The following is a 120,162-nucleotide window of genomic DNA, read 5'->3' as shown; positions in this document are numbered from 1 at the left end:
ATGCCACACCCACGCCTAACTAGCTGATCAATTCAAAAGATATGTTCAGAAATTCCAAAAAACAACTAATCGACAAGATGTGCCCATATTTATGAGTCATCCTAAAATTGACAAGTTGAAAATTTTTTACCAAAAAACTCCGTATGTTTTAGGTGTGCCTGCATCTAAAATGACTAAAGAATTTGGTGACTACTTTCATTCTATTGGGTTCACCCTCACTTTTGCTCCACATCCTTAGCAGTGCGATACCATCTACCTTGTTAAGGAAAGTTTTGTTGTCCTCCTTTCCTTTTCTTTTGTGTTTTATTTCTTACACTGGAGATAATATAAGATTTAGGTGTAGGGGAGTAGTATATTGAAAAAATGCAAGTGTAGACATTTTTGTTAAAATTTTTTGTTCGTTTTTTTTTTCAAATTTTATCTAATTGTTGTCGCTTCTCGTGCATTTTTGTGGTTATCTCTGATATATGATGGTTAGATTTTCAAATTTGATTATTGTTAAGGTTTTATACTCTAGAATGTGTTAAGTATAACATGGTAAGGTTTAAGGGTGTCTTTCTAGTGAATATTTGAGATTTTGTGACTTTAGTAATTTTTGATTAACTCTTTTAGGTATTGTAAATTTTTTTCTAAAATTTTTTATGTAAATTGGTTCATCTATTAATATTAATTCTTCATATTTGAAAAATGAAACGGGCTTGTGATCTTTAATTTTATTTTGTTGCTTATTTGTTAATAGTATTTGGTTATACTCCGTTAGTATCATTGTCTAGTAATCGGGGGATTTTCACCATAAGTGTCGATTTTCAGATAAAAAAGTACCAATAGTTATGAGTATATGGCCCTTAAACTATGAGAGTTGAGTAACCGACTCTTTCATTTAGTGTACGTCAGAGTTCATGTCAAAAGATTTGAATGGTTAAGAACTAAACATTTCCCCTAAAAAGAAAAAAAATCAAGTATGGGGAACATCTTTAATATATATATATATATAGTGTGTATATGAATATGAGAGAATATGACTAGTTGTATCAGCCTGATGATCTATGAGTTTAATATTGAGATTTTACTTAATAGTTGAATCATTTACTGATGAATATTGGTTCACTACTTTATATTCTTATATTAGTTAGTCAAAAATTGAAAAAGTCCTTAACCGGAGAGAAATCTTTTGGAGATCGGTCATTAATGCTTGACATTTGCTTTAATTATATCTTGACAATAGATTATTTGAGTAATAACCATTGTTTGAACTCAATTATTTAGTAGTACTTGATTAATTATTCTCATGTTTGGCGACAAACATGACTTAGGTGTAGAGAAAATTGATAAGATACATTTTTGTTATTAAATTTATGATTGTTTTCCCCATGATTTTAACCAAAGATTGTATTAATTGGTAAATTCTATTTATATTTGGTAATTGGTGTTGGTTGTAATGATCCGAGCAAAAAAGAATTAAAATGTGATTTTTAACTACATTTTTGTGCAATTCGGCGTGGGCACATTAAAATCTAATACTGCATGTCTGAAGATTCGGGATTTGGTTCATGAATTCCAATCTTAAATTGAAATCAGACTCTTCACCGGATGACTAGTCTCTTATTTCTGTTAGGACACTAATCTGGTTTATCTATCTTAAGTTTGTGGAAAGAACCCATTATCTAGTGGGAATTTGATTCCGTTTAGAAAAGGAACTTTTAGACATAGGAAAGGAAGTCCGCTGTGACCACCCCACCTCTCTCCTAGGGCGTACCCAAGGGTTTGGCGGACCACCTGCCCATCTCTCGCCAGGATTCACTCACTAATGTTCTTGAAATAGCCGTTCAAGCCTCGAAATTAACATAAAAGTTTCATTTCCAACTAAAAATTCAAATTTAATTCACAATCCAAAAGTAAAACATAGGATTACATTTCTAAAGATTCAAAATACATCTCATCTACAAAAGTACAAGTACAAGAGATTATAAATACTAGTTCACGGCTACTTGCTCCAGTCTCCACCCCTATAAGGAAAACAAACTAATGGGATGAGCTAAAAGTTCAGTGAGGTTTCCAAACAAACAAACAAGCATGTAAACACTGGAACATTTATACTTAGCACTTTGCACACTTGGCACAGTAATAAGTAGTCATTCAAGAATCAATCATTCATTCATTGAAAGGATGCATGCTCATTTGGAGCCATTCATTCATTCGCCAACCATTTTTCCTTATCCCTCCGATGTTAGAAAACATTTGCACGTGAAAACTCCTTCAATGTTCATGTCATTCATTCATCGATTTATTGCATTGAATTCACTGGCCAATTTTCCACCAGATTTCGTGGTAATACTCGAGTATACCAAACTTTGTTCCAGGGTCACCAGCCGCCCGATCGAATTCGCTTCTGGCTCGAGTTGACTGGCAATGAAGGACAAAGGCTCAGTTCAGCCAAAAGGCTTACATCATGCACAAGTAGCATTCAATCATTGAAAATTCATTTTTGCTTGGGTCGAGTGCGATAAAGAACACACTCGCCCATCGAAAATCCATTTAACAATCATTGGAAAGCATTTAACATTCAGACAACATTCCACATAGTCATTTAAAGCACACACATGCAAGGAACACTCACCTTTTAAAGTAGATTAAAACTAAACATTCGACTCTGGGTCGTACTCGTTCCCACCGTTAAACCCTAAAAGTAACCAAGACAAGATGTCATGGTCCGATCATTCAAAACTTAGGTTAATAAGGTGCTCATTTGAGCCTTAATCATGAGCCATAAGCCTATCTAAAATCGGCCCCTCAAAACACAAAATTCAAAGACAAACTTGAAAGTCAATCGAAGAGTGTCCAAGTGTATTCTAGGACTATGAAGTACACTTGTTTAAGTCCACAAACCATCCAAAATCACACCAATTAAAGTTTAAGACTTAGAAAAGTTTTCTCAAAGTTTTCCAAGTTCCATGCAATTCATTTGACAAAATTTTCCAGCTTTGGCAACATTCTTTGAAAAAGTATAACTTGAGTTCTGTAGGTCAAAAAATCACAAAACTTATACCATTAGAAAATAGACTCAAAGTATTAATAGACTTTAGAAGACATTTTCATGAAATTCAACTCATAGGTTAGTCAAATTTTCAGTTCAAAATCACTGCTGTCTCATGTGCAAAACAGAACAGTCATGGTTTTTCAAGAAATTTTGTAAATTTGCTGGTATTTATAGGAGTCAAACAAAACCCTGATTTTTACACGGTTAAAAGATTTATGAGTCTAGTTTCAAATGCAATAAATGGAACTCAATTTGGATTTTTCTACACCAAGATATAACAGATTTTCCAAGACTGCTCAAAGTCTCCTACGGAAAAAATTTTCAGTAGCACTTCCCCTTATTTTCCCTAATTTCCAACCATTTTCAAGGCTACACTCTCACCACAAGACAGCACCAAATCAAGTTCACAAGGTATAAGATACATATAGTACTTATTTTAGCTATAAAACTAGATATAATCAACATATACCTAGGCTGGACAATTCACTACTAAAGCTGAAATTTTAGAATTAAAGCTGGAAATTCCTATTTGAAAACTTAAAAGTCACAATAAAGCTACCAATCACCTCACAAGTCCATAGCCAAACTCAATACCAACATATTAGGGATAAATAACATAAATCAAGGCTGAAAAATCATAACCGTAGGCTGAAATTTCATCAATCTTCACCAAATCTAGATTATCATCCATAAAATTTCAAGTTATCTCACCATGATTTGCAAGAATAAGAAAAAGAAAGGAAGTTGTTCATCTTATACCTTCAACCCCTTGAAGAAAATGAAGAAACCAAGGCTTCCTCTCCAAAAACTCTCCGCTACAAGCTTCCTTGCTTCCTTAGTGCTAGTTTGTTCGGTTTAGTTTTGTGATTTTAACTTAAGCAAGGCAAGAATCAAGATGAACTTAGTGATTTTTCTTCTCTCTTTTCCTTTCCAAACTCACGGCCAAGAAGATGAAGAAATGAAGGAAATTTTGTGCTAGCAAAGATAAGAATGAAAGAAAGCTTCTTGGTCAAAGGTTGCATGGATGGCCAACACTTGGCAAGCCACCAATTTTCCTCTTGTTTTTTGGTCAAAAATTTCAGCTGGCCCTAAATTTAAATTAGGGAGAATTAAATAAAATAAAAACAAGGAGATTGGGGTAAGAAAATATTAGTCAGGTGGTGTACTCAATTGGTAACAAATGGCGCACGTCGGTTCAAGCCTATTTCCTTAACTCTCTTGTACTTTTGTTTTAACTTATGATTCACTAACTTACTTTTAGCACTTTTAATCACATACTTTCTCTTATTTAATACCCGCTCTTATCCATCAAATTTAGCACACACACCTCATCGATTGATCACACTACCAAAATGCACCAAAACCCTAACTTACTCTAACTTTAAAAGTAAAAGTAAAACTCTTGACTCTATTATTTATTACAACTATTAAGGGAAGTAATTAGTATTAAAGAAAGTATAAATTAACTGATTCAAAATAAAAAAGACTTATAAAAAAATATAAGCAAATTTTCAAATCCTCGCACTCGCAACATTAACATCATGACATTTTTTCTCCTTTCTCGCAAGAAACAAAGGCACGTATTCCTTTGTTTTTCTTCTTTTTCCTCTTGACACTTCATCTCATATTTGGAGAGTGATTTCTTCAACAGAGATAAACTAAACGTGTCATTCTAGTAAAAAAAAAACGGAGGATTTGGTTCAATTAAAATTGTAAGATCGAATTGATTATATTTATTTCTTTTATTTACCGGTATTCATCTGTTCCATTATTTAATTTCTTATGATTATTATATTATTTGAATATCTAGATTCCGGTATTTAAATTAATCTAATAATCTAGAACCAATTAGAGCAGATAATTCGTAATTGTTTAATTATTTTAAAATAGTCGTACTTGATATGATTGGATTTGTATCAGGGGAACATATGGGCTAATTTTATTCAAACATGGTTTCTCTAATTTTTAAAACAATTGGGAAATTGAATTCTAAAACCATACCTAGGATTATTTCTTAATTTGGACAGTGATTAACAGTCGTACTTTAATTACCAATACGATAAGGAGAAGTTGATTGTCAATGCTTGTTTGATAATTATAACTTATTTATTAGTGAATAAATGAAATTATTATTACATCAGTGATCAATTGAGTGAACCATTTCCGAAATTATTTCTTAGTTAGAATTTGTTTATTATTGATTCAATGTCAATTAATTATAATTTAGTCCTTTATTTTAGTTATTTAACTATTTTCAATTTTATAAAAATCCCCCATACTCTGAGCTTTATAAGAAATGAATTTTCCCAATCCTTATGGATTCGACCCTGTTTATCACTATATACAAAAGTTTATATTTTATTTGAATAGATATTTATTATTGCACAGATTCGACACATGTCACTAAGTTACTATTTTAGCGCACTCTTTGAAGAAATTTTCCCATGATTGTCTTGTCTAATTTGTCTTGTCAATTTCTTTAGCACTGTCCAGATTATTCTTTGTGGATTGTTACTTTTATCCTTAACTTATTATGAATTCGACATCATTGCTGATGTAACAAAATCACGTCTTACCTAATAAACTATCTTAGTCAAACCCGATCTTGGGGTAGACTGTTTAATTGTAGGCATTCATATTTTGTTAAATTTAATCGTTCCTTACCAATACATGCAAACACAAACCCCATACACTTTGATGACAAATATATTTTTGAAATTTCAGAGCAAACATGGTTAAAAAAGGGTAAAGGGTTTTAGGTTGGATTAATTTGATCTAATTAGGGTTCTGGATTTGGAAGTTATTTGAAGATTTACACTTGAAAGACTTCTCCAAAACGATCAAAATTTTGCAAAAATAAAGTATGCCATTCTTTCTTTCATTTATTGTTTTTCACATATTTTTTTGAAATTAGTTTACATTAGATTAAATGTTGGAATTTGATCACGTGATTTAGATTTTCTTTTCAATAGTATTCTCAACACAGCAGCTTACTCTGGGCGGGATTATTGCATCAGAGAAGCCTCTACATTAATCCACAAGCGCATGTCTTAAGACTTTTAGTGCTATTTATGTGATGCAAACTTAGAATCTTATTCATAGAACATAACTTTGTACAAATAATTTTTCTTATGCAAAAAAAAAAAATTCATTTGAATAACTTATGTTGTAGTGAAATTAAAAAAGTTTCTACAATCATTGCTTTTAGAAGTTGAACAAGAATGGAAACAAATTTTCTTTTGTTGCTTTTAGAAGTAGAACTAGAATGCAAATAAAATTTCTTACTAAGGATTTTAGAAATAAAAAAACACTTAGTAGGAAAAAATTTTATGATAATAAATGACTACTCATTACTTGTAAAATTTTCTTGAAGGCATTTACGTGACATCGCATTTGAGGTTTATTTTACAATTAATTTAAAAGTAGTTTTTTTCTTAATCAAATGAAGTTGATTTAGACTAAAGTGATGACATTTGGCCATAAGAAAATGCAGAGCAAATTTACTGATATCAACTTTTAAAAATGAAAAAAAAAATGTAGGAAAAGAAATGGACATTCAAGGTCCAATTCTTACACTATAGCCCAATATTAAGTTGAGAACGAAAGGATGTTTTCAAGAGGGTTCAATTTGTTTTTAAAACCCAAGATTAAATAGAGACAAAGTTTTCATAACTTAGGACTTACCTCAAGGGCTACTCCCGAACCGTGTTCAGCCCAAAGTGATGGATCCGTTGACGCTTTTCTAAAAGGGAAACTTTTCAAATCGGGATATCTTCCATCATAAGAAGTTTTCATAGAAAGCCCAAACATGTTTGTTCGACCCAGATCCAACCCAAGACTCGTCGAACTCAGTTCCAAAACTCTAAGGTCAAGATCCATCAGATATATGGGTCAGGTCCAGGTCTACTATATAAAAAAATGGGTCTGGTTCCGAAATTTTCAATTTTGATCCGAATCGGATCCGTTGGTGTTCTTATGGGTGACAAGTCTTTCACTTTTTTGGAGTCGATAAAGTTATCATGACTTTAAAGTGATAAAATTGACACAATTATCGATAAAACTATTACAACTTACGAGGTGATAGGCTCGTCACAACTTACGAGAAGATCATATCACAATCTTGAGGAAATTAGTTGATGTACTTTTTCCCTATAAGTTAATCCCCTTGGGGTTACCCCCTTTATCAAAAATATAGAAAATTGAATTAAATGAAAGAATAGTTCTTTTCTTACTTTTTCTTTTTGCTTGAACTCTTTAATTTTTCTTGCTTTCTTAACATATTATCCACCACAAAAAACAACTCAAATCTTACGTCACATTAGCATTAGTTTTATAATAGTCCATCTATATTAGGGCAAGGTTGTTTATTCATTTAGGGCAAGGTTGCAGCAAGAGCGAGCCGAGAGAGGCACCGACAGCAAAATGATCCGGTGATCCTTCCTTTTCTTTTTTGATTCAACCTCGAAATTTCTGCTAATCTGAACTATAGCCCACAAATTTGTTTTCTTTTACAAAATTGCCACTAGAAATTCGGTAAAACAAATAAACATAATTAACAATAAAACCCCTAATCCAGCCATAATCTTCTAGTTAATCCTGGAACGGAGACTAGTACTTTAATCCTAGAACTAATATAACATTAGAAGAACCAACAAGTAAATACATAATAAGATTTACTTAATTGCGGTTCAAAAAAAATCGTTTACTCATTTTTTCTAACTCTAAATAGGGATTCGTCCTTAGATCATACGTAAGTTATTTATTAGTTTAAAAGATAATGTAAACCACTTTCTTAGATAGTGCAGAAAAAGTAGCTATTTCACAACATGCAAAAATAGCTAATACTCCCTCCGTCCCAAAATAAGGGACGTTTTGGGATTCTAACTTATTATGCACAGTTTAATCAATTTGAATGTGAGACATTTTTTTCCAATTGTGCCCCTTTGACCGATATCAAATCTTAATTGCTGTCTATGGTGATGTGAAAAGAATCTGTGGGTCCATGTAAAATGTAAGCTCTTTTTTATGCTGTTGCCAAGCACGCGCCTATTTATGGCCATCAAAATTTTTGGTGTTGTCCACGCACCTTTTTTTGGATGTCTATTTATTGCTTTTGTGGGTTCCATCATACTTGTTTTTTATTTTATCAATGTCTCTTTTGAGGCTACAAATGGAATGTTAGAGAAAAAAATTGTAGTGTGACTCAAATTTTGGGACATGAAAAAAGGTGAACTATGACGATAACAATGGGACGGAGGGAGTAGTATTTAAATTAAGGTAAAAGTCCTGGGCATTGGGAAAGTAAAAAATTAATATCGGAATCATAGAAACAATAATGAGCATTGTACCAAACCTTATTTTTATGGGAACCTTCAAACTTTGCTTTGTTATCTTAAAATCGGGTGACCCTAAATATCTTATGGTTTAAAATTGCTATGTTATCATCCATAAAGTCATTTTACCTTGTTATCCACACCTCAAATACAAGTCTCTAGCAGCCTGCAGTTCCATCAAAACATCTGCTATGTGCATCCTTCTCTCTGGCAAATGAGCTGAGCATGTAACCCCAATATGGAAAATTGAAGCCAGGCACTTTTCAAACCTATGTCTGCCGCATGATCTGGTCTGAGTGTCAGTGGCCATCATGCCTGACTCAGTTTCGCATTCTGATGATAGTCTAGGATCAACAATCCTCATAGCTTGATCTGGGAGTGCCATCTTCACATAGTTACGAAGGGAAAAGTCATCTTCGAACATGCTGTTTGTGGGCCTTTTTCCAGTAAACATCTCCAGCAAAAGTACACCATAGCTATAGACATCAACAAGTGTTGATGCTGGTGCCCCCATGCCACATTCTGTTTTTGCCAAAAGGAGCGGGGAAACAAAGAAATCAGTGAGCTCAAACAGTTTGAAAAACATATATAACAATCCAAAAGTGACAAAAATGCAGCAATGCTTCAACTGAGGCTGTGGGTTTCAACAGATTTTGCATAATGTTGAGTCCAAAATAAATCAATGGGTCTAATCATAAGAAGAATTAGGCTCCAGCTGAAGTTTAGATCCAGTACCGAAAGAACCATGAGAGCCCATTTAGCTCCATGCCAATTCTCTATAAGAGGGAAGTTAGCTTTCCATCTTCATTCAAGCACTTTCTATACTATGAGAGCTCATCACTATAATAATCACTTACCTAAGTATATGAGGTTGCCCCAAGGATAAAGCTCCGCCCTCTTTTACTGATTTAACTGGTTAAACCAGATCAAGACACATGCTTTTTTTTTTGGCATAACTGGTAGAGCAAAATTTTGGCATCAATGCATAGGATTAGCAGGTATTTGGCCGAGTTAAGGTGTTTCTAGATTCTCACTAACCTCAAAAAGATACCAAGAAGAATTATACCAGATTTTCATTAGTAAAGATTGAAGTAAAACATGTATCATAATTACCTAAAGCAACATATCCAACAGTTCCTACAAGTTCAATTGTTCTTGCACGGATTCCGTCGTATCTTGATCTATCAATCGCAAGCAAAAGAGACCTCGCAGAGCCAAAGTCACCTAAATGTGCGCAGAGCTCATTGTCAAGAAGAATGTTACTTGGCTTTATATCACGATGAATGACTGGAATGGCACAGAAGTGGTGAAGATACACTAATGCCGAGGCGACATCTATGGCAATATTAAGCCTCTGAATCAGGTTCAAGTTCTTTGGCTGCATTAAGTTACTCGAACTTGGATGCAACCAGCTCTCCAAACTCCCACCAGCCATGAACTCATATACCAAGGCTTTGAATTCATTGCCTTCATAGTCCGTGCCTGAGCAAGCTGTAATGATCTTGACAAGATTCCTGTGCCGAACATTTCGCAGTGATTCACATTCAGCCGTAAAACTCCTTCTGGATCCTTGGTTTTGAAGGTTGATTACCTTCACAGCAACTGTTTTGTCACTGTAATTAAGACTGCCCGTGTAGACTGAACTATATCTTCCCCTAGCAATCAAATTACCTTCAAAAAAGCCATCTGTGGCTTGAAAAAGTTCTGTATAAGAAATCTTAGGAAATTGATCTCCCAGAGGAGAATCTGATGTTAGCTCTATGCTGGAAATTCTTGTATTTATTTTGTGCCACCAACGGATGCAAGGAACGTACAGAAAATAACCAAAAATTACCTTTTTCTGGCATTTTTGCTGAATGTAAGCTAGCAGCAAAACAATAGGGAAAATAACGGAAACAAGGATCAGAACTACAAACAATGAAGTCTTCCCTTCCGCTGATGGTAATAGCCTCTGACATTTAGGCAACTGTAAAGACTTTACACCTCCACAAAGCTTTCCATTTCCAGTTACTGAAAAAGCTGTAGAGTTAAAAAATAGGCCTCCACTGGGGACTTCGCCTTCCAAAGAATTGAATGAAAGGTTCAGATACTGTATATAGCGAAGAGTTTCCAGGCTCCGAGGAATGGAACCAGAAATGTTATTTCTAGAAAGGTCTAGGAGTTTAATGCTCCTCAAGCTGTACAATGATTCAGGAATCTGACCACTAAAACCGTTACCCTGAAGACTAAGAAACTCCAGAAATACACATTCGCCAATGGTAACTGGAAGTTCTCCAGACAATCTATTGTTTGAAACATCCAAGCTCCCAAGATTTATCAATTTACCCACCTCTGATGGTAAAGGTCCGCTGAGAAGGTTGTGTGCTAAGTTGAGATTGTAAGTGAGTGAAGAAAGCCCAAAAAGACCTTTAGGTATGGCGCCAGTAAGCCTGTTACTTGAAAGATCCAATCCTTGCAATCTTGTATAATTACCCAAAGAAAAAGGTATGCTTCCATCTAACTTGTTTCCTCGCATTTCAAGGATACTTAGCTGAGTAATATTTCCAACGGAACCAGGGATCTTACCGATGAATCTGTTTCCTGAAAGATAGAGGCCCTCTAGCTTGGTTAGTTTCCCAATAGATTTAGGGATGCGCCCTGTCAGCATGTTCTGACCCATTGCCAGATTCCCTAAGTTGACAAGGTTCTCTAAGTTAACAGGGATTTCCCCAGATATATAGTTTTTGTCAAGCCTTAGCGATGTGAGTTTGGTGGACAGATTTGCAACAGAAATGGGCAAAGCGCCTCCATGATTGTTGGCATACAAATGCAGAATTCTCAGAATAGTGCAATTAGTCAAGGAAGCCAGAAAGTTTAAGCCAGTACTATCGGAAGTTCCAAGAGGATTCTTTGAAAAATCTAACCTTTGCAAATGTTTAAGGTCTCCCATATTCATGGGTACCGGTCCAGATAAAGCATTTGTACCAATGTCCAAGATTACAAGTCCTGAATCATTGGTAATGGATACAGGCAGAGGTCCAAAAAACTGGTTTTCTGCAACGACGAAAGTATGAAGTTTTGAATGGTTCAGGCCGAAATCTGAGGGGAAAGAACCATTTAAATAGTTGGAGGCAAGATTAAGATACCGAATTGATGAGATTTTGAAAAGCTGCAAGGGTACTTCACCAGACAATTTGTTGGAAGACAATTTAAGAAACTCCAAATTGGATAACTTTCCAAGTTCTTCAGGAATCCTCCCTTCAAGAACGTTATCTGATGCACTAAGGATGCGTAAATTGGATAAATTCCCCAATGAATATGGTATTGTGCCATGAAAGAAATTATTATCAAGGATAAGTTCCTCAAGAAATGTCAGGTTACCTATGGAAATGGACAAAGCTCCCCTGATTTCCAGCGATGACAGGTTCAAGGCAGTCACTCTTTGATCCATGGTGTTGCACCTGACACCATGCCAACTGCAAAAATGAGAAGAATTGTTCCAAGAAGTTAAGAACTGGAAAGGATCGCTCTCAATTCGAAACTTGATGGCAAGCAAAGCTTGCCGGTCAGTCTCATCTGAGGAACTGAATAAACTGCTGGCTGTAGTTGGTTTGATTAGTGCTACGGAGTATAGGAAATATAGACAATAACAGAGGATAGCAGACCAAAATTGAAGCCGAAAACTCATTTTGCAGGTGGAAGCGCTGACTGCCGAGGAGCAAATGCAATATGTTCAGCAAGGCCTGATGGACTTGAGAAGGAATGCAGGGTGGAATTCCAATCCCAGTGAAAATAGTTGGTTGTTTGAGAACTACCTAGTTGACCATATTGACTACTAAGGTAAGGTAACAGAACCTGATCGTTCTTGTCAGGAAATTTGTTAGCGTAGAAGCACTGGTGCTCATTCAGTCAAAGTCAAGATGCCTGTAGGACCATTAGTTCTTGTCAATTGAAGGTATTTTTCTTGACGAAAACTCATCAAAAGAAAATCAAATTAAAGGAACTTTCTTGCCTTCCGGCAAAAAATTAAAGCAAACTTATCAACTGATTATTATCGTTTTGTTTGAGTTTGAATTATCAAAAAATTGAAAACATGTGACAGTTGTACAAAGAAGAGACAGAGGAAATAGAGTATGTGAAGCTCAATCTCGGTCATTTATTGAAAATGGGTATCAGGCCAATATTGGTTAGTTTGATTTTTTTTTTTTTTTTGCAAAAAAAGCTACACTATAATATTAGGGTTTGTCTATATTGACACCTGTTAAAATATATTTCAAATATCATATTTTTTAAAATGTAACATTAATTAGACAAAGTAAATAAATACAAGAAACAAATGGGTGGCTAGTCTACTTCCTTGAGATCCCAAGTTCAAATCTCCATTCTAGCATCTTCACAAATAAATACAAGAAATGGTAGATAAGATTAAATACAAAAAGTATATAAATGCAACGGAAGATAATAATTATTAGCGTGTGTATATAAATGATAAGTTAGATGAATATTACGTGGGGGGAGGGATGAGTTGGGTGGTACGGAAGGAGGGAGTGTAAGCGAAAGGTTCCGCGCTCAAGTCCTCTAGCTTACACTTAAAAAAAATAAAAAAATAAAAAAGATGAATATTACGTGTATTAATAAGCACATGTCAAAAACCCATAATATTATATATGAAAAACTTTCACTATAATTATTTGAAGGGGTGCTTTTAAAATTTAAAATTTTATTGAAGTATTTTCTGAAAATTAAAAAAAATCACCACACACCAGCCTCCCCTCCTCCCTCCTCTTTCCTCCTCCTCCATCTTCCTCTTCTCTTCCTCCCCTCCCCTCTCCTTCCTCCGCCTCCTTCGTAACCATTTGAACATGTCTCTGGGTAAAACATCTACAGGTTGTTTAATGGGCTTCTGAATACTATACGAGAATGTAATCTTTTGCTATAAAACCCTTGCTTCACTTCACTCTCTGTTTCTTGTTCTTTTTCTTTCTTCAAGTCAATGGTCTTTTCCATGGATTTCTTAATCGGTCAGTGTTAGAAATTCTTTTTCAAACAGTAGACCGGTCTTCTGTTAGCGAAAAGATTTTTTCACCCATTAAGCGAAAGTTTCTGTTGGCCAATACTACCATAAAGACATAAGCCAACAGAATGGAAAAAATTGGGTCGCCAGCATACAGTATTATTTGAAATAATTATAATAACATTTTTTATGATGTGATGTATATGAAATAAAAATATAGTTATAAATATAAAAAGGTAGGTTGAAAAATGCATTTATGATGCAAGCGAAATATTATTTGGAAAAATCTGATATCCAAACAAACCCTTTCTTATTCTAATTAATATCCACATATGCAAAATTCGCATGCTAAAACGTATTAGCTATTCTAGAACACGATAATAAAAGCTCATATGTTTAATTAAAATTCCAATTAAGAAAAACTTTGTATATAAAAGGTAATTATGTATTTTGGAGAAGAAAAGGACGTTATTTATAATGTGGAAGGACAAATCAAATTTTGTGAAATGTCTTATCAGTTGAACTAATGCTTAAAGTAAACATATATTACTCATGTTGTAACTATAGCTGTTATAATTATTAAATTTGGAGAAATTTAAAAATTGTATTTGACTTATATCTTAATTATTTGACTATTATTAGCTTAACATCCCATGTCGCGTTGCACCAAATTTGGAATTGCTGCATCCTCAACCGGTGACCAAAACCTTTTCATTTGATTAATAGACTCGAATCTAAATACTTCTATTCTATCCAATATTTTTATATGCCACCGCATGACAACTCACTTAGTATAAATGGATTTTTTTCCTCAAAAAGTCATGTGTTCGATTCTCATTACTAGGAGGCATAAACCGTGCTACGCACGGTGGGAAAAAGGATGGAGATGCCCAATTTAATAAAATAATTTGTACTAATTCAAAATGGATAATTAATGAAATTTGTTTTTCTTGATGGAATTAGTTACAAATAAACCAAAAGAAATATTAAACCAAAATTAGAGTAAACTTTCATTTAAGTATGTAATCATATAAAAAATAGTAAGTGTCATTCTCATTAAAGAATCAAAATATTATAAGACTCCGTCTAAGTTGTCATCTGCCCTTGCTATTTCATGGTTAGGTTGCATTATAATTTAATTACGAGTTCAATTAATTTCCTAATAATGTAGCTACTTAAAACTTATAAGCATCATTAGGGGTTATATTTTACTATCTTTCCATGCTCTCAGATCATTCCCAAAATTAGAAAAAAAAAAAAGGAAAAGTGAAGGAGGAGAGTTAATAGAGCGGTAAGCAGGAAAATGCAAAATAGTAAGGGCCAAAGTGAGTAAGAAAATAAATGAATTTGACTTTATATTATTGATAGAAACAAAATACTTCATCCCATTTGACCTTAAACAAAGGTATAACAACCGCATAATCAATGTTTCAATTCATATCAACCTACAATAAGTTTCCTCACTTATTAACTTACAAATTGCATACAACAAATCTTAAACCTGAATAACATCCACCATACTCATGGTTAACTAAGTACTATGGCTGATATCAAAGCCCGTACATAAATAAGATAATATCACATTTGTGAAACACTATGGCTGGGGCCTGCTTAAAAGAAGTAATAACAACCAGGAATTGCCGAGAATCCAGCCAAGCAAACTTATTGAAATGTTTGACAGCAATCTAAGAGCCGTCATCTTCAAGCTGCCCTTTGTAGACAAACATCGGGAGCTTTATCTCCTTGTTCTGATACAATGTATTCAACTGAGAATCCTGTAGTCGCCACCTTCAGCTCATGTAAACTGCATTCTTTAAATGATGGCAGTTTCATAGTCTCATTTTCTCCACATTGCTCTAAAACCCTAGAAGAAAAAAATCAGAAAAGGGAAACAAATATTACATTTTTATACATTTAACAGAGTTTTAAGAATTACCAAAATCAAAGGAACAAGCGATGTTGGATTTGAGGTTAGAAGGCCACCAGCAAAAGCCTAATTTAGAGCAGCGAGCTCCCATTGGAATGAAGACGAATAATACTGAAAAACGAATCTGGCAATCAGGTCAAGAAAACAGACATAAAGAAATATCACAAATGGATAGAACTAAATCATAGGGACATAAAATGTAACACAAAAATTTTCACCGAGCAAGTCAATTCAAGAGCCATTGCAGCAAAAAACTTGTAAAAAAAATGTGCAAAGAAGTCACATACGATCAAAACACAAGGACAAAGCACGAGAAGCAAAGGACAAGGGTAAATCCAAAAAAAAAAAAGGCAAAAAATATCATGCTTCTGCAGAAATCTTGCAGAGGCTATTTCAGAACTTCAAGGAACAAGCAAGGAAAGAGCAGAAAATCATTACCTGTTCCATTCCGCCAGATTGTGTGCTCATATGTCTTTCACATTCACAAGTTGAGCAAGTTCTTTCTGTTGAGTAAAAGTAAGGTAAATAAATTACACGGACAATCCGTTCCACAATCAAAATAGGCAAACTACAGCTAAATGGTCATTCATAGCCACATAACCTTTGAAATCCTTATTGAATTGTATGTGCATAAATTACAAGTAAATCATGACGAATTCATGCTTGAAATCATGAATCATCACCACAGAAAGTAAAAAAAAATAATGAAGAAAAAACCTGAGAATAAAAACGTATTTGAAGGAAAGCATGGGGAAAATATATTTCAGAGAAAATACTAATTCGGCAACTTCTAAGGTAGAGATGATGCCGGAAAGAGGCATGTCACATCAGGAAAGGCACATTTGACACGGCCACAGATGCAGCTTCTCCAACCCAGTAAGCCGTAACAATCGTAAACCTGATTCCAGTTACTCTAATAAAATCAGGAGCACGTATAACATAGCACAACAATTCCTTTCCATCAAGAGCATCAGCAACCCGGAGGTTTAGGCTAACACCCTGCAACACTGACAAAGTATAGTCCAAATGTGTAACAGAATTGAAAAGTTGATAATGCAACAGTAAGCATCCAAATTCGGTTTTAAAAAAAAATTTATGCTGGCAACAGATAAGGCAATTAGGTGCGGTGGCTTAACTACAAAAGGCAATTAATATATAATTTTTAGAGTCAAAACAAAAAAATAATACATAACCTCACACCGATCCGAAGAAGCAAAGCTCTAACTGAAGCAGTACGTATAAATAGCAACATAGCAACTCTAGGCTAAAAAGCACAGAGCAAAACAGCAACACAGCACAAAACAGCTTCAATATCTCGAGGCAGACGCCATAGGGTTTTTTTAAGAACCACAGAAGCAAAGTAAGCATAAAGAGATGCTTAACGCATAATAAGTTCAAAAAGTTACAACTTACTATGCAATAAAGGAAGGCAATATTTACCTCAGCTCTATATCTCAAGCCCTCCACAGCATTCTTAGTGAGCAATGGAAATGGAGCTATAAAATTGGAGTCCACGTTATCACTTTCACCGATGAAGGATTTAATATCTTCAAACATGTCATTCTCCTCAGGGGACACCTACTCAAGATCAAGTAAGAGGGAGATAAGAAACATATAAGAAAATGATCACAATAATTTTAAATGCATTACCATAATCACTTTAATCATATTAGTGGAGACATTATTCATGTGCTAACATATATTAGGAATTCTGATATAAAAAAGAACAGCAAAACATAGGGGCAAAACCTATAGCACAATCTAATATTTGATATAAAAAACAAAAGGCGTATTTCAATATGCAATAAACACAAAGAAAAAACTGAAAACCAAAACCATGATTGCGAAGGATGACAGAACTTCTACAACATGGATATATATGAGCCAATGATTTACAGAAGATTCTAGTCAATATTCAAGCAATCCTATTGTTCATCAGTTCTGCTTGCAAAAAAATGAAGATCAACCAAATTCAATCTGGAAGTCAGGGTATAAATTCAGTTACAAAAGTAATTGCAATTTAGTCTTTAGAAAATTACCAGAGAGACAGATGCACCAGTGTTATACGCTCTTCCAGTACGGCCAATTCGATGTACATATCCCGCAGCACTTTGAGGCATCTCAAAATTTATGACCTGCAAGAAAGAAAAGAATCAATACAAGTCGATTATCAAACTGACAACCTCATCAGCCATAGACACGTAGATGATATGCAAAGCAATTCCTGTATGGAAGAAAGCTCAAGGATAAGATAAACAACATACATGGAAAAGCTCAAAATTTTCACTCAATATAGTAACATACTAATTACTAATCGTGCAACCATCCACTTTGATTGTAATAAGAAGATTAAGTAGATATATGCTGTTTGAGTATCTCCAAATATATAATAACCTATGCATAATGATACCTGCGCTTATCGAAAAAATCACACAGCAAAGTAAAGATATTGTAACAAAGAATAAGATACTGCAAGATGACGGCTAGAATGTGGTGCAAAAAATTTTTAAAAAAAATCAAGTGTCAAGAAAAAATGTATTTTAGAAAAGCAGCCGACCGTGTGAACATTACAACACCAAACTCTGCATCAAAGGCTAAGCCCTAAAACAGCACAAATGCAGCCTAAGCGTTACAGACGCGCAAGAGTCCAGAGCATCAAACAGCAGATGCGAACAAGGGAGATAGAGACACAGAAAAGCCTTTAAAAGATAATAAGAGTCCCATTTTTTTGGACGCCGAAGCCATAGAGTTTTCCAATAACACAGGCGAAACAGCAGATTAATTGACAACGTTCTAGATTAGAATCAAGGTCAATTTTAATTTGATATGAAGTGGGAATACCTGCTCCTAGGATCTTCTACCTTTTTTATTTTGAACTATATTTCTCTTTTAAATAATGATAAAACTTGGGTAATCATTTGCAACCCAAAAAAAAAATGGCGTGATTTATTAGCTCAATGGATCTACCGACTCTACAAGCAGTCATATGAAAATCTTCTCTTCCATTAAGTTCGTAAATAACAAAATTACCTCGGTTTCGACCCACAAACTCCTAACCTCTTGTAATTAATCACATTGCTAACCATAGCCATTTTTCTTTCAAACAAAATTCATCAGAATTCTGAAGTCATTTTAACACCATTTTTTTGAAGTTAAGAATTATCTCAATAAGAATTAGCCATTTTTGAAGTTAAGAAAAAACTTTGGACCATTTTTTTATATTCTTTTTCATTAAGGTCACGTATTAGTAATAGAATTGTAATAATGTGAGCATAATAAAGGAACAAAATCAAAATTATAAGTCAAGAGCAGCTGAAAACAGTAAATTCAGTTCCAAAAATAATAATAGTATACATTCCATATGACCAAATTAAAATTAAAATGACAAACTTTAGCTGCAGAAAAGAACTATATAAACTAAAATCAAGTAAAAGTAATCAATCCCCACAAAATTTTTACCAAAAAAAATAAAGGAAATACAGGCTGGACTATAAAGACAACAGAATTTCATCACTTATCAGGAAGTTTCATCACCCCATCAAGAACGTCGCCTATGGTTGGCACAGAACCTGCTGCACTAACCCAGCATCAATTCATTCCAGTATCATGTTTCTGTGGCTTAGGCCAGCATTGGATTTTATTAGCCGAATCTCCACTGGGAAAATTAAAAATCCAATCTCCAATCGCCACATTTTAAACCATATTTGATCTTAAATTAATCAGGAAAATAGTAATATTGGTTGAACATGCAAACAACCTCGGCTACTCCATGGAACACTTGCTATTATCCCATCCCTAAACGTTTCTACCTTCAAAATCTCCATTTTTCGAGCAATGCTTATTCCCTCTATTCCCCAGAAACGTTATTCACCAGGCCCCCTCTGACACTTACAGCAACAAACAGTTGCAGCAAAGAACAGGAAAGGAGAAAAAGCCCAAAAAACACCCAGTACCCATGTCAGAAAAAAACCTCATTTTCACAAGGTTTTTACTCTCCCATTGAAACTCAGAGAACCCAGAAAAGAGAATATCTAGAAACAGCATATAGTGATTTAGAGATCCACTCGGGTATTTTTACAAACATGTGGTGGGTAGATTTGAAAGCTGCATTAGGGCAGAGAATTAACATGAAGGGTATTGCTTCTTCTGTTGGGATTGTGGCAAAAGATAAGCATTTGGAGAAGAAGAAGAAGAAAACTTAGAGCTATAAGTAGTAATTGTTGGAGAAGTAAAACGGTTCAAGTGGGTCGGGTTGGTTAAAAGAATCGGACCTTTTCTTGGGTAGCGAGGGTGAGTTTGTCGGAAGCGTCGGAAAGGGAGGCATCGAGGGACTGAAGGTCGGCAATGATGGCGTCCTTCTCGGTGAGCTTGTGACGGAGAACAGACGCCTTTGATTCGAGGAAAAATAGCAACTCTAGACTAAAAACTGCAGAGAGAGGCACAACGAAGCACGATCCAAACGGCGGAGGAGGAGGTGATCCAAACAGGTGGCAAGATCGAACCTTTCCCGAGAGCAAAATAGGAGCCAGTTGAAAAAGGAAATAAAGGGAAAAAAATACAGGGGAAGCTAACAGAGAAGACGGCACCTCAACGTAAAGGAAGAACAAGGAAACTTACAACGGAGGAGGAGGAGGAAAACCGAACGCCCCGCAGCTGATCTGGACGACTGAGACCCAGTGAACGCGAGGGACAGAGGTTCGATGGTCCTTGCGCGTCTGGAGAAGGGGAACAAAGAACAAAAACATCAGTTCCAGGCTAAAGATTCACGCAGGAAGCTAATGGGAAAAATTGCACCTCACCGGAAAGGAAAAAGGAAGAAAAGGAAGAAGAGGAAAACTCACAACGGAGGAAGAGGAGGAGAGCCAAATGCCTGGAACACCGCAACCCAGAGAATGCGAGAGACCGAGGCTCGCTGATACCTGCGTGGTTAGAAGATAACTGGTTAGCTCAACAGGCTCTCGTACCAAGGCTCAGAACAGCCGGATAAGCAGCAGAGCAACATTGCCCAAAAGAAAGAGAGAGAGAAGACAGTGGGGAGAAGAGGCATGTGATACTGCCAGATAGAGAAAGAAGTCTATCGACGCAGCAGACAACGCAGCAGGAGGCACATGGATACCGGCAGAGGAGAAGAAGCGCGTGATGCGCGAAGAAAACAACGCTCTCAATCACATGCGCGCGGCACGTGAGAGGACGACGAAAACCTCCAGGTCACCACAGCCCTTCACTCTTTATCTACTTATGTTGATTAAGGTAAAGATTGTGATGAGAGATAATATGTAAGTACTCACGTAAATGACTTGTAGCCTTGGGATTCGTAATAGTGAGCATAGTATAAACCATTTGAATTAATTATTTACCTAAAGAATTCAAGAATTATTTGTCATATAATATACTGGATTAAGATTTTGTTGTGAAATTTAAAGGCTCTTTGCCGGCTTTGAAGGACATAATTGAGTTGTAAGAAAAAGGAAAAAAAAACTAATATTTAGAGTCTGTTTGGTTGGAAGTAAAATATTTTTCTTGGGAAAATATTTTCCGTGGAAGTAATTTTCCATGAAAATCATTTCCCTTTCATCATTTTCAGGTGTTTGGTTAGTTTATTGAAAATATTTTCTTACTTCATTTTTCTGGTGTTTGTTTAACTTTTGAAATATTTTCACTTTTATCTCTATCTTTACTTTCTACACATTATAACTACATACTTCTTCCCATGCAAAATAAGAAAATTTATCTCGTTGTTTAACTTCAAAAAATCTTGAAGAAATGTATATATGAATAAAAAATATCTCCTTAAACAATAAACAAATTGCTAGTCATTTAGTGTCAAATATCAATCACATGCAATGCTTATTGTGATATATATCTTGCACTCTCACTACTGAAAGTTTCTCTAGAAAAGAATGTCCCTATTATACATAATTAATTACTAGCATAGGATGAGCAGGATGAAGTTTTTTTTTTATTTTGAATATACTAGGGGGAGGGTTGGGTTGGGTGGTGCGGGGGAGGGAGTGTAAGGAAGAGGTCTTGAATTCGAGTCCTCCTGTTTACACAAAAAAAAAAAAAAAAGAACATACTACAAGATGTTTTCAGTAAGTTTGGAACATACTACAGGCGGGATACATGTATTTCGAAAAACAACTTCAGTAAGTTTAGAAGGAAAGTTGTTTTCCATAAGATGAGTGAAAATATTTTACATAGGAAAATGTTTTCAGTAACTTTTGTGCAACCATACACGGGAAATTAGGAAAATATTTTCCTGGAAAACATTTTCACCCGAAACAAACGGACCCTTAAAGGTAGTTTCTTGAAAAAAAAAAATTCATAAGCATAATGAATGATTAAGTTGTAATTCATTTATATTCAAGTATATATTTTAAAATTGATCATATTGTGAATAATCATACATTCTAGATTTTATTTTCATGCAAAAATCATACATTAGCCCATCATGAATAAATTAAGAAGAGTGGTCCTATTAAAATAAATCTGGCAGTGACAACATCTTTAGTAAGTGCTACTTTTAACACTATCATTCGCTTGCTTCAAAAACTTTGATCCAATTAGTTATACCGTGCTAGTAACAAATGCCACGAACTACACTAATTGTTATGTAGACTAGACTTCATCCTCAAATTAAACTGCTTTCAATAGATTTGTAAACAGATTAATCAAGTTTAGGGTATCATATTTAATTTGATTTGTATTTTCCTCTTGAAAGTTACATATGTTGATCAGCATATAGGATAATGAACTAATGCATACTTCATCCCGATAAAATGACCTGTATACCACTAAAAGGAGCCTGATAAATTCAGGTCCTGAGAAGATGGATATCAAATTTTGGATACTCAAGTCATAAGAAATGATTTTTCCTTTTTTAAGAAAATATAGGCACTGCTAGGCGCTAACAGCATGTGAGTCGTCTCCTTGAACTGACTCAAAGAAATGAAAAAATAAAAATAAAAATAGAAGGAAAACTCCACAACTGTCATAAATCCAGTTTGTCTTTCTTTTACTTTGTACATCCGGTTTTTAACAGGGACACCGGCCTGAACAGTCATCAGAAAAGTCGTTCGGATCGATTTGCACAGAATGCACAAAATATAACTTTATACGCACACGATATAATTCACTTTCATTAACATGTGACTATAGAACAAAATTTTATGAACCTCACATATGATGTAAAAAACGATGTACAAGATACAATTTGAACTTTACTCTTTTTTTTTTTTCAGCAGCCGTTCCGGTCCCTCCTCCGTTTAATAGGTATTCCGTGGTAAAGCTGTGTGTGTCCCATCAATCAGCTATCCCCCCACATTCGATGACGGTAAGCAAAAGTTGTGCTGATGATAGAAGAATTTTCTTTCAAATAGTTTCGTAGAACATTTCTGAATATGGATCTACTACAGTAGATGTTTTTGTTATCCAAAACAGAGTACTATCTTTACAATTAGGACTAGGTCCTGGCTTACAAGTTACAACTACTGCAACCTTGCACTGAGGAGGAAAATGAATTCTCACATCACTACTAATACTTATCGCACGTCTGCTAAGATTTGTACATAAATCCATATTACTGATATTATCTAAACAAAAAGAGCACAATTGAAACAAACTAGTTAGAGACAAATATATCTTCAATCATTGCTGCCATAAAGATGCCCTTGGTTCATCTCATGACTCAAAACCTAAAGTCTGATACCAGAATTGGGAGCTGCTAAACAAACAGGAGAAAGTACAGGGCAATTCAAGCATCCCACTAACAACAACATAATCACTAAGAAGCCCAGAATTTTTATCCATAAAACCTCCCCTGCATTAAAGCAAAAATCTTTTTCTCCGGGCAAAAAATTAGTTGCAAGGTTTTGGCAAGAAGGATCACTTCTACGAGATAATAATAATAATAATAATAATAACTCCAACTGCTATTTATCTATTTCTATTTACTTAAATATGCACACAGATATTACTACGCTTTTATCATGTTATTCGTGGTATGGAAGCTCTATTTGTAGATTAGGGCAATCAGACATTAAATTTCAAACTATGGCAGACGTCAGAAGAGTAAAATCTCTTGTATGAAGTTCGTTTGGAATTAAGCGACTAGGAAACAGAACCTGATAAAAAGGGAAAATTTACCCGTTAATGGGTAAATAGATGCTTGTCTAGCAGGACCCAGTTCCAAATGATCCTCCGCAAAAGGCCATCGCTCTTCAACAGAGCGCAGGTAGAAATCTTCCACTAAATAGTAACAAACTTGCAGGAGGTGAAGCGGAGTTGGCTCACAGCCCCTCAGAATCTGCGGCCAAAATAGTCCAAGTCATATTTCTAATGACTTGATATCAGAAGTCTGAGCACTCCCCTGCAAGCCATTCTTACTTCTCCAACCTTCTAATTGTTGCAATACACCCTGAATGGGTCCAGAGTAACTGGGCAAAAAGCTTCAGGTGGATGCCAAGATCAGAAACCATAGGTAAAAGAAGCTGAGACTAGCCATGAAGTGTTGTTGTCCTATACATGCTTAAGCTTAAAATCAGGACATTCAATTGTAATCAACATTTCTTATCAAATAAAAGAACAAATATAGCTTCTCCCTGCAATTAACAGATCAATTCAAAGAAGCAAATGACTTTTAATAACAATGACTGCTTCTAACAAAGAATAGGCACATGCATTCCTTCAGCCTATAGACTTTTGCCCCTCCCCATGCCCTTGATCTTTGACTTGTACAATAATTTACAGGCTGTGCACTTCATTCATTTTAAGAAAGAGCAACATTTAGAAGCTTGAGAAGGCCTAAATAATCCAATTTGAAAGTGAAGACCAAACATTATGTTGCTGTACAACAAGAAGTGTATCCGGAAGTGACTATTTACATCAAAAGAAAATTTTTGGATATCTTTCTATTTAGTCATATCGCTTGCAGTCTGACAGTCTTTCATTTTATATTTAAAGCAAGGAAGCAATCATCCATTCACTTGCCTAACTATAGTTTTGTTCAAACATCTTTACCTACCCAACCAATAGTAAGCAAGTTAGGAGGAAGACATGCAGGATCAAGCTCCCAACAGTCTCTAGGAAGGCCAGGGGCCTCTTCTCCAGAAAGCTTCCTTCCGGGAATCTGATGTGAAAACAGTCTGAACTCATCTTTTACAAGCCATCTAATAGCATGAGCCCCAAATTCTTTCCTCTTAAAGATTGTCTTGTATCCATCAACCTTTTCAAGGTACGCCATACTCAAGCCGTGTATCTCACTGTAGCTAGTTAAAAACACAACAATATCATAGCACCCCTTATTCTTCATTTGGTTTCTCCCTGAATCCAAAGCACTTTCATCATAAAGCGCCCAAACAGAACCCTTCTTTGGATAGATCCTATATACTTCTTTTGCTGCTCTTTCACAATCAGGAAGATGTGAAAACATTTTTGGAGACTTCACTGAAGCCTTTTCAGAAACCTTGAATCTGCCACAAGAAATATGAAATCCAATTTTCTCCCAACCAATTAACTGCTCATCACCGTTGTTCTGAAATTCTAACCAACTCAATCTCACCTGGAAGGGATTCAGAGAAACAACTTCATCAATCAAAGCATAACGCCTTGGCATTCCATCCTCACTGTCATAAATAGCCCAAACTTGGCCTTTCTTAAAGCTCCTCTCCACTCTGTCCTCATCAAAATTGTAAAAATCTGAAGCTTCCACTGCCACAATCTCCCTATTGTTCTGTCTTGGTCTTTTTCGCTTCTCAATTACCAAGTCCCTACTACTTCTAGAAGCCCTTCTGCCCACAACTTCCATGCTTTTTTCATTTGATGAAACTCCCATTTTTCTATCCCTCTTCTCCCTTTCATTGACTCTTTCCAATCCCATGTTGCTCTCCTTTTCATTTAACTTCTGCTGCTTCTTTTGTGTATCCTTCTCTATCTCCTCCTCCTCCTTTTCATTCTCCATTTCAATCTCCTTCTCCTTTGATTTTTCATTTTGCGTCTCCATCTCATTCTCCTTCTCCTTTAACTCCTCATTTCCCATATTCTTATCCTTCTCCTTTTCCCTCTCCTCCACCTCCTTTTCCTTTGCTTTCAACTTCATCTTCTGCTGGCTGACCTTCTTCTTCGCTAACATTTGCATTTCAGCTAATGTCATCGTCTCCTCTTCATCAACCTTCACCCTCTTCGTCCTTGCCCGCGTCGTCGCTCTCTCCTCCATCTCAACCCCACCACTCCTCCCCTCCTTTTTCTCACTTCTCGACCTCAACTCCTCAATCACCACATCATCGCCTCCACCCTCCAACCCCCTTTTCCTCCCCACATTCTCCAAATCCTTCACCATCAGCTTCTCTCTCAATCCCTTATGCTTCCCTCCAGACACCTCCAAAACCCCCCCAACACTACTCATTTTCCCAAGCCTTCTCGCCTTAATTCTCTCACTTGTTCTCAAAACAACATTCTCCCCCTCCTCACCCCTCTGAACCGTGCTAGCATTTTCCTCCTCCTCCTCCACTTCGACCGCCTTAAAACTCTTCTTACAACTAGGGCAAACCAAATTATGCCCCAAATACTTCCTCTCAAACTTATGCAACAATCTACAAGTCGAACACGCCGTCCAAAACGTCTCCACCTCCTCAACCCCACCTCCAGCCGCCCCCGCCGCAGCCTCAGCCTCATTCTGCATAGCAATTCTCAAGCTCATATCATATTCCTTCCTCCTAATTCTATCCGATAAAACCCTAAAAGCTTCCCCTACACGCTTAAAAGCCTCTTCCGAGGCAATAAACGGGTTTTTATCGGGGTGTAGGGTTAATGCCAATTTCTTGTACTGTTTTTTAATCGTATTTATATGAGCAAACCTCTCAATCTGGAGAATTTTGTAGTAGTCCGGCGGAGCTGGGGGAATTGAAGCGGCCCCGTCACCGCCGCCTCGCTCTGGTGGAGTTGAGGTGAACGGCCTGGTGGCTGTCCGGAGGATCTTGAAGGAGGTGAGCATTTCCGGCAGAGCTTCAAGAGACGGTTGAAGACGGTGAGCTCGCTTGGCGTATTTTAACGCCGACTTGAGGTTTCCGGCGACGTACTTTTGCTCTGCTTGGTTTTTCAGGCGGCGGGCTTCGGATTCTGGTTCTGGTTCGGGTTCGGGTGGGCTATTTCGGCCCGGGTTTTCGCCTGCCATGATTCCTCGGGGTCAGGGTCTTAGGGACCAGTAGCTCGAGTTGAAGGAGAAGGGACGTAAAATGACGGCCGTTTGTAGGGACGCTTAAGCGACATCTAACCAGAAAGATAGAGCAAATTACTCAGACGGCCACTGAACTTTCGGAATAGTATAGTTTTAGCCACTTAACTTTTAAACATATGTATTTACCTACTAAATTATCAAAATTATAAATTTTGGGTCATTCCATCTATTTTTACCATTAAATCTGCTAGATTTTATTATGTCTTGTGATTGGTGTAGCCCTTAGATTTGACAGACATGACTTAACGATGGAAACGGACGAAATGGCTCAAACTTCACTCTTTTGATAGTTTAATGGGTAAATACATACTCTTAAAAATTAAATGGTCAAAACTCTAGTATTTTAAAAGTTTAGTGACTATCTAGACAATTTAGTCAAAAAGAGAAAAGGAAATTTTTTTAGAATATTTACCCAAAAAAAAAAAAAAATGGAAAGTAAGGGTTATAAATTTGAAAATGTTTAATTATAAAAAATATTAATCACAATTCACATGCTTTATAATGTCATTCTAACTATCTTCTTGATCATATGATCTAATAAACAAAAATCATATCATAACAAAGATAGTAAAAGTGCCGTTATAAATAGTAAAGTACAATTACCATTACCTAATTATATCCACTTAAATGAACTTATAAGTTCTTATATACATCAGAAATACAAATCAAAATTGTTTGCACATTTGGAACATGCTACAGTAGTGGACTTACGAATAATTAAATTTTGATTCTTTTTTTTTTATTAAGATATATTCACATGATGAAGAATACAACGTAACATGATATACTTGAATTCACTAACAAACTATCCTGTTCTCTCGAAAAGTCTACACTATCCTTTCCGATGCTACGTTCATATCGTGTGTTTTATAATCCCCTCATTTACAAATACACAAAGAGGTGAATGGGCGGAGGTTTGGGGAGGGACTAGAAGAAAGCTGCTCGTTTGTATGGTGAAAGAATATCAGAGACTCTAGCTTGGATTCCTATTTTTTGGAGCTTTTATTAAAAAAAAAATACTGTAATGATTGATATATATGAGATAAAAGATGATTTAGAAATATATTCACGAAAAATGTAAAAAAAATTTGAAAAAAAAAATTGCATTCCAAACAACGCCTAAAATTCTGCTTAAAGATTTAACCACTGGGAAATATCAAATTCATTTGGGGAGGATAAGAAATTATTCCTCTTCACTAAGCACCCTATTTTGTGCCTAACTTGTTATTGAGGTGTTACATATTGTTTTGTTAGTACTACATTGTCGGATTAGAATAAACAATCCTCATTGCTTATCAGTTAAGTCTATGACTAGTGATTTACTATTGATTAGTAGTTTATGACATACATATTATTACGTACAAATGCATGCTTAGATTAGATTTAATACACATCAACCACCAGATAAATTATTGTAGAACCCAAATTTAGAGTTCTAATAATAATTGCGTGCAGGATTATAGAACTGAAGGAATAAAATAATCGCTCAAAATATTTATATGGGATAGAAGTAATAAATAACTCACAATATTATTCATATCTAAAAATAGTGTAAGAAAATCACACCACAATAAAATCTCACAAACTCGATTTGGACTCTCTTCAGAAAATATTACAATTAATCCTCTATTTATAATCTACCAGACTTGTTGGATAAGAAACCACTTACATCAACAATTACCAAATAAAACACATACTCCTAAATAACACAACTACTAAAAACTTGACTCCAATAAAACTAGTTAGTAAATAAGTAAATAAATACTTCTAAACTTCTTTTTTTTTTTTTGCCATCAATTATTACTTTGCAAATAACTTAAAAAAAAAAAAAGGGAACAAACGAGGTTGGATGTTGACAGTTTCATGGGGTCCAACTTGGACTTTCCATACTATAGCATGGAAAGTCCAGTTTGCTCTTTCTTGCACACTTATAGTTCCAGTTTGCCACTTACCAGCCAACTACTTAAATTGTTCGCTTTGCCGAATCGAGCTTTGGTTATACTTGCCACCTTTTGACGTTAAACTAGTTGAGTCGGTTTAACAACTTTATATTATTTTTGGTCAGAAGATCTTTTGGAAACTTTGAAACACTTTTTGCTTACTTCTTATTTCATACTTCCTGCCAGTATAAATTGCCAAGCCCCAGCTTTCCATTTCTCCTCAGTTTCTTTGCTCAAATTCTGCTGCTCAAAAGATTGACAGAAAGATAAGGAGAGAGGGATTGAGAGATGGCAAGGCTAGTCCTAGCAATGTTGATCACCCTGGTGGCAGCAATGGCTTCAGGGGCTCAAGCCCAAGATGATGTTACATGGGCCAAGCGGGTTGATTCCGGGAAAGAAGTGGTTTCCACTCTTCAATTCTACTTTCACGACGTGCTCAGCGGAAGAAACCCTAGTGCAGTAAAGATAGCCCAAGCTTCCCAGGGCAACTCTACACCAAATGGGTTCGGATCGTTGATGATGGTGGATGATCCATTAACGGTAGGACCGGACCCCAACTCGAGACTTGTGGGGCGGGCAAGGGGAATGTACGGTTCAGCCGGTCAGACCGATTTCGGCCTCGTAATGGTGATGTGCTATGAGTTCCTAGATGGGACGTACAAGGACAGCTCATTTAGCATTCTCAGCATCAATCCGGCATTAAATCCGGTTCGAGAAATGACCGTAGTGGGTGGAACCGGTTTGTTCCGGTTGGCTCGGGGATATGCTATTGCCCAAACCTACTCTTTAGATCCCACAACCGGTGATGCAGTCGTGGGCTATAATGTGACTCTAGCCACATATATTTGAGTTATTGAGTAGTCGATTTTAATTTGCATTTGTTGAATAAGAGATGATCATTTCTAGGTTTGCCACGTTGAAATACATTCCCAATTGAACTTTCTGCCTGTGCTTGTTATTTATTCATTTTGTTGGAGTTTGGTGACCACATTTTTTACTTTGAATTAAATTCTTCCTTTAGGAATCTTTTATATCAGAGACTAGTGAGTTTAGTTCATTCGATGGCCTTGTCCTGTTGATCACATTGATGGTGGTAACTGGTAAAGAAAGATTTGAAGCCTTAAGCATTGTGGAAATGGTAATTCCATCCATTTGTCATAAAAAATGTAAGAAGTTGGAACTCATTATTCAACCCCTCCCTATCTGTTATCAAAGCAGAGATCTTTAAAATGATTGTAATTCTCCTATTCATGGTTGATGCGGGAGACAAAATACTTGTGGTATGTTGCATTTCTACTTTTCTTTTATGATTTTGTGAGTTCTCTTAATCTTTTAATGTGGAAGGCATTACGTTACGAAATAATTTATATTGGGCATGTTTTAGATAGGCGAATGGTTAGCAACAACCAAGGTTGAAATCTTTTGAGCTAAAAGAAGATGTTAGCATGTTAAATCAAGACTCAAAAATAGAAATTTTCATATTGTTATTTAATAATGTAGTTTTATTGGGGGTTAAATTATAATAGTTTTATTGTTTAGAAATTAGTATTTTATTAGAAAATTTTTTGTGGTGTAAGACTTATTTATTAAATCATGTAGTCTATATAAATATAGAGCCTTATTATTAAATCAGTTGGAAAGAGTGAAAATTTGATAGACTTATTTTGGTATGATTAATATATTATTATTGATATTATTCATCTTCTCTCACACATATTTTTACGTGTGAATTCCCTTTCCATATACATTATTCTATTTTTCTTTTCTGATTTTGTGAGTTCTCTTAATCTTTTAATGTGGAAGCAGAAGCAGAAGCATTATGTTACGAAATAACTTATATTGGGCAGGTTTTAGTTAGGCGAATGGTTAGCAACAACAAAGGTTGAAATCTTTTGAGCTAAAAGATGTTAGCATATTAAATCAAGACTCAAAAATAGAAATTTTCATATTGTTATTTAGTAGTGTTTTGGTTAAATCAAATTTTCGGTAGTTTTATTGGGGTTAAGGTATAGTAATTTTATTGTTTAGAAATTAGTATTTTATTAAAAAATTTCTTGTTTAGATGCCTAAGCCCATCTTTTTGTCAAGAATTTGTATGGATAAACCTAAATTAACCCCATAAGAAATATTAAAAGGCAATTGCTGACTTTTGGCACCCCCACGGAACTTAAATCTAACACACACACTAGCATCTCAGCTGTCATGCTTTGGTTTGACCCTGACAGGCATAGCAGACTAGCAGTTGCGTGGTTAACTGAGTTGTCGAAGGATGCAAACAATTAAAGTAGTTGAATTTGAGCAATAAACTATTTGACCTCAACTCGACTGAAATATGAGATCTTAAGCTCAAGCATTAAGATAAAATATAACAATTTGAGCTCGACTCAAATAAGCTCTATGTTAAGTGCTACTAGAGCTTAATTGAACTTAATCAATGTGAAGTAATATAAATAAATAATTTTGTAATGTAAGATGGATTTCAACTTATATCGATAAATGAAAAGAGCAAGATAAAAATCTTAATTCATTTGATATCGTGACTATAAAGATCTTTTCATATGAGTACTGATCGAGATTAATTGAACCAAATCAATGTGAAGTAATATAAATAAATAATTCCGTCATGTAAAATGGATTTTGCTTTATATCGATAAATGCAAACAGTAAAGTAAAAATTTTAATTCATTTGATATCATCAAGATAAATATCCTTTCCTATGAGCAAATTTAAATGCATTTCACGTATGTAAAATTTGAACATAACTTATACATCGTGCATTCCAATGTATTAGTGTAGTAAAATTTTACATTAATCGTATAGGACAACTAATACACATATAAAAGAATACAATAGGCGCACATATATGATATATTTGTGAGCTCGATTCATTAATCCATTCCAGCGAGAGCTCGAACTTCGAGCTAGCTTGATTAAAGTCAATTCGGTTAATACTGATTTATGTCAATTTCATCTGTAGCCATTGAAGCATTGATGAGTGGTTCTGTTCGGCCTAAATAACATGGCCTAATAATCCATCAACAAATGGTCCCGAGACAACTTTAATGATAGTAGGCAGAGGCTAACGATGTTGCAGTCTTGCTGACCAGAATGATATCGAACCAGTCACCTAAATGCAATGTTTTAAAAATCGGACCGTTAATTGAACCGGTGAAGTGAAAGGGTCGAGGTTCAACCGGTAGGACCGGTTCAATGAATTTTTTAAAAAATAATTTATATAAATATATATAGTACAAAATAAGACATGTAATGGACTAATTTAATACTTTATATGATGAAAAGTTTACTATTTTTTAATAACTTGGATTTCTAAAAATAAATTTTTTAAATTTTAAGTTAAAACAAATAAATTTCATCTCAATTTCAATTATATCTAAATCCAACCCAAAAATATCACAATATTTTGAAATTATACAAAATTCACGTCTATGAGAAAAATATCACAATATTTTGAAATAATATAAAATTCACGTATATGAGAATTTAGATATTATGAACTTAAATTTTAATTTACGTTTTGGGATTTAGAGATTGCAATTTAAAAAAAGAAGTTTGGAGTTCGAAGGAAGTCAAGAAAATCGAAAATAGAAATGTAAACTTGATAAGAAACAAAAAATGAGATAAAAGTGAGTAGTTGTGGCATTAAATAATTTGGGTTAAAAAAATAATTCTTTTTTAACTTTTTTCAATTTAATGGACAAAAACAAAATTAAAAGATGGAAGAAAACATCAATAAATTAAAAATAAAGAGGTTTGATTAAAAAGGGAGTGACAAAAGAAAAGAGGATAGAGAGAGAGAGAGAGAGAGAGTTGAAAATTAAAAAGAAAGAGCCATGAGAGGATGAGATTTTGTAAGAAAATGGAAAAAAGAAATATGAGTGTTTGTTTTATATAAATAAGTTATCAAAAAAAACTAATAAGATGTGATGGTGCAACGGTTAATACATTGGTCTTCTATTACAAAGGTCTTGAGTTCGAATCTTGATAGCTGCATTTTGCAAAAAAAGAAAAAAAAGAGGAAGGTTTGAAAACCGGTTCAATAGCGGTTTTTACGGTTCGACCGATTCTTGACCGGTTTTCTGAAAAAGTCAACTATAGCATTGAACCGGACCGGTGCCATGGCCAGTTCGCGGTTCAATCGGTCGAACTGGCCGGTCCGGTCCGATTTTCAAAACATTGCCTAAATGATTATGACTTGCTGCTTTACTGTGTCCAAAGCATAAAGCAAGCACTTTGAACCTCCTGGGAAGAAATACACGAGGGGAGGCAAGTGAATTTGACCTCAAACCATAGTACGAAAAGTTTCGTTTTATGCCCAACAAACAATTTAGGCCACTCAAAGCTAGGTGAAATCGCATAGTAAGTTACACGCAAAATCTGTAATTTTGCCATCAAATCTCTCTACAACCTTATGCTTCCAAAAGAACCACTGTAAGAAGTCTCTGTCTTTGAGAGTACTTTTTCTCTCTAGAGAGACTTTTCCCCCATAGTGGGTGTTTTTACTCCTTTCAAAAATTAGCGCCAAGTCTCCATAACTGCTTCCACATTTATAATCCAGATTCGTATTCAATTATTTCCCAATATAGATTGTTTCCATTTCCCTGATCTATGTAAGGAATTTCTAATTTAGGAGCCTAGGATTGAACTCTGAGCCAGATCTGGCATTCAACAGGAACTATAATGCATTCAAAGATACCCAAATTTGATTCTGGTTATTTCTCTTATTATGTAGATTTTAGCGTCTGTTTCTTTTAGCTTATCTCTATTTGTTTTGTGGTTTAGGTAATTAATGAGGAAGCATAGAAGTTACAGCTCCTTCTTGCTTAGCTAAGGAGAGGTTGCTGACCTCAGATCAGTGGAGGACTGTGGTTTCTGTGAAGGATGGACGACTTGGAGGGGGTGATGAAGAAATTTACTCTTTCAAGTACAGAGCAAGAAGGCGTGTGGTTGGAGGAGGAGGAGTTCACGAAGGGAGTTGAAGAATGTAGTCTGAGCTTGTTAGGGAAAATCTAGGGAAAGAAGATAGCGAATATGAATGGGATTAGAGTTTTGCGGAGAATATGTGGTTTCATCAGAAAAATTTGAAGGTAACGGAGATCCGTACTAATATGTTTCAATTTACGTTTGTTCAGAAATCAGATTTGGAACGAGCATTGAACGACGAGCCATGGATCTATGACGGCCAACCGCTAATACTTGTGAAATGGACGGAGGGAATTGAAGACGAACAAAATGCTTTTGACAAGTGTAGAATATGGGTATAGGTTTGGAACCTACCTCTACATTGGATCACCAAAGAGGTAGGGAGGAAGATGGGAGGAATATTCAATGAAGTCATTGAGGTAATCACCAGAGAGGTAGGGGGAAAGAAGGTAAACACATGAAATTGCTAGTTGAATTTGATCTTACTAAACCTCTTCCTAGAGGCACTACGGTCAAATGTAATGGCATGATGAGATGAGTAGAATTTAGATATGAAAAATGCCCGAATTTTTGCTTTTGTTATGAAGCCATTGGTCACAATGAGAAGAATTGTGGATTTAAAGGCTTTGATATGAAAGGTGAACAGCAATATGGTAACTAGCTGAGAGCTAGCTTTCTTAGAATGCCGAATAGGAAGACTAATAGTAGATATGGAGGAAGTGAGAAAAAGCAAAAACAAGATAATAGCAACCCTAAGAAGTATAATACACACCAAAATAATTCCTACAGAAGGACTCAGAACTTACTTTTGACATATACAAAGGAGTTCCATAAAAAAGGTGGGAAAGAGATAGAAAAAGAAATAGGATCTGTGGGGGATAAGGAGGTTAGAAAGGGCAAAGAGGATTTGCAGGTCAAGGAGGTCAGTATGGATAGGAAAGAACAGAATGAACGAAGTAGAACAAGAAAGGGGGTAGGAGAGCAAGATATAGAGGAAGAAGGGGTAGTTAATACTAAGGGGAAAGGTCAGAGAGCAAGAGGGAGAGGGGTAGAGAAGATAGGTGGGGAAAAATCAAACGAGGGGGTGGAGTATGATCAGGTATGGATGGACTGTGACACTAACAAGGGGACGGAACAACTTATATCTGTTGAGGTAAGAGAGGTCAGTCTAGATGTAAAAGACAAGTGGGAGGCAAAGAATGAGGAGCATAGTGCCAGTAGTAATCCTAGGGAGAAGGGTAAAGGAAGGAATTGCAGGAGCTGAAACAGGTTAGTGCAAGAAGTAGGGAGAAGGAAACCTCTTAGTGACATTTCGAACAGTATTAATTAGGGATGGCAACGAGGCAAGGTTGGGGCGGGGGACCTCTCCCCCATCCCCCGCCCCGCTGCCTACAAACTCCCCCCGCCCCCGCCCCATCCCCCGTCCCCGCCTCGCCCCGCTTCACCCACGAGGATAATAAAAATTTGTTATATAATTTTATTATGGTTAAATTTTAGCAAATAATCAAGTACTAAAATATCAACATATCATCAAATTATTATTCATTGTAATTTTATAATTGAAACTTATAAAAATAATCAAATAAAAATTATTTGAATACAATCCAATATGATGAAATAAATATAACTAAAGTAGTCAAGTTTTCACTTTTAGCACAAATACAATCACTAATTCATTATTGTGCTTGTGCTTTTTTTAAGAAAAAAATGTTATTGTATTAAGTGTAATTAGGGATTTAGTATAAATGTATTAGTAAATTTAGTATAACCAATTAATAATTTGTATTAGTACACATATATAATTATTAGTATAATTAATAATATCAATTATATTATATATACTAATAGACATTATATAATACATATAACTAATAATATCATTATCATAAGTTTGTAACTAATTAAATTATATATTATATATATAATTATACATATATATTTTATATTTTATATATTTATTTTTTTAAAGCTCCCCCGCCCCCCTCCCCGTTTCCCCCCCGCCCCTACCCCATAAGCCCCTCGCGGGGCGGGTGACCACGTTGCCATCCCTAGTATTAATAAGGCTGAACCAGGGAAAAGGAAAGGTTCTAGTATTGAAATGGGGATGGACAGTGTTACTAATACTAGTAAAGAAGACTAATCAGGAGGTGTGGTATATGGATGTGTCTGAGGTGGTAGAGCTCTCCCTTAATGGGGTTCCCAAACCCCAATGAGAGCCTTGGTGTGGAACTGTCGAGGTGTTGGGAGTCCCTTGACAGTTCCTCAACTGAAGGAGGTTGTGGTACTCCATTCCCCTTCTTTAGTTTTTCTTTCTGAAACAACAAATAAAAAGAGTGTTCTGAATAATGTTAAGCAAAAAATAAGGTTTGATAATCACTTTGTTGTGGATCCTGTGGGTCTGGCTGGTGGTTTGGCAGTGATATGTAAGAATGAGGTTAATGTTAAGCAAGTTCTGTTTACTAGTTTTACTATGGAATTGCTGATTGATGATAGGGATACAAATTTGGAATTGTGGTGTGTATGCATTTGTGCTAGTCCAAATGCTAATGTTAGGAAAGAACAATGGAAAGTGGTGTCTAGAAGGAAACAGGTCTGGGGTGAGCGGTGGGTCATTATGGGGGACATGAATGATATAGTATCAAATAGAGAGAAATGGAGTGATAGGGATAGAGCAGACAATAGTTTTAAGAACTTTAGAGATTTCATTATTGATAATGAACTAGTGGATATAAGCTATGAGGGAAAACCTTGGACATGGTGTAATAGGTGGGATCCTGAGGGAAAATTAGAGAAAGGTTAGATAGAGCGTTAGGATCTGGGAGCTAGTTCAGTAGCTACAAGAATGCCAAGTGCAGTCATTTAGAGAAAGAAGCCTCTGATCACTATATGGTACTTTTGGACACAAAACCTGGTGGAAAGAGATGGAAAAAGAGATTTGTGTTTGACAAGAACTAGCTCTAGCACAAGGAGGTGGGGAATGTAGTAAAATCTACATGGAGCACAAATTGCAAAAGATCCAGATTCTTCAGGATACAGAGCAAAATCAGACAGTGCAAAATGACCTTATTGAGATGGAGTAAGCAGAAGGGAAGTAGTTTTGGAAGAATTATAATATAGATCAAAAAAGAGATTAAGGATATAAGGGAAAGCAATATGAGTAGGAATAGGGTCAAATTGGCAGCTTTGAAGAAGAGACTGGCTGAAGCCTATAAAAACGAAGAGATATATTGGAGTCAAAAAGCAAGACAGAAATGGCTAGAGGAAGGAGATAAGAATACCAACTATTTTCATGCATGTGTGGCTGGCAGGAGAAAGAGGAATAGGATTGGTCTCATACAGAAAAGGGATGGGGACTGGTGTCAAGATGAGAAGGAAATTGGAGCTGAGATAATCCAATACTTCAAAGACATTTTTACCTCTGAAGAACCTCAGGGGTTAGATGACATCTTAAACGAGATCCCACAGTCTATAACCAGTGTGAAAAATAAGCAACTTACCTTACCAGTGACAGAGCAGGAAGTTTACAGAGCTATCTTTTCTATGCATCCAAGCCAGTCACCAGGACCCGATGGCATGACCCCTATTTTCTTTCAAAAATTTTGGTCTGTTAATAAAATGGATCTGATCAATGCTGTTCAAAGTTTCTTTCATTCTGGCAATTTATTAAAAGCTGTTAATGAAACTTTGATCTGCCTAATTCCCAAAGTTAATTCCCCTGTTAATGTTACTCAATTCAGGCCTATAAGTTTGTGTACTGTCCTGTACAAAGCCATATCAAAAATCCTGGTCAATAGGTTAAAAAGAGTTATTAATTGCTGTATCAATCCCAATTAGTCTGTTTTCGTTCCTGGCAGACAAATTCTGGATAATGTTCTGATTGCCCATGAATGCATTCATTTCCTTAACAATAAAAGATCTGGTAAACAGGGATATGTGGCTATCAAACTAGATATGTCCAAAGCATATGACAGGGTGGAATGGATTTTTGTAGAAAAGCTTATGTTAAGAATGGGGTTCTGTCAGCAGTGGGTGGAGTGGATTATGAAATGTATGTCTAGTGTTTCTTATTCAGTGAGTGTTAATGGGGAGAAGAAGAGGTTTATCAAACTAACAAGGGGACTAAGACAAGGAGACCCTTTGTCTTCCTTTTTATTTCTGATTTGTGCAGAAGGTTTCTCAACATTGCTCAATCAGGCAGTGAGAAAAGGAAAATTGACAGACCTTTAACTGTCTTGTGGTCGTCCCAGACTGTCCCATCTCTTTTTTACAGATGATTCACTAATCTTCTATAAGACAAAGGAAAAGGAGGCAGGGCAACTGATGGAGGTACTAAGGAAGTATGGTGATGCTTCAGGACAACTAATCAACACTAAGAAATCCTCAGTGTTTTTCAGTAAGAATGTTCAAGAAGGGGAGAGGTTGAAAGTGCTGAAGAAGTTGAGAGGGATGAAGGTAGTAAAACAAAGCAGGTACCTGGGTTTACCATTGGTGATTGGAAGATAAAAAACACAGGTATTTGATTTTGTTAAGGAAAAGGTGATTAATAAAATATCAGGATGGAAAGAAAAGATGCTAAGCATGGCAGGGACAGAAGTGTTATTGAAAATCTGTGGTTATGGCTCTCCCTGCATATGTGATGTCATGCTGCAAACTTCCAAAGGAGTTATGTAAGTGTATTGGAAGAGAAATGACAAAGTTCTGGTGGGAAAGTATAGGAGAGGAAAGGAAGATGCATTAGACAGGATGGGGGAAGCTGTCTGAAGTGAAACAAAATGGGGGCCTGGGCTTTAGAGATTTAGAAAACTTCAATCAGGCACTTTTGGCTAAGCAGCTATGGAGGATACTTACAAGGCCAATTTATTAGTGAGTAAAATCCTTAAAGCCAAATATTTCAAAGAAACTTCAATTGGGAAAATGAAAAGGAGAAGCACTGATTCTTGGTGATGGAAAAGCATTTTGAGTGCAAGGCCTTTATTGGAGGAAGGGATGAGGAAGAGGGTGGAAAATGGGAAAACAATAGATATTTGGAATGATGGATCCCAGAGGTGGCAGGAGGGAAGGTGAGCACACAAATTGACCCAGAATTGGGATTGTGTAAAATTAGTGAACTGATCAAAGATGGCCGCTGGAACGATGAGCTACTGAAAAAAATGTTTGCTGAGGAGGATAGGGAGATGATTATGAAGATCTGTTTAAGTCTTCAGGAAACAAAGGATAGGCTCATCTGGGTGCATTCTGCCTCTGGGGACTACACAGTTAAGTTCGGATATAGATCTGTAGGGGGAAGCAATGAGGAATCAGGAAGTAGAAGTGAGGTCAATGCTAAAGAATGGAAAGTACTATGGAACCTAAAGATGAAGTATAAACTAAAACATTTTATCTAGAAGTGTATGAAGGGCATTCTACCAGTCAATGAAGGAATCAAATCCATTACGCAAATGTTGTGGTATATACTCAAAATCGATAGAACATATGCTGTTCCTATGTAGTCATTCAGAGAAGATCTGGAAAGTAGCACCAATACAATGGGATGGGCTGGAAAACTTGAAAGGAAAATTTTGGCTTTGATGGTCTGAGTTGGTGGAAGCTACTACAAGGGAGAAGGGGAAAGAGCGTTTACATTCATAATCAACCTGTTATGGCAAATTTGGAAACCAAGGAATGAGATAATTTCAATGGGAAGGGGAGATCTTCACTAACAGTAGTGAATACAGCACTGACAGAGTGGATGGAATACCAAATAATATAGGAAAAAGAAAAAGAGGAAGAGGTGGAACCACAACAGATGGAGGGGAAACTAGGAAGATGGTATGCTCCCGACAAAGGATGGATTAAGCTAAATACAGACACAGCACTGAACCAACAGACAAAATGAACAAGTTGGGGAATTATTGCTAGAGATTGGAAGGAAAAGCAGGTGGCTACATGGGCATGTCCCTCCTTCATGTACATTGAACCAAAACTCGAGGAAGCTCTGGCAATCAAAACTGCGATGGTTAAAGTTGCACTGGAAGGATGAGAGAAAATTATCATAGAGTCTGACTGCAATGCTGTAATAGACAAGATAGAGAAGGACATGGAGGATGTAATTATTTCCACAGTTCTGCAGGATATAAAGCTGCTAAAATGTAATTTTGAGGAATGTTGTTTCTTCTTTGTGAGAAGGGAGACTAACTCTGTTAGGATCAAGTTAGCAAGATTTGCTCTAAACTTAAGAGCAATTGCTAATTTTTTTTTTTTTTTTGTCGACAACGATACATTTGTATAATCTACTCTATCCTAATCTAGGGGAAGGGGGAGACTAAGGAGGCTATTGTATGGGCTAGTGGGTATACAGACCCAACTAGACCAAGGGAGTGCTATGACACAACCCTTAGATTTTTTTCGCTGCTGGTGAGGTTTGAATCCTCACCAACAACCCAAGGAGGGACTTAAGTCCCTCCCTAGTGGCCGCTGAGCCATTGACCCAGTGGTTCTGTAATGGACATCTGCACCGTAAGATCTTTTCATGGGAACAGGAGAAATCCAAAAAAAGGAAGTCATCCTTACTAATTGAAAAGGTAATTGAAAAGGTAGTCATCCTTGCTAATTGAAAAGGTAGTTTTCCAATTTGGTTGCTTGAGAGTGTTCAAGCAGACGTGGAGGAGCAGTTGCTCCAAGCAATGTAATTTGACGATTGTCAATGAAATGTTACTGTTTTGACCCAAAAAAAAAAAAAAAAAACCTATGCTTCCATAAAATTAAAAACCATACTCTCTCATATAGAAGACCAAGTGAATCAACAGGTTTTAGACAAAAAAAGCTGCACAGAATCATTTCATGATTCATTGCAATGGAAAACTGTTTTCTGAATTCTTGGTTCCATGGACAATACACTATTTAGTTACAGCTTTGCATTTATCAAGTATCAATGAGCCACATCTGCCGCTTTTGGAAAAAATGAAAAAGTATCAATGAGCCACAGCTAGTCGACAGGTGCTTAAGAAATAACCATGAAGGTCATATATATAAGAAAACCAGAAATGATATTCGAATACACTTCAGAATCTGCACAAACCGGTACTTAAGCCAGTTATGTCCGTCTGAAGAAATCTCCAACATGACTGCAGAATGAAGAAACCGTCCATCAGTCGCTCAAGAAAGTTACACCAGTATGACTGGCCAAGGGACCACAACTACGTGTTGATGTTTCCACTTCATGCAATAAGCGCGCAAGTTAACACAGAGGAGAGGCATCACATTTTTCAGCCAACCCAATAAACAAATAAGCACCGCAATTACAAGTATTTAACCATCCCACGACCCTCCACGCTGAGTTTTGTAGCTTGCAGCTGCTTTTTCTTCGGAGCTTTCAACTGCTGCAACTTCTTATTCATCTGCAAGAAAAACTTGAATCATTATTATCTATCCATTTCCCCTTTCAAGGGGAGACTGACTACAAGCCTTAGGCAGGTGAAAGGGGAGGGAGGACTCGTCTAAAAAGTTAAACAGTGAAACAAGAATACCATATCAGAAGGTATAAAACTACATGGTACCCTGCCCATAAGAGAGAGTACAAAATGTAACCGCAAAAAATGAAACCTCAACAAACATTACGAAAAATGAATCTGCATATGACCAACTCACTTGATGATTTCAGCAACAAACTAAGATGAAAATCCACCTTATTCTCGGGCTAACTCCCTAGAGAATGCTAAAATCCACTTGATGATTTCCTTCTTGACCCTCTAAATAACTTGCTAGTAATAAATGTATCAAATAATCACACGCTACTAGAAATTGCTACAGAAGAGGAAAAAATTTCCCACCAGAGATTCCAAGAAAAGACACAAGCTACCTCTGCATGAAAACTTTTATCATCCAATCTTGTTGCATGATTCAATGTCCAAAAGTTCATTGATCTGTATGTAGCTTTCTAATGCAAACAGAGTCTAAAACATGGTAAAAATTGCTAGAAAAACATACCTGGTGTATCCATTATTGGGCTTCAGGCATTCAAGATAATGAAGTTTAAAGGAACACTTAAGAGATTTACTCCTCGACATATGTATATAGCATGGTTACTAGAATATAATTACATTAACCTGCACCATAAATCCTTTCCAAACAATTCACACTTTAGAGGAAGAAGAGCCACCTTCAGACGACGCTGATCTTGAACAATTTGTTTAGCCCGGGCCCTAACTTCTTCAGGATCAACCTTGGATTGGGGTCGTACCACAAAATCCATAGACATGGCTTCAGGTCTAGAGGCATGTTGTCTAGAAGATGACTGGCCAGATTTTGATCCCCTAGAAAAACCTCATACAAATCAAACCTGAAGATAGGGCATATTACTATGGGAAATCTCACATAAATTAGCAAAAGTCTTACTGTGAGTAGCCAGCTAAATCAAGATCATCATCTCTGGATTCCATTCCTGCACCTTTGCTCATTGGCCTGAAACAATTTCACAAGAAGTGGTAACCATTAATTCGACGGAACAAGATATTTTGAGATCTACAAAGGGAAGAATATAAAAAGAAAGAAAGACCCAAGATCAATATACTTTTTAACAGATGGCCTCCTAAATGCAGCCCTCTCATCTTCAAAGTTTCGCATGTCTTCAAACCTTGTGCTCTTATTGAATATGGGTCGACTCTGCATCAAAAATTTAGAGGTCCAGAATAATGCCCATTTTAAGGCCATATATGCCAAAATGAACGAGTAGTAGAAAATGGCACAAATGCAAAGATCTGCAAGCAAGTTTGCCAAGAAAAAGAAACAGAACTTGCAATGACTAAAGCAAATTGGCTGTAAATTCTTGTAGCTGTATTTCAAGGCAAATTACTACATCAATTGACATCTATTATATAAAAATGAGACTGAGGTTTCCTTGAAAGCCAATTTCTCATCCAAAATAGGTTTCTCTCCTAATGACTCATGTTAAATATCCATGGACCATGAAATGAGAACCAGTTGCTCCTAGCACACTACCTTCCCCTTTACCCTTCATACAACAAATGGCAAGAAAAAAGTGGTCAATGAAAAGTAGCACAAAATAGAAAGAAACAGAAATTTTGGAGGTGTAAAATTCACATTACCCATTTATCAATCAAGTCCTTTGCAAGTTTCCGGTTGGCAGTAGTCTCTTCATCCGATTTTGATAGAAACATAACAACCTGCACCACAAAATCAACAAATAAATTAATAAATAATAGATACTAGTAGAATCCCACTACAAAAGTATAGCAAACTAGGGCAAAGAATTCAATTTGCAAATTCTTGCTAACGAGGGAGAATCCTGACCTTTCCAAGACCACTTCCCTTTAATTGCTCTCTTCTATCGTGCTGCTCTAAATCAATTGGCAACTGCAGCATACATGGTATTTCCTTAGCTCCGATTTGACCAAAAAAGAAGACAATGTGAATTTCAAAGATAAGTAATACTAACAACGAGGAAACAATGTTCATACATCAGTAAGAATCTTCAGAATTGCTGCACGGATGTTAATATTGGGTAAGCTTCCATCAGGAAGGGGCTCAAGCCAGTTTTTCAATATATTCAAAACTCCATGATCTAAAAATTCTTGTTGCAACTGCTTCCTGAATCATGAGGAGTAAATGCCATCATTAATGAGAGTAAAAGTTAATTAAATGCAACGTGAACATGAACTGGGAGACAAATATGAAAAGGGCACTCACTTTGAAAGCACCTCTGTAAGAAGAGGCAGCTTCTTCAGTTTAATTATCGCAGGCTGATTCTGTCTATTTAGGTCTGCATCAGCTTCAGCAACAACTTCAAGTTCAGCCATGACACTCTCGACCAGATATGCAATCTCTGAAGCACTTTTTTCATTTTTCTTCTTTTTCTTGCCCTTTTTAAAGAGCTGCTTGATTTCCTCATCCTCCTCTCCTTCTTCTGCCTATCAATGACATGACAAGAGGCATTTATAAGCGATTATTTCAAGAGTCATGGAAAAGTAAGCTGCAAAAAACCCTACAAGTTGCATTCCTTTCAAGTTGAACTCTAACTCAGAGGACTCTCTAGAGGATGATCCCAAGACCAGTAATAAAATATCATGCTATGACACAAGCAATCCCTGCATCCTAACCTGGGGCGCATTGCTAGGAGAATGTTCACGGTCACTTCCATATCGGTCAGCGGGATCCACACCAGCGTCGTCTATGAAGTTATCATCATCCAGCGTCCTAACACCTTCTCGGTCATCCTAAATCATATTGAGATCAATTAAACACTGTTCCACTTAAGTAATACGAATGAGAAAGGAAAACCATCTGAAAATGCCACCATAATCACATGCCATTACTAGACGTTGAGTAATCCTGCAAGTGTACTAGGGGGTTAATAAATATGCTCTCATCAATATGCAGCCAATTATTGCATAAGTGAAGTGTCAACTGCAGAGAGAAATTGGCATCCAGTTTGGCAATGTAGGATTCCCAAGTCCACAGAACCAAAATTTGTCCACTCAAACTATGTCCTACATTCAATCTTTCCATTTAATTTTCATTCTTGCAAAAGAATTACACAAACCCCCACATACCATATACAATGGCACATCAAAGTTCCTGATTTAGCAATTCCACTACTACATCGCAATCTAGAGCCCAGCATCACAAACCACTGAACTTGGCAAATAACCAACTCTTACATTCCCCAAAATGTCTCTAGGAATCAAAAATTGCAAAATGCATGTTGTGTTATGTTCTACGAATGCCAAGAAGACCAATTCAAGAATCTCAAACAGGATAGCAGTGACGAAAAGACAAAATACTTTTAACACAATTAAATAACCCACAAACCTCAGAATTCTCTCCAGCAACCGTTTTCCACATCCCCTCCTCATCTTCATAATCCCTCGACCTCCCTCCTCCAGAATGCCCTGCTTTTCTCACCTTAAACTTCTTCTCCCCTTTCCCTTCCCTCCTCTTCTCCTTCTTCTTCCTCTCTCCACCACCACTCTCCTTCCCCAACCTCTTCCTCTTCCCACCACCTCCACCTCCAGAAGACGACGACGGCCCCCCTCCGTCCTCCGACTCATCCCTCACCAAACCCGCTACGCCATCCTCCTCTCCAACCCCAAAATCACCCGCATCATCGTCCCTCAGCCGAAAATCCGCCACTGGCTCACTCGCAGACGACTTCTTAATCAGCCGCTTTCGTGGCTTTGATTTGTACTCATCGTGGACCGGAGTAGGCGGCGACCGCTCCCTGCGGTTCCAACCGTCATCGTCTTCCTCATCATCGTCGAGGAGATGATGATGCTGCTGCTGGTCCTGTTCATGATCGGAGTTGACATCATCGTCGTAATCCATCAATGGCTCTCCATCTTCATCTCTATACCTAAAAACACAGCAAAAAGAAACCAAATCAAATTCGGGAAAAAAAAAACCAAAAAAAGAGTGATTGAATTTGAAACCCTAACCCTAAATTGAGAGAGAAAAGAAAGGAATGATAATTTACGGGTCGTTTTCGTAGCCCATAATTTGAGAGATTACAGATGAAACTGAGGGAATGAGAAAAAGAAATTTGGATTCAATAAATAGAGATCGATATGCAGAGATATACACTATACAAATATATATAGATGTCGTGTATGTATGGATGAGTAGGGCGGTGCTGTGATGAAGATCACGCAGACGAGGGACAAAGGATAAAAAATGGAGAAGAAAAAGTGCCCAAAAAAAAGAGTGTATTATTATTTTTTATTATTAGTTATACCTTTGTTTTGGTGTATTATTATTAATTTATTACTGTGGCGACTGTTTCCAACTTGGCTCAGTTGAGTTTGGTATATTCTCCTAAATTCAAATGGAAATTTTCAGAAATATTCATCGGACAATTTCACTGAGCTCTCTCAGAAATTTTAAAAATTATACCTACCTCCACTGTCAAATGTTAGACTAATGACATTTTTCCTAAAAAATTTGAATGTGACTATTCTTTTTTGTCAATCTTTTTTTTTCTTCTGTATTAAAAGCAAGAATAACTCAAAAAGAAATTCGCCACACTCTAATAGAATTATGATAATACTAACATCTCCAATATACACACACATATATATAGCACTATGAGAAATAGCCCGTTGGAATTCCTATTTTTTTAAAATTTTATTAAAAAATATATTATAACGATTTGATGCACGTAAAATAAAAACATAATCGGGAAATATATTCACAAAAAATGTAAAAATTTTTAAAGAAAAACAGCAATCCAAACTTGTCAATAGTGATAGAACTATTATTATTGCTTATCAGACAATAAATGATTATTAGAAATTGCTCTTTCTTAACATTTGGGCTAATTTGTTTTACAAATGTTTGGGATAAGTAATATAAACTTTATAACCTGAGGACATTTAGGATTTTCATGTAAATTTTTTACCAAGTCCAATGCTTGGTTACCAAAAGCCGCAACTCAATAGAAGTAGGTGTACTTTTTTAAACTTCAAGAGTGCTAAGTGAAATTATCAAAAACCGAATATATATATATATATATATATATATATATATATATGAAATTATCCCAAATCCAAATTGGACCAATTTACTAGTACTTCTATAAATTTTTGTAATCTATATTAACAAAGTCCAATTTAATGTGTCTTTTTAAAATGAAACTTGAATAATAAAGGATAAATGGAAATTTGGATTATTCCAATCATTTATCACTTATTGTTCATCTAATCCTAGCTTAACTTAGGCCAAAAGGACTTTTTAACTATAGTTTTATGAATTTGCTAATCACACGGACAATGCCCTTTAATGAAAAGGTTTGAATATTTTGGCCCTCAAACCATACAGTACCATAACCAATTTAATGTGTCTTTTTAAAATGAAACTTGAATAATAAAGGATAAATGGAAATTTGGATTATTCCAATCATTTATCACTTATTGTTTATCTAAATTGTTCATCTAATCCTAGCTTAACTTAGGCCAAAAGGACTTTTTAACTATAGTTTTATGAATTTGCTAATCACACGGACAATGCCCTTTAATGAAAAGGTTTGAACATTTTGGCCCTCAAACCATACAGTACCATAAGGTTTAATGTTTGTTAAAGCGCGACATTTTGCCCCCCACGGGTTGCTCGGGCGGATTTCGTGTTCTTAGTTAAGGCGCCGGTCCTGGGTTCGATTCCAAGCTTGGGCAGCTCGGGGTATTTTCCTGAGGATCGGTGGGGCCCGCTCTCCTCGGGGTTAGTGGGATTAGTCGGGTGATCCCAGATACCCCCAACTGAAAAAAAAAAGAAAAAAAGTGCACATCTCTCTTCTAATACTCGAAGTGGAACAAGCATCCAACTTAGATGGGAAAGACAATCAAAATTGGAGGTTTAGGGGGCAGATTAGTATGCGTGTTTCCTGGCAATGCGTTTCATTATGGATACTTTAATCTTTCACAAATATAAAGCTACTGTTTTTTTAATTGAATTAAAAACCCTTTTTGTTGAAAGAAGTATTCTTCATATAATGACTCGCTCTTTTGAGATTTTCCATTCCTATTCATATAAGCTACTACTCCATGAGATAATAAATTGCACCTAGTGTTTAACCAAAGTCCAGGTACATTTGGAATAGATGGTATATTCTGTAGGGAGATCCTACTATATGATTGCTGGAGCAGTAGTGTTAAATTTGAAGTTTCAATGTAGGAATCTCTTGAGGCTATTTGAAAGACCGCCTTACTATGTCAATCATCCAAAAGCTGTTTTGGTTTTTTTATTTTAAGAATTTCATAAAGTGTAACTTCAACCAACATATCTGACGCATTTGGCCTTTATGTTCACCTATTTTGATTGCTATTTTTTGGAGTTTTTTAAGAAAAATATACTGTAGCAATTGTAATAATTTGATGTATGTGAAATAAAAATATGATTGAAAAATATGTTAATAAGAATTTTTTTTTTTGTTGAGAAAATGACAATACAAACAAGGCATATTCGAATCCTGTTACCAGTTAAAAACCTAGTATAAACCTATCTAACCTTTGTACGCCTTGATCTTGAAATGGATTGAATCTTAAGTCTCTTTCTAAACATTTCCAATATATGTATTGATGTTAAGAAAAAAATAAGTGCCACTTAATATTTTACCAATTATCCCTATTTCACTAGGCACTCTACCACTTTCTTTTTCTTTTTCTTTTTCTTTTTTTTTTTTGCAAATCCTACCCAAAAAAGCTTCCTACTTTTCGGGCTTTTGCCGGTCTATGCATTACCATATTTTTTGTGACCGAAACGTTAGAAATGTTATTGATATCAAAAACAAGCTATACAACTTGAGCAAAGGCCCATATTGAGCTTTACAAGAGTGTCCCTAGACACAGAGGATTTAAATATTCCTCATCTTGTACTAACTTAGTAGCATAAGCACTAATCCTTCTACTTATCATATTACATTTGTGTTGAAATTATCAATTGTGTTGAAACTAAAAAAAGAAAAGAAAAAATAGTAAATTTTATATACACCGACAGTGTATACACTATCACCATTGGATCTATAGCATATATACAGAAGTTGAATTTTAATTTCAAAATTTGTATAGTTATTATTCATCGAGCGCTAATATTATATATACTGTCAGTGTAGTAAAGATTAATCTAAAAAAAAAACACATAAAGTCAATAAAATTATTTCACATAAAACTAATCTCCATTCATTTGTTACAATAAAAAAATCAAAAGATTGGCAATCACACACATATCAAGTGTCTCAAAAATACTATATAAAAGATGCAGTGATGAATAAACAGCATTCTGTTTGTGTGCTTATTTTGGAGCCGTGTATTGGAATTTATTTTGGTCTTTGGAAACCTTAGAGCATCTTCCCCTACATTTGCTTGATTCATATGGGAAAGTAGAAAATAAACTTAGAGCATCCACAATGCTATTACACTTTGTGGAGTGTAATCCACATGCCACGTCAGCATTCCACTTTCTCCTCTTTTATTACACTTTCACTCACAATGGATTACACTCCACAAGGTGTAATAGCATGGGTCCACAATTAATCAAATATTTATTTTAATAATGCATAACTCATATCCCATAAATAAATAAAGTAATTTTTAAAACTAATTTTGTTATTTTTAAAAAATATAGTACTAACTTTCGTTAAATTTTGTACATTTTGAATTTTTGTATTTTCTAAAAATGATATTATTAATTTTTAAGTTTGAATAATATATCTTTTTCTATGTTTCAAAAATAATATATTGTTATTTTTTTAAAAATAATTATGTAGGAAATTAAACAAATATTTGATACTTCAAATGCGAAGATATCATAATAATCCATACTTAATTAATAATTCGGAATGTAATTAGTTGAACTCCATAACATAATATTACATAAGTTAAATCAAATAAAATACAAATAATAACAAAATGAATACTAGATTACACGCATAGGAAGAAAATTCAATGGATTACACGCATCACCTGTGTGATGCGTGTAATATCCATGACACGGCTCCAATGGGGAGCCGTGTCATGGAGGGGTGTAATGGCTCCCCATTACACCCCCATTGGAGCTGCCCTTAGAGCAAAACTTTTTACTTATTTATTCATTTTTGGTAGATCAATAATCAATTAGGGCAAAAGTTGGAAACAACAAGATAACTATATAGCTAAGCTTAAAAATCTGCTGATTTCATTGCATGAAAATGTCTTATAGGCCTGTGGTTGTGAACATTGGCTTAAGATGAGTTTTAGCCTTTTAGGCCTTGAAACTAGAGATGAGTTTTCTCCAACTTCAGGAGAACACAGGCTTGAGCCTTTTAGAGTTTGCTTTTAGGAAGTTAATCAAATGCCAGTTTTGATAGGTGTACGTGTGTTCGTATTAGGCATGTGATTTTTTTTTTTTTTTTGTCAATCGTCACTTTGTCTATACTATCATATACTATCCTAATTTAAGAAGAAGATTCAACTAGATCTAGAAGGGCCGGTGGAGATTGAATCAACAGTGGACCAGACGGGTGCAGTACGCACCCGTCTGGACCCACCTGAATTTTTTAAGAAACTACTTAATGTGGCAACCAAGCCTTAAATGGTTTATTAGACATATGATTGGTTAGTAAATATTTTGGTATTTTCACGATACAAACTTCTTGAAATTTTTTGAAAAAGGTCCCTGTATATCTAGTTCATTCATAGATCATCTTACAAGCAATGTGAATCTCACACGTATACAATCACATGATTGTGAAATGATCCACAGATGAATGGTACATGCGAACTATGGACTCGTATGCTTATAAGATGGTATAAGAGCGAATTGATCCATATATGAATAAAAATCAGATATTCTAATATTAGAATCTAATTTGTTTCATCTAGTACATTGATCTGCGAATTAATCTTGATAATTACTTATTAGTCAGCTCTATGTTCTTGCATCAAAATTTAAGGACTTTGTTGGTTAAATTCTTAGATGTTTGTTAAAGGTTTATACTTGGATATAAGTTAAATGGTAGGGAAGGCAAATAGTTTTGTAACAAACATGGAAGATTGGACTAAATACTCAGCTCGTTCCGTGACTCCTTTCTTGCTGACCAATAGTCTGGTCAGCAGTAAAATCATTTAGTTTGTCAAAAAGAGGAAAAAAAAAAAAAGGTCCAAGCTTTTTTTGTTAATTTTGTCTCTTGTACTATTTTGGAAAAGGTCAAGGTTAACATTTTTGCGTATATTAAAGGCATCACCTTTTTATAGACTGTTAATGTATAAATTTTTTTTTTTACACTTGTAGGTTTAGATCATACCATATAACATGAATTCAAATTTGAAATTCAAATCATGCATGTGGTGTACAACGATAACTAGTAATGTTAAAAATGACTACACTGTCAGTGTATAAAATGTTATTTCATTTTAGAGTATTTAATTGGAAAGCCATTTTTCTCAAAAAATCTTTATATCTTTCGTGAACATATTTTTCAATCACTTTTTTACGTTACATATGTCACATTGATATAGTACATTTTTCTACAAAAACCTCCAAAAAATAGCAATCAAAGCGGGCTATTTTAAGGACAACACAAACATCAATATTACCTTCCAAAAATGTTCTCAATTATATGTCTTGTTTCAGTTAAATGTTTAAAGAATCCAAGTGCTGTATTCCTTTTTTCCATATTAAAAGGCCAGAAAAAAGAGACTTTCGTTTTCTTTTCCTTTTTTAACCCTTTCAACAAATTAATCAAATCCTCCTATTCACATAGGTATGAATATGCGTGGTTACTATTAGGGTTGTAAATGAATCAAATCGTTTAATGAACACTCGTAAGTTTGTTCAATCAAAGTACGACTCGAATTCAATCAATATTGAGTCATTAGGATTGTAAACGAATTAAGTTCTCACGAGCGCTCGTAAGCCGGTTTGGTCAAAGTTTGACTTGAACTCAGTCAAACTTGATCCAAATTCGATCAACGTCGAGTTCAAGTTGATTAAGTTATCGAACTCAACATATTAACTCATGAGCCCACTCAAATACATACATACATACATACAATATATATACGTGTGTGTGCGCTTGAGCATGCGTGTGTGTGTGTAATTTTTTATTTTAATAGTGAAAGTACATATATATTCCTATTATTTTATTATTTATTAAGGAAAAATGACTATTTTATTCATTTTAAAAATATAAAAGGATTATTTTTATTTTTTAAATTCGATTAGGCTCGAATTTGACCCCAATAGTTAAGCTCGAGTTTGAATTTGAGATCGATCTTAAGGTCAAATTTTATGTTGAAAGTTCGTTGAGTTTGAACATGATAAAATTGAGTCGAAACTTAGTTCGATTAGGCCAAAATTTGATTTGATTTAATTCGTTTGTAACGCTAACTTGTTTACACTCACAACTCTGGCCTGTTTGACAACAAGTTTTTTTTCCAAATTTTTCTACTACAAATTTTTTAACAACTTTACCTACGATAACATAAAAAAGTCCTTAAAATTTTTAAAATATAGATCTCAAAATAGACAAAAATATGCAAAAAGAATTTCTTTTTTTTTATTTCTTTTTCTTTCTCCTCTCACCTCAACCCACCACCACCTTCGCCGCCGGCCAACACTGGCTACATTTTTTTTGTTTTTTTGCTTTCTCTTCTACCTCTCCTGCTGTTGCTATTGTCCGGCAGTGGCAGTAGGAAAGGAGTAAGACCAGTGGCGGGGTGAGAAAGAAGAAAAAGGAGAAAAAAGAAAAAAGAAAAGAAGAAACAAAGAATTAAAAAGAAAACAAAAAGGAAAACAAAAAGAAAAAAAAAAGTTTTACAGAGTTTTAGACAAACATTGAAAAATTCATTCGTGAAACTGGGCCTCCCATTAGCTATTACACGACGCATAAGCCATAATTGAGAAAACACACAAGTGCAACTACCCTACATGTCACTCCCTGCACATGCAAATCTCAGCCGTTAAAATCATCAACTGACCAATCATCATCATCCTCCCAAACTGAAGAGCAACTACCCTACATGTCGCTCCCTGCACATGCAAATCTCAGCCGTTAAAATCAATCCACGACTCAATCAACTGACCAATCATCATCATCCTCCCAAATTGAAGAGCACCACCATCTCTATTCTCCTCTTCTCGTCTCTCCTTCTCTCTCTGCGCAAATCATCGCAAGAGCGGACCGCCGGAGCCGACGATCTGTCAAACTCCGACCAAAACCCTACCTTTCTGTCTCCTCTCCCGAAATCTTCTCAATTTCTGCGAACTTTTGGTTAAGGATTGGTCGGCTTTGTATTATTGAATTGTGTTTTTACTAGAGAAAGCAGTGAATTTTGGAGCTTTGAAGGCTCTAAGTTGACTCGTTGAGTCAAGCCTCCGAGTTCGCTCAGTCTGTTTCCTTCTGCGGTAATTGAAGTTTCAATTTTTAGCTTTTTAAATTGTTGTGTAGTCCTGTTGTTTAAATAATTGATGATGCTAAGAAGCTGTAGGGTTTGAGAATTTTTATTCTCCTTTTGGTTGAATTTGTGTACTTTTTTGGCGGAAAGGGTGTGGCGATGAATTACTTTGTTTTAATTTGGTGTATTTGATAGAATTTCATGGTAAGTTTAGTTGCTATTTGTTTAATGGATAATCATCTTTCTTTGGGTGTAGTTTCCAAATTTTAGATTTTTTTTATGACATGATAGACAAGTGTGTGCTGAGATACATTCAGCTTATGCATATATGTAAGCTGAATTTAATTCCAGTATTTGGGGTTGGCTGGACGAATAGTTGGGTGATTATTCAACAACTTTGATCTAGGGTTATTTGAAATAAAAAAGAATTAATTATAATTGCTACAGATTGGAAATGTTTTTGAGCTGCTTTCAATACAAAGTGTTGGAACAGTTAGATTATTGGTTTCTTCTCGATAATTACGGGGCCACTGGTACAAGTTGCAGAATGGTTTGAGGCGTTTGTAAGAAGGTGGTGCAGTTGAGCCATGGGCAGTAGTGAGATGGACAAGTCCTCTAAGGAGGCAAAGGAAGCAAAGGAGTCAAAGACTCCTCCTCAGGTGAAATTATGTTTTCAGTTTCTAATTTCACCCAAGCTCACTTTTTCTTTTGAATTATTTGTGCATTCTTCTGGTGATGGCTTTTTAATTTTTTTTACTATGCTTTTTGTTATTTTTTTGGGGTACTTTCAGGAGCAGCCATCTGCTCCAAGTACTGGAACTCCAGACTGGTCTGGCTTTCAGGTGCACGTTTGTGGAAATATTCATCAACAGTCTCCTTGCTTGCCTTCAATTTTTTCTTCTATTTGATAGTGTATGGGTTTTTCAATGCAGGCATATTCACCTATGCCTCCGCATGGTTTCTTGGCATCAAGTCCCCAAGCGCATCCCTATATGTGGGGAGTTCAGGTACAAAATTTTCTTTGTTGTCTGATTCTGTTAGATCCTAATTTCACTACATGTACAGAAAGGGGACTGCTTGTCTTGTTTGTCACTTTTTTTAACTACTTTTTGCACTTTGTTTGAAGTGAGAGAGTATATGTTAATGAAATCAAAGAAAGCACTAGATTAGGTTGGGGAATTGTCCCAATTCTTGTCATTGGTGACAGAAGTTAAATGGAACTTCTATTTTTACTAGAAGAATTTTTCTTTCTGTGTGATAGCTGCAACTGCTATTAACTATTGCCCCCAATATTTTGCAGCATCTTATGCCACCCTATGGTACTCCACCTCATCCATATGTAGCAATGTATCCCCCTGGTGGCATATATGCTCATCCATCCATTCCTCCGGTATCTTATGATTATTTTTGTTTAGTCAAATCTTTTTTTGATTCTTGTGATGCCTCTAAAAGTCATAAATCTTTCTTCTAAACTTAATTAGGGATCTTATCCATTCAGTCCATTTGCAATGGCTTCCCCGAATGGTGTGGCAGAAGCTTCTGTAAGTTGCCTTGACTAGTCATCTTTCTTCAAGGACTTATATTCTGGTCAAAAAACAATCTAATGATCACACTTGAAATTGTCTTCCTAAGGGTAACACTCCTGGAAACATGGAGGTGGATGGTAAGCCATCTGAAGGGAAAGAAAAGCTTCCTATTAAAAGATCTAAGGGAAGCCTTGGAAGTCTGAACATGATTACTGGGAGGAACAATGAACCTGGTAAAACTGCTGGAGCATCGGCCAATGGTGCTTACTCTAAAAGGTACGGATATTGCATGCCTGTTCTTTTATTTATGTTTATAGGAAACTACCTTGACTAGGGCGCTATGTAGGATTGCAATGTCATAAAATGGCTTCAACAATTGAAAATAGAGAAGGAAAGAAACACTGCATTACTAAGTAATAGGCATAACTACATCTGCTTATCTTGTGTTTAGGCCAAACTACCAGTATACCCTGCAGTTTCAAAGGAACAACTATTACCCCTCTCAACTTGATAGATGTGAGATGGTATTAAACTTTTTTTAATGGCAATAATATCCTAAATTACATAAGAAATAACAATGGAAATCTTGACCAGAAAATGGATAAAGTAACAAAATGAAGAATTGAAAATAGAGAAAAGAGAAGGAATTTTCTCCCTTACTCCAGTCAAACCTGGCCAAAGCTGCAAATGGCTACATTATTCGACGCATGTCAGGAAAGCTGTCAAAATAGTTGAAGCAAAGAAGCTGGGATTTGACAAGATTTTACCTCCTTGGCAGGAGTCCTCCTTTTTTGCTTCTAAGCCTATGGGTATTAGCAGCTGTTTTCCGCTGTTGTTCCCCTCCCAAGGGCAACTTCTTACATGTTACTGACCTGTCCACCCTTGAAACACTGCTTCCTGTATTCTGGAATTACTATATGACTTTTGATATATGTTGTCTTCTAATTTGTGTGCACAAAGTACATCCGCTTGTTTATAGCAGCCTTGGTTCCAAAAGTAGTTAGCTTGCTGTTGTTTAATAATGACACCATTGTAGCAACCAAGTTCAACTACCTTAGGTGGAAGTTTAAGGGCAAACCTGATTAAGGGTAAGGCATAAGTAGATGTTTCAGGGACAGCCATGAGTGGTAGTTCAAGGGACAGGCTTTGGTGGAAGTCCAATGATCAGCCACCATTGCAGCAGCTTTAGCGGACCACCTTTCCCACCAGTGTGTTAAATAAGGCTACCTGTGTTGCTTGAGTATTGCACTATAAATACATGTATAAGCTTCTTATAAATACCTGCCATCCATGAAGAAATTCTAGGAAAGAAATCCTCTTATGCTTAGGTGCACAACCTAAGTTCTCTTCTTCCCTTCCCCGTTCCTCTTGTTTATTGACTGGTCTTACACTTTCTTCTTTTACGCTACTTTTGTTGCTCTTTGATAGACGCAAGATATTTGCAAGGCTATGAAGCTTAAAATTAAAATGAAAAGATCCTATCTCTGTTCATCTTCCTTGTGTGTGGCTTGAATACGTGGTGTACTTTTTCTGGGAGGTTTAGTGGAAGGCAGATGGGCTTAGGAGTTTTTGAAGGTGGGCTTCAGAGAGGTTGAGAGGACAGTAGTTGTCTTTTGTTCTCAATTTAATTTTCATTTATCTTTTATTTCTTTGAATAAATTGGGAATTGAGAAGGAAATGATATGTTTTAATCAAGAATGGATCTATCATCTTGGTTTACAATACATAGAAGTGGCAAATGAGAATCCCATTGATGTTTACATTACTACTGATTCCACACCTATCGAGGTAACCCTTTAACCAAATTGGCCTGCATTGACTATTGACCCTGTTTTGACATGACTAAAATCTATTTGTAACCCAAGGTTGTTGCTCTTTAGTGGGGTTTATTGTGCAAATCTGGTAACTATGCATAAATTTTCTGTTATCGTCTTCCTATTTTTAACTGACAATCTTTTTGGATTTGCAGTGGCGAGAGTGCAAGTGATGGTTCAAGTGAAGGAAGTGATGCCAATTCTCAAAATGTAGGTGTCAATTACTTTAAAATTGTTTTGTATTATAGCTCTTAACAGATTTTTTTTTTGCTCATATGGTATTTCGACCTTCCCTTTCATACTTGAGATGAAATCTAGTGATCTTATGACCTTGGACCCTAATTTCTATATGCCCTGGGAGTATCATACTTGTCCTGCAGGTGATATGATTGATGGTTTCCTTTTCCTCCTTTATTGGGACACTTTTGATATATATTGAGTCAAAAGGTTTTTCATTTATACGGTATCATAAATATTTTAACCTCTTCCTCTTCTTTCCTAATTTTCCATGGAACTACATTTTGATGGTGTTGGTAGTTATGGTTGATGGAGTTCGTTTGTCAAGTGAATGAACTTCAAATTTAATACTTGTTGACTATGATCTCATCTGCTATCTGGAATCTTTACCTGCTAGGTTCTGATCAACCGTTTGAAACATATGTCAAGTAGGTACCCCAAAAATACTCAAGTTTATTGATGGTTGAGTGCATCCTGTAGCGGATGAACTTCATTCTCTTGTCAGTTCGTTAACAATTCAATTCATATGAATGAGTTAATTCTTAAATAAGTAGATTGCTTTGGTATATCAAAATATTAGTTGGTAGCTGTGCTTAATTAGTGGTGGATAGATGCCATAATATGAATGGAAGCTATCTTGCTTGTTGATAACCACAAGAACTTTCTTTTGAATATAGTATCTGCATTGAGATGCTGTTGAAATTTTTAGCAGTTGCTAGATTGTTTTTTGTAGTATGAACTCATTTTGGATTTGACTAGAGACACATTTGAAGGACAGTCAACCTAGAACTGATGGGAAAAAGCATTTATAATTGACCAAGTTAGAATATAACACAGAATTAGAGGTCAAGAAAACAAGAAAAAATGTTTCAGGTCTACTACTATTAGCTTGAATGCTTTTTATAATGTTTCAGTTCTATTGTTATTTTGGTAATGGGTAGTTGGAACTTGTGAAGTGATTGGTAACGGGTAGTTGAAACAATTATTTGTTTTATATAAGACATGTTCATTGAAGAATTGCCAACTGAGGTTGGTAGTTATTAATTAAAGTTAGTTCATTTGAAATGCAGTTTCTGTGAGTACCATGCTTTTCTTCAGATATGTTTTCTCTCTGAGATCTAATTAATTGTGGCTCTGGTTTATGGATTTGTGCTATTTGAATTGCAATTTTTTCAGTACTATGTTTTCTGTCAAATATGTTCTCTCTGAGGTCAAATTAATTGTGGCTCCAGTTTATTTATTTGTACCATATATGAGGTGTTGACATGTGCCAGGGCTTCAGTGCCCTAAGCCACTTCCTGTCTCAAGTTATGTTATTATTATGTTTGTGTCAAGCCTCAATCAAATTATGCTTCTGACTTCTGAGGTACTTTATCCAACCATTACATGGACAATGGTGTCTTGTTTATGTGCATAGAATCATCATGATACTTTTGGTGCAAAATAGCTGGTAGTGAAGATGTACCATCTGTAGAAAAAATAGAAAATTTAGCAGCACTCCCTGAGGCTCAAAAGAGTTATACCTTGTCGTTGTGGTACTTGACCTCTCTCTCTACAGACCTTACAAACATTCTTATTGTTTACAATCATGTTTGCTGTGTGTTGAATGACACTTTATAGGAAGATATTTTGTGCTCACACACTTGGATTGCTGCTATGATTATTTGCTTGTGAGGAAGTTGAGAAGAAATGCATTCTGATGATTTGCTCGTATTCTGTTCTCATTTTTATGTTTATTTTCTGTAGGAGTCACAAATGAAGTCAGGACAGAGGCAAGATTCAGGTATGATTCTTGGAATGTTTCTGGATGTGCAGACAGTATCTTGGAACCCATTTTGTTGATTGTAAAAGTTATTATGCCTTCAATACAGCCGAGACATCCCAGAATGGAAGTGCTGCTCATGGTTCACAGAATGGTGGACCCAACACACCTCATTCTATGGTGAACTCTGTGCCTATGGTGCCAATTTCGGCACCTGGGGCTCCTGGAGGTCTTTCTGGTCCCGCCACTAATTTGAATATTGGAATGGACTACTGGGGATCTGCTGCTTCACCTACTGTTCCTGCAATGCGTGGGAAGGTGCCCACTGCACCAGTTGCAGGGGGAATGGTCACTGGTGGGAGGGATGGCGTTCAATCACAGCTTTGGATACAGGTATCTTTTGTTCGTCTAAATGATTCTTAGTTTCTTAAATTGTTGTCCTTTCTCTGTTTTTTCTTTCTGTGCTATGGGCAGTGTATGTGTTTGGTTCTCAAGTACAGTGTTGACCTTGAATGTGGTAATTTGTTATGTTTTTCGAGATCTTCCCTTGGGTTTTAAAATGAAGTCTTACTCATTTCTATCTTTGGTCTGGCAGTGAAGTTTATGGTTTTACGGTGGCCATTTAACTGTACAAGTTCAAAGTGTTTTGGTTTTACAAGAGAAAAGACTAAATGCTATGAGATTGCTCTCAGTGCTAGTAGGTGAAGCAGAATGGAAGTTGTAAGTTGCATTCACAAACTGGGGCTTTAGATGGGTGTTTGAATGATTCTGGGGACAGAAGAAAAGACATAGAAGCTGAACCCATCAGTAGAATAAATGATAGGAAGAAAGAATATTGCTCAGTAGACTCTAATTATGTGCTTTGTTTTTAATACTTCTCCAAAGGTAATAGCTTGTTAAAATAGTATTCATTGTAAATGTGGTCAGGTTTTGCTCTTCTCTATGATAGGGAGGTTGTTACTGGTGGTGGTATGAGGACAAAGATGCCAAAATAAATGTTGAATTCTGTCTCCTGTAGCTGTTTGTGTCTGGATTCACTTTTGGAATTCTTGCAAGTTATTTGATTGTGCAATGTTTGCTATATTCTTGCTTATTGTGAGATTATTTATTTGCTAACTATAACTTTGTGTAAAAGCACAAAAGTTTCTTATGCCCGTGTTTCATCCGCTTCTTTTCCCTCCTTGGGTCAGGATGAAAGGGAGCTCAAAAGGCAGAGAAGAAAGCAGTCTAACAGAGAATCTGCTCGTCGTTCCAGGTTGCGCAAGCAGGTGAGAAGTACATTCTCTTCTTATTCAAAAATGTTTAGTTTGGTACTTGCTTAAACTTGTTATCCGTGGTTTTGTTCCTATGTACATTGATAGGCGGAATGTGATGAACTAGCCCAGCGAGCTGAAGCTTTGAAAGAAGAAAATGCCTCTCTTAGAGCAGAAGTGAATCGTATCAGGAGCGAGTATGATCAACTCCTGGCTCAAAATGCATCTCTGAAGGTATTTTCTTATACTTTGTGTAACAAATACATGGTTAGCGTGAAGTTGCCATTGGGACATGCATGCTGTGGTTCTCTCTCCCTTTTCAACCTAGCTTTGAATTTTTTAAGGAAATTTCCTTTTTCCTTCTCTTCTTGGTGGAGCTCGTGTAATTATTTTGGGTTGCGAGGAAGTGGGATTTTTGGATGGCTACGGCTTTTATGCGGATAATGATTGTGATCTTCTCTCTATGAAGATAATTTTTTCTTGAAAGTGTTAGAAATGTATCCATGTGGAGCATAGTTCTCTGGTCAAGGCATTTTTGGAAGCTCAGTGGTAAGAATGATAAGGAGCTTAAAACATTTCCGCAAGGAATTAGTACTTTCACCTTTAATGAACTTGTAATCAATATGATGAGTCAAGGGGGTGAGGGTTATGTTCAGATTTGTGTAACTGTCAACGCTGTAGCTTTATTTATTTCGAACTTTTGGAACTAATGGTTCGTCATTTGCTGTCTTTCTGGAGTTATTGTATTAAATAATAAAAGGTTTCTGAACTCTTGCAGGAGAGACTCGGTGAAGTCCCTGGGCCAGACGATCCAAGATCTAGTAGGAATGAGCAGCATGCGGGCAATGATGCCCAACATTCTGGGCAAGCAGAACCTCTGCAAAGAGGGCAATGAAGATTTTAGCTGCAAAATGATTTCTAGGGGCTCAACCTAACAACTTAGTAGGGCATAGTATGTAGTTTAAAATTCGTTGGAGCTGACCTTTGTAGTATTTTGTCTAATACCCTCCCCATCATATCTTGGGTCGACCAATCTTTTATGGTCTGAGATTCCCATTGATGGCATCATGTAGAGCGAGCGGGTGATCCGTGTTGCACCCTTGTTCTGTGACAAGAGGTAGTATCCCCATTTATCTAAGATCCGTATGTACTAATTATGGTTGATGGATCGACGAATAAGCATAATGTATGGGATATGAGATTGCCTTTATATTAAAATTCTGGGCTTTTGCTTTTGTACATGATCTCTTCTCTCGTTGTTTTTTTTTGTTTTTTGTTTTTATGGTCATTTGTTTTCCTATCCATTTCTTGGAGCTTTGTTAATCTGTACAACTCGTTTGCTGCAACCACAAAACCCAAGTTGGATGTTTAGTTGAACCGTGGACGTAACATATTAGTGTGTGATTGGATTCAGACCGACTAATCATCAATCAAAGTCGTCTTCAATGAATGGCCAACTATTCATTCCAGTTGTACTGGCATTTTTGTCTGTAATTCTCATCAGACTTACTGGATTAGCAGTGCCGGGGATATGATGATCCCTGCGCCCGGCCAATTTAATCAGCTAAATTGTTTGCCGGTGCTCTCTGTTTTGATGGTTAACCTGAGAAGCTAAAGAACGCAGCAGTCTCAGGATCGTTGAGCTCGTACGATTTTAACCCACCAAAAAAAAAAAGAGGAAGGACAAAAAACTTCAATAGTTGGTCGGATCAAGTTTTGGCTATCAAACAATTTTTCGTCAGAAGTTGGTCACTAAACTAACTAATGAGTAATCCGTAATCATTGCATAGATTAATGGTATTAATCTATGAAATAAGCAAAGTACGTGGCATAGTTTAAGAGCATTAGTTGACATAATGATCACGGGTGTACTGATTAGTTAGTATAGTGATCAACTTGTGATCAACTTGTGATAAAAAGTTGTTTCATGGTCAAAACTTGGCTTGATTAATAGTTTAGTGACTGCTGAAATTTTTTATCCAAAACAGAAAGAAAGAAAGAAAGAAAAGAAAATCACTACAGTGAAAAGAAGAAAGAAAGGAAGAAAAGAAAATCACTAACACTTCAGGCTTCTACAATATGTTTATATTTATTGTGTGTTAGTGTCTACATAATACCGTGTAATTAAAACTGACAGTTATAGAAGCCCATTGATCGGAGATGGTGACGGAGGAATCTCAATAGAAAGCGTGGGAAGAGGTGATGAAGTTCAGAAGTTGGTAAAGGAAGCGCGACGACTTCTGATGAGAGGTGAAAGAAAGGATGGTAAAATAGTAGTTCTCTTAGTTTTTGTGAGGGTAGTTTAGGCACTCTGAACAAAATTGCTGTGTCAGAAATAGATTTGCACTTCCTCTGCCAATGTCACCAACCACGTATATATAAATTAGTATATACAGAATTTTCTCTCTAGTTTTTCCACCGGCCCACAGATAAAGAAGAGACTAGAATGGTCAAATACTAATAAATCTTGAAATACGGGTTGTTTGGATTGATCATTTTTTTTAAAATAAATTTTTAAATATAATGTTATAATAATATATAAATATAATAATTTAAAAAACATCTCGTTCAATAATTTATTAAATATTTTAAAAAATATTTATAATAAATTTTTTTATATACATTGTTATAATAAAAATTTTAAAAAATATTTTACAAAATAACTAATTTAAATGGATTATAATTTTTTTTCCTTTTTTTAGGTACTAAAAAAGCTTGTTAAATTTAATAGTATTTATTAATTTTTTCTTTAAAAATCACTAGTTTGGGTGGGTGATAGAGAAGAGCTTTTAAAGTTTTTTTTCCAATAAATTAAAGAATAAAAGAATAAAAAGCCTTAAATATAAAAAGTTGGACAGCATAAACAAGAAAGGGCAAAAATCTCCTTTTTTTTTTCGCCCCCTCTTCTGCTATGTCTGTTAACAGAAAAAAAATCTTTCCAACACTTTTTCTTTCTACTCATAAAAACTCTTCTAGTCTCTCCTCCTCCTTAAAATCTGAACACCAAAATATTTACCCAAAAATTGCAAAGAGACGGCGAAAATAATTCCGGCGGGAAATTCCAGAGTAAATATGCAAATCTCCGGCGTATTTACCGACGTATCGGTGGTTCTTCCGACCAGCGGTGGCTACAATTCCAAGCATCTCCACCCGTTCTCCGACTCACATAAGTCTTCACTGTCCCTTAGTATACCCAAAGTAATTTTTTTTTTACACTTCTATTTTCCCGTATTCTCATACCATCATTGAATTGCCTAAATTGTTATTGAGTCCACCTGAGGAGCTTATTGCAGTTAGTTTAATTTGGGGAAAGTTCTGTTAAAGTTTCTGAATCTCTATTAAAGATGGGAATTCTTTGTAGTTTAGGTGTAATAAGTAGGTGCCTTAGGGTAATTGGTTTGAAGGAATAAGCTTATATAAATACGGATTATGTGCATTTATGACCCTCAATTAAAATTTTTATACTAACACTGTATTAAAAATTTACTCTTTTTTGTTTAATCAAGAAAGAAAAATTCATCTTTTTTTTTTTTAACAAAATAGGAGGAATTTGACTGCATCTTCATAATGGGATAAATAAAAAAATATTGACTTTCATAACAATTTTGCTTGTTTTATATCCAAACTGAGAATCAGGTACTTTATGTTGCTGTAATCTTTTAGATGACGATAAACTTCGAGTTTGATTTTGTGTGGATTTTATAACCAATTCTTTAAATTTTTATATCTCCCAAAGATTGATGTGAGATTTGTTTGATTATACTAGTGCATAGATATCATGCTCGTGGCGGATATGTTTTTGAGTTTCAGTAGTAGAGGATAACAGATTTCTCTATGCTGATGTTTTCTATATTGTTGTTGAACTTAAGACCATTGACAGTACAACTTGACTGCAGTTTGAATTGGCTAGCAATTGTCTCAAATGAGCATAATGTGGAAACGGCAAACTAAGTTTGCTCCAGTTCCTCCCTATAAAAAGGTCCAACATATGCACCCGAATTCTGTCATTTTTAGATAAGGGCTAGGTGTATTGGAATTTGTTACCTCTTATATTGCAGCAGTCAGCAGTCTAACTCAGCTCACCTTTGTGAGCACCATAGAATGTTTGGTTGTAATACATGTGAGCTTATGTTTTCTGGAGCTTTCTTATTCTATATTCGGCTAAGCTACTTTGGTCCTCCTAATGGAAGAATTGAATAGAATGAAGCTGAGTTTCTTGTTCTCTAACAGAAAACAATTGGGACCCTGGAAGTTAAAGATATTAGCCATACCGTGATAGGTATTAGAGAAGCTTTTCTGACTTTTATTTGCCATGGATACTAACTGCAACAAGCGGTTTACATGTATTATCTGGATGATTTTTGTTACAGCACTTAGCAAGGTGGAGTTTTGCATTTATATCTGTTCTCTAACATCTACATTCAAGTCTGCAAAACTTTCAGATGTAATGAATTCCTTGTCACAGGGCTGTCCTTCATATTCTTTTCGGGCGCTAGGAGTTGGGTCAGACCAAAGAAAAGGAAGCTTTGCTGTAAGGGCATCTGAAAGTTTTTCTGGTGATTTGGTTCCAATTGCTCCTGTACAACTTGAGTCCCCAGTTGGTCAGTTTTTGGCCCAAATATTACAAAACCACCCACATCTACTCCCTGCAGCTATTGATCAACAACTTGAAAATCTACAGAGCGAGAGAGATGCAGAAAACGAGAAAAATCCACCATCATCCCAAGATCTCCTCCTATATAAGTAAGCTATCCGACCATCTTAATATTCATGTTGCTAATTTTTACATGGTTTCTAATTCATGTACGTTTTTAGTTTGAAAATGTAGCCAATGAAGTCAACCAACTTGATTGAAGCTGAATTAGCAATGTTTACATGGATCACGTGACTTTAGTTGATCTACTTGTAATAGCTGGATATGGTAGCTTCTTCCACTGTGTAATTGGTTTTATATGGGAAGAACTGAAAATGGAAAGTAACCGTTAAAGATTCTTTGCTGTTGAGCTCTTCTTAGTAATCTGATGGGGAATTAAAGCAGGAGTTTGCATAACCATTCTCAAGGTTAGAAATTTTGGAATGGTAAGATTTGGCCAGGCTATGATGGAAGTCATGCAGGCCTGCCAACCAAATCAAGCACAGCGATAATAATGGAATGAAGTTATAAAGGACCTTTATTACGGAGCAACCTATCTCTTATGTCTGATAAGTGTTATCCATACGAATAAACTGTCAAATAACAATGGGAGCATATGGCTTCTGTCACAAGATCTTGTCCTATCAATTTTAGCCAATTCTACTAAAGATTAGAAAAGATCTGCCATTTATAACTGAATTGTTAACATGGGAATTGGAATTAAGCATCAACAGATCACATGTAAATGAGTGCTTGGACAAAACTGTTAAGAGATCTGGTATTGAGCTTGGACTGTTGTTTTCTTGAAAGAGTAGGTCGAACAATTTGTATCCAATAGAAACTGATGATGTTTGTGTGATGGATATTTCTTTTTGCTTAGCATCTAAGTCTATTTAATTCAAAATTCATCATCTTGTTCTTCTGCATATACTTATTTGCCCCTAACTTTTGTTTAAACTTGATTATTGCATCAATATTCATGGGGCAGTTACAGTCATTATCTACATTTATGCTGCTGATATGTATATCCAGTGGAAGCTTTACAATTTTGACATATGTGCATGCTAAATTCCAGGAGAATAGCTGAAGTAAAGGATAAAGAAAGGCGGAAGGCTGTGGAGGACATAATCTACTGCCTGGTTGTTCACAAATTTGTAGACAATAAAATTTCCATGATACCAAAAATAACTTCTACTTCTGATCCTGCTGGAAGGGTGGACTTTTGGCCAAACCAAGAACAGAAGCTGGAATCTGTGCACTCTCCTGAAGCATTTGAAATGATACTTAGTCACCTATCTCTTGTATTAGGAGAGAGGGTAGTAGGTCCCTTAGACACAATTGTGCAGATTAGCAAAATTAAACTTGGAAAGCTTTATGCTGCTTCTATCATGTATGGTTATTTTCTCAGAAGAGTTGATGAGAGGTATCAACTTGAGAGATCAATGAACACCCTCCCTGAAAAGCCAAACAAGGGCCAGCCGTTTTTCCGAGGGCCAACACCGGGAAAGCAACTATGGGCCCCAGAGTCATTGATACAGATCCCTCCTGATGATGCTGATGATGGTGAACCAATGGATTTAGGTGGTGATGGTAAATCATATAGGTTGAGATCCTATGTGATGTATTTGGATGCAGAAACACTTCAGAGATATGCAACTATTAGGTCCAACGAAGCAGTTTCTTTAATTGAAAAGCAAACACAGGCATTATTTGGAAGGCCCGATATTAGGATTGCTGAAGATGGTTCCCTTGATGCATCCAGGGATGACGTTACCTCGTTGACATTCTCTGGATTGACAATGCTGGTACTGGAGGCAGTTGCATTCGGGTCATTTTTATGGGATGCTGAAGGCTATGCTGAATCTAAGTACCATTTCTTTAAGATATAAAGGTACTATTAGTTTTGCTCTTTTTGCTCAAGGATAGTTGTATATTTTTATGGTTGTAGTTGTAGCCTTGTGAGTACCCGACTTTTATGAGAAAAACCAGTATATCTTTACCAACCTAAAATAACATGTGTTCATCTAAGTCCTTGTGAATTGCCCAAGCTTCTAAGCTTTTGTCTGGTGTACATTATCTCTATTCTTGGAGCTTAATTGTCTCAAGAATTGGCTGATGAATAAAATGTAATGCGGACCAAATGGTTCAGAACTCCACAAGCTGGTGTTTCCAGGATAGCCTACAATAATGAGATAAGTAGATTCTAAAAAGTTCAATCCCGCCTGAACCATTTTCAAGGCTTAGTCAGTACAATTTAATGATTAAAGATTAAAGAATATTGAGGATGGAAATGGTGATACGTTTTCCTAAACCGAGCAGTCTATTCTTGACATGATTTCAAGGTGAGATGCTGAAATAAGGACTAATCATCACTTCAACATATCAAGCAGGGCAACCTGCAGGTAAGATTCTATTAGAGCATGAGCTTTTCGAATGGGACCAAAGCTTATTTAAGATTCTATAAGAGCATGAGCCTTTTGAATGGGAACAAAGCTATTTCCATGATGTAATCTGAATTGTTTACATCTGTTTCCTTTGTTTTGTTGTTTTCTTTTAGTCCATCTACTGAGAATTTTCGTTTGTCAAATGCCCACAAAAATTTGCTTCGCTTTTCTCAGTATGAGTTCCAAATAATGCAAGACGAAGATTAATCTCTGCCATGGTCCCAAGAGTTGGTGCATCATGAATGTACATGCATTATTGTTCACTTGCTCTGGACACCAGATACCATAAACATTTTCCAGTTTCTGTTGAAGCCATGAAGAAGTAGACTGACTTCATAAAGCCATTATGGGAGACATCCATTGGATCTCATCATGCCTAAGTTGAACATTTCCTCCCTCCCATCATTTCGGATAGTGCCATCATTCAACCACATGGACTAATTGGCCAAAAATGAGTAAGGTTTCGTCGTGCAGAAAAAACCATATGCAGAAAAAAACCGTATCTCTTGGTTGGACAAATGACATAAGCACAGGAGTGGTGTTTTTGGTACTTTGATTATAAGGTTTTGATGGTGTCACATCAGTAGATCTTTTTGCATCTGTACTAGAAACCCTGAAACTTTCAAGGCTGGTTCAGTTTATGACAAATCTTACTAAACAGCTGTGATGCCCAGTTTTGTCTGTGTTAGGACTGAACGTTGTCTTGCTAAACAGTACTTAGGCCATTTCTGGAACTTAATTCCATGCAGAACTTTGTGACCTTGTGTGACAAGTTCTACATGGAATGTCTTAAAAATGTTTTGAGGTTTTCACAATAGGATGAAGTGTTCACTCCATGGAAGTTGCTCAGATACTTGAGCTTCTATTTCAGTTATAAGAAAGTTTCATTTCAGTTCATCTGGTTTGCAGAAAGGAAAATGCCTTGTCCTTTTTTTTTTTTTGCTTTTTTTTTTTCCGGGTCAAAGCAAGTTTATTATTGAATACCAATGTGAATATGTATGAACTACTAAAGATTAAAAAAAAAAAAAAGAAGAAAGAATTCTAATATCATGTGCTCAAGAAAAATTCTGAAAGTCCTCTATGCTAAGAAAGAGTTAAGTTTCTGAATCTTGAGAATTATCATGACAGAATTTTATTTATGAAGTCAAGCCCAATGCACAGAAATGTAAAGTGAGTGATGCCGGTTCTCTGTGGTTGATTTCAATTTCTAACAAAATTTAAATCAACAGTCAAAATCAGTCCGAGGTCGACTGATCCCATGTCTCAAATTGAGGGTGCATGTGATAAAAATGAAATTTAAAATATAAAATATGAATCTATTAAGTTACTGAGTTATTACGTATTAAAATCTTAATTTTTGATCATATTTTGTAGTAAATGATAAGTGAATATACTATCACTTATTGTTTGGAGTAAGTTTTGTCTAGAAATTAAATGTCACTTAATTAATTAAGATATTTTATTTTTTTATTATCAAATGCGTTACATTATATTAAAATCTGAATTCATTAAATTTAAGTGCTGAATTTGATTATCAAACATGCTTGAGTCGATCTGAATTGTTAAAAACATACAACTATAGAAGATTCAGATTCTGAATGGAGTGACTCGAGAAATTATTAATTAGCCCATAGGATGATAGCCTAGATTGGTTTGTTCAACAGAACAAAGAAAAAGATTTGGTTCTTGTGTTTCTTTGAAAAAAAGAAAAAGGTCTTTCTGAGGTATCATGTTTAAGGCTCCGTTTGGCAAGTGAGTTTTTTGAGTGTTTGTCTAAAACTTTACTATAACTTACTGTAGAAGTTTTTAAAAAAAATTTTGAAGCGTGTTTTTTTTCGAATATTTTAAAGTGTATAGTTTAAAAAGTTTGATAAATTTTTTGAGATTACTGTAGCTAAAGTTTTTAAAAAACTTGTAGCAAATAAACTTGGCAAAAAACTCAAGTGCCAAACATGCCTGTTTGGAACCTGAGTTTTTTTGGAGTTTGTCTAAAACTTTACTGTAGTACACTGTAGAAGTTTTTGAAAAAATTTTGTAGAAGTTTTTGTAAGGTGAAAAACTTTTTTGTAGAAGTTTTTCAAATGTTACTGTAGACGTTTTTTGGATTATTTTTAGAGGTATTTTTAAAACATATTTTTGAGTATTTTTTAATTTATAATTTTTATATTTTTATATTTTTAAACATTTATGCATTTATAATACATTTATAAATATTTAGAAATAAATATATTTATATAAAAATATATAAATGTATTATATTATATATAATATGTAATATACATATATTTATAAATGCATAAATGTATAATTAATATAAATGTATAAATTATAAATGAATATTATATAAATGTATAAATTATAATTTATAAATGTATATGATGATTATGTATAAATGTATTAATATAATTAATATAAATGTATAAATGTATAATTAATATTGTTTATAATTTATAATTTTTATTGTTTAAATATTTATATGCATTTATAATACATTTATAAATATTTATAAATAAATATATTTATATATTTATATATTTATAAATAAATATATTTATATATTTATAAATAAATATATAAATGTATTATATTATATATAATACATAATATACATATATTTATAAATGTATAATTAATATAAATGTATATATTATAAATGAATATTATATAAATGTATAAATTATAAATTATAAATATATATGATGATTATGTATAACTGTATTAATATAATTAATATAAATGTATAAATGTATTAATATTATGTAAAAATGTATAATTAATATTGTTTATAATTTATAATTTTTATTGTTTAAATATTTATATATATTTATGCATTTATAATACATTTATAAATAAATATATTTATATAGTTATATAAAAATATATAAATGTATTATATTATATATAATACATAATATAAATATATTTACAAATGTAATAATTGTATATTATTATAAATGAATATTATATAAATATATAAATTATTATATTATAAATATATAAATATATAATATTATGTATAAATGTATTAATATAATTAATATAAATGTATAAATGTATTAGTATTATGTATAAATGTATAATTAATATTGTGTTAATATTATGTATAAATGTATTATGTTATATATAATACATAATATAATTGTATATAAATATACATAAATATATATACATAAATGTGTAATATATATAATATGTATTATATTTATTAAGTATATAATATTTATATAAATGTATAATTACATATTTATATTAATATTAATTTATATGGTATATAATATTTATATAAATATATAAAAATATATTTTAAATAAAATAAAATATTTATAATATGTTTAAATAAATATATAAATATGTAATATTATAAATATATATATATAATAAATTTTTTAGGGTGAGGGACTCAAAAATTCAAAAAAAAATTTTTGAGGTTACCGGCGGTGCCGAAATAGGTGACCGGCGCCGGGAGAGGTGGTGGAGGCGGTGTCTGGTGTGGTGGGTTGGGTGAGGGAGGAAGAAAAGTTTTTGAGAAATTTTTTGTGTATAGATTTTTGAAGTGTGTAGGTAAAAAACTTTGAAAAGTTTTTTAAGGTTCCTGTAGCAAAAGTTGTTAAAAAACTAGTAGCTAAAAAACTTGATAAAAAACTAGGGTGCCAAACAGGCCCTATGCAGTCTTTTGAAAGCCTATCATGTTATCATTATCAAGATCAAATACTTATCAGGAAGCTAAAGATTAAATGGCTCCACGTAATCCATTTCTCGTTATCTGTTCAGTATATGGAGACCTGAGAGACGAACCAAAATCGGGAAGAGGCGTTAAATTTGAAGAAGCCGCCTTTATTCTCGGACGCATTTCGCCCTGGAATGAATATAAATTTCCTCAAGTTTACTGTTAAATATAAATTGGTCGTCCAATTTCTTTAAATGCCCTTTTACAGTTCACATGCCAAAATTTTCCATCTTTCCAGTTCGTGCCATTCTTAGTTAAAATCCCTATATGCCATTTCTTTTCCCCCACAACAAAACCAAAAAAAAAAAAATTGAAATAGCTTTGTATGCTCTAAAGTTTGAGGAAATTTTATATACATTAACAGTGTTTAATACATTGTCACCGTTAAATGTATGATACATGAGCAAAATTTATATTTCAAATTTAAATTTATATGAATTATAATGTAACTAATGGTGATGGTGTATATATTGTCAGTGTATAAAAAATTAATCCTTAAAGTTTGAAGATAGCCTTGTATGCTCTAAAGTTTGACTAAATTTTATATATACTGACATTATATATTATCAACGTTAGATGTATGACATATGAACAAAGTTTTTCATTTCAAATTTAAATTTATATGAATTGTCATGCATTTAATGGCGAAGGTATATATATTGTCCATGTACAAAAGATTGATCCCTAAAATTTCCAAAATCAGTCTCACATGAGAAATTGAGGACACATTCACATCCTAAATTGATGTTGCATGCTGATGATTAGTCCAAATTGAATAATGATGGGAGATTGAAGAGGAGATGTAATTAATAAACGTCCATGGTAATCTTCCATCTCCACATGCAATTGTCTATATATATATACATTACCATAAATCTCATATTGATGTTGCATGATGATGATTAGTCCAAATTGAATAACGATGATGTTGATAGAAGCATCTAACCCAAGCTTTTGCAAATTGGAAGCATTGTGGGGTTCATAATAATACAACCAAGTTCCATTTAAGCATGAATTAAAGCAGCAATTTGCTTTCAATGCATCTAATTTTAGTGAATGAGTCAAAACTACGATTTTCAATCTTCAATTTTGGGAGTATTACATCTCATCCACCTGCCACCACCATAATTTGCTGTCTGTTTTATCTTAAGTAGCGATTGAACAATGAAGTTAGCTTTCTTTATTTACACACCTCGCTTCGTTTTATTGGTCATAATTATACTCATTATACCGACACAAATATTGACATCTCAATAGACATATTCTTGTGAATTAGTTCGTACTTCTTTCATCATTCGTTTACGTCATGCTCTTTTCTTCTTCTTCTTCTTCTTTTTTTTCTAGTTTAACAAAGATTATGTGTGTTACAAGGAGGAAGTAAGAGAAAGAGGAAGGATTGAGAGCCGAATAAATAATTTCACAGACAGCTAATTAATATTTTATCAGGCGAATTAAGTTTTGGAGATCTTTCATCTTCTTCGTAGTACAATATATCGTATATAAAATAAAATTACGTAAAACCCTCAAAACGTGCAAATATGACAATTTTGGCCATGGCAACACTTGCTATAAGGAACTCCATTCCTAAAGTGGGAGCTGCATGAATCACGTAGAAAAATTTTGGCCGCCTTATACATCAAAAAAAGTAATCAAAGGGCCACATTGTCCATGCACAGTCCAAAACAAAGGGACCCTATATTTTCTCTCCTTTCCTCTCCACTCTCCACTCTCAAAGCAAAGTTGTTTTCATTCCCTCACAAACAAACACACACGTATAAATAAAAGTTCCACGAACTAATAAAAGCAGAGAGGAATTGTGATTATAGAGGAGAGAGAGAGAGACAGAGAAATCAATAAGGAAAAAACAGAAAACCAAAAAAAAAAAAAAAAAAAAAGAAGAGAATATGGAGTATCATATTCATCCTTGTGCTTCAAGAAGAATCTCTCTCCTCCCTTTGGCTCTCTGCCTAGTCTTATCCATCACAATCACCACCACTGTCTCAGCTTTCAACCGCACCACTATCAGATTTGATGAAGGCTATACCCCTCTCTTCAGTGACTTTAATATCGACCGATCACCCGATGACAAGACCGTCCGCCTCCTCCTCAACCGCTTGTCAGGTCACCCCAACAAAAATTACTTTTATTCTTCTTTTTTTTGCATGGTCAAAATATATTTTTTTCAACGATTTATGTGTTATCATCTTATTAAGGTGACTAATGATATATGGCTTTTTTTTTAAAAAAAATTCAGGTTCTGGGATTATATCATCTGATTATTACAATTATGGTTTCTTTAGCGCCAGAATCAAGATGCCAGCGAATTACACAGCAGGCATTGTTGTTGCATTTTACGTAAGTTTCAGTCGTATATTATTACCTTATATCACTTTATCGTAATTCATGCTGGTATGCAAAAATCTATGCATGGTTTTTTTTTTATTTATTTATTTCTTGTTTTTGGGGTGGTAGGGGATGTTAAGGAAAAGTTCTTTGTAGCCCTATAATTTGATGTTTTCATGGTACAAAGCCTATGATTCTAGGCTCTACCTGATACTGAACGTGCAAATTCTCTTGAAAATTTGATGTTGTTTAAGGTACCTACCCAATAATTCTAGGCTCTGGACCATGCTGGACTAGGTACAAGAATGACTTGTGATCATGAAAAAGACTTCATTAATTCCAAAATACAAACATATTACTCTGCAGGCATATGAAAATTTCTGCAATCATAACATCATTCTTCTTGTAATAGAGGATTTTCAGCCTAATTCATTTCATGGTTCTCAAAATTTTTTTTTGGTAGAGTTTAAATCCTTTCTGTGATCAAATTCCGTGGAAGGTTGATTCTCCCTGTTTGTTTGCATAGACATCGAACATCGACACATGGGAGAAGAACCACGACGAATTGGATTTCGAGTTTCTGGGCAATGTTAATGACCGGCCATGGAGGTTTCAAACCAATATGTATGGCGGTGGAAGCGTATCCCGTGGGAGGGAAGAGAGGTACAGATTGTGGTTTGATCCAAGCAAGGAGTCTCATCAGTACAGCATTTTTTGGTCCCCCAAAAACATCATGTAAGCATCATAAGTTATATTATTAGCTTTAATTTTCATCATTATGTCATTCTCCTTCTTTTTCTAGTAAATTTTTGAGTACATATGAAATCTTAACGTGGTATGCTTTGCCTGAGTTTTGCACTCATTTTTTCTGGCCTAACACAAAAGAGAAAGAGAAAGAGAAAGAGAGAAAGGACAAGAAGATTAATTAACTCAAAAAAAAAAAAGATAAGATAAGAAGCTTTATTACGTATCTATCATGAACCTTAAAGCCTAAAGCCAAGTGTTTCAATCTGCCAGCAAATGCATGATCGCCCAAAAACTGAATGGAATTCTAAACTTTGAAATTATTTTGGTCTTGTTGACTTATTTTGCAATCAAGCTACATTTGTTAGACATAATTATTAAAGATGTGACATTTGGAGATCTATGGTTGAATAATGTTGAGCAAAATTTGGTACTAAATATTTTTTCATATTTGAGATGTTCTTGATAGAACTCATAGTCGAACTAAACTACTTCGTACTTGGGGAAAAATATATTTATATAGGTGCTCAATCGAGTTTGACTAGGTAAAAGTTCATTGGCTTTGATTAGGGGAAAATTGAAATTTATGTAAAATATTGAAGTTGCTCAAGATCGACTTGAGCTCAACTCAATTTGGCCTGAAAAACAAATAAGCCAAATTTAAACTAAATTTTAAAATCTGTCAATATGAACAAATAAATTAAAACACTAGAGTATTTAGCTTTATTACAGTGCGCCCATAACTTGTCCCAGTTCTAGTGCTATGTGGATTAGGTACGCCCTCAAAATGCTTCCGCAAATTGTTAGGTAGTCGTCACAGTTATAGATTTATTACACCTTTGCTTCTCCATTTGTTCTGAAGAAATGTATGGAAAGAAATGATTAGTAAAAGAACTCTTGACTTGTAGTTCAATGTAAAATCCCTAATTTAAGAAGGAAAATTTGATTTTGTATGGAGACCAGATGATAGAGGACCACCTCTAAAGGAAATCAAGTGTACTTCTTGGCTGTAAAGAAGAATAGAAAGCGTGCAGGGAAGTCTGTGAATAATCATATACTTGTAACGAAAATAATGTAGGCCGTAAAAGATTGAAAGGGATAGTTGCCCCAACTTTTCTAAATCAGGTATTGTCCCCAGAACTGTACGAGCTTTGATTTTCATAAGTTGATGAAATAGTACAGCATAGATTTATCGCTTTCCTCAATTTCTGTGCCGTTTTTTGTAGATTGCTTCAGAACCAATTTCTGGCAAAAAATTTGGCAGTATTTTGTGAGTTCATCGGATCTGAAAACTTTCTTTTCTTAAGCTGCATGTTTCTTCAACCCGAGATGGTTGAGAGACCATCACTGAAGAAAGAAAAGTTGCTTGAAGAGGACCTAAAATGATCAACTTTAAGCGGAAGTAGGAACCAAAAAGACAAAAGCACATGTCATATGAGCTTAGTTAATGGACTGCTTGATTTTAGTGCCTTTGGTTGCTATTCTTGTGCATTAGTTTCTTGAGCATTTCCCTTTACCAATTATTAAGTTTTGTTTTCATAGGATGATATTAGCAGAGGGATACGAGGGATTAGGTTCGTTGTGATTATAGTGTATATAATAAAAAAAGAAATTAAGGCAAACTGACAAAAGAGTGAGTAATATATAGTGCACATTTTTCCAACTTGAATATCCAACTTTTGTGTAAAAGTGCACATAAACGGAAGGAATCAAGATTACTGGAGTTATCCAATAGACTACCGTTGTAATTACCCAGTCATTTTCTCCATTTTTTCCTTTTCCTTCCCTTTCCAAAGAAGGTAGTATTAGTATTTCTCTCACTTTTTGTGTCATGTCCTTATCCAGACAAAGTAGATACACATGACTCTTCTTTCATTTGCTGTCCTTTATTTCCTTGGCTTCCCTTGGGATCTTACTTTCTGATTTCTTGTCCTTCATGCAACAAAAAAATAAGATTGGTAGAGCATGAGATGAATGAGGGAAAGGAAACAATAGCTATTAGAAACATGAAATTGCTAGAGATTACTTAGATAGATGGCTGAATGAATCATTTCAACGATCTATATTTACATTTTTTACATTATTAAATGAATCAGGCAACTCTAGTTATAGTTCCACTGAGTCTTTGGAATTCAAACACAGGATTCTAACATGAAAATATGTTTGTAAATGTTACTTATCTTGTCTAGATACTCAAGTTTTTAACATTTTCTTTGTAAATTGTTCAGATTTTACGTTGATGATATACCGATAAGGGAAGTTATACACCATCCGGACTTGGGGGGAGATTATCCATCCAAGCCAATGTCCCTGTATGCCACAATCTGGGATGCCTCCTCATGGGCTACAAATGGTGGCAAAGTAAAAGTAAACTACGAATATGAACCCTTTGCTGCTGAATTCAAAGACCTTGTTCTTGAAGGCTGCAGAGTTGATCCCATTGAGCAAATCTCATCCACCAATTGCACTGATAGAATTGCTAGACTCATTGCTCAAGAATATGCAACGATTAAGCCCGAGGGTCGGAAGGCAATGAAATGGTTTCGAGAAAGATACATGTATTATTCTTACTGTTACGATAACTTAAGGTACAAAGTTCCCCCACCAGAATGTGTCATAGTTCCAACTGAGAAGGAGAGGTTCAGGGACACCGGAAGACTCCGTGAAAAGATGAGGTTTGGTGGCAGCCAGAAGAGGATCCGCCGTGGCCGGAGCTCAAGACGGAGGAGCAGGAAACCGGCTGCTTCAGGTTCTGGCAAGGAGGTGGCTGCTGCTGCTGCTGTGTGATTTGTGTAGTGTACAATATGTGAGATGTTACAGTACCATGTTGGTTTGAGAATTTGAGCCATGTGGTTTTGTTAATATTCATGATGTGAAAAATTGTATATTTATGTACCCGTATAAATTCAACACGATATAAATTAACTTAATTAAGGGATTTGGCTTTGTAGTTAACGTTTTGGTTCATAATTACAAAATATTGCAGATATATTGGGAATATAGCTTTTTGTGTTTTTTTTTTTTTTGACAAAATCCATTATCCATGTAACTAGCAAAACTCTGCAAGGCCCAAAAATATGCTGATAGTGGGACTATTAAATGTTTTGAGCATCAACTCCATTTTCAGTTCAGGTTGAGTGGTTAGACTCTTAGCTCTAGGAACCAGATTTCAGTCACTAATCACAACATGCATAGAAAAGATTTATCCTTACACATAATCTGCCCAAGACTGATAAAAAAATTTTCCCCTTCAAACAATTGAGGGATTATCAACTAGGCCTCATTTTCGTACGAGTTTACTCTAACATTGATGAAGGAAGAAGAGATTATTGGCCTATCCCAAGAGGCCAGAGATATGAAAGCCAACACATACTTCTAGGGCATGGCTCAATGAAATTATACCAGGACAATTCCCAGTAACTCTCGTCCATTTTATTTCAGGTTTCAGAATGCACTGTTTTGACTTTTTCTGATTTTTTTTTAAAAATGTTTTATCCCCATGGATAGATCATAGTCATTTGTTTTCTTTTCTTTTTTCCTGTTAGGTATTGTAGTCATCTCAACTTTCCTTACGTTTGGATATAAAATGATTTAGGGGTATTCTTTTTTTTTCCCCTCTTGTGGTCCTATGGAAGGCCAGAGGCCCATGTTGAGATACTCTAAGACCAGGAAATTCATTTAACTAAATGAAAGCCTTGGTTTTATGATGAGTTAATTTCTCCAAAGATTTACACTAGCAGAAATATTAGTTCCTGGTGGTTATAACATTCACTGAGTCTCTCTCGAATTTGTGTAACTTAGAATTAAGCCTTTTGAAATGACAACATCAAGATCTTTTGTTGTTTCTATAAGTAAAAAATATGATTCAGTAGTATATTTCTTCCAATAAAAAAAAAAAAAGAAAGGACAATGCAAACAGGCTTGTGACTAAGTTAAAATCTTCTGCTAAAATCCTAACTAGATTGGCTTAACAAAAGGTGGATATGGTAGTAGCCCATTGTGCTCCTGCGATGTGGTATGTGAAATGTCAGTTCATAGCGTAGGAGGGAATGGAAAAGGAACTGCTACTACCATATGTCAGAACACAAATTTGTGACATATTTGTATGTTGGATCAAGAGAAATGGCTTCAGCTGTGTTTAAGGTTCTCAGTTTTTTACCCAAAAGAGAAAAAAGGGGGGGAGGGGGGAGGAAGATAAATGTCTTCAAGAAGCAATACAATGTGGCTTTCCTTGAGGTTTAATTTGTCCCTATCATTTTGATCTACAAAAGAGTTTGACAAATTAACATTTAGGACATAATAAAACTTAGTGATTGAATGTGCTCTGCACTAGCGAAATCAATCCTCGAAACAGTGCTGAAGGGTTTGACAGATTTGTCTTCTTTTCATGCAGAAAATTAGAAGAATATCGGATGGAATATATATGATCATTGGAATTGTGTAGATACAACTAAATATGGTTGATTGTATTTGTAGAGATATCCATGTCTTTTTAAAATGAGACGTACCTATTCACAAATCTATAACTTGTATGAATAAACAACATAACCGACCATCCTTCATGCATAGTTGCAGCTAGTTATTTTGAATGTTCTCCAGCATCTCATAATATAGAAACCCTCTCAATGCTACTACCACAATAGACCATCTCAAACTTCTCGAGTAACTTTGAGGCTTATGACAATAATATATCCGGATCAGTTTGCTAACTAAAGATTAATCTAGCAGTAAAAGAATTCTCAATGCTTTCAAAAGATGGAAAATCTGAAGTCTTTTCATTAAAATCTAGTTCACTGCCATTTCAAAGGACAATTTGGCAATGCCCCATAATGTCTTTTCTGAAAGGTGTAATAGTCTTCCTACATTCTCATTTTGCAGGTCAAGAAAATGCAGATTATAGACTTTTATTGTGTGTAAAAGTATTTGAGAATCAAGATAGTGAAATCGTCAAACCAACAATTATAGAAGAAGAAAATACTACTGTGATCATGCATGCTATATATATATGTTGAGTAATGAATACATAAATTGTCATAAATGTTATACATGGTTGGATTTATGCACAAAAGAAATGGAAATATCTACTTTCACAAAAGTCTTTAGAGCAGATATGGAAATGGTAAAAGCCTCATTTGACTATGGCATGTCTTTCATTTCAGAATCCAAAAGTTTTCCATTTGTTCAAGCCATCGAGGCATCAATTCGGGGGTTCATGCAATCTTAGAAGTTCTTGACTTTTTAGGGCAGGATTGAATGAGAAATGGATGGCAAATCTCATGGAAAACTGGTGCAAAAGGGTGGCTATTGTGCATGGGACAATGCAATATCTGTTGTAAATTCTTCTGATTTTCTCAAAAGATTTCCTCATTAGAATATGCTGGCTGTCATATCCTAAATGCATGGTTCCAGACTGAAGGAAATTGTAAAACACAAAAAAAAAAAAAAATTATTGTTATTGATGACTGAATCATGCGTTAATTATCTATACCAGTCAATGCTTTATCTTTATATGGAATGAGTCATGTCTAGTTTTTCTTTCATCAACTCAGTCAATTTAGAAAGTGAGGGCCAAAAAAAAAAAAAAAAGGAAAAGAAGACCTCTTCAAAAACTTCAATAATGTTTCAATAAGCAGAAAATAACACACTTTTTATAGTTATTTGGCATGAGAAGATGCAAGCCATATTAGGGAAAGAAAAGAATAAAACCTTATTCTTTTGCAGTTAATTATGTATCACAGGGCAGATACAAAAAATTATCTTGTGCAGTTTGCTATTGTAAACGTGTTCAGTAAAAAATTTAAAAAAAAAACAATTGTAAAAGGGAAAAAAAAAAAGTGTGTATTGTGACAGTTTTGCTGCAAGTGCACTAATTATGAAAGCATAGTATAACAAGAAATCAATTAAGTATCTAAGGGTATTTGATGTTAACTAATACAAGATATGGATAAAATGTCCAAGACCATTTCAATTTTTCCAATCTTTAATGACTGATTATGGAGTAGGTTTCTTCAACTACCAAAGACAACCTAAAGCACCAAATATCAGCAGTTGACAAACTGCAAAATTCAGACGTCAATTGCATGAAAATTCCAAAGTGATAAAAGTTGGTAGGATATTGAAATATTGAGCATGATAAGTTGACATATAGCCACCCTGCTCCAAGGAACTTTTAAAATTTTGGTGCTTCAAATAAAAATTGTTCCAGTTGGAAGTTGGTTTACTTCGTTAGATTTTATGATATACCTAAATCAGCTCTAGCATTATGACTTTTACAGGAATCCAAGTTCTAGAAACAGCTTTTGATACTGCACCTTAACCAACCTTGCACAAGAAATTTTTACTAGCTCGCATGAAGGTTCAAGCGGCTATGTGGACAGGCGGTAAGAACATCAGATGAACAAGTCCAACTTGGTGAGTGGGATTTTGTGGACAAATTCAGAACTGGACTTGGTGAGTGGGATTTTGTAAACCTCAAACTGGAGCTCGACTCAAATTTGAATAGAGTTGAGTTTGAATTTGAGCTTAAAAAAATAAAAAATAATTATTTTATTTTATTTTAAAAAATAAAATAATAATGTTTTAATAAATAATAAAATATTAAGATATATATATAATTTCACTATTAAAATAGAAAATATATAAATAAAATCAAATAAGCTCGCAACTAACAAGCTCAATGATATTGAACTTGAGTTTGACTTGATCGAGTTCGACTCAAACTCGATATTTGACCGAGTTCAAGTTGAGATGCTCTTGTGTGCAACTCTAGTTGAACACATATTGTAATTCACTTGTTTAGCATTGTAAACTATTTTTAACAGGAGCTTTTAGAGGCTCCAGAAGTTAAGAGGCTAAGGTTGAAACTCCAGAAATCTAAACCAATCATAGCCAGCATTGTAAACTATTTTTTGACAGTAACTTATTAAAATTTAAAACTTGGCCAATCATGACCGTCAACCTTTTGGGGAACGGTTCCAGCACCTATTTCAACTGTCTCTGTCTCAGTAGAAAAGAAACTGTCAAGCTCAAAAGTGCCAAATACTTCTTCAATCAGACCTGTACTGCTAGATGCATGTCGATTGAATATCATGAACGATGCTGTGGAGAAATGTTTTTAAAAATTTTACGGAAAAAAATGCATCTTTGCATATGATCAAGAAAATGCAGAGTCCCAGGTATAAGAAACAGTCGGATCATTTGGAGACCTGAGGAAACAGAGAATAGAGAGAGCGCATCGGGAAGCCTAAAGCAGCAAAAGAGTAAGAAAAGAATTAAGCTTCAATTTCTACTTTTGAAGTTTCTGAACAACAAAGAATGTATGTAGTCTTCCTGTATAAATCTAAAAGAAACAAAATTCAAGGAGGATGGCAATGACACTAGATCCAAATTCCAGTTAGATCCTCGTCCATTTGTTTTCTTACAATTTGGGGGAAGACGCAGGTTGAATTAAAAAATCAAGCACCTTCGTACAGGGGGCAAAGTTCTATGCACCAAAAATCAAGGGAATTGGAATGATCCTCCAATTTCAGTACTTCCTTCTGGAGGATTGATGGCAACCCAAAGCAGAGAAATCGTAATAGCAATAAGTCCAGACCAAACAAAGACGATTGTCGGTGTTCTTCCGCGCCTTCCCATGAGTCCTTTGGCAAATGGATACAGATGAGCCAAGACCCAGAAGCTAAAGAACACACCACCTAATAAACGGCTCCACTGTGGTATGGTGCTGTAAATTGTCCGGCTAAAGCCAACTGCTATAGCAATCAGATTTGTCATCATTATTGTAATCGGTGGAATCATCAGGGATGACCATTTGATGATATAGAGATCAGCATAGTCGTCATCATTGTCATCTCCAGCAGATTTTGAAGTCAAAGTGAATGAAATCTCAATCCCAGCAACAACCTTTAGTAGCCCCTGGAGCACAGCAGCAATATGGGCACTTGTTCCACCAATTAACCAAAATTGCTCATTTCGCCACCACTCTTCCAGTGAAATGCCAGCCCACTTAATCTCAAGCACAGCAAGCATGCAAAGAGTTAAAGTGATTACCAGAAGGTACGTAAGGAAGGTGACGTTAAGGGTCCGGACAATGAATTGGCCTGAGAAAAGGGAGAGCGCTGGAAGGAAGCAGTAAACTATAAGAAACACAGATGTGAATGGGTAGATACCAACATTGAGGTAAGCAATTCTTTGAAGAAACTTCAGCTTTGGACTGGCCAGAAGAGCATTATTACGAGAAAAGAAGATCTCAACAGAACCAGTAGCCCAACGGAGCACCTGATGAAGCCTGTCGGTCATATTGATAGGTGCAGTTCCACGAAAAGCATCCCTTTTTGTGACACAATATACAGACTTCCAACCCCTATTATGCATTCTATATCCAGTGACCACATCTTCAGTTACAGACCCATAAATCCATCCAACTCGGTTACCCCACTCAGTTTTGTCTTCATACCAGCATGAAATGACACTAATTGCTTCAGCGACAGTAGATGCATCAAGGAGTTCTCTAGGAATAGTCAGAGCACCAGGAGGTCGTCCATTCTTAACTGCAGGGTGATCAGCAAGTGGCCTTCCTTGGAATTCTGCCACAGGAATGGAATCGATAAGAAAACTGGAGTTCCCGAATCTTTTAGGAAAGAGAGCTAGGTTCATTTCCTCATCATCAAAATCTCCCATTCTTAGAGCTCGGTTCTCCTCAGGAGCAGAAGCAACAGAGGCACTTTTCTTACGACGACCAAAGCAACAGCTGCAGCAACCTGGATGGTATTCTTTACTTCTAGGTGGGTCAAATCCATAAAGAGCAGTTCTCCTGAAGAGGCATCCAGTGCCCACATAAACTGGACCTTGAACACCATCCAGGGCACGCATGTTAACATCAAAGAAGACCGTGTTGCGATTTGCATAGCGATCAGATGGATCAATACCCTCAAACCTTTGAGGAAACTGAACATAACACAAACGATCCCCACCACGATCCATCATAAAACACATGCCTTCACGAATGGCCTCTGAGTTGTAAATGTAGTGATCACAGTCCAGATTAAGAATAAAGGGACCATTGGACATTATAGCTGAAGCACGAACCAGAGCATTCATAGCACCAGCCTTCTTGTTGTGATCATAACCAGGACGCTTTTCACGAGAAACATAAACCAACAAGGGAAGCCGAATGTCGACTTCTTCCAGTTCAATTGGGCTGTTATCACCAGCTGTTCCATGTAAAGGTTCATCACTGGGAGGTTTCAACATGACCTGCACGTTGACGTGTAGGCCTTGTCAGCTAGTGTATAACTCATCTCATTCTAAAGAGAGTCCTAACATAATTTCATAATTCAGCAATTCTGTAACATACTTTTCACTAATGCAGGAAAAAACTAAAAGGGAGAGAAATAGATTCGAGAGAACTTTTTCATCAAGTTTGGATAGCATGCCAATAATTTTCCAGATAACTAATATTTTCATTCAAATTACTGCATTGCACATGAGCATTGCCCATCCTCACTTGTACTGCAACTATATGCATACCTGAATGATCCCTGCATGATCACCCTTAGAGTGCTCGGGAGCTGAAACCATCCAAGTGCCAGGCCAGTGGGTTCCGTCTGCCATCCATGTGGCTTTGGAGACCTTCACAGGTTCTAGTAGTTCATCACCTGCAGTCTCCCTCTGAAGCTTCATAGCCTTAATTTCCTCTCGAGCATTGTAAGCATCAGATCGACGACGAATAGAGTCAGGTAGACCATTGATTCTAACCTTAAATTCATCATATTCACGTTTTACACGTCTACGATCCTTGACAAAGTCATGACGTACCTTATTCTTATAGGGATCTTTCTTCAAACTAAAGTAAGATTCTGGATTTCTGGGCTCAATACTATGCTTTCGACAAAATGGAACCCATATATTAGCAAAGCTTGCAGCTTCTGCCATGGCCTCAAACGTTAGAAGTGCACCACCATCATCAGAAACATAACAGGCAAGCTTTTCAACAGGATAGTCGGCCGCAAGAATAGACAGAATGGTGTTTGCTGTAACAAGTGGCGGCTCTTTCTCTGGATCAGCAGTAGAGACGAACATGTCTACTCCCGGAAGATCAGATTTCCCAGTGGGATTGTCTTGATTGGGTGTCTCAAATTTTTCTTTCAGAACATTTAGGTCAGTAGCCCGATTAACTGGGCATAGCTTTGGAAGCTGGTCGAGTAGCCAAGAGAAGGCAAACCAAATCTCACAGATAACTGACATTAACCACAGCCACCGAGCATCTTCATTTGGATGGCTAATTCTCCACTGAAGAAATAGTGCAAGTACAGCCATTCGAACTACAATCAAAAGCCTGTCAAATGAGAAAATCAATGACTAGTGTCAATCATAAGTATTTAGGACTCAAACATTTTAGTGTTGAGAAGTGAATTGAGTTGAGTGTTACTCTAACAAGAACACCAAATCCAGAACAGTTTACAGGTAGCAGAATACGACCCAAGAAAGCTTAAGATATACAAGGATTTATCATAATTATTTATTTAATATAAATCATTCATGTAGGAAGCTCCATATTGGAATGAAATGGATTGCCAAACTAGAGACACAGTATGCTTGAGAAGAAATTTGAATTAACATCATTTACTAAAATATAAGAAAAAGTGTGACAGAATAAAAGAATATTCACAAAAGATTTGTAATGACTTACCGATATGGGCTGATAACAGCAGCAGATATCTTCAATTTGCGCGTTAGTGGCCTCCATGGCTTGCTAAGAAGTTCAGCTGGCTCGCCTCCACCGCCACCATTATCACTGTTATCATTTCCAAATCCTCCCTCTTTTGGCCAAATTGCATTCCCATAACCATAAGTTCCCTTTGTCTCAAACAACCACCGATTATGATCAAAATCTCCTGTCTGGCTCCTCATCAGCCCTGAATGACTTTTTATTAGCACAGATCTATTAGCCGATCTCATCAAAGACAACCTCCTCTCCATCTTAGACATCCCAAAATTTGATGGCAGAGGCAGAGGTCCTCTTGCAGAGTCGACAGTAGTTTCAGCCAAATCAGTATTCTTGTATGGCTCCTTACAGCCAGGGCAGATCCCCTCGCCAGTTTTCACAGCATCAATATAACAATCCCTGCAAATCTTGAAATCACATTCACAGGGGAGAATATCTTCCCCCCTCTCATCCCTCATGACTTTCCCATCACAACCTGGAACTGCACATGATGACCCTTTTGCACCAGCCATCTGGGGATGACTAGTCTCAGACTCAATCACCTTATCCATCAAATGAGCCCTAGTAACACTATTATACCCGCCAGTAAACATAGAACTTGACACATACTGTTCCTCAACTCTCTGGGATATAGAAGCATCCATAGGTTCCATAGGTTGATTATCAGGGGTTGGAGGGATATGCACGGTATAGTTTGCAAATTCACCACTGCCAATCTCACTATCAAGAGATTCTCTAGACAAGTTCACATACCGACCAGATGATGTCCTCCTTGCAAAGGTCACCATTGGGGCACCATTCTTCCCCAGTTGAGAAGATCTTGCAGCCATTTTACTTCAATTTCACCACTAGAAGATTATGTTTTTGTCACCAAAACCTGAAAGTTGACAATGAGTACAAATCAAACCAATTAGCTTAAGATCCAAAAAGCACGTCTAGATTCCCATAAAAAGATTCAAACTTTTAACCAAAATCTCTTCTATATACCAAAAAGAGAGAATATCGTCGCATACAATACTAACAATCATTTCACAAACTAAATCTTAGTACACAATTCAAGATACAAAGGTACATTATTTTATGGAAAATCATGTATTTTTAAATAGATCAAAATATCACTAATTGAATATATAAGCTGAGCTTTTCCTCATCAAAGCTCATAAAAGCCAGTTCAAACTAAAGCAACCCACAAAGTAAAAAAGCATCTACAATCTCGAGAAACAAAAACAGAAGCAGCAAGGAAAACGTTCAAGATTATCACACACCATTTGCAGGAAAATCCAACTTTGTCAGAAGCCAAGCAGAACCCAAAACCCCCCTCAAGAAAGTCGTTCAACTCCACCAAACACCCAAAGAAGCCTTCAATTGCAGATATACTGACCACAAAACGTGTGAACAAGCACTTTAGATAGATCTTATATAGTACTGGTCATGTCTTAGCTATAGAGCACCTCCACTCCTAAGCCAATACTACTCTTGATTAAGCACAATAACAGCGACATACATATAAAACAACTAAAGGGCCTTGAAGACGTGTAAGAAACATTCAAACGGCACAAATACTTTAAACACTTTATAATATGATATAATAGTACCTGATTGCGTATGTCAAATTTTAGTACTACTACTACGTAATACAACTGTAACCAAGCTATACAAAGGACCCCACAACATGTAAACACGAAATTTCAAATTTAAAATCAATATCATACAAATATTCTAACACTAGTTTTTACTTCATACACAGTAAAAATTTCTTCACACGAGTCAGTTGAATATTCAACCAGGTGAAGATTAAGTAAGATGTAATACGATTAACCAACTAATTATGATTAATGCAAATACTGTGTAAATAGACAGGCTAAGGTAAGTGGTTCCACACTCTGTTATCATTTTTAAGAGATTTCTTAATACTCTCTCCCGTTGTTTAGCAAAACTGTGACAAGATTTTACCAACATTACATTGTCCTTTTCATCTAAACAAAAGTACACAGGCATGTACGTAATTTGAACTATCATCTTGAAAGTGAAACTTTAGTTACACCACCAGATCGAACAGTTAAAAGTTAAAATCAAACCAAAAAAATTAAGGACGACCCTCTAGAAGAATATACTTAATTTCAGTACTGCCGATTCAAAAGAGAGAGAATAAGCAAAGAACTGGTAAAGGGGTTTAGTGGTAAGTTGCCATAAACCTCAAAAACTCAGCTAAAAAGATTCTGAAAATAAGCATTTGATGAAAGTCCCAGGAAGCAAAAACAGAGCATCTTTTGCAACCTTTCCCAAACTAACAACACAGTCCACACAAATGCAGAGCCGGCTTCACAGAATCTCAACCAAAATCTTTAAATTAACACTAACCAAAAAAATAAAAAAAGAAACAAAAACCCAGGTAAGCCTCTTCCCCAGGGATCTGAATGTTTAGCTTACTTTTTTGGGAGATTTGATCTGGGATTTCTTTATTTTGGCGAGAAATGCTGGTTAAGTAAGTAAAGTAATGGCTTTTGGACACTGAAGATGAGTTTTTTCTTCCCTTTTTTGACCTTTTTGTTACTGCTGTTTAAGTGTGAAATGTACAGATTTTTCTTTTTCTTTTTTTTTCCACTTGGTAGGTAATGGAGAGAAAAGAGCGGCGGAAATTTGGGGATTTTTAGACAGTCAGAAAAAAGGCAAAAGGCAGAAGAGATGGGGTGCATTTGGTCGGCTAAGAAAACTAAGGACAGAGGAAAGACTGCTGTACGCGGTGAGGGGAGGCTATGTTCTTGTACGGTGAGGAAGCTGAAGAGTGACTACAGTTGGACTCTCTTTTTCTTTTTTTTTTCTTTCTTTTTTCATTTTGGGTAGATTAGTAATGCAAAAATAATTTTTTTCCCCGGTAAGGATAGGATTTATGAAATGAGAATAGATATTTGAACCTAGAACTTCTAAATTTTAAGATTTTAATCTTAGTCACTGGATTAAAGTGTATTTGGAGATGTGTAATTTGTTATATTTTCTATTTTTGAAAAGTTTTAATGGATATATAATATTTTTTAAGTCGTATCTACCAATAATTTACCATTTAAAACACACATTATCCGTTTTATTTTTGCATTTATTTCATTACTTGCATTTAACACTTCCTCGAAATACTTTCCAAAAAAAACTCACAAATGTCACTGTCTATTTGGATAGAGATTTGTTTACAAAATTTTTTTTAGGGATAATTTCAGAAACCTCCCTTGAGGTTTCATGAAATATCACCTAGCTCCCCTAAACTTTTTAAAATCTCACTTAGCACTCTTGAAGTGATAGTAGGGCCATATACTAATATCAAAGGTGATGAATTGTCAATAATACCCTCATATTTAAATTTTCTAAACTTGTTTTTCTTTCTTTAAATTTCCTACTTTTCTTTAACAATGTCTTTACAAACAAACATATATACATACATATATATATGTATAATTGAATTGCAAATGTCAATGAAATATAGGATTTAATCAATGAAATATTCAATGCATTTGGAGAAGAATAGTTGCAGGTTCATTTTATTTGTGCCCTTTTATGGTATTTCACAACTTTATTTATATATTTATTTATTTATGTATTCCTATTCATGTAGAGCGCAAGAGAAATAATGTAATTGAAACTCCGACAGTTTTTCAAATTCTGACTTTTTCTATAATAAAATTTTCATATTTCACACCCATAAAAAAAAGTCTGTCTATTTTGAGTAAATTTTTTGTATGATATTGAAGTTGAATTTCATCTATTACTAAGTTTTTTTTTTGTTCAAATGTATGATTTTACATGCTAATTACCTTCAACGCTATAAATGGTTATATTTGTAGAAATGATTTAAAAAATAGTATTTACTTTTACTGTCTCTTCTTACTGTAAAAGTGACTATTGGTTGTAATATAAAATCTTACCAATTTTCATCTCCTCACTTTTAAGATGGTTTCAATTTAGTACTTTTTTTCTTGATTTGTAAAATGTTCATTTTTTTATAGCCTAAGGGTATTAAAGGCACTAAAATAATCTCTCTCCTCAAACATGAATTTTTTAATATTGCTTTTGTTTAGAAGGGCTCCCAATGTTACAAAATGTCAATTCAAAGGGTGCTAAATAAGATTTTAAAAATCTCAAGGGAGATAGGTGATATTTCGTAAAACCTCAGGGGAGGTTTATGAAATTATCCCTTTTTTTTTATTATACCATAGACATATTTTTTGAATAACCATTTCATCTTTTTAATCATTTTTTATCTTACATACATTACATTAACAAAAATACAACCATATTTTTTCAAAATATTATTCAAAAAAATATCCTATCCAAGCATTGTACATTCTGATGATTTCTTTATTCTCTTTGGTTCCTGCACCTAGAAAATACAATACAAAGAATACACTTGGTTGGTTTCCCAATACATTGGGTACATGAATCATGATATAACTTATTACGATGTATTAATATCCGAAATTCAGAATGCGAGAAATACAAAGTACGCATGCCTTCAAACTGTTATCCTCACCCTTTTGTATCACCAAAAAGAAAGCTACTAAGAAGAGGTGATTCCAATTTCCATTTACATGTATGTATAAGAATAGCTTGCTTAGGTTATAGGGTTGGTGATGAGTTTTAAAGAAGATAGTTAAATTCATTAAATTTAATATCAAAATGAAAGTTGAACCTGAGAAATTCATTAAATTTAATACCTTTGTTAACAAAGATGTCTCAAATAGACCATTAAGAAGCACTTAAAAGCAAAATATTTTGTAAAGAATCTCATTTATGCTAAATATTTATATTTATATTTCTTGTAAGGAATTTTCCAACGGGTGAAGGGGAATTATTAGTGCACACAAATTTATACATCCACTTATATATACTCCTTTTATTTCAGAAAAATTTTCAATTTAATTTCATTTGAGCGCAAGGAAATCCTCTTGATAAGTGACAATTGAGCACCAGTTAATAAGCCCTTCTTGTGAAATCTTATCCAATGCTTAAATACTTTGTAGTTGCTTAAGATATTTTTCCCTTTTTTGAATGAATAATTGCATAAGATACTGATTCAACGTTCAAACTTATTAGCCTTAAATAAAAACCATAAAAATCAAGGGATAAAAAAGTGAAAATAAGTTTTTGAGTTGAACTCAAGCTAGCAAGTACGTACAAACATATAAAACCTGAACTGGACTCTAGCTTTCGAGCTCGAATTCAAGCCCTAACTAAATTTCATTTTTATCATTCAATTTGTGTATTTGTAAGTTCTAATTCGTTTATATGGTATACAAGTTTCAATTAGTGATAAGTTCAATTTCTTCCATCCTATCTGAATCGAAAATTAAAATATCATTTAATGAAATTCTCTATTAAAACATCATTGTCTACCATATTTTTCTGTTGCCATTCTCTACCATATTTTAAGCAGCTTGGTCAAAATAAATTCTCTATTGCCATTCTCTACAAGTTACAAGTTCCTTATCTATCATTTTTCTGGTGACGGCAAAAACAGTTGTATGGGTCAAACTTCATGGTCTACTTCTGCCAAAAAAAAAAAAAAACTTCATGGTCTACCATAAAGGCTGAAAGTTTGGATAGCTAATTTTTTTAAAATAATATTTCGCTTTGCATCATGAACATATTTTTCAACCTATTCTTTTATATTCCCAATAATCTTTTTATTTCACATACATCACATCACTAAAAGTCCTAGTGTAATTATTTCAAATAATACTCCATCCAAACAACGAATAACTTTTTATACATTGTCGGTATATAATATTTGTTACACTGATATTGGTTTAAATTGTGCTATAAAATATGAATTCAAATTTGAAATTCAAATCGTGCGCATGTGACATATATACAAAATTATTAGTATAAAAAAATCTCTACACTGTCAGTGCATAAAAAGTTAATCCTTTTTAAACTACCTTGTTATCAAATATTTTCGATGAATTTTGTGCTATAAAATGAACATCAAAGTACTTAATCATCCTTTAAACTATTTCACAAAGCTGTATTTTATTCACAACGTGAATTTGTTCACCGGTTATTCAAATTATTTGCAACTTTGATCAGAAAGTTTTTTTCCCCCTATCAACACGATATTTGCTAATTTCCTCCTTCTCTTATTCCTATATTAAGGTATGGGAGTAGACATGAAGGAGGCAGGGAGAATTTAGAGGGAACTAAACTAAAAGAACACTCTTACACTAAGGGTCAGTTTTGTTCATGGATAGGATGAGATGGGATGACTCATCCTCGAATTATTAATATTGGGATGAGTCATTTTCGGATTAACAATCCAAATTATCTAGTTTTTAGTTCGATAGGATGTGCTGAAAAATAATCATATCCTATGTTTGGTTAGGGATTGGATGAGATAGAATTACTATATTAATGGCCAAAGTACCCCTTAATTTGTAGATTCTTTTTAATAAAATAATTTAATAAAAATTTAATATTTATAACTTTTATTAAAATATAGTAGGTTGAAACTTTAGAATTATAAAGTAAATTAAGGGTTGTGATATATAAACATTTGCATTCACTCAAACTCAGCCCATTCGCGCTCTTAAAAATAGATTTTAACTAAGTTTTTGAACCAAAATTTGAAATTCAATTAAATGATGGGCCGAATTTTGGTTAAAGTAGGATTAAATTGATTAAAATCTAATCCATTTAAGAGCTTTAAATGAGCAGAGCTTAAGCTAATACAGAAGATTTTTCTTTGGACAGAGCCTGAGCTTATTAAAGTCCGTATTTCACAAAATCCAATTGATAAGATTCTGTATTTATATAGAATTTGCTTGAGAAAACAAGCTTAGTAAGGGTAATTTATTCCAATGGCAATATAGTCCTTTTTATTATGATGTTAATATGGTAAAGTAATCAAAAAATATAAATTAATTAATAGGGGTAAATTAGTCAAAGAATTTAAAACAATAAATAGGGAAAATTAGTCAAAATTTTTGAATATAATTAGTAGGGGCTAATTAGTCCATCTATTATCATATTATTATATGAGAGTATGGCTATATAATAGCCAATATAAATTTGAATAATTCATAAGGGCAAATTAGTCCAAATATTGTTATATTGGTAGTAGGGACAAATTAGTCGAAAAAACTTTAAAATTAATTAATAAAGGCAAAATAGTCAAAGATAAATTTGTATTAGAGTAGAAATAAATTAATCTAAAATTCTATTATCCTACTTGTTAATCATTTCGAATGACTAATACCATCTCCCCCACTCCATGAGATTATTTTATCCCGTGAATAGGGGATTAATTTTGTTAGTTAAGATGTGTCAATCTCATGTATAAAATGCAATCAAATATGAAATAATACAGGATAATTAATCCAATCCTGTGTATCCCATGAATCAAACGGACCCTAAGGGAAAGCGCACTCAAAGGGATCAAAAGGAACCTAGATGAAATTAATTAGAAAAACACGTTTAAGCATCTTTTCTATTAACTCAAAGCAGCACCCCAACCGAAAAAATTAAAGTTCCTATGGTGGGCGGTGGCCAACTCGCCTAAACGAGCAGGTTGGAAAGATACAATGCATTAAATGGGAAGAAAAAAAAGTACGAAATCCTTTGTTGCAGTCAATTTCCAGCTCACTCTGCACTTTATTTGGAAAGGGCATTTTTTCGTCCTTTTTATTAGTAATTTTTGTATGCTCACTTGTCATTCTCTGAGAAGTTTGTTTAACACATCCCATTACCCTTTGGACAGGTGATTCTGAAATACTCAATTTATATTGTATCAATTTATTTTCTGAGTAAAAAGAATAATGTGTCGAACATATTACAAATGTTGACATTTGACCCAGGTTAGAATTTGCGCCATGGGACATAATATTCATGAATCTTACGTTTGTTCTTTCTTGATATTTGGGGTGTCAACTTTGTCGATTTCTCTTAAAACATGTGTAAATTACAGCTTGCTTAAACAGTGCGACAACTCAATTCAACGTTGGACCAAGTGAAGTTTTATACGAAAGCCTTCTCATGCTTTGCCTGCTGAATGAATCATGTTACCTGCAAAAACCCAAAAAGAAAACCATTTCAGTCATGCTAGCTGTATAAATTGTATATATCCAAAAACAAGAAAGCTGTACAGTTGTTGTGTCATCAGTTGCAAGCCTGATTTATTTTAGTTTGTCGTCACAACTAAGGTCCTGTTTGATAACTCAATTTAACATTTAAAATTAATAAATTCAGATCTTAATATATTTAGACAGTTTGATAATAAAAAATTAAACATTTAAATTAATTAAGCGATAAGCTATTCACCTATCACTGAATGTAATTTGCACTCAAATATATTAAATTTAATACTTAATAATTCAATAACTTAATGAATTCGAACTTCAGATTTCAGACTTCAATTTTCAAATTTCAGTTTTATCAAACGCACCCTAAATCTAGAAGATTGTAACTGCTAAATAGACAAAGATGAATTTTAAGAACCTCAATGTGTTGGCATGCATAAAATACGCTACTCCAAATTTTTGTGATACCCAGTCCAAAAGCCTTAATTTCAAACAATCATATTTTCAGTTGCACCCAATTCAATTTGTGAAAGATAATGGGACAGAAAAAAAAGAAGACCCAATATCTTTGTGTAAATTTGAAGTTTTTATGTCTAGATATTTTTCTTGAATGATCAACAGAAACAAAGGAGGATCCGAAGTATGAAGCATTGAAAGGAAATGTCAAACAAATTGGAACGTGTTGATTAAATGAATTTGGATAAATCTTTCATGCATTGGCAGTGTATATACTAACGAATTTAGATTCATAACATATTTGTAAAGTTTGGTATTCAAATTTCTATTAAAATTATGTGCCATATATATAAACCCGTTACTTGTAGGAAAAACAAATTCAATGAAATTTGTTTAAAAGAATGATGCTTGTCAGCAAGTGTACTTCGATACAATCCGGTTTCTTTAAAACGGGTAGGGAACCGAATCATCTTTTTTAATACAAGGTGTCATAAATATTCTTCTTCTTCTTTTTTTTTTTTTTTTTGTTGGTGGTGCAATGGCCATTGAGAAGGAAAACTAAAAATCGTGATAGGTATTTCTATTGATCACTAAAAATGGTGCCATGTAATGTAAATCATTGAAACTATATATATTTGGGCAATGATTTATCTTTTTTATTTCAAATTTTAAAAAAAAAATACTAAACCCTTTTTTCGTTTTCTTTTGTTATTTGAAGCATTTACCATGGAGCTTGGAAGTGCAACAAAAGAGACAATTATCAATTACTTTTAGACCCTCTAACAAAAGAGGCAATTATCAATGACTTTTAGACCCTCTAATAATGGTTTGTGAAAAAATTAAAGCCCATTTGGATTGAAAAAATGTTGTAGTACTTTTTTCAGATGTCATATATATATATATATATATATATATATATATATATATATATATATATATATATATATATATATAAGCTCAAAAGTGATTAGGAAATTGATAAGGAATATTCTCACGGAAATCCAAAAATTATTATTGCAAAAAACACAATCCAAGTCTTATATGTAATTATATTTGTTCCTTTTTTTTAATGTCTTTATCTTTATTTTCGAGTAGTATACTGCAGGGAAAGGAAAACGATTGCAGCAGTGGGCATCAAATCCTAATTCCTAACGCGTTTGAAAGAAAAGCTGCAATGTTGCATTGCATAAGCCATAGCAAAATAAATTTCTTTAGCACTTAAAACTTATCTAGGAATTCATTCGGTTGCGTCATACTAATCGTGTGAATAGAATTTGTTTGAACTTCTTGTTCACACATTGACAGTCTTGAGCCGAACTCAAGTGGTAGGTAGTCACGCAGACTTATAATTTTAGCTTAGGCAAAATGGCAGAAATCTTGACATATTATCGTAACGAAAAGTTTCTGATTCGAAAACTCCTGCTTACACTAAAAAAAAAAAAAAGTAATTGTATCTAAGTTTTAGAACAAGTTAATTTAGATATAAGTGTTTTTTTTTTAAATTCATTGCTAATGTCATGTTTTTGCTTTAATGTTTTGAATTAAGAATCACCATTTTAAAATAGAAACAAAATTTCAGTAGTTTGAATCTTTCCATCTTAAAAATGTAAATTCCTAATTTCCAATGCACATTAAAGTGAATGTATTGAATTTAATATTACACAACTAAACTCATTCAATGTTATATCATCTAGATACTATACCCAATTTGTCACCATAACAATTAATTTTTTTTAAAAAAAAGGAACCTAATTAAATTTTTTTTTAAAAAAGGAACCTAATATTGAGGAGGAGTATCATGGCACAAGGATGAGAAAGTTGACGTTACATCTAACCAATTCAATTCCTCTTTAACTTTATTCTTTGAATCAATGTCTACTTTTTTGTTGGGTAGCCTGAATTTGTCATTTGCCTCATTCTCATTCTAATCATCATCAACGGCACACTTTTGGAATCTCTTTATTTATTTTTTTTTTGTCAATCCAGAAAGTATCTCAACTTTTTATCGAATTAATCTTCCTGGACTGGAGTACCCCACGCCCCAAGTACTTTCTCAATTTTTTGTCGAATTAATCTTCCTGGACTGGAGTACCCCACGTCCCAAAAGCACCCGGCAATAAAAGAGGCCATACTCGAACCCGCGTCGCAGGACCCAGAGGGCTATCCTGCGACCGGTTGAGCTGACCCGGAGGGGCTTTTGGAATCTCTTTATGACTAGTACAATTGTTTGTTTCATTCACAGTCATCATAATTCACATGGGGAATGGATTCTTTTATAATTTGATGGCTTAGAACTGAGACCATTACGCCTAAACTGGCGGAAGAATCCAAGAATGTCTAGTCCTCGACAAGTAGTGGGCTGTTGGTGATTTGGAAGTTGGCCACCACCAAAGTTTTTAAAGTTTGATGGAACCAGAGTTCAAAGGTTCAAATCTTATTTTTTGTTACTTATCATTTTAAGTAATTTATTCTAAATTTATACAGATATGTAATGTACCTGTCTCGTTTGGATGTATAATTTATCCGTTTTATTTGATGGTGGTTCAGTTCTGTTCTCAGTAGATTCACTTTCCCATTTGGCTCAATTATGTCCGTCTTCTTAGAATAGGTTAGAGTAGAAGTTGGTGCAAAATAGATTAAAAAAAAAAAAAAAAGAAGAAGACAAGCAGTGGGTCCACTGCCACGCGTCCAATTGAATTGCGGCCCATGGAGTTTTGATCATTGGTGATGGATCATCATCCCGTCCCGGCTTCGTGCGTCCACGTCTGAAAAGGTCCGTTGTGGGCCTAGGTCAACCGTGTGGGGCTCACAAGGAATACGCATCGACCCTTTTCATATTGGTCGGTTCTTGCCCGGAGCGCGGAGGGAGGCTTCCTTAACCGCGGATTCCGCCAGCCAATTCCGGCTATGCATTCCCTGGATTTCTGCAGGCGTCAACCACTTGGCCACCGCATTTGCCCAAAATGAGCGTGCTCCATGTGATATTTTTACTTTTTCGTTGAATGGGTTCTTCAATTATGTGTGCTATCTTCTTTGCAAAGGTTTAAATTTAGGGTTATTATCACTTTATCCCCTTAACGTTTGGTGTCACTATCAATTTCCTCTTTAACGTTATCTTTTAGTCACTTTACCCCAATACTAACGGTCAAACTTAACGAAATTTGTTAATTAAAGTAAAAAAACATGTTTAACCCTTAAAATTATTATCACTTTACCTCCATAAACTATAGTCTCATTATCAATTTACCCCCTAGAGTTATTTTTTAGACAATTTATCCTACCATTAAACCAATTTAGTAAGTTAAAAAACTTTAGAAGAAAATACCCTCATCCTTGCATAATAAAAAATTTAGAGTGGCTCTTTTCCTTTTTAGTATCAAGAAAAAAAAGTCAAAATATTAATTTATTTCTTCTTGACAATCTTATTAATATCAAAAAAGAATAGAAAGATGGAGAGGGGGAGGGGGAGAGGGAGAGAGCTCAATTCTTTTTCTAAAAATTACAAATAAAAAAGAATGAAATACTTTTATTATTTTAAAATTATTTCACTTTTCTGTTTACTACCAAATTCTAATCCTAATCCCGACAACCTTAATGTAATACGATAATGTTAGGCTTTTCTGCAAAATCTAATTTTCTTTTTTCTTATTTTCTATCTCCTTTTCTTTTCCTAGTATTAATAAGTGTGAAAAAAAGAAATTTGAGAACACCCTTTTATTTTTATGTTTTTCAATCTCTTAAAGTGAAAAAAAAGAAGAATAACCATTCCAACTTTTTTATTTTTAATTATATATAAAAAGGGTAAATATATTTAAAATTTTTGACCATACTAGTTAGATTAATGATGAGGTAAAATGCCTAGAAAATAATGTTAGAAACTAAAGTGATTGTATCACTATAATCTAAACGAATAAATTGATAATAACAATGTAGTAATGCTATAAAATAACAGGGTATTTTTGTCTAAAATTTCTTAACATGTTGAGTTGAATTACTTATGGGGGTAAAGTAATTAAAAGATAACGTTAGGAGGTAAACTGATAATAGTGATATAGTTTTAGAGGGTAAACTAAGTTATGCTCGAAATTTCAAATTCCACAATCACTATCACCATAAATACATGATGATTAATTGGATAACAGCAATGAGTTTAATCAAAAATCCATTAAGTGTTTGGTAACTTTACAGCAATAAGTGACAATACAATATGACTTAAACCATAAAAATAAATTAAAAGATGGTTCACCTCCTTGATTTTAGAAATTTCGTATTTATGTCTATCGCTTAGGAATGGAAAGATTTTTCACCGCTTTTTGTAGGTGGATTCAAAAGAAAATAATAGATAAGTGAAACTTTACTCTTTAATAGTTAATCATGAAACCTATAGAAGGTATCTATGAAACTATTGACTAATTCTGATTGATGTTAAATAAATACTATGTATGAATATGATTGAATTTGAAACCCATTTCTTGTCTTAAAACTCACTTACCAGACATCTCCTTAAGCCAAATAACAGAAAAACCTTCTTAAATAAATTGCTTGGAAAAGTGAATTTTGAAAAAGGGGTGAACATTGATATTTCAATGTATGGCACTACTATCTTTTCCTTTCTTTCATTATTTGAAAAACCAAATTACATTTCACTATAATTACACATGAAAGTAGTTTGTAATTTGTAATATAGAGAAGAATGTTTTTGCTTTCTATATGGTTTTGAATATTAAAAGTCAATAACAACAATAGATATAGGAATGCCAAAAAAATGCAATATTTCCTTTTGAGAATACAAACTTCCTACGGTTGGTTTAAGAGTGAGTTGGGAGCTATAATTTAATCGTAACAATTGGACGTATAGGATGAAAAAGTCACTCTTTCTTATAGAGCTACGATGCTGATTTTTCAGAATTCTCATATTTATATCCATCACATAAATATATCATGTTTTTAAAGTCGATTCTTTTTTTTTTTTTTTTGCAAATGAATTCACTTTATATATTTGTGGAAGTCGTATGAATCAAATAAGTTCAAATCATTTAGATTGTCAACATGATATAGTCTTTGACTTGTTTGAATGTTGAAAAGCATAAACTATATATTGACATCTGGTTACACGTATGGGTGAACAAATCATGAAACCTCGAAGATAGTTTACTTTTGTCGACGCGTGTGAGAGATAAATTAGTTTCGTCATGCTTCTGAAATAAAATTTCCTTTTTTTATTTTTATCAATAAACATTGCGCAGAAATTGATGTGGTCAAATCATAATTATTCCGTAACTTGTGGTCGCACTAATCAAGTCATCGTTGATTGGATCACCAAGGCGTAGATGTTCATGGCATAGTTTTCAATTGAAAGCTGCGAATTGCGACGCTAGACTATCATTTTCAGTCTGCGGACGATGTCAAGAGTTGGAAAACGCTTTCCCCAGTTGAGAGCTGTTGTGGCCAATAACTCAGAAGAAGTGAAACCTCTTCTGGTCCCTCTAATTAAGCAGATAAAGACTCTTGAAAGGAAAGCTCAGAGCTCAAAATGCTCGTTGTTGGTTTTGGTAATCTTATACACACCTTCGATTCATTCATCTTTTGGAAAATGCTAATATTGGTTTTTAGAGTATAAACTACTAAACAACGCTTAGTATTGCAAAAACAAAAAAAAAAAAAGTCACAAAAGACTTGTACCGAGGGTTAAAAATGGGTTTATGTTTTCTATTCAAGAACTCATTATTTATAGTGTTTACATAAAATAAATTAACATAATTTTTAAATAATAAATCTCAACAAAATGACTTGCTAACAAATTAATATAATCCAAATCTTACCGGAAATATTTGTTAACAACTCAACATGATTTTTTGTTAACAAATATCCCAACAACTACGGTTGTGTTTGGATTGTATTTTTCTAGATTTTTTGTAAAACAATTACTGTAGCGATTTGATATACGTGAGATAAAAAGGTGATTGGGAACGTAACAATTTTTCTTTGGAAAATTGCTGTTCACCTTTGGACAACAATTTTTCAAAAAAAAATTGTTACGTTTTCTGTGAATACATTTTCCAATCATCTTTTTATTTCATGTATATCAAATCGTTACAGTAATTTTTCTACAAAATTAAATTATTCACCTTTTTACCTTACCTTTTTACATTTGTTCAGCAACTAACTAAATTATTCTAGTATCAAATGAATTTAGAAAAATCTTTAAAAGCTAGCATATCTCAATAGTTACAATCTCCTTTGAGCAATGTATCCATGATTCTGGTTTGATTATATCTTGCCACATCATCTAATGATTTAAAACTTTCGAAATCATTCAAGTGTCGATAGCTCTGGTTCCCTGATAAATTTTATTGCATTGATACAATACTCGAAATGGACTGTAGAACCCTCTTATCTTTTTATCTTGTGATCGAACCTCCCACAAGACATACATAGCGTAACAAAAATTCAATGGGAAACTTGGAAAAAACAATTATTTCGTCCTTGGGGGTTTAGGAATCCGCTAGGACAAGTGACTACATTCTAATCACTGCCAAGTACAATTAAGTTTTGTCCAATGAAAACTATTATTGTAATGAAGAGAATAATGGTCGGAAGCAAATCTTGGCACGAGTCATGAAACCATTAGTCAGAAATATTTTTACGTTTTGTGTGAACATATTTTTCAATCATCTTTTTATCTCGCATATATCAAATTATTACAGTTTATTTTTTTAACAAAAATTATTAAAAATAACATCCCAAACGAGAATTTTTGGAAGGGTATAACTCAATTTTTTTAAACCTGCGTTAACGATCCCACTTTCCCTTCATTTACTCAACAAAAAAGTGGTAAGGAAAGGAAAATTAGAAAATCAAAAAAGTAAGGAAACATATGGTGCAATTTGGTAGAAATGGTGGAAGGGGCTACGAATTTTCTCATGAAAAAGCAAGCACGTGATGACAACCAGATGCACTTAGCAAAAGCAATGAAATTATGCTCTTTGTACCGGCAGAGCAGAGGCAGCAGCCCCTGAAAACCAAAGGACAGAAAGAAAAACAAGAGATGCCCATCGCATGTTGTCTTTTCGTCATGGGATGGGAATTACATGCAGACAAATCATGGTTTCCACTTCTCTGCCCTTTTCAATAGTTTCCACAAAGAATATCCTATTGCAAATTACTTAGTACTTTTTTCTCGAATTCCATCCTCTTTTTTTTTTTTTTTTACTCAAAAAGTTATATACAATTATAGGGTATCTGGCAATCAAAGTTTCACAAGAGGCCTCGACATTCCTAGAAGGAAGAATATTCTTACTTACTATCACTAATACTAGCTCTAAAGAAATTGAAAAACCCCTCGGATACTCACCTAAGTATACAATTTAAAAGCAACTGCTTTTTCGAGGTGAGCAAATATGGACAAAAATAACTGCTTTAAGGTTTAAAAGTGATACTCTTTCGGTGAGCACTTTTCGTGTTTAGCTTGCAAGTCTTCACAACTACTCATTTCCTCTTCCGCCCTTTTTCTTCTTTTGGGTCATTTCTCAAGCAACAAATAACTTGGCATACTTTTCTCGTTAATTTTGGATTTGTGCAACGGATGCTTGATTAGAAAATCCATTCATTTCGATTTCCAACTTTTTTCCCTTGCTTTGTTTGGATTGTGATTTTCAGCAGAAAATTTTTTACGTTTTTCGTGAACACATTTCTTAATTATCTTTTTATCTCACATATATCAAATCACTACAATATCGTTTTTTACAAACACTTCTAAAAATAGCAATCCAAGCCAGATTGAAAAGTTGAAAAATAGCAATCATCTATTGATCTTTAAAGTTACAAAGCAGGAACAAGGAATTTTATTCAACCCTTTAATTAACTATCATCTTTCGCAGCATCATTCAACATTAATTATCATGAACCAAGTAATAAATAGTGCCAATGCAATGCAGTGCTAGGCTTTCACTATTAGTAACATGTTAAAATTTGTGTACTTATTTATATTTTGCTAAATATTTAGTTAGCACTCTGATCTTGAGTCATCTTATGCTTATTGAGCTTCAATTCTTGAATTTGAGAAAATTATAAAGAAGTTGAAGCCAAATATCGACTTCCATTGACCCATTCGTTAAAAGTTATGCAACTTCATAAGCAATTCAACAGAGGAAAGCAATTTATTTTTTTGGCAACCTCACTTTTTGTTTATTGAATACGAAACAACTTGTCTAATTTTTTAACATAGAAAGAAGAAACAAAGCAAAAGTAGCTTACTTCTCTTTAGATAATTGGAAGGTCAATCTTACAAACGTAAAGCATTCCACGGATGAGGAAGGGGGGCTAGCTTGCAAAGTTGGGTAAAAATTTTTTTTTTTAATCGTCAATCCTATAGGCCTCCCATAATTCTAGATTATGAACTATGAATGCACAATCTTGGAAAATATCAATCCACACTCTTTATGGATTAGAACAGAAATCCGATCCTCTTTTTTTTTTTTTTTTTGAATCCTTAAATTCTTGGGTCTTTTTTTTCTCCCTTTTTTCTCCTTTATATCTGCGTATAAAATCGGGAGAGAAACTCTTTCCAAGTTTTATCAGTTTTTGTAAAATCCCTACCAAGCTTGACCAGTCGATCCCCTCATCTTTTTGTGTCAAAACTTTTGTTATGTCTCAATGCCTCTTTTTCTCTTTTTTTTTTTTTGGTTATCACCCCTATTAATATAAGGAATCCAGAGTCTTGTTAAATAAAATTCTTACACTTTCTTATTTCTTTTTGTTTAACCAAACATATTAATCTAAGGAGTCATGAGTTTTCCCCAAGTAAAAACTTACCAATTTCTTATATTTGTTTGCCGCATCTAACACTAATGCACCTACCATAAATATTGACGAGGCTTGGATTTGAGCCCTCCCAATAAAGTGTGTGCATTTGTTTCGACCAATCTTTGTCAACGTGCATGCATGTAGATGCTTAAAGGTACTACATATTTTTCCTTAATCTATGTTTGTATAATTTTTAGGAGTTTGGGTAAAACCTTATTTGATAAGCCAATTCAACACTTAAATTTAATGGATTCAAATTTTAATATATGTAGACGTGTTTGATAACAAAAAATTGAATATCTAAATTAATTAAGTAGCACTGAATTTCGTGGTAAAACCTGCTTCCAAAAATAAGTGACAAATTATTCACTTATCACTTAATGTAATATATACTCAAAATGTATCGAATTTAGTACTTAACAATTCAATAATTTAATGGATTTAGATTCCAGATTTCAGATTCCAAATTTCAGTTTTCAGACTATAGTTTTATCAAACGCACCACAAGACAATCGTAAAAGAGACCTTAGGTACTATTATTTTGTAAAAATAAATTTAATTTTAAAAAGTGTCTAAATATAATAAATAATAAATATATATGTGACAATTTACACGATATGTTCAATATGCGTTGAACTTTTGTTAGACAAAACTAATTTTAAAAGAATAGATCTGTCACAAATTAAGCCAAACCCTTAACCATTGGACCAAAAAAGTATGGGGTGTAAAATAATCTGACCCTAAAATACTGATGTCCAGACCCATGAATCATTCAAAATATGATTTGGCATCAAAGATAAATATTGGAAAAATGGCCGCTTTTTTTTTTTTTTTTTACTTTTGTAGCTGCTGAGCTAAAGCCAATTGTCAACTGCAGATTAAGTTTGTCTTTAATGGTTCGGATGTGAATACGTACTATTGGACTTTGTCTTTAGCAGATGTGCATGTTTTGGCACTAATATTGCATGTTGGACTTGATCAACTTACTCTTAGTTGAAACACGAGCTTTATGTTTGAAACTCTCAATGTTAGTGAGGTCATAGTGTTAATTAGAGAACTTTGACATCGTTTCAGCATCTAATCCTTCACACTAAATCAGACGTTTACCTTTTAAATGGTTCTCCTAATTAAAAAAAAAACATTTGCTTTTTTTTTTTTAACAAGGGAAAAGTGGGATTTAGGAAGAGGAAAAAGGCAGGGGGATTAGAACACAGAACCTTAGCGATCTGAAAATTTTTTTTTCTAACAGGAGAAGGGTGGGATCTAAGAAGTGGGGAGAGGGCGAGGGAAGTTTGAATCCAGGATCTCTAATTGTTGAATAAGTGACTCCAAAGCTCGTAAAATCGTTTGCTCCTTGACGCATAAATGAGGTGAAAATATATAGATTCCTTATGAAAAACAGATTCAATTGTATTCTCCAAATCACAACAACAGAGATTACCACAAGATTTTTTTTTTTTGTTCCCAACTCCCTTAAATTCGAACCAAAATTGATAATTTAATACTTATTCCAGCCCAAGAAAGAAAAAATCAAAAAAATAGGAACAAAGATTGAAATCAAATACTATGTGGAAGATCTGTTCAACTCTATTATGAATACAGTCAGTCAGCAAGAAACACCCATGCCCTCTTGGGCTGCTGCATCAGCACTCACTCGTTTGCAAAACAAACGTTCCCAAACAGAGAAAAGTCCTATTTTAGCACTCGAGTGGCTGTTAGGTCTAATGAAACATTTTCTTTGTTCATCAAAATTGACCACTAAAAGTAGGAAAAAATGAACGTTTCAACAATGTTTTTTGCAATCAATTTGAGATGGAACTTAACACCTGGTTGGCTCTTACCATTCACAAATACTGGGCTCTTTCTCCGCTCAACATTCGACGACATATGAGTGATGACCATTTCCAGTTGTAGCAAATACTCTTTTAGTACTTGTCTTTTATCATATATAACACTATGATAACTACTCAATATTTCAAGCCAAATTTTGTATCTAACGTTTACTTCTTACCATCTTATGATTTCTTCAGGACAACTAATGGAAAAAACTGTTAAGAAAATAAAACAAGACAATAGAAGAGTACAGAAACTGCACTAACAAATTTCACAAAAGAAGGGGGATTTGTTGATAATTCTTGAGGCGTGCACAAACATTATTCTTAAGGTGTTTATTGCTCCCACTACACATAGTAGTTTGCTTCTACGTTAAGGCAATATACCTCTAAGATACAATAAGAATGAAGAACTTTTGACAGTAAAACCAAAAGGTCTTTTTTAAGAAAAGATCAAAATGGCTAAGTAAGTTTGTTTTACTAAAAACGTGTCATTTATATAGGAAAGACAACCCAAAAGACATCAAAACTAAAGGGTCACAATTTCCTCACTTTAATGATCATCAAGAGGTTGCTTTAACCTCCTTTAATGGGCAAAAACATGCCAAAACCGTTTCCTCACTATAATGATCATCAAGAGATTGCAATTAGTCTCCTTTAATGGACAAAAACATGCCAAAACGATTTCCTCACTATAATGGTCATCAAGAGACTACATTAAACATTTTCCTTTTGTCCAATATTTTGAATTTGACAAGCTTTATTTCTATTTCAATTCACAAACTATTCCAACAAAAATTAGAGCATGGGAAGATGCAACATTTTCATGCAAAAAATTGCCCTCCGGCCTCCACTTTCTTTAATCAGGATAAAGCACATGAAATATTCAATCATGTTGCTCATCTCCGGTCCCCCACTTTCTTCAAATGGATTACATTTATTTTAAATAAATTGAAAGAAACCAGACTGTTGCATCATTTTGACGTTATCACATGCCCTTTTACTTGTGTACAATTATTTTTTGGATTTTAGTTCCAAATAAAAGAACGTTCCAAGCCATTTTCTTCTTGTTATATTGAAGCACGATCTCAATCTCCTCAATTTACGATCCATTACAACTTTTTAGTTGTCAAGAATTTAATTTATATGTCTTCATCTATTGAAGACTATACATTTGGCTTTCTTGCTTTGTATGCATAACTAGTAAAGAATGTTTAATACTATGATTGAATTGTTCATTTGCATAACAACTTTAAGCAAAATTCCAATATCTACAAAAGCAAAATGAGTATCAAATTTCGACCTTGTCTAGAAACACTCGTAGATGAAGATTAGTATTTCTTATCGTTGAAATATTAACTACTACCACTTCAATAATTCTTGAAAGTTGTCATACCACTTCAACATTTTCTCGAAGAAGATTGGATTGAATGGTAAGTACAAGATCTTTGATTCAAGACGTTCCACTTATCCAAAAAAAAACACTTCAACATTTTCTAGAATGAACCCTGGACAAATGGAGCTTTATTATGTCCCCTTTTTAGGCCTCTCGAAGGAAATATACTGAACATTGTTGCCTGCCCAATCTGGCTAATGCTTTAGAATTGGCCCAAACCAATGTAGTTTTGAATTGGGCTACTATCCAATCTTTTCCAATTGCTAGTTTTTGAGTCTTTTCCACACGCCAATGTTGATTTTCACATTTCAATTAGTATCACCTTTTTTTTTTTAAGTTTCATTTTCCTTTTTGACTTACCAAATTTTTTTAGCACCTTGAAACCCAAGCTATTTAGTTACTTGTTCACCGCCAATTTGGCATTTCAGATTATTGCATCCAGTGAAAACTCTAATTACAACAGGTTTTTATACTCCAAAAACTTTTAAACCGAAAATCCCACAAAAGGTTTTTTTTTTTTCTTTCAAAAGGTCAAAAAAAAAAAACTTCATAAGCCCTCCACCATAAAAGCAATTGAATGTCTTCTCCATGAGACCATCACTACAGAAAATATTGATAAGTCCAATTCTTAATCCAAGACTATGACTCTCAACCCTATGTTGATATTACCTTGAAGATGCCCATGTATCAAGGCCAACTTCATAACAGTTAAAAACCAGTTAGCTAACACTTTAAAGAAATGTATACACCTCAAATATACATTTATCAGACTCCTCCTGTAACCTTGAAAGATCCAAAATCAAAATATTGCCTTAATTATACTCAATCTTCTAGTCTAGGCAAGTATATTCTTTAGTCAAATCATCACCTTGAAATCATCTCAAACAGTGTATTTCTTGTGAGATATCAAACATCTACAATAGAAGCAAATGATGCAGTTTTAACTGAAAAAAATAATATGGATCTCGAAAAGCGAAAAATGCTAAAAATAAATCCCTTGAAGAATATAGGTGGAATACTTTACCATTATCAACAAACTACTAGCACCCAATTTGATAGCTTTAATATCACCAAACTAACTCTCTCATGTCTCACAGGCTACTGCACATTTTAAGGAGTCTAAGCAAAGTTGAGCAATCTATACAGCTTCCTAGTGTTGCATTTCAGACTGAAGCACTATGTCTACCTATAGGCTATATCCCCATTACAAAGAATTAGCAGCATGAACTTGTGCATGAACAAGAGCATTTTGGCCAACTACACGAGCATTTAGTACACCAGAATGAACATTTCATGCAGCCAGGTTTTATACATTCTAGGCACCTAGGTCTCCATTCAGGGCATTTTGGCTGACATGCTGAGCATTTGGGCCACCAGCAACATGAGTTGCAGTTAGGTTTCGAGCAACTAAAGCAACTGGATCGCTTACATTTTACTTTGCAGCACTTGGTGGCAGAATTCCTGGCAGCAGAATTTGACCTCTTGTTTAGCCGTAGAGTTTGCCGGATCTTTTCAAGTCGGATTTCAGTGGTCATATTCTCCATTTCTTGAACAAATTTACAAAGATGGCGAATGTAATCTGGATATAGCTCTAGGTTGCAGTGCCCACCACCTTTAATCCACAAGGGTTCATATGGGTCCCTAGCCATTTTCCATAGTCCACTGCCATGTAGCCAGTTCACTACATCATCTTCAGTACCCTGTAAAACGCTAGCATAAGGAACCGCTTTAATAATAAAAAGCTCGTTTTCGAAAAGACCAACCAAAAGATTTCACTGGAACTGTTCTCCAGTACACCAAAGACAACTTAGCCCTTATGGTTAATCCTTCTCTTACCAAGAAAAATAACTTTTAAAGCTGACATTACCTTAAGGTAGGGCAAGAACTCACATTCATGCAACATAATTTACAGCATATATTATTCCCTTATCCATCTTTTAGTAAGTTAGGATATAAAAGGAGCCAGAGTCATCAGGCAGCAAACATCCATAATATATCACAAGTTAAATGAAGTGACATAAGATGGCGTTTGATTATACAAAGTTGATCTTTAACAACAAAGACAAACAAATCTTTAATAGTTCTGATGCTGACTACATAATTTTCAAGCATAAATCTAGCCCCCTCCGGAGCACTGGACATGATTCCTTGATCAAATCTTATATCTTCTTTACTCTATTTGTTTCCTGCTTTCAGGAGCATCAGATTAAGCAAGAGAAGCTTAGTCATTGTCTGTCCATGAATAACTAGAATGCAGTATTTGCATAGATTAAGTCATTTCATCTACTTGAGTTTAGTGGCATACTAAATTAATGTTCTTCCACTCCCTAATATTAGTCAATATAGCGATTAAAAGCTCATAATGAGTCCAATCAATCCAACAAACCAAAAGAACATTTATAGAATCCCCAGTGCTTACCAAGGCAGACAAACAAAAAATACAAAAAGGGGCAGTAGTAAAAGCATGCTGTGCCCATGAGTTAACATATAAACATATGAAAACTTCCAACTACTTGAGAACCAATACAACATCCTGCTAGTTACAATAATTGTTTACTCTTTTGAAAACTTTATCTCAACAAACTTAATCTCAAACTGTTGTTATTTAAATTTCTACCTGCAAAGCTAAAACACAAACATCTTCTGATTGAGGAATATGATTTTGGCTTGAGCAGTCATCAGTCAATTCCAATACTTGCAGTCAATTGAATCCTTCCTACTTATACTTATTAGTAAAATTTCTTGTATATGTCCTATTACTGGGTACAGGAGTTCAGTCCATGAAGTCCATGATCACCGACTAGTGTGTCATATTTTTAGACCCTAAATTTATAAAATATTCCTCTGGAATGACTTTTAGACAAGAATATGCAGCAAAAAAAAAAAAAAAAAAGGAAACCCAATCATAAAGAAGAAGCAAGTTTTATATCCACTCAGCAAGAATAAGAGTTGTTGGTCTGAATGTTCATCACTACACACTCTGGGTGAGTATAACTTCAAAATCACGGAGAAAAATAAAAAGATTAAAATAAAATCAAATATGAAGAACACTTACATGAATAACAAGCACAGGGCACTTCACCTTCCAAATTTTATTTACATTCTGCACATTGAAAGAACAACAATGAATTTAAGCAGCAAAAATTGGATTTCCTGCTATATTTTGTGTAAAAGCACAAGCCATAACTCTTGATTTATTCAGAAAAGAAATGTATGGTCATACTGGACTTGAATTAACAAAGTATAGCTTCTATCTCAACGATAACATTTCAATAGTTTAAAAAAGATTCTCGCAACCAAAATATCCACAAAATTGCAGTATATTTCCTCAACTTTGATGGCATCATACTGTGCCAAATTGAAAAGCTTCAATTACTACAGAAGCACAAATACTTAGTAGGATTAACACAATGAAGGGTATTATCATCATCTTCACATGAACACATTTTGTTGAAAACAGTTTTCAAGCGAAAATCAAGCCACCATGATTGCATACAATAATTGTTTTGCTCAAAGATCTGCTCCTAGTCTTTGAGATTGTTTTGCAAACCCTTTTCAGCCTCAAGCTTTCTGTGCTATAGTTTCAGTCAAATTGCACTTGATCAATTTGGGACAATGCATTTAATTAAGTCAGAACAAGAAACCAAATCAATGAATTTCTAGCTCACAAACAAGAACTGCAGGGAATCTACCATGAGAACATCATACCATTTATTTATTAGATCACAGATGGTTTGATTGGACAACAAAGAAATGCATCAAGATCGGCTAAAAATATTGTAACTAATGATCAGTATCTTGTAGCAGCTGAACTTCAAAATGGATGGGTCAAAATAGATTGTTGAAACTTGCTAAGATGATTTACATTAAATTCTTGAACCACAATATCAACTAACATAGAGTCTAACATCAAAGGTTTCAGGGTCAAAATAGATTGTTGAAACATGCTAAGATGATTTACGTTAAATTCTTGAACCAACACAGAGTCTAACATCAAAGGTTTCAATTAACTATACAGATAGACTACATAAGCAGAATCAATGAATATCCTCTTGTTTCATCTCTTGTACTGACTGGAGAGCATATAACTACTTACCCTGTAAATGTCAAAACATAGCGTGAACTTCACGTGACAGAGCACACGAAGACCAGAAAGAATCGCACTGTGCAGAACTACACCCCTCAACCTGGGAAGTTTAGCTGCCAAGTGCAATGTTGGTCCACTTCCAACAGATTGTCCATATAAAATTAAGTCTTCCTGGCTAACCCCATATTCAGTTTCCAGGCAGTCGTATACTGCTTCTATGTCAGCATAAGTATCAAATTCACTTGGCTGTCACATAAACAGAAATAAAGTATTTTAGACATCAAAAAAATAATATGACAGAGACCGCACATGCTAAACTAGAGCCTGGAAAACAAACCAGGTCAGTACCAAGTGATATTTTACCAGGCCAGAACAAAATGTTAAACTCTATAACTTGTCTCTTATGAGGTTCACCACAAACTGGTTCCCTGATTGACATCCAATGTCAAGAGTTTTATCTCAGTTGCACAGCCAGATTGCATACGCTTTACACTTAAGTATCTATATCTGCAGGGACAAGTCAAAGGTGCTTGACCCAAACTTGCCTTGTGGATTTTTAATGTTGAACTACTCTTTCCAGCCTTAAAAGTGAAAAAATAAATTCTATTACAGGTTTGGCCCGTAGATGAGAATCATTTTCAACTGGTAATGTAAATTTTGGATTGAGGATTCATAATGAGTAAGGGTTACTCCTCCGCTGTCGCTGAACACGAACAAATTAAAGAGCTTTTAAGGCCAAAATCTTCAATCTTAACGACTTTTCTTTACTCAAAACTTATTCAGACACAAATACATTGGTTACGTAGCACCAAGTCAACATGCATTGCAGTGAAGTATAAAGATTAGAAGCAAAATAGAAAAGGGATAACGATCGGATGGAGACAAAGGCTTAAGAGAGAGTCTCAGTAACCTTGTAGTCTAAGATATGCATGAAGACACCTCATTGGGGACTTAAGACGCATCAAATACGACACAAAGAGACTGCTAAAAAAAAGGAATTTCATACAAGCTAAAATGTACATCAGAAACTTATCTACTGCCATCAACTAAGTATGCTATATTTGGCTAACATTTTTTGGATAGAGCTTTATTTGCAAAAAAAAATTTGATTGCATCACAGACACATCTTTCAACCATCCTTTTATCTTTTCAACCACTCTTTTATCTCACATGCATCACATCACAAAAAGTGCTACAGTATTTTATCAAAATACTATTCCAAATAATCTCCTATCCAAACACGCTAATTGTTTTGCATTAATTTCCAAGCTCATTATGCAAACACTACACATACGCACCTAATATCACGTCCTCTCCCCCTTTCATGTGAAAGGAAATGACCGTAGTCATTAGCTATTTCATTTTGTAAGCTGCCATACCATTCTAAAAGTTGTACGTATATCAAACAACCTCCTGTCCCCACCTCGATATTTTAGTTGTTATATTCCACATATTCTCTGTTCCCGGACTCATTTTTGACCATGAACAGAAATGGGTCATAATTGCACATTATGATCCTTATTTTTTGACAAGGCCAAGATAGCAGATATAGATGGATGATGGTAAGTCGAACTGACCTTGCCGGTAGAAGCTCCATAGCCAGAATAATCATATCTGCATAAGAAATTACGAAGGAAAAGTCATGACTAGAAGGGAAGTTTCAGTAAGTACATGAATCCAATTAATCGCAAGACAAACAAATATCTACAAAAATAAGCAAATTATTGACAATAATCTTCAATTATGAATCAAAGTCAATGGTTACATCCACAATCAGAAAGCTATGTTTAGCCTAACTGAAAAGAGTCTATGACAGTAGAAAACCAGTTTAACTGCTTTATCCTTCAAATTCATGATGTGCAAACAAAACCAAAACTACTATTAAGCCACAGATTCTGGAAACAACACAGAGAGGACACTGAAAGCTTTTCCAAGGTAGCATCACTCTAACTCCAAAAAACCCATTATACCTGACATGACAGTAGGAAGCATATGGACAAAACAAGCGCAATTTGTTAACATAAAAGTAAAAGATAAGTTTCACTGCCCAAAAGCACAATCCCCAAAGAGATCACAATTCACAATGTCTCTATCACAACGCACCAGTTAAATTCTCCTTTTTCACTTTCACATTTCATTCGGAGAAAGTCACCAGTATTCCCAGATTCACTTTTACTCACAAAGGACAAGAAAAATGAAAAACAAGTAAAAGTGGAAAGGGATGTGCACCATGTAACAACAAGAAAACCATAATACAGCCCTACCTCACTTCAATGCAGCATATTTTATTGTAAAAAACAAAAGCAAATAATCCATTCAACAACCTTGTGGAGAAAAACTATCAGGGAAAAGCATCAACTTGGACACTTAAATCAAGTCTGTGAAAAAAAAAACAACGGTAACAGGGATCCTCTTTTTTTTCTTTTTTTCTTTTTTTTAACTTGTTAAAACTGGAACAACTCAACCGAGTGAAACAGAAGATCTGAAGCAAGGCTTTGCTACCGTAGCGATTCATCAACAAAACAAATCCGTTTCACAGTCTTGGCCGAGTAAAGGCCAGACAAAAATGCAAACTTTCCCCATAGAAAACAAGAAAAGGCGAAAACTTTACAAAGACATTTAACATTTGACAGAAAGAAATTAGTTCTAACCCATCTAGAAACAAACACCACCACCGCCCCGCCCCCCCTCCCAAAAAAAGGGTAAAAATAAAGAGAAAGAGAAATGCCAAAAGCGATTAAATCGTGCAAGAGAAAAAGGCCTAAAAAGTGACCTTTACCAAAACCATGAATATTAAATGTAAAGACATCTCATATCCTAGAAACACAGCATAACATATATTCAATATATCCACCTCCAAGATTTTCAGTCATTAATGAGCTCCAAAAAAAGAACCCATTTGCTAAAACTAATAAATAAAAAAAAAGTGCCAGATGAACAAACAAAGCCCGGAAGTTTGTGTACCAAATATATATATAGATTATCAATAGGAAAAGCACAAACAATATTTTTATGAACAACAAAAAGAGAATGCAGAAAATTTGAAAAGAAGAAAGGTAAAAATGGGGATACCCCATGAGGTTGACTCTGAGATTAGCTTTAAGTTGGATAAAGAGGTCATAGAGCTGGCCCAGATCAGCTGCATTGCCATGAGAGTATAAAACAGTGAGCCTAGCATATGGGTTCTTTAAATAAAAAGCTACAATTTTGTTTCCTCTTTTGGTGTCAAGCAACAACACATCTAGACTAGGATCATCAGGTGCACCGGAAATGGGCATAGACGACGTCGTAGATACGGCCACCAACTTCCCATCATCTCTCTTCTTCACCTGATAAGTCGCCGGAGAAGGAGGAAAGAATGCAAATTTTGCTGCCAGCTGAGATATAAGACAACCCATGTTGCAAAAAAAATCGAACAAGATGGTTTTTTTATTTTCTTCTTTAGAGTTTTCCCCTGAAATTCCTCCAGCCGCACCCCAGTTTTTGAATGGCTTTTGCAGACCCTTTTCATGAATGCATGTGTTCTTATCTGGGTTGGTCTTGGAATTCTAAAAACAGCTTTTAAAAAAAAATTGAATAACGTTTAGAATGTGTTTTTGGGCGTTTTTGTCTTGTATTGGTGTGTGTTTTTGAGGAGTTCGGGAGATGGTAGGTGTGAGATGGGGTTTTGGAGCGGGCAGCTGCAGAGAAGAGGTCAAGGGGGAGAGTAAATTGGAGGGCTTTTAAGGGCTCTGGTTAAGTCTGTTTGCATAAAACTGTGAAAGCTGAGATCATGCATCTTACTGGCATCTGGTTTGATACTGCAGAGAGTGTTAGTGTGTGTGTGTGAGAGAGAGAGAGAGAAAGCAGCAAATAGCGAGAGATAAGTGAGGAGTTGCTGCTTGTGTGTTATTGCATTGTTGGGGATATATATGTGGACTGTGGAGGTTGGGGTGGCAGAAGAGGAGCTCAGAATAGGGAGAAAATCAGAAGGGGCGGAGTTGGTGCAATTTTGTGTCTGTTTTCGAATGAGTTGAAAGAATTGGAGCTCTTTGAAGGGGACACTTTAATATTATGTGTCAGTCTGACAGTGGGGTTCAATGTATCTATCTATCACTTACTCAGTTACTCAGACTAGTGTCACATATAATATATCATGGTTTCTATGCAGCCTAGCACGTCACTTGGTACACAGCAGTATTACAGTAGTAGTGTATTTGCACTGTCCATACGTTATTGCGCTTTCACTATTTCATTTTTATTTTGATAACACCATATTACTTTCTCTCTAATTTCTTCTCCTTGTTTATGAGTTAATTTTACTAGATTTTCTCTTACATTCTAAAACCAATTAATTATTTCATTACACATTATAATGGCTAATTTAAAATTGTTACTAATATGTATTATGTATTTTTCTATAAAACTTCACAAAATTATATGATGCCAAGGATCAATTTAGCAATGTAATATAAACAGATTCCAAACTTTAAGCCCAAAAAAAAAAAAAAAAATCTCAACCTTAAAAAATGACCAAAAACTGAATATAACTACAATGTCTCATAAATATGACACTAATATTTCAAAAAGCCAACTAAGAATAGCTCATATAGCCACTATAGAGAGAGTAAAACTTTCTAGTATATTTCAACAAAAGCATAATAGCATCTGCAATCCAAATGATGCAATGGAACGTCAATTGTGTTCATCAAAATTTACAAAATTGAAATTGAAATAAGAATATAAAAAAATAAGTTAAAAAATAGTTATGTAGATTTAGAAAAGGAGAAGCAAAAGTTAAATTTATGTAGATTTACCTTTTGGACACGAACGACAATTGTGCACAACTTCCTTGCATGTGAACATAAGATATGATAGGTGAAGAAATTAGGATAGGGGTAATATGATTTTATCAAGATGAAAATAGGATAATGGGAGTGTAAATAATATAAAGGGAGTGCAAATAACATTACCCTAATTCAATTGCACCCTTCCCTTGCAGTGAATAATATGGAGGGTTAATAACATTTTGTCCCTTAACCTACAGGTGGTAACACTTTTCCACTCTGAACTTCAAAAATATCCATTTTTCCCCTTCAAATGAATTATATTTGTAATTTCAATTTTGAATAATGCATGTGCATATTTTTCTTCCTAGATTATCCCCAAATTTTCTTGTTTCTCGATGGTCAACTTTTAGATTATTGTATTTTCTTCTTATGTATTCATATTAATATTGTGTTGTTGTATGTTATGATGTTGGATTACAGTATTAATTAAATAAAAAAACTCTTATACCTCGATCTTATCCCCACTTTATCCCACCACCCCTACGAGTGCTTTTGTGGTGACCACTACTATTTTTTTATTTGGCCTAAATTTTTTTAAATATATAACACCAATAAAAATCGCAATTATCAATCATTTGAATTATCCAAAAATTCAATGTTAAGTCATGAAAATCTAAATCAATACTTATTGAATTTTTTACAAATAATATACAACATATAAAAACCAAGTAAATTAACGTAACAAAATCACACTTTTGCCACAAACATTATAAATTGCCAAGAAAATGTGCATTATTTTATCACAATAAAATACCATATTGTTTATTTTAAATTACAAATATACACACATATTAGTACTATACTATACTATACATAAGGTGGGAGATGGGGTGGGAGATATAGCCCCATATAAATCAATGCTAAATTATACATAAGTCTACATAATAAGTTAATTAAATAGCTATCCAACATCACATTATGCAGTAGTAAAATATTTTGATGAATATATAATAAGAAAATGCAACAAGCTAAAAGTTGGCCATTGAGAAGGTAGGAAGGTTGGAGGTAATTTGGGAAGGAAAAAAAATATACACATGAGTTTGTCAAAATTAAAAATACAAACATAATTCACTTGAGGGGGCAAAATGTATATTTTGAAAGTTTAGCGTGGTAAAGTGTTACCATTCTATAAGTTTAGGGGGGGGCAAAGTGTTATTAATCCTAATATAGAGTTAGAGTTGATATTATTGATGGACCGAGAAAAATATGATGGCAATATGTTAGAGTGCAAGAAGTTACTCAGGGAATGAAAATATCACTTGCTTAGATTACATCTCTCTAATTTTATCTAAAATTTATTTGGTAAGACATTTTTTGCTACACATGATGTGCTTTTTATTTTTGGACACGATAAATTCTATTCTATATTTATTCCTACTCTACACTAAAAGGAAAGAGCGAATCCAAAAGGGTTACACAGAGAATTAAATTACCATCAAACGAGACGAGTGCTTTTGTACCCACTAGTGAAATTTTCAAAACATTTTGGATAAAAATGCAGATCAAGGAATTTAAAACTCTCCGTGGCCAACTACTTTGTTGCTACTCATGACGTACCTAATACCACACTTTCATGCTACCTCACCCACTTATGTATGTACAGTGTTACAGAATAGCGTACTATGGCTACTGCTGCAGCATGCTGCTACTATGATGTGCTCGTACAAGGCTTTATTGAGGATTTAATAGTTTGTGCAAGGAAGTAGTACAGCTAACCCATGCTCCTATGCAGTCATACACCTTTTTGACAATTTCTTTTCCTCTCTATCAGGCTCCTCATGGTCATCCCCTAGTACGAGCACATCATCCCCTAGTATGGCCCATGGTCTTGAAGAGGAAAAAGATGCAATTGCAACTAAAAACTTTAGAAACCAACAATTGAAACAAAAAAAAAGTTAAATCATTCAGTGGCCACCTTGCAGCAAAAAAAAATTAAGAGTCGCGTCAAAATACTCCTTTAGTTTAATAAGATTTGTATATTTGCTAGTGCCTAACATAAGTTTCTCTAGACTTTCTATCCCCTATAATCTAGGATAGAATATGTTATACAACAGTTATCGTTTCTGAAAAAAAAAAATTGGTTTTAGCACATTTTTTTTTACAAAAGTTTCAGAAAATAGCAATTCAAATGGACTTGCATGGATGTGTTAATTAGACTTACATAGCTCTTTGTTATCAAATACATTGGCACGTTTAATTCGTCTTTGAACCTCTTTTCCTTCTTTCTTCATTAAACAAAAAAAAAAACTCTTTTCCTTCTTTAGGATTTCCTTACTTGCAGATTTGGTTAGCCATCTTATACACATCACCCATCATTGTCATATTAACTTGTCAAAGTTTAATTCTTCTGCAATTATCACTTATTGAACCCGAAGTTTTACTTTAGTTTTGTCAACAAAAGTACAAACACAAAACATCATTTCAAGATCAGGTTCAGAATTCATCAGGCAGAAAATATCATCAAATGTAAACTATCAAATTGTCTTGCATCCAAAAATATTCTTGATTCAAAAGCTTAAAACTATTAGGACCCAAGAAAAATACTCCTTGCATTCACGGGAGAGCGGAAAGTAGATGAAGTTTTACGACTACTATATAATATAACAGACAAGAAAGAATCGTACCACGTTTTCGCGTGAGACTAAATGCAAGAGTACACATTTCATGGATAGCATATGCCAAATTCAGTGTCCTTGAGATTTTTAGTGCACCTACTAATTTTGTGGTAATTTATAGCCAGCATTACCAAACGTATATTGTTGTCACATGACACAAATCTTTGTACTCATTTGCCAAAAAGATTGGTCAAAAATCAATTACTCTGATCGAAATAAGTGAACAGAAATAAGTGCGAAAGATTTCTCACTCAACAACTGAGGGCAATTCATGATGGAGATTCTGCCAGTTTAAAAAGTGAATAGAAATTTAAAGATGTACTACGTCCCACATTTGAATTGTATGTATCCACTATGCCCATATCCAAGTTTGGTAACAATTTATTTGTTGACTTAGTGTTGACTTAGGGTCTGTTTGATAACATAAAAAGTGCTGAATCTAAATTTTTTCAAACATTCAGATGTTTTGAGTGTTTAATAAATGAAAATCTATTTGCTGAACTTGTTAAGCAGTGCTGAACCTGTGTATATTTTTTTCAGCACAAGAATCCTAACTGATTGCTTAATTCTAATAAGAATCAATAGAATTACTTCAACTACCTTATCTTATATACCAAATCTACCATTGTTTGTTAATTATATTCAAAATTCTTATCTAATTAAACAACATAATATTCTCTATCTAACAATTTTTAGTTTCTCTTTTCTCCCTTTTTAATGACTTTCATATCTTCTCCATACTTCTCATCTAATATATTTCATCTTTTATATTAATTTGATTTAAAAATAAATATTGTCATTTTCATACCTAACAATTTTAAACTAATTAAATCATAGATTATATTTCTTTTTTGAATGAAAGGATATAAGGGCAAAATTATCAAATTAAACTTATTAAGCATTCAGCTATAAATATTTATCAAACAGTATAAATAGGTTTAGCATTAAAATTCAGACATTCATATATTTTTTTTCAGTGCTTAAAATTCAGTAAATTAATTGTTTCAGTATTCAGATTTCAAAATTCAGATTCAGTTTTATCAAACGGAACCTTAATGTTTACATTCAATATCCTAGTGTCCATCCTCTATGACCTTCTGTATCAGTGCAAAATATCGTTTTGAGTGTTGAATTGACAAAAGAATTAACCTTTTATGCACTGACGGTGTAGTAAATTTTTTTTTTTAACACTAGTAGCTTAGAGTTGCAAACGAGCAGAGTCGAGTCGAGTTTTTGCCTAATCGAGTTGAGTCTTGAATTAATTTTATCGAACTCGAACTCGATGAGCTAACAATTTTGAAGCTCGAGCTCGAAAAAATAAAAATTTTTTTTTATTTTTTTAAAATAAATAAAATAATATTTTTTCTTAATAAATAATAAAATATTAGGGATATATATGTAATTTTATTATTAAAATAAAAAATAAAAAAAAAATAAATATATATATATATACTCGGGCTTGCGAGTTAATGAGCTTAAAATTTGTGAATTCGAGCTCGACTCGGCCAGTTCGAGCTCGATATTGATTGAATTCTAGTCGAGCTTGAATTGATCCGTTCTCGAGCGGCTCGATTCGTTTGCATCCCTAATGCAGCTTTGGATGCGTGCCACATGTACATGATTTGAATTTTAAATTTGAATTCATATTATGTATCATGATCTAAACCTATCTGTGTAATAAAAAAATCTTTATACTGACAATGTATAAAAAAAAAAATTTATCCTTAGAAATAACATGTTCCGCTATTATAAATTATTCGGGAGTTAAGGGGGATTTCCGGTGTTAGATTTTTGAAAAAAGCGTAATTAATTCAGGTAAGTATGCGATTTGCGACAATAATCAATATTCGGTGTAATAATTGTGATCGTGTGCACAGACATAATAAGTTAGTATCATTTAGGTATTGCTAATGAGTGCCTACTTAGTAACCCTTAGAAAAAATTCTTTTGTACAAAGTGTAAAATCTTTTGCAACTATTCCCCTTATTCCAAGTTCCAACCAAGAAACCTCCCCCGCCACGTCACACAGACTAATCTAATCCAGAAGGAGAAGGAGTAGGGCCCAACCTGAACCTGCTTCAAAAAACTCCAGCAGGCTGGGCTTCCACTTCGAAGGGGCGGGCCACACCCAAGTTACTGACCCAAGTAGTGTGTGTCTGCTTTCTCATGCATCTGAAGGCCCAGCCTTTTAACGCTGCAATATCACCTCGGTTCACCACGTGAGAAGCACGTGGGCCCCAACTTCCTCGTCAGGTCATTATACCCTTCATTGATTTCTGTATATTGACGTGTTAAATCACAATGATTTGGCTTTGACTCTAGAAAATCTTAGTGACCTGTGGGACCTCATTCATCACTATGCGTGGGCCCCAAATGGCTTTAATTTCACCGGATCAACGGTTGTGATTGGATTTGATTTTACCCAGAGACTTATCTTCATCTGGCGGCTATTATGCTTGATATTCTTGTATTGTGACGCGTGTAGGGAGGGATCGTAAATTTGGGAATTTGCTTTTGTTTGTCAAAGCTATTTATTTTAAGATTTTTCTAAACAGATGTTTATTGCACATTCGTTAATGTATTTAAATTTTATTTAATTTATCATTTATACACGCTCACTCATTGATAATTATTATTCTTTTTTGAATTTGTATATTTTCTCTAATTAATATTTTATATTTTTAAAAATTTAATATTTAAAATATATTTTAATGAGTGTCAAATTGATATTTGTCAAACAAATCCTTTATTTTATCCACTTGGGGGATGAGAAAAAAGAAACAAATGTTTATGGTTGAATTTTCACATGTGGACTAACTCCAAGTTGTCTTGATCCGCTAGTTGTGCCTTGGCCCTACGGCCTACAGCTTCACGTTTGCACCAAGTAATTTTGAAGTCAAAATTATACTTATTGAGCCTTAGAAATATTTATTTTAACTCGCAGCATATGATAAAATTAGTTGTCGAATGTTTTATTATTAAGCATTAGGGATTGCTCATTTGCAAGTTGCAGCATAAGCTAATGATCATAACAAGGGTTTTGATTGTACTTCTACATGGGGAAGAAGAAAATAATCATTTGGACCTTGGTGCATTTTCCATTAATGATGGTTGAGTGTGCATCATTAATGTTACTTTTATCCTTTTTTAGTTGATTTTTTTTTTCAAATTTTCATTTTAACGGAGAAGGAGGGGTGTTTAAAAAACAGAGATGCAAAATGAGGATTTGAATCCAGAACTTCCCATTTTGATGGTTTCAAACTTCGCTATTAGATCAAAACTTTCTCGATTATGCTTTTGAGTATGGAGTAGGGATGTGCATCGAATTTAAATTCGGTAATTCGGAATTTTTCGGAATTTTGGTGTAAGAATTACCAATCGATTTCGATTTTGAATTCAATTCGGAAATCGGTAAATTCTGAATTCACCGAATTTGGATACCTTTTTTCTCTTTTTTTCTTTTTTGTTAGATGTATTTTTATATAATATAAATTTTATATTACATATATTATAAAAAATATTATTACATATAAATATATTATTAAAATATTATTATATACATAAATATATATTAATATACATATTATAAAATGAAATTGAAATAAAAATATTATTATATATATAAATAAATATTAATAGATATATTATAAAATGAAATTGAAATCGAAAATTCCGATTTCAGTGCCAAATTCCGAATTACCGATTTCGAAATTCCGAATTCAATTCGAATTATTCGAATTCAGTTGGTAAATCGGAATTTTTCGATTTTGCACACCTCTAATATGGAGTGATTCACTATTCCATTCAATTTAGCCGGTAATTACTAGCTCATCTTATCATAAGAAACCACTACCAAAACCTATATTGTTGCAGCTTTCTTCAACTTGTGTAACAATGTACTAACATTTTGTTCAACATTAATAACACGCCTTGTTAAAATGTGGTTAAAATGAACAAATTGCCTTTCAACATCTTTAATTCATTGGACTTCTCCTTTTATCTTCTATCTACCTTTAAAGCCAAAAGAGGTGATTGACTCCAAAACGTGCACGTTTACATTTTACCATTAAAACTTACAACCACAAATTCTCAAGTGGTCCACAGAGAGGATGTAATCACAAGTAATCAACTGCAATTTGCCTGTCTAGAGGAAATTGTGAATTTGGTATGTACTTGCATCATTTTTTTCCCTCCTGTTTTTACATGAAAGTGTGAATTTTCTTGAATAAGAGAATCAAAAAGACAGAAAAAACAGAAGCGTGAAAGCAGTAGCAGTCCTTACTATGCTGCTTCAATAAAATGGGAAAAATTTTCTTGAATAGAGAGCTATCGGTTCTGCTCTTTTTCGGTTTTTATCTCATATGGGTTCTTTTAGTCATAGGGCAGTGGAAAATGCCCAGGTCTTCTGCTCTCGTTTTCTTTTTCTCCTTCAATCATTCGAGGCTTCAACGTCAAAAGTAGGACCATAAATGTACTTCACTGTCAAATGCATTTGCTCTAAAGTCCTGAGTTAAATGATTCCCTCTTGCTATGAGAGCAGAAAAGTTGTTTTTTTCCCCCTTATAAATGTGTCTATATATGGTCAAGTTTTGTTGAAGCTAAGGCTTTTGCTGCT

General features: G+C 34.5%; 10 protein-coding genes and 1 long non-coding RNA gene across 23 annotated transcripts; 4 read left to right on the top strand and 7 right to left on the bottom strand.

Annotated features, from left to right (window-relative positions):
• Positions 1 to 1,829: 1,829 nt before the first annotated feature.
• Positions 1,830 to 4,034, bottom strand: LOC140012576 (uncharacterized). Of its 2 annotated transcripts, XR_011819754.1 has the most exons (3): positions 3,797 to 4,008; positions 2,618 to 2,680; positions 1,830 to 2,403 (listed from the first exon to the last, which is right to left on the bottom strand). It is a non-coding gene; the product is annotated as an uncharacterized lncRNA (long non-coding RNA). The 2 variants fall into 2 exon arrangements; XR_011819753.1 differs by lacking the exon at positions 2,618 to 2,680 and having other exon boundaries at positions 3,797 to 4,034.
• Positions 4,035 to 8,330: 4,296 nt separating this feature from the next.
• LOC113703183 (receptor kinase-like protein Xa21) lies at positions 8,331 to 12,378 on the bottom strand. Of its 8 annotated transcripts, XM_072061785.1 has the most exons (5): positions 12,015 to 12,377; positions 11,731 to 11,825; positions 11,496 to 11,630; positions 9,484 to 11,403; positions 8,331 to 8,892 (listed from the first exon to the last, which is right to left on the bottom strand). In XM_072061785.1, the coding sequence occupies exons 1-5, from the start codon at positions 12,035 to 12,037 to the stop codon at positions 8,504 to 8,506; spliced, it is 2,562 nt and encodes an 853-aa protein (XP_071917886.1). In that variant the 5' UTR covers positions 12,038 to 12,377; the 3' UTR covers positions 8,331 to 8,503. The 8 variants fall into 8 exon arrangements, with proteins under 8 accessions (XP_071917886.1, XP_027080268.1, XP_027080269.1 ...); XM_027224467.2 differs by having other exon boundaries at positions 11,731 to 12,378; XM_027224468.2 differs by having other exon boundaries at positions 9,484 to 11,622; positions 12,015 to 12,374.
• Positions 12,379 to 16,051: 3,673 nt separating this feature from the next.
• LOC113703370 (uncharacterized) lies at positions 16,052 to 20,228 on the bottom strand. Its single transcript, XM_072061314.1, has 5 exons — positions 20,132 to 20,228; positions 19,908 to 20,005; positions 19,562 to 19,792; positions 17,330 to 17,425; positions 16,052 to 16,868 (listed from the first exon to the last, which is right to left on the bottom strand). Exons 4-5 carry the CDS (start codon positions 17,408 to 17,410, stop codon positions 16,485 to 16,487), a joined length of 465 nt encoding a protein of 154 aa, XP_071917415.1. The 5' UTR covers positions 17,411 to 17,425; positions 19,562 to 19,792; positions 19,908 to 20,005; positions 20,132 to 20,228; the 3' UTR covers positions 16,052 to 16,484.
• Positions 20,229 to 24,020: 3,792 nt separating this feature from the next.
• On the bottom strand, positions 24,021 to 26,548 carry LOC113704275 (uncharacterized). The gene has a single exon (XM_027226067.2). The coding sequence runs from the start codon at positions 26,458 to 26,460 to the stop codon at positions 24,295 to 24,297; it is 2,166 nt and encodes a 721-aa protein (XP_027081868.1). The 5' UTR covers positions 26,461 to 26,548; the 3' UTR covers positions 24,021 to 24,294.
• A 2,039-nt stretch (positions 26,549 to 28,587) lies between these two features.
• LOC113704268 (dirigent protein 23-like) lies at positions 28,588 to 29,406 on the top strand. Its single transcript, XM_027226060.2, has one exon. It carries the CDS (start codon positions 28,752 to 28,754, stop codon positions 29,310 to 29,312), a length of 561 nt encoding a protein of 186 aa, XP_027081861.1. The 5' UTR covers positions 28,588 to 28,751; the 3' UTR covers positions 29,313 to 29,406.
• Positions 29,407 to 40,383: 10,977 nt separating this feature from the next.
• Positions 40,384 to 45,103, bottom strand: LOC113703717 (protein IWS1 homolog 1-like). 2 transcript variants are annotated; one of them, XM_072061304.1, is made up of 11 exons: positions 44,977 to 45,103; positions 44,211 to 44,751; positions 43,499 to 43,615; positions 43,089 to 43,309; positions 42,860 to 42,989; positions 42,693 to 42,755; positions 42,488 to 42,565; positions 41,953 to 42,044; positions 41,778 to 41,843; positions 41,542 to 41,695; positions 40,384 to 40,780 (listed from the first exon to the last, which is right to left on the bottom strand). In XM_072061304.1, the coding sequence occupies exons 2-11, from the start codon at positions 44,721 to 44,723 to the stop codon at positions 40,682 to 40,684; spliced, it is 1,533 nt and encodes a 510-aa protein (XP_071917405.1). In that variant the 5' UTR covers positions 44,724 to 44,751; positions 44,977 to 45,103; the 3' UTR covers positions 40,384 to 40,681. The 2 variants fall into 2 exon arrangements, with proteins under 2 accessions (XP_071917405.1, XP_027080973.1); XM_027225172.2 differs by having other exon boundaries at positions 44,872 to 45,099.
• A 6,880-nt stretch (positions 45,104 to 51,983) lies between these two features.
• On the top strand, positions 51,984 to 60,091 carry LOC113703977 (bZIP transcription factor 16-like). Of its 3 annotated transcripts, none has more exons than XM_027225537.2 (13): positions 51,984 to 52,268; positions 52,805 to 52,917; positions 53,050 to 53,100; positions 53,191 to 53,265; positions 53,559 to 53,648; positions 53,740 to 53,799; positions 53,891 to 54,060; positions 55,754 to 55,808; positions 57,582 to 57,618; positions 57,707 to 57,990; positions 58,788 to 58,865; positions 58,959 to 59,084; positions 59,629 to 60,091. In XM_027225537.2, the coding sequence occupies exons 2-13, from the start codon at positions 52,846 to 52,848 to the stop codon at positions 59,743 to 59,745; spliced, it is 1,215 nt and encodes a 404-aa protein (XP_027081338.1). In that variant the 5' UTR covers positions 51,984 to 52,268; positions 52,805 to 52,845; the 3' UTR covers positions 59,746 to 60,091. The 3 variants fall into 3 exon arrangements, with proteins under 3 accessions (XP_027081338.1, XP_027081339.1, XP_071917555.1); XM_027225538.2 differs by having other exon boundaries at positions 52,129 to 52,268; positions 53,056 to 53,100; positions 59,629 to 59,762; XM_072061454.1 differs by having other exon boundaries at positions 52,131 to 52,268; positions 52,752 to 52,917; positions 59,629 to 59,762.
• A 1,618-nt stretch (positions 60,092 to 61,709) lies between these two features.
• On the top strand, positions 61,710 to 65,511 carry LOC113702688 (UV-B-induced protein At3g17800, chloroplastic). The gene is made up of 3 exons (XM_027223813.2): positions 61,710 to 62,048; positions 63,316 to 63,593; positions 64,559 to 65,511. The coding sequence occupies exons 1-3, from the start codon at positions 61,923 to 61,925 to the stop codon at positions 65,370 to 65,372; spliced, it is 1,218 nt and encodes a 405-aa protein (XP_027079614.1). The 5' UTR covers positions 61,710 to 61,922; the 3' UTR covers positions 65,373 to 65,511.
• Positions 65,512 to 71,459: 5,948 nt separating this feature from the next.
• Positions 71,460 to 75,696, top strand: LOC113703493 (probable xyloglucan endotransglucosylase/hydrolase protein 30). The gene is made up of 4 exons (XM_027224871.2): positions 71,460 to 71,775; positions 71,909 to 72,009; positions 72,524 to 72,732; positions 74,970 to 75,696. The coding sequence occupies exons 1-4, from the start codon at positions 71,559 to 71,561 to the stop codon at positions 75,526 to 75,528; spliced, it is 1,086 nt and encodes a 361-aa protein (XP_027080672.1). The 5' UTR covers positions 71,460 to 71,558; the 3' UTR covers positions 75,529 to 75,696.
• Positions 75,697 to 80,001: 4,305 nt separating this feature from the next.
• On the bottom strand, positions 80,002 to 86,014 carry LOC113703892 (cellulose synthase-like protein D3). 2 transcript variants are annotated; one of them, XM_027225397.2, is made up of 4 exons: positions 85,898 to 86,014; positions 83,432 to 84,344; positions 82,270 to 83,077; positions 80,002 to 81,996 (listed from the first exon to the last, which is right to left on the bottom strand). In XM_027225397.2, exons 2-4 carry the CDS (start codon positions 84,295 to 84,297, stop codon positions 80,239 to 80,241), a joined length of 3,432 nt encoding a protein of 1,143 aa, XP_027081198.1. In that variant the 5' UTR covers positions 84,298 to 84,344; positions 85,898 to 86,014; the 3' UTR covers positions 80,002 to 80,238. The 2 variants fall into 2 exon arrangements, with proteins under 2 accessions (XP_027081198.1, XP_027081196.1); XM_027225395.2 differs by having other exon boundaries at positions 84,733 to 85,978.
• A 19,028-nt stretch (positions 86,015 to 105,042) lies between these two features.
• LOC113702759 (uncharacterized) lies at positions 105,043 to 112,108 on the bottom strand. The gene is made up of 5 exons (XM_027223891.2): positions 111,176 to 112,108; positions 109,681 to 109,717; positions 108,113 to 108,349; positions 107,072 to 107,119; positions 105,043 to 105,716 (listed from the first exon to the last, which is right to left on the bottom strand). Exons 1-5 carry the CDS (start codon positions 111,499 to 111,501, stop codon positions 105,231 to 105,233), a joined length of 1,134 nt encoding a protein of 377 aa, XP_027079692.1. The 5' UTR covers positions 111,502 to 112,108; the 3' UTR covers positions 105,043 to 105,230.
• Positions 112,109 to 120,162: the final 8,054 nt, after the last annotated feature.

Source organism: Coffea arabica, chromosome 8e, assembly GCF_036785885.1.
Source record: "Coffea arabica cultivar ET-39 chromosome 8e, Coffea Arabica ET-39 HiFi, whole genome shotgun sequence".
Classification (NCBI taxonomy): Eukaryota; Viridiplantae; Streptophyta; class Magnoliopsida; order Gentianales; family Rubiaceae; genus Coffea; species Coffea arabica.
This window is presented reverse-complemented; position numbering and strand designations above follow the sequence as displayed.

Coding starts and splice junctions, on each gene's coding strand:
- LOC113704268 (XM_027226060.2), top strand. CDS start 28,752: ATGGCAAGGCTAGTCCTAGCAATGTTGATCACCCTGGTGGCAGCAATG.
- LOC113703183 (XM_027224465.2), bottom strand. CDS start 12,037: ATGAGTTTTCGGCTTCAATTTTGGTCTGCTATCCTCTGTTATTGTCTA. Junction 8,893..9,483: donor TGTTGGATATGTTGCTTTAG/GTAATTATGATA, acceptor TGGCAAAAACAG/AATGTGGCATGGGGGCACCA.
- LOC113703977 (XM_027225537.2), top strand. CDS start 52,846: ATGGGCAGTAGTGAGATGGACAAGTCCTCTAAGGAGGCAAAGGAAGCA. Junction 54,061..55,753: donor AATGGTGCTTACTCTAAAAG/GTACGGATATTG, acceptor TTGGATTTGCAG/TGGCGAGAGTGCAAGTGATG. Junction 59,085..59,628: donor CTCAAAATGCATCTCTGAAG/GTATTTTCTTAT, acceptor GAACTCTTGCAG/GAGAGACTCGGTGAAGTCCC.
- LOC113704275 (XM_027226067.2), bottom strand. CDS start 26,460: ATGGCAGGCGAAAACCCGGGCCGAAATAGCCCACCCGAACCCGAACCA.
- LOC113703370 (XM_072061314.1), bottom strand. CDS start 17,410: ATGCCTCAAAGTGCTGCGGGATATGTACATCGAATTGGCCGTACTGGA. Junction 16,869..17,329: donor CTGGTGCATCTGTCTCTCTG/GTAATTTTCTAA, acceptor GATCTTGAGTAG/GTGTCCCCTGAGGAGAATGA.
- LOC113703493 (XM_027224871.2), top strand. CDS start 71,559: ATGGAGTATCATATTCATCCTTGTGCTTCAAGAAGAATCTCTCTCCTC. Junction 71,776..71,908: donor CCTCCTCAACCGCTTGTCAG/GTCACCCCAACA, acceptor AAAAAAATTCAG/GTTCTGGGATTATATCATCT. Junction 72,733..74,969: donor TGGTCCCCCAAAAACATCAT/GTAAGCATCATA, acceptor TAAATTGTTCAG/ATTTTACGTTGATGATATAC.
- LOC113702759 (XM_027223891.2), bottom strand. CDS start 111,501: ATGGGTTGTCTTATATCTCAGCTGGCAGCAAAATTTGCATTCTTTCCT. Junction 109,718..111,175: donor CTCAGAGTCAACCTCATGGG/GTATCCCCATTT, acceptor TTTCTTATGCAG/ATATGATTATTCTGGCTATG. Junction 108,350..109,680: donor ATGGAGCTTCTACCGGCAAG/GTCAGTTCGACT, acceptor TTTATGTGACAG/CCAAGTGAATTTGATACTTA.
- LOC113703717 (XM_027225172.2), bottom strand. CDS start 44,891: ATGGGCTACGAAAACGACCC. Junction 43,310..43,498: donor CTCCTAGCAATGCGCCCCAG/GTTAGGATGCAG, acceptor TGTCATTGATAG/GCAGAAGAAGGAGAGGAGGA. Junction 41,844..41,952: donor AGGAGGCCATCTGTTAAAAA/GTATATTGATCT, acceptor AAATTGTTTCAG/GCCAATGAGCAAAGGTGCAG.
- LOC113703892 (XM_027225397.2), bottom strand. CDS start 84,297: ATGGCTGCAAGATCTTCTCAACTGGGGAAGAATGGTGCCCCAATGGTG. Junction 83,078..83,431: donor GCTGTTATCAGCCCATATCG/GTAAGTCATTAC, acceptor CTCATTTGACAG/GCTTTTGATTGTAGTTCGAA. Junction 81,997..82,269: donor ATCATGCAGGGATCATTCAG/GTATGCATATAG, acceptor GTCAACGTGCAG/GTCATGTTGAAACCTCCCAG.
- LOC113702688 (XM_027223813.2), top strand. CDS start 61,923: ATGCAAATCTCCGGCGTATTTACCGACGTATCGGTGGTTCTTCCGACC. Junction 62,049..63,315: donor TGTCCCTTAGTATACCCAAA/GTAATTTTTTTT, acceptor TCCTTGTCACAG/GGCTGTCCTTCATATTCTTT. Junction 63,594..64,558: donor CAAGATCTCCTCCTATATAA/GTAAGCTATCCG, acceptor GCTAAATTCCAG/GAGAATAGCTGAAGTAAAGG.